Genomic DNA, 119,897 nt, shown 5'->3' with positions numbered 1-119,897 from the left:
GTACATTCACGCTCCTCCGCAGAAAACTCCTTTCTATAATGAATAGCCCACTGCAAACGACCTCATTTTGAATGAACATAAAGGAATTAATTCACTGTCTGCCTCCTGATGTGTACAAGAAGGTTCAACCTCAACTCTGCCAAGTGCTTTCACAGACATCATCTCATTTAATCCACAGTAATCCTGTGAAGTGAGTATCAGTATCCCATTTTGCACTTGGGCGAAAATATGGTTAGGTAATTTGCCCCAAAGCGATGGTAGAATTTGAACCTAGGTTGGTCTGACTCCAAATACTATCCGCAACCCACTAAACCCACTTGTTTCCGAATTGAGAGCTGTCCAAGTTTAGGAAAGCATGTGCGTGTAAAGTGGGCAAGGAAATCGAGGCAGGTTAGGGGTTATAGTTGGCTTACTGAGGAAGGGTGCCGTAATGAGCACAGCCCTGGAGTCTGTATCTTGCACGTGAGCTTGTCCCAGTGAGAAGACTCTTCTGCCCAAAGAAAATACCTAGTGGGAGCCCCATCAGTCCTGCAGGTGATGTTGGAGAGGTAAATTGAGCCCCACCAAGTGGGCAAGAAAACTAATTTACACACCAAAGTTTAAAGCTTCGCTGCAGTCACATAAATGCAAATGCTTGGAAACTCAAAGTGCAGACAAGATCAAAAGAATAGAGACGCTTTCCTTGACAATACGCTTTTAAAACATACACAAGGGCACTTGGGTGGCTCACTGCGTTAAACGTCTGACTGCAGCTCGGGTCCTGATCTCACGATTCATGAGTTCAAGTACCGCATAGGGCTCTGCTCCCGGCTTTAGAGCCTGGGGCCTGCTTCAGATTCCGTGTCTCCCTCTCTCTGCCCCTACCCTGCTTGCAGTCTCTCTCTCTCTCTCTCTCTCTCTCTCTCTCTCTCTCTCTCTCTCTCTCTCTCTCAAAAATAAATAAACAAAACACAAAACATACACAAAACCATACATACCAACTCGCAAAACACCCAAGAGCTGTTGCTTTAAGAAGTCCGACTCTTCAGCCTCACGTGACCCCCTGCGCCCAGATTCTTTTACAGCCCCTTAACAGAGGCCAATCGCGAGGCGGGAAGCCTGAGGGTGGGCGGGAACTTCGCAGGACGCTCGCCGATTGGTTGTGCTCCTGGAGGGCGGGGCCTGGGCTCAGAGAGAGGGAATTAGGGTGAGCAGGGTGAGTGGGAGCTGCCTTCGCCGCCACCGCCGTCTGGGTAGCCGCCTTTGCCGCGCCAGAGCCTTCAGGTGAGCAGGCCCTCGCAGGCCCAAGGACTCTCCGTCCCGCTGTGGGCCCCGCACTGACCAGCCTTAGCGCCGGCTCCGCTGGGGGCCCGCCCCCTTCGCTGACCACGTGACCCAAGTTCGGTAACCCCTGACCTCCTCCACCCTACCCCAGGACTTCTGGATCTGGGATGAAGGGAGGCTGGGTGGGAGGATGCGCTCCCCCGACGCCCGTGGCGGTCAGTTCCCACGCCACTTTACCAGTGTGGCTAGTGGCTGGGGATGCAGAGGAGAGGAGGTTGAGGAGGGGGAGACCTTGGTCAGAGCCAGGACTTTGTGGGTCTTAATATAGGCACATAATAAGGAAAGCCCTTTGCCCGTGGGCAGGACTTCATGCTCCCATTTTACAGGCAGGGAAACAGAAACTTCAGAATTATCCACTGGCGGGCCTCCAACTCCAGTCTTCGGGCTGGAAATCCAGGCCTTGTCCCTCACACAGCCTACCGCTCTGATGACTAGGAACAGGAGTTGAGTCCCTGCTGCCTACTTAGTGCTCGCTGGGTGTTCTTGGACAAGTCATTTAACATTTAACCTCTCTGAGCCTTGATTTCCTTGGCTGTGAAATAGACACGATACTTACCTAACATCTATCTCATTGTTACTGAGAATAAGATGAGGTATAAGCCATATAAAGCACCTGTGTGCCTCAGGCATAGCATGTGCTTGGGAAAAATAGCTATTCTTTATTCGGTTTTGCAGCAAGTGTTTATTGAAGGAGTATTATGTGCTGACCCTGTGCCGGACTCTGGGGATGCAAAGGTGAGCAAACTGGCATGATCCTAGCTGGGCATGGAGCTTACAATATAGTGGGGAGGTGTTATCCACACAGTTACACAATTGTATAGTTACCAACTGTGATAATCGCTTTGAAGGCCAAGTACTGGGACATTGTGGAGGTCTGAGAAGACTTCCCTGAGCAAGTGACATTTGAACTGAGATCTGAAGGAGCCACTAGGAGCTCACTAGACAAAGAGATTGGAGGTGGAGGGGAAGGAGTGTACGAATGTCCTGGGATCAGGTGTTTTGGGGGAAATGGAAAGCGGCCATGGCGGGAATGCAGAACACAAGAGGGAAAGAAGTGTTGCAGAAGTAGATGGGTACGCAGGGCTTGGAACCATGGTACAGGTTTGTTCTTTATTCCAAAGGCAATGTGGAGCCACTGGGAGAAATGCAGGAGGCCGGGTTAGGGACCTGGAGGTTTTTGGATTTAGGGACCTGGAGGTCACTGGTGACCCAGAAGCACCTGGAACTGGGCCTTGCTGCCTGTGGTGCTGATGCCTCACTTTGGCCCTAGTGGGCCTGCCCTCTCATTGTGGTGTCCGTCACTGGAATCGTTCATCAGTTGCTGTTTTTGTTGGGTTCTTATTCTGCCATATCCTGTGAACGGAAGAGCAGGTTCCTGCTGTTAGACCTCTAAGCCAGACTGGGGAAGATCAGACACATGGGCAAAAGCCCAGCTACTAAAAGCCTGACAATCCCTAAAGGCATTCGGCGAGGAAGACCTTAAAAGACAGACTGGATTTGCCTTAGCAAAGAGGAGGGGGGGGGGCTTGGAGTAGAGAGGGAGACAACCAGCCTGAGCACTGGTGGTGGAGCACAAGGCAGGCTGGAAGACTCTAGGCTGGTCTTACTGGGAGGAGGGATCAGCTTGAATAGCTGGGGGGATTTGGGACCAAATACAGAATGTCAAGCTGGGAGCCGCCTGGGTGGCTCAGTCAGGTGAGCGTCACGGACTTCAGCTCAGGTCACGATCTCACGGTCGGTGAGTTTGAGCCCCGTATGGGGCCCCTTGCTGGCAGTGTGGAGCCTGCTTGGGATTCTCTCTCTTTCCCTCTGCATTTCTCTCTCTCTCTCTCTCTCTCTCTCTCTCTCTCTCTCTCAATAAATAAAGAAAGAAAAATGTCAAGCTGGGGAGTTTAGACTTTCTTTTAGAACCAGTGTGGAAGTACTAAAGATTTCTGAGCAAGGGAGTGTCAGGATACAAGTAGTGTTTTCATCAAGACTTAGTAGATAGTGGTGGTAGCAAGAATCAGAAGGAAGAAAACATGACTTTTTTTTTTTTCTTTTTTAACATTTATTTATTTTTGAGGGGGGCGGGCAGAGAGACGGGGACAGAGGATCCGAAGCAGGCTCTGTGCTGACAGCAGACAGCCCGAGATGCGGGGCTCAAACTCACAAACTGTGAGATCACGACCGGACCAGAAGTCAGACACTTAAACGATTGAGCCATCCAGGCGCCCCTGAAGTTTTTATTTGTAACTAACCATGGTAACATCTTCCATCATCCCTTTGGGTGGTGTTCTGGTCCTTGGCTTTTTTCATACACCGCCTCGTTTTGGCCTCATAGCAACCCTGTGAGGTAGGGAGGGCGGTGGTGATTGCCTGTATCTTACAAGTCCGGACACCAGCGCACAAGCGGATGACCAGGGCTCTCAGTCACATTCACTCAGGAGGTGGTAGATCATGGCTGGGACCCAGTTCTGTGAACCCCCTGAGGCCAGGCACTTTCTCAGGCATCCCTGTTGTCTGACCCAGCTCGTCTGTTTCTTGTTCTTAGCCTCAGTTTCCTCGCCTGGACACTCCGAGCCTCCGCGGCTCCTTGTTCAGGGATTCTGGAACAAGAGCAGCGAGACTGGTTCAGAAGGCCTTGAAGTCGGGCTCCTGGGCCCTGAGGGAGACTGGGTGGCTTCTCAAACCTTCTCTCCTGGCTCCCAGCTCCGTCGGGGCCATGTCCGAGCGAGAAGAGCGGCGGTTTGTGGAGATCCCTCGGGAGTCGGTCCGGCTGATGGCGGAGAGCACGGGCCTGGAGCTGAGCGATGAGGTGGCAGCTCTTCTCGCGGAGGATGTGTGTTACCGTCTCAGAGAGGCCACCCAGGTACGCCCCCCTCGCTCCCCGCACCCCTCCCAGCTCCCCTTATTCTCTCCTTGGTGGCTGCCTCCCACAGGGATTTATTACACAGCTGTATTTGCGGCACCTGCTCTGAGCTCTGAGGGACAGAGGCGGTCCTTGCCCTCTCCGGAGCTCCCCTTTCAGCCAGTGGGCTTCTGGCAAACAAAGTGCTGGCTGGGCAGCGTCCCCCCATTGCCCCTCTTCTCAACAGCCCCGCCAGGCAGGCCAGGCAAGTTCACACTCACATTCTGCGTGTGAGAAACTGGGTCACAGAGAGGGAACGTCACGTGCGGGGTGCTGTCCGCACCAGAGCGGAGCCAGATTCTGGGCTTCCTGGTGTCCTCTTTGCCTCCTCCCCAGGCTGTCTCTCTTCCCCTGGGGACTCCATACCCCCTTCTCCCTGTCCCCTGACTTTGTTCCTCCCCTCCCAGAATAGCTCTCAATTCATGAAACATACCAAACGGCGGAAGCTGACTGTCGAGGACTTCAACAGGGCCCTCCGCTGGAGCAGCGTGGAGGTGAGTTGAGCGCGGGCTGCACAGGGCTCAGGTGGCACGACCCACCCCGTGCCCAGCACAGACCTAAAGACCAAATGTGCACACAGGGGCAGCTCACAGAAACCACAGGATCGGTGCCCGGGGGCCAGGAGGTTAGGGAAGCCTTGGAAGAACTGGGACTTGAGCCGGGCTTTAAAGGGAGGCTTGGGTTAGGCTAAGCCAAGAGGAGAAGAGGAGACATTCTGGGTAAGGGAGGAGCCTGGGCATCAATGTGGGTATTAGACTGTCCTGCACAGTTGTTGTGGGGCAGGGGCTTGAGGGAAGAAGATCATGTTTAGAAGAGAATAGTGTTGGGGTGCCTGGCTGGCTCAGGAGAGCATGTGACTTTTCTTTTTTGGTGGGGGGAGAGCGCAGGCCGGGGAGGGGCAGTGAGAGGGGGACAGAGGATCCAAAGCGGGCTCTGTGCTGACAGCAGCGAGCCCGATGTGGGGCTCAAACTCACCAGCCGTGAGATCATGACCTGAAACGAAGTAGGATGCTTAACTGACTGAGCCGCTCAGGTGCCCCAGCATGCGACTCTTAATCTTAGGGTTGTGAGTTCGTTTGAGCCTCATGTCGGGCCTGGAGCTTACTTTACAAAAAGAGGGGGAGGGCGCCTGGGGTGTTTAGTTGGTTGAGCGTCTGGCTCTTAATTTCGGCTCAGGTCATGATTTCAGGGTCCTGGGAGCAAGTTATTCTGAGTGAGGAGTCTGCTTGGGATATTCTCTCTCTCTCTCTCTTTCCCTTTCCCTCTTTCTCTCTCCCTACCCCGCCGCCCCTCTCTTCCGCCCACATGCTCACACACGCACTCTCTCTAAAATAAAAAAAAAAGTTTATTTAATTTTTTAAAAATGCTTTTTGTTTATTTTTTAGAGAGTGCAAACAGGGGAGGGGCGGGAAGTTGGGGGGCAGAGAATCTGAAGCAGGCTCTGAGCTTTTAGCACAGAGCCCGATGTAGGGCTTGAACTCACGAACCCCAAGATTGTGACCGAAGCCAAAGTCGGACGCTCAACCAACTGAGCCACCCAGGTGCCCCTACGTTAAAAAAAAAAAAGATTATTAAAAAAATATAGTGTTTTCAAAGTTCGGTGAATGTTTGGAGGGCTGGCGGCAGGGGGTTGGGTCTCAGAGCCCGTATGGTTCTGGAAGGACAGACCAGGCTCTACTCCCTGACCCAGTGAGTACCGGATGCTCCAGCCAAATTCCCGGCAATAGGCCTGAAGCCTCAGGCATCTCCCCTTTTCTCAGACTCTTGGATTTCCCTCAAACGTAGGCCCCCTGCCCTGGTCAGTAGATTGCCTCTTCCCTCCCTGGATTCAGCCTGCCCTCCGATCCTCTCTTTGCTCAGGCTGTGTGTGGCTATGGATCCCAGGAGGCGCTGCCCCTGCGCCCTGCCAGGGAGGGCGAGCTCTACTTCCCTGAGGACCGAGAGGTGAACCTGGTAGAGCTGGCCCTGGCCACCAACATCCCCAAAGGCTGTGCCGAGACAGCTGTGAGAGGTGACTGCCGAGCTCCTCCATGGGGTGGGGACAGGAACTGGGCTGTCAGAGGAGGGGTGGGGGGGGGCAGAACTCCTGCATGCGGTGGTGCTACGAGGGGCAGAACCCCCTTAGCTGACCGATCTGTGCTCTGGTTCTAGTTCATGTGTCCTACCTAGATGGCAAAGGGAACCTGGCGCCTCAAGGATCAGGTAAGGGGTAGTATGGGGAACGGGTTTTCTGGACTTTCCTTCCTTAGGAGCTAAGGGGGAGGGGGGTGTTCCTGTACCTCTCTGCTTCTTTTTTTTTGTTTGTTTTTAAGTTTATTTTGAGAGAGAGCGCAAGCGTGAACAGGGGAGGAGCAGAGAGAGGCGGGGGAGAGAACCTAAAGCAGGCTCCTCGTAGCCAGCGCAGAGTCCAATGCGGGGCTCGAACTCATGAACCGTGAGATCATGACCCGAGCCAAAATTGAGTTGGATGCTTGGAAAAAAAAACAACAAAAAAACCCGAGTTGGACGCCTAACTGAGCCACCCAGGCACCCCTGTACCTCTGATTCTTCATCTCACAAGTATTTACTGATGCCCCGTTCTGAGTGGGCACTAGTCCCTGCCCAGAGGGTTCAGATTTGGAGCTATGAGCCCAGACCTGGGACCAGTCATGATGCCGGGTGTTGGATGCTAGCACAGAAGTCTGGGCAACTGGGTTCCCTGAGGGCAAGTGTCCAGGAGGGACTGAGGACTGAGCAGGAACCTGCGTGGCAGAGGACAGGTGGGAGGCACAGTACAGAGCACAGAGGTGTGGAGAGCCTGCGAGCTCAGGGCTGAGCAGGGCTGCTCCGAGGAGTTGGTGGCTGTGTGCTCTGGGAGTCCCGTGTGAACAGGCTTCTGGTGGGGAGGGGAGGGAGGGGAGGCGGCAGGTGAGGTTGGGCTGGGCTGACCCTGACCACCTCCTGCCCATCTTCCCACAGTGCCCAGCGCCGTGTCTTCGCTGACCGATGACCTTCTCAAGTACTACCAGCAAGTGACTCGAGCCGTGCTGGGGGACGATCCGCAGCTGATGAAGGTGAGCAAGTGGACCCGAATTGGGGCACAAAGTCCAGTTTTCAAATCCCCATGGAATTCGTTCTTTTTTTTTTTTTTTTTTTAAGTTTATTTATTTACTTAGAGCCAGTGTGAGTTGGCGGGGGCGGTGTAGAGAAAGAGGCATAGAGAAGGAATCCCAAGCAGGCTCCACATGCTCAGCGCAGAGCCCGACACGGGGCTCGATCCCAGAAAGCAGGAGATCATGACTGAACCCGGAGCAAGAATCAGACGCCTAGCTGACTGAGCCACCCAGGCGCCCCCCCACAGAGCTCTTTCAGGCCCCTGCTTCCTGTCCACTGCAGACACCTGATGTGGGTGGGAGCGGGGGTGCAGGGCTCTGAGGCCGCCCTCCTCCAGGACCGCCTTGCTCTGCCCACTCCAGCGGGAACTCCTGCTCTCCAGAGAATGGGCAGCTCAGCAGAGCCATTTGGGGGGACTCGGGTGGTCAGTACCCGCACACCTTGATTTCAGAGCCTGCTCTCTGGGGTGCCTGTTGACTTGGGGCCGAGTGAGGCAGCCACGTTGCGGCTCTCATTTGTGAGGACTTGAGAGGGAGAGAAGGGAAGCGGAAGGAGCCGGGGTCAGGGTGCCCGGCCAGACCTGTTCGGAGAGACCCTGCCGCTTTAGCCTCTGGGACTCCGCAGGCTGCCTGTGGTCAGTCCTCCTGTGTCCAGAGTCGGGCGAGAGTCGGGCGAGCGTTAGTTTGCTGGTCTGCTCCACCATGTGGCCTCTCGGGGTTTCTATCCTTCTTCCCATGTCTGGCTGTTGCTCCCATTCCTTAGGAGCTTGGCTCCGGTTCCCCAGGCACCGTGCCGATGGGATGGATGGGGGGCCTGGGGGCTGAGCTCCTTTCCCACTAGTCTGCTGTCTGGTCTCGTAGTGCCTGAGCATAGGAGCTTTATCCAGAGGGGTCTGGAGGTCACAGGTAGTGGAGATTCAGGGTTAAGAGGACTTTTCTCATTTACTTAACTCTTTTTTCTGCTTATAAAAGTTATATCAGCATGTTTATTATAGAAGTATTGTAATATAGAGGGGCACCTGGGTAGCTCAGTCAGTTAAGCATCTGACTTCGGCTCAGGTCATGATCTTGTGGTTTGTGAGTTCGAGCCCCGTGTCAGGTTCTGTGCAGACAGCTGGGAGCCTCGAGCCTGCTTCGGATTCTGTGTTTCCCTCTCTCTTTCTGCCCCTCCCCCGTTCATTGTCTGTCTCTTGTCTCTCCGAAAAATAAATACACGTCAAAAAAAATTTTTTTAGGGGCGCCTGGGTGGCTCAGTCGGTTAAACATCCACCTTCGGCTCAGGTCATGATCTCATGGTTCGTGAGTTCAAGCCCCACATCAGGCTCTGTGCCGACAGCTCGGAGCCTAGAGCCTGCTTCGGAGCCTAGAGCCTGCTTCGGATTCTGTGTCTCCCTCTTTGCTCCTCCCCCGTTCTCACTCTGTCTCCATCAAATAAAAAAACATTAAAAAAAAATTTAAAAAGATTTAAAAAAGAAAGTGAAAGTTTCCTATGGAAACATGTTTTCTCCCCCCCAAGTTTTAACTGTAATTTCTCTAGTATAACCAAGGTGATATTATAGTAAACATCTGGTTTTAGAACAAGTGCTTTTCTCAGTTAAAATCACGTTGACCATTTAGGTTGTGGGCAGTTTTTATTATTACAGACTGTGCTGTGAGTGGGTATGTGTGTAAGTGGGTAACTTTTATGGTGGGTTAAATTTATAGCAGTACACTTGAATAATCAAAGAATATGAACATTTACATTTTTTAAAAATTTATTTATTTTGAGAGAGAACATTTAAATTGTAATACACAAGAAGTAAACTGTCCTCTCAAAAATGTCAGTATAGGGGCACCTGGGTGGCTCAGTCAGTTGAGTGCCACACTTTGGCTCAGGTCGTGATCTTGCAGTTCTGTGGGTTCGAGCCCTGCATCGGGCCCTGTGCTAACAGCTCAGAGCCTGGAGCCTGCTTTGGATTCTGTCTCTCCCTCTTTCTGTGTTTCTCCCCTGCTCGCGCTCTATGTCTCTCTCTCTCTCAAAAATAAATAAAGATTAAAAAAAAAAAATTTTTTTTTTTTTTAAATGTCAGTTTCTACTTGGGGCTGGAGGACCCAGTGCAGTCTGGCCTCTTCCTTTTCAGATCGCTCTCCAGGACCTGCAGACGAACTCCAAGATCGCAGCACTCCTCCCCTACTTTGTTTACGTGGTCAGTGGGGTGAGTGACGCGGCTGGGGCAGGGTGGGGACGGTTTGTGGGGAGATAACCCGGCACCGGGTAGGGCTCATGGCAGGCGCCGTCGCGGCAGTGGGCTCCTACCCGCACCCTCGTGTCCCCCTAAGCGACCCTCTTCTACAAACAGGTGAAATCTGTAAGCCACGATCTGGAGCAGCTGCACCGGCTCCTGCAAGTGGCTCGGAGCCTGGTTCGGAACCCACACCTCTGCCTGGGGCCCTATGTCCGCTCCCTGGTAGGGAGTGTCCTCTACTGCGTGCTGGAGCCACTGGCTGCCTCCATCAATCCTCTGAACGACCATTGGACTCTTCGGGATGGGGCTGCCCTCCTGCTCAGCCACATCTTCTGGTAGCCGCTGGGCCTAGCTGAACGAAGGGTGGGGCTGTCACAGTGCCGAGGGGTTGCGTTCGGGAGCGGGTGAGATGTCTGGCTTCGAGGCCATGCGTTGAGCGGGTAGGGAGCCTCTTCCATTAGAGCTTCCCAGTCGGTGTGCGTCGGCACGCTGGGATTCTAGAGATGGACACCCGATATCCCCAGGGTTGGGCCCTCCGGCCCTTCAGGTGGCCTTCGCTCCCCCTTAGCCTTCCTTGTCCACTTACCCCAGTGCGCCCCGGCCGGAGTCCAGTTTAGGCTGCCCTGTGCCTCATTCTTCTCTCTGACTGAATGCCGCTCCCGTAGGACACACGGGGACCTTGTGAGTGGCCTTTATCAGCAGATCCTGCTCTCCCTGCAGAAGGTGTTGGCAGACCCCGTGCGGCCTCTCTGCTCTCACTACGGGGCTGTGGTGGGGCTGCATGCCCTCGGCTGGAAGGTGAGGACCCCGGCCTTTCCCACACACAGAGCCAGAAGAGCTCCCATTTGTAATCAGAAAAATAGTATTTGTGTGTCTTTTATCATGAAAATGGTATATGCTTGGGCCGCCTGCATGGCTCAATTGCTTAGGCATCTGACTCGATTTTGGCTCAGGTCATGGTCTCAATGGTTCGTGGGCTTGAGCCCCACATCGGGCTCCGCGCTGACAGCATGGAGCCTGTTCGGGATTCTTTCTGTCTCCCTCTCTCTCTGCCCCTCCCCTGCTTGCTCTCTCTCTCAAAATAAAAATAAATTAAAAAACTAAAAAAAAAGGTATATGCTTGCTGTTGCCATGTACTGAGCTCTTGCCTTAGGCCCCGCTATTTGATAGCTTGCCTTTCTGTGTGTAAATGTCTTATTCTTTCAAAAGTTCTACATGGCAGGTATTAGTATATCCCCACTTCATAAATTCCTGGCCATTCTCTGTTAATCATGTTCAGGAACCACCCCTCAATTCCTCTTGTATTGAGGGTTTGTGTTTTTTTAATGTTTGTTTATTTTGAGAGAGACAGAAGGAGCCTGAGTGGGGGAGGGGAAGAGAGAGAGGGAGAGAGAGAATCCCAAGCAGGCTCAGCACGGAGCCTGATGCGGGTCTCCAGCTCACAGACTGGGAGATCATGACCTGGGCCAAAACCAAGAGTTGGGTGCATAACAGACTGAACTGCACAGGCATTCCCTTGTTTGTTTTGATAAGATCTCAGACTGTCTTTGTAAATGTTGGCACTGTGTCTTTTTTTGTGGTTAGATATTTTATTTAACTACTACAGTTATAGAATTATTTAAGCTCTTACACTTGAGTCAGCCGTAAGTTGTGTTCTTCTCGGAACTTGTTGATTTTTTTAACGTTTTCAAATCCTCAGGCTGTGGATGCCTAACCAAAGAACTCTTAACGCATCAAAGCCTGTAACAGATGTCACATCCTCTGTGAAGTCTTTTTTTTTTTTTTTTTTTTTTTTAAATAGAATGTGCAAGAGTGAGAGGAGTGGGTGGAGGGAGAGGGAGGGAATGTTAAGCAGGCTTGTGACCTGAGCCAAAATCAAGAGTCCGTCGCTTAACTGAGCCACCGAGGCCGTCCATCCTCTGTGAAGTCTTAATTGCTTTCCTCAAAAGTAATCACAGGATTAAAATCCTATAATCAGAGTCCAGGCCTCTGATCGGTTGTTTGTTTTTGTGCAGGTGGTCTGAACTGAGTCCCAGTGTACATTTAAGCAATAGTACTTGCCTATTGACTGTATACGGTTAACAGTTGGCAAATTAAGTTTGTCTGTTAGCAATGGGCATTACCTATATCCTCTAGCCCTTGTCATACATGTCAGTGATAACAGGGTCACTTTACGTGGTCTTTGTACCTGACCTTCGTTCTCAGTGCTCAGCCAAGGCTTGGGCATACAGTGGGTTCCAAATAAATGTTGGCTGAATATGCCAAGCTGAGAATTTCCTGTCAGAGGTAACAGTACGTCTTCCGTGGGCAAGGGTACCTGAGAGGCAATAAGCAACAAGGTGCTTACTGCATTCCCTTTTCCCTTCCAGGCAGTAGAACGAGTACTGTACCCACACCTGTCCACTTACTGGACAAACCTGCAGGCTGTGCTAGATGATTACTCCGTATCTAATGCCCAAGTTAAAGCAGATGGACACAAGGTCTACGGAGCCATTCTGGTGAGTGCCTGCCCCTTCCAGTCTCCCTTCCCTGGCGTGAGCTCAGCAGCTCACCTGCCTTAACTGTGGAAAACTCGATGGGCCCAGGTTCCTCCTAGTTCTTGCCTATCCTAGTCCCTCTGCTCTTACAGGTGGCCGTGGAGAGACTGCTGAAGATGAAGGCCCAGGCGGCAGAGCCCAGCAAGGGGGGCCCAAGCGGCAGGGGGTGCCGGCGCTCGGACGACCTGCCGTGGGACAGCCTTCTCCTGCAGGAGTCTCCCTCCGGGGGCAGCGCGGAGCCAGGCTTTGGGTCTGTCGTCCCGCCGCCGCCAGGAGGCGCGGGGCCGGAGGATCCTTCCCCATCGGTGACCCTGGCGGACATCTACCGGGAGCTGTACGCCTTCTTCGGTGACAGCTTGGCCACCCGCTTCGGCACGGGCCAGCCCGCGCCCACCACTCCGCGGCCGCCCGGGGACAAGAAGGAGCCGGCGGCCGCTCCGGATTCGGTGCGGAAGATGCCGCAGCTGACGGCCAACGCCATGGTCAGCCCGCAGGGCGACGAGAGTCCCCGGAGCGGCGGCCCCGCGTCGGCCTCCGCGCCCGCCGCCTCTGAGAGCAGGCCGCTGCCGCGCGTGCATCGGGCGCGGGGGGCGCCCCGGCAGCAGGGCCCCGGCGCCGGCACCCGCGACGTCTTCCAGAAGAGCCGTTTCGCCCCGCGCGGCGCCCCCCACTTCCGCTTCATTATTGCCGGGCGGCAGGCCGGGAGGCGATGCCGCGGGCGCCTCTTCCAGACCGCCTTCCCCGCGCCGTACGGGCCCAGCCCGGCCTCCCGCTACGTGCAGAAGCTGCCCATGATCGGCCGCACCGGCCGCCCGGCCCGCCGCTGGGCACTGTCGGACTACTCGCTGTACCTGCCGCTCTGAAGCGGCGCTGGCCCCCCGGCCCCGCCCGCCGGCCTCTGTAAATAAAGCCCCTGTCGGAAGTGACGTCTGCGCGCTCGTGGGTCGCGCCGGATGAGGCGGGGCTTGGGTGGTTGGCTCCCGCGGCGGCGCTTCCTAGTGGCGAGGGCGCCATGGCGCTGCCCTGGTTGCAGCGCTTCGAGCTCTTGCTATTCACAGCTGCCTTCCTGTGCGGGGCCGTGGCGGCCGCGACGCTGACCCGGACCCAGGTGCGGGGCGGGGCCGGCCGTGGGGTCGCGTAGGCGGGGGCGGGCTGGCCGGGGCCGGCCTGGTGCCGCCGCGCTGCGCCTCGGAGCCGGGGCGTCGGGGGAGGCCCGGCGGGCGCCCGTCTGCGGCGGAGATGCACCGGCGCCGATCGCGCTCTCCGGCCCCGCCCGCCCACGTTGCTCTAAAAAGTCATTCCCTCGCCTAGGGACGGGTTTTCCATAGTGTCTTCCAGCACCACACGTAGCCCGGTCTGGTGGCTGCGGCTGCATCACCTTACCCTGGTTCTGAAACAGAAATCGGCCCGGGCCCTGCCTACACGTTTAAATGAGGCACTTGTGCCGAGCTACGCCAGGAAATAAAGCATAGTGTAGCGGAGATGACCGAGCTTCCACACGATTGCAGCACGGTGTATGAATGACAAAATACGGAAGTAGAAAATGCCCAAAGCAGGAGGGTTTTTTCCCCCCCAGCCTGCAATCTTGTTAATAAACAGGCTCATTTAACTCTGTAAGGCATGATTATAACTTTTTCGTGTTTTTTTTTTTTTTTTTTTTTTTTTTTGTTTTTTTTACAGATTAGGAAATATCGGAGATAGTTGAAGGTTACACAAGTTCTGGTTTTACTCTAGGCTTTCTGCAGAGGGGAGACCAGAACTTGTGAGGCATCTCTGAAGCTGTCTTTTATAACCACCGCCTATTTCCTGATCCTTCTGTCCACTGCAGGTTTGACTTCCCCAGCAGGCCCTCTCCATCCGTCTACTGGCCCAGAAACAGGAACTGACAGTGCATTAATAACTTCCTAGGGTGGCCCTCTCCTAGGTTATCCCTCACACCTGCCCAGAGCCTGCACCGAGGCTCTAACCTGAAATCTAGGTAGGACTCAGCAGCTTCTCTCCACAGGGTTCCTTCAGTAGCCACTGTCCCTTGTACGGCGTGGCCGCCCTCAATGGCTCCTCCCTGGCTTTATCCCAACCCTCGGCCCCATCCCTCTGCTACTTTGTGGCCGGGGTCTCTGGCCTCCTGGCCCTCTACTGCCTTCTGCTCCTGCTCTTCTGGGTCTACAGCAGCTGCATCGAGGACTCCCACAGGTGACTGCCCTACCCTGAGGGTCAGGGGCTGAGCCCGGGGAAGGCCCATTCCAACCACAAGGCTTGTTCTCTCCCTCCTCAGAGGCCCTACAGGGCTCCGCATTGCACTGGCCATCTCTGCTATAGCCACCTTCCTGGTCTTAGTGTCTGCCTGTATCCTTCGATTTGGCACCCGTTCTCTCTGCAAATCCATCGTCTCCCTGAACATTACAATTAGGTAATGGGAGAGGGAGGGAACCCTGGCTGGGGCTGACTGCCTTCCCTTTTTGTCCCTCTCCGTTCTCCTCTCAGAGGGCATCCGGGCACAGGTATGTTTGGGGTATATCCTCCCTTTCTCACCACCATCTTTTGACCTCACAGCTGCTCTGAAGCCCAGAAAATTCCATGGACACCCCCTGGAACCACTCTGAAGTTTTACTCCAACCTATACGATGCTGAAGTGAGGTTCTGGGACGTGAAAGACTAGGTGGAAACTCAGGGGTCCACAGACTCCTATAAGCATCTGTAGTTGTCAGGGTGCCCACCAGTGAGAGGCTGAGAGGGGCTGATGGGCTGGTTGACCTGACAGCGGGCAAACAGCTGTATGTGGGTGGAACTGGATTCAAGATGGCCACGTTCCTCACGCTCTTGTTCCTGTTTCCCACAGACCTCTTCTTGGGTGAATCTGGTATTGTGGTGTGTGGTCTTGATGCTTCAGGTGGTGCAGCGGAAGTCTGAAGCCACACCTTATCGGCCTCTGGAGCGGGGGGACCCCGAATGGAGCTCTGAGACAGAGGTTCTTGTTGGGCCACGCCTTTCCCCTTCCTGAAGAGTAACCAGAAAATCCTTCCTGCAGCCAAAGACTCCATGCCCACGTGCCTACAGTCCTCTTGCCCCCACGTGGCCCTGTTCATACTGGGAGCCTGTTTTTCCCTCCACGAGGGAAACGTGACAATGGGCTCCCTCCACCTCTCTCCCTGCAGCTGTTTTTGTACCGAAATATTAGATTACTTTTTTCCTTCATCTTGGTACTGAGTTCTTGGTGTTGAAAGCACTGTAGGCAGGTGGATCGGAGGACAGGAGCGAAAGCCAAACAGACAGGGAACCAAAAGTCAGAGGTGCTGTCGGCTGCCTTTGGGATGACTGCTCTTTTATTTGCTGTTAATGAACCCTGGGCCCCCTTGGGTGACCCCCATCCCCGAGGTCCGGTTTTTATTCCCCTCTGGGAGGGGTGAGCCATCCGCGGTGGTCTCTTCACAAGCTGCGGTAGGCACCCACAGTGTTGTCAAAGAGTTTCGTGTTGGGGAAGTGTCCAGCTTTGTCCAAGAGGAAGTAGAAGCGCCGGCCTTTGATCTTCAGAGGCAACATGGCAGGGACTTCACCACGGTGGGCCATGCAGGATACGTGGTTCAAAGGAACGGTGAAATGGGCACCCAAGCCAAAGGGAGCGTGAGTGGTGAGGGTCACCTGCTTTCCTCCAGCCAATAGCCTCACTGAACGCACAGAACGGAGGGAGAAGAGGAGACCGGCACCAAGTACCAGGGTACCTGCAGGAAGAGCAAAGCTTGGGGTGGGGCATTTTCGCGGGAGAGCTAAGCAGGAACCTCTCCGGTCCCCCCAAATTAAAACAATTGCGACGATGGTAACATTTTTTGAGCTCCTCTTCTGCCCCGGGGTCTTGTGTTCCGTCATTCCTTCCCAACAACATTAATGTCCACCCCCATTTTAAAGACAAGGAGACCGGTCCAGGGCCGTGTAACTGCTCAAGCTCGCAGATTGAGAGGCTGACCTCCCCCTAGGCCTGCCCGAGAGCTTGGCTCAAGGCCCTCCCACCTCCAGTACTGCCCGCCTCGGAGGGTCGGAAGTCCCTCACTGTCCTTGTCGGAGCAGGGAAGGTTGTGCCCAGCCACCCCACGTCCCCCAGGTGGGAAGCCAGCCCACGCCTTACCGATGGCGCCGCAGCCGAGCGCCAGGCCGTAGCGCCAGAGCGTGGAGCGCAGGTCCGAGCGGCCGCGGTCCGGGAACTCCGCGTCTGGAGACAGCGCCCGGGCCGGGGGTCGGGCCAAAGCTGCCACGGCCAGGGAGGCCCAGAAGACGCCCTGGCCCGCGCAGAACAGCCCGAGGACCGCGAAGAAGCGGCCCCGTTCGTGCTCGAAGAGCAGCACGTCCCGCGGCGGGGCCGCGGCGTGCAAGGACCGGTGCACGGGCAGCGGCCGCAGCGCAAGGAGCAGCCGCACCGGCCACCGCCGCCCGGGCGCCGCCATAACTACGGCGGCGCCGCTTCTGGGGCGGGATTTCCGGCAGGCGGGCCCCGCCCCCAGCGCTCGGCTGCCCGCAGCCTGGGTCCAGCCCCGGGAGGGAGGGGAGGACGGGGGTGGGGGGGGGCTGCCCGCCAGGCTTCGCCCCCGCACCACCTCCTGGCAGGGGCGGGGCAGAAACAATCTAGCACGCGTGACACAAAATACAATATCACTCTTTATCTTAAAAAGTAAGGAGGGTTCTGGGGTTAAGTACACAAAGCACCTAGGTCCTTCGATAGTTTAGTGTCAGTTCTACAAAGTAAGCTTTGGCTTCCTGGCACCAGTGAGGCTCAATCTTCCGGAAGTCTTCCAGAAGTCTCCCAGAAGGCAGGTGAGGAGAGGGATCCGGCAGCCCATTCTCTTCGGTCACGGTCACAGTCACAGGGTGGCCTCGGTCGGTCGGGGCCAGAGAGGAGAAAACGACAGCCATGACAAGGAGACGTCAATATCCAAGGGCTATTTTACAGGGGGCTTCTTCTGAGGCATGACTACGGATCACTTCATGAACGCCACTTCTGGGATCTCGCCCTTGGCCTTAGCAAAAAAAGAAAAGGTCAGCAGAGCCAGCCCCTTTCCCCCACCCCCAGCTTGCCTGACCCTCTTGAAGGCCCAGAGATCTCTGGCCTTTTTGCTAATGAATTCCCAAAACTTACCTTCAGATGAGTAAAGGCCTGGGCAGATCTGGTGTAGTCCCAGTTGTTGTCCTGCAGGCACCTGCAGTGGGGGAAGAACAGGCACCTTCATTAGAACCAAAAGGCACTCACCCTGATGGCTAGATGCCACTTCAAAGTCCATTATATAGTAACACTTGCCAGTGTGTGCCAACAATTATATACATTCTTGCACTATGTATACAAATGAAAAACTTGTAACAATCCAAATGTCTATCAATGGCCTACTGGATACAAAGGATTACTAAGTAGCTGTCAAAAGGAGGAAGGTGATTTTTACAGTGATGGGGATGTGCCTGGGTGGCTCAGTCGGTTAAACTTCTGACTTCAGCTCAGGCCATGATTGCAGGGTGAGTTTGAGCCTCATGTTGGGCTCTGTGCTGACAGCTGGGAGCCTGGAGCCTGCTTCAGACTCTGTGTCTCCCCCTCTCTCTGCCCCTCCCCCGCTCATGCTCGATCCCTTTCTCTCTCAAAAATAAACAAGCATTTAAAATACACACACACACACACACACACACACACACACACACACACACACACACAGTGATAGGGAAAGATGTTCACAAGATAAACAAAAAGGTAAGTTGTAAAACAGTATATACAAAGAGACTTCATTTGGGCTTTAAATTTTGTGATGCTGATTTATGCAGAGGCCGCATTTTTTTATGGACCGTATTTATAAATTCTGGTTTTTAAAATCTTAGAAGCACTCATTATTCACTACCACCCCTACCTCCATTTCCCCCTACTGCTACACATGCCCAGCACTCACTTCTGGGACCACTCAAGGTTCATGCCAGACTGGGTAGAGAATGCCTGTAGCATCTCCTGCTGCTCTGGGGAGAGGGTGGGCACTGGGCTGGAGGAAGGTGTGGGTGCAGGCATGGCGAAGGCTCTCTGGATCTCATCAGGGCTGGCATTGCGCACAAACAGCTCGTCATTTACGATGCACAGCCTGTGGGACAAAAAGCACTTTAGACAGCTGGACAAACAGACCACCTCATCTTCCCAACTTTATTCCTGTTCTCATACTTGACCCTCTTACACTCGACAGGTTCTTTCAGCATTCACAAAGTACCCCTCCCCCACTTTTGGTCATTACATTTTATCATTTACGACCCTTCCCACACAACCCGTGTAAGCGGTTCTCTACCGAACACACTAGAATTACACATTCTCCCCCAACTCTGGACAGTTCTCATCCCCATTTATCTTCACGACAGGCCACGGAAGTAAATATACTAGCTTCCAGATGAGGAAACTTGCCCTTAGCTAGAAGTGGTGGGGCCAGGATGAAAAACCCAGCCTGGCTCCAGAGCCAAGCTCACCACCATTGTGAGAGCTTCCTCCTGATTCCCCCCAGCCTTTCTGAAATTCTGAAAACATCCTGAGGACCGGCTCCCCCATCCCCGCCCCTACCAATTCCCACATGCTGGCCATGGATTGGGACTGGGACCCCATGTGGTAAGCCAAACACTTACCCTGAATTGCTGGCAGGAACAGCGACAAATGTCCTGGTGAAGGCTCGCAAAGAATCCCGAGATTTTCCATCCACTGTAATGTTAACAACAGCAATGACCCCTTAGGATCAGCCACGCTTTGTGTTTACCGAAAGCTTCTCCCATCACGGTCTTACTTGATACGACTAACCTGAAGTAGACCAGACGGATGACTGCGTGTGTACAGGGGAGCAGAGGTGAAGAGGAATGTCGGGCCAGCGAGGACAATAACCACCCGTTAGCCCACCCACAGAACATCTGTGTGCAAGGTCCTACGGCAAGCCCTTCATTTACTCCCCACAGCACCGCTAGGGGATGGCTAGTGCCCCTTTTTACAAATGAAGAATCTGAAGCTCAGAGTTAATGTAAATTGGCCACGGGCACACGGGACCAAGGTTGGAATGGAGCCTTGGATCTGCCTGACACCAAAGCCTGTGTTCTCCTAATCCTCAGGTTTGTCCCATATCCCAGACAGGAAAGACAGGTGGAGAGGGTAGGCCTCATGAAGATGGCTTGGGGCAGAAGAGGAGGAGGTCAGGGGAGGAGAGGGAAGAGTGCGGAGAAAAAAAATCTAGCTGCAGGAGGGGCCCACTCTGCAAACTCCAGACTCCACCAAGATTCTCACCTTCCTTGAAGACCCCATTGACGGAAAAACACAGCAATGTGCTCTGAAAGAGAAGCAGCGTCAGTCACCAGGTGGGCTCCCCGCCGGAGCCTAAGTCCCCCGTGCCTCGTGACCGCCCCTTCCTTCCCTAAGTTCAGGCTCCGGCCAGGGAAGAAACAGGTGCTTACTGTCTGGGCGCTTATGTCTACCACAAAGGAGTTGACGTCGTGCTGAGTTTTGGGCAACTCATTGAGGAAGGCAACAACGTTGAGACGCGTGTGCTTCAGCAGGCGGAACCGCAGGGCTGTGGGGAGAACCCAAGGTTAGGGGCTGCCACACACTCCTGAGCCCTGTGACCGATTCCTTCCCACCTCCGTCCCAGGCTTTCTGCTCACATCACACACTTACTGGGGTCTTTGAGCTTCTTCACATTCCTGCTGTCCTTGAAGTACTCGGCCAGGTTGCTTCTAGGGGGATAAGTGGAAAAGGAGGCGGTGGTCAGCGTGGGATGGATGCTGGCAGGTGCTAGCCTGCATCTGCCGAGAAATGCTGGTCCCGGGCAGTGACACTCACCGGGAAGGGTTCTGGGGGGTAAAAGGGATGCTGAGGGAGCAGCAGGCCCCGTCATGGTAGGCGTCCAGGAGCCGCTGCCGGTCTCCAGAATCATACACCGTGTAGTACCTGCGGGAACCACAAAAGGGCCAGTCTGAATTCCCTGCTCTGGATCCACAGAACGACCCAACAGCTGCCCCGAGTGAGCGGCACTGGGGCTGGCCCACCTCTCCCCAGCCTCAGGGGTCCTCCGGCAATACTCACTGCTGCAAGAAATGCAGGACCAGGTTCTTCAGGGTCTCTGTTCCAAAATAGCTTCCCTGGAAGCAAACAGGTATCAGAATCCCGTAACCAATACTCTCCTCCCCACACGAGTTCTAACTCTGCCCCACTTCTTACCTTGCAGGGCGGTAACGTCGTGGGGGCTTCAACGTCAAAGGCAATCGGAGGGGGTAACTCATGGCCATCCTGCAGAAAGGAAGTGGAAGTTGACAGCATAAACAGAGATGAAAAAGGCTGGATGAGTAATTAGATGGGAGAACTAAGAGTGAGGGGGTCAGAGGCCAAAGAGACATGGAAAAGATCCCAGGAGCTGTGATAGGTGCAACTTTTGTCTACAGGCATTTCTCTGGGAAGAAAGATTATATAAGCTTTGCCAGATTCTCCAAGGGCTCCATGTCTCCAAATTCACGGTCATACAAACATACGTGAGGCGGGACCTTTTGGGTGGGAGAGGCTATGCTCGTGACAAAAGAGTTAAAAAAGCTGCGGACTTACCAGGCGTAATAATTTGGGAAATCGTTCGCGAATGGCGCTGTCAAGAACAGGACAGAAGTGAGTGATGCTTCAGAGCCACCGTGCCTCCTGAGCTGCTCTAGGAGCACATACACCAACGCCCAAGGGACAGCCCCTCCCGTCCTCACTCCCGCCAGCCTCTGAGCTCCTGGGAGAGAGGCCCCACTCCCCACCTCACCCGGGGCACCCAGAGACAACTGCCTTGAAGGCTGACCCTATTCTCTCTGCCTGATCCGAGCGCCATGAGAACAGCGCTCCCAGCCCGGGCTTTAAGCCAGGACGTCCTTCCCCACCCTGCCCCCCTTACCTTCCACCTACTCACCTGTGCAGCCCCGGGAGGAGGGAATGGGGTGGGAGCCCAGGGGCTCCGCTGCCTCAACGGGTATCCATCAGTTCTGCCCAGTCTGGCCGTGGCCAAGACCAGAAACACCACAGGGATGGCACAGGATGTTGGGGCAGGGAGATGAGCAAGGCAGGGTTTAGGAAGAGGTGAGGCAAAGGAAGAGGAGAGGAAAGGAGAAGAAAGGAGAGAAGAGAGGAGAAGAGAGGAGAAGAGAGGAGAAGAGAAGAGAAGAGAAAAAAAGAGAAGAAAAGAAAAGAAAAGAAAAGAGAAAAGAAAAAAAAGAAAAGAAAAGGGAAAAAAAAGAAGAGAGAAGGTAGGACGGGGCAGGGGAGAGATGGGGGAGACAGAGGGGGAGCAGAGAGAGAGAAAAGAAAGAGGAAGCAAAGAAAAGGCGAAAGAACTATCAGGCAAGGAGGCATTTAGAAGAACGAGGAAGGAAAAGGGGAAGAAGACACCCAACACAGCCTTTTCCTTCAGCTGCCCCTTTCCCTGTGGTCCAAGGTAGAAACAGAAAACAAATTCTTGCTGCAGCGAGAGGGCAGTTGCTGTCGTCCAGGTCTCTGCTGGCTACCTGGGTCCCGATCTGAGCTGGGCGTGGGAAGCGAAGCAGCCATGGGGGCGGGAGACCTCCCTCAGAAGGTTGAGGGTTCAGGCCCCTGCAAAGTTGGGGGGGTGAGGGTCTGTGCCCCACCTCTGTTGGCCCCCAAGTTCTCTCCTGATGGCCCCTCTGCGACTGTGCCTGTCTTAGGTTGTTCCTTCCCTGAGGAATCTTACCCGTCTCTGGCTAACCAGCCATCCTCCGGGGCCAAGCAGGGTGACGTGAGGTGTGTGAGTGAGGGCGGGGCAGCGCCCCCCGAGAGGGTCAGTTCTCTGTCTCCTTGGTAGCCATTGCCCCCGTGGCCTCCACGCCCAGCACCTGCCTTGGGATGCCCTCGCCTGCTGGCGGGGCCCCGGCTCTGATCACACGGCTTGGGGAACCCAGGTTTCTTCTCCAGGGAGGGCCCAGCTCACAGCTCCGGGCAGGAGAGACAGACTGCATGGCACCAGCTCCAAGGAGTCCTCCACCTCAGCACGAGTGGGAAAGCCCAGGCAACAGCCTTGGGCACGTGGACCATGAGAGGAGAGTCCCTCTTGGCACGGCAAGAGGGGCCGTCGTGAGACAAAGAAGGGAAGGCCCATCAACAGGAAGTCCCGGGGAGGGAGGGCTTTCTCAGCCCAGGAATACCCGGCTCTTAGCACAAGGCAGCTCCACGTACGGGGCATACGCAAGACACCCCCTGGTCGTGGTAGAAAAAGGGAGGTGCCCTTCCTGGAACAGTAGGGTAGGGAGATTCTAGAAAAGGCAGTGTTCAGGAAGGAAGAGGCAAGACCACAGGACAGCGAACAGGCAGTCAGGTGAGAAGGAAGGAGAGGAGACCTTGGGGCCAAGCTGGGACACACGGACAGACGAAGGGAGGAGCACGTGATCCTCCCAAAGGACAGGCGGCTCCAGCTCAGGGCTGCACAGCTCCTGCAGACGGGCGCTGGTCAGGGTGCATTAGCTCAGCCTCCCAGGGGGTGAAGGTCCCCGGGAGGGGAGACAGAGGCCACAACTGACCTGATGTAGGTGGACTGGTCTCGGAAGGTGTCGCACAGCGGGTTTCCGTCGAGCCACAGCTCTTCCAGCTTCAGCCCTTTTACCTTGTCCAACTCCCTCTCGGACTTCAACTGCAGAGACGGGGACAGAGAGCGGGCAAGAGACCCCGGTAAGGAGAGGCAGCGAGAGTCCCAGCTCGGAAACTCCCTCCCGGGGGCCCCCCTCTGCTCACCCCGCCCACAACTGGGCTCTCCTGCCTCACCTCGTTTCCGGAGAGGTTGAGGATCTTCAGGTTGGGTGCTTTCTGCACCAGGCTGGACATGTCATCCAGCCTGTACAGCCTGTTGTTGCTCAAGTTCAAGGACAACAGCTGCGGGCAGAGGAAAGTTTAGAGGAAGCGCCGCCAGCAGAGGGTTCAGAGACGCATCTGCCTCCCGACCCCATCCTACCCACCCCACCCCGCCTCCTCCCCTCTCAAAACGGGAAGAGGCCTCACCTCGGGGATGTTCTCCTCGATGATCCGCAGGGTGGCCGCCATGCAGCTCCTGCGATTCAGGACAACATCAATGTTCTGGGCCACCAAGTCTGCAGGAAACAGAAAGGAAGGAAAGGCGAGTCTGAGAGGACTTTCCCAGGTCAGAGTTACTACCAAACCATTCTCAAACCGTCCCCGTCTGACAGATCCCCCCGCTCGGTCCCCACCTCTCTGAGCGGGACAGCTATCAGCCATACCTGGGTCTGAACGGAGGCCCTTCAGGTCGAGCGCTTGTTGGGAGCCATCATATCGTTTGCTCATGATCAGCTACAGGGGAAGGAAAATGGGCCGGTGGTCACTGGGGCTCTGTGGGGAGAGGGGGGTGGCAGGAGTGCATGTGGGAAGTGGGAGGGCTGGAGGGAAACAGGACGCGAGCCTGCCTCACCTTTAGCTGCTCTACTTGTTCCGGCTTCAGCTCGTTCTGTACAGAATGGGGTGGGACAGAAGAATTGATGATGATAGAGATCTGCAGGGAAGACACAGAGGGCAGGTTGAATTCCGGGGAGGCCTAAGCAGCAGGCCCAAGACCCACCCCCGGCCACGCCAGGGCCTTTACACACACCCTTCGGTTCTCCTGATCCAAAATCTTATAGTTGACGGCCTTCAACGCAGAGGCGGTACTGGCATCCTCAACAAAAAACTGGGCCCGTGTGTTTTCATAGTGAAACTGCACAAAGAGGAAACAAGAGCATGAGACTCGGGAGCCCAGGGCCCCTGGTCCAGCTGGCCCCTCGCCTTCCTTGGTGCCCAGCCAGCCACGCAGGCCTTATCTCACCTCAATGGGGGTGAAAGGGACACTGCACTTGCTCTGAATCACACTCAGGAGCCATGACTTGTCATATTTTCTGCCATAAGGAATCTAGACGAGAGAAAGAGAAGGGAACAATGTGGAACGAAGGCTGACCAGCAGCCCCAGTCTACTCCTTTCATACCTTCCGCCGACCCTTACAAGGTTTTCTAAAGAAAGGGCCAGTTAAAAGTTTTTTGTTTTCGGGGCGCCTGGGTGGCGCAGTCGGTTAAGCGTCCGACTTCAGCCAGGTCACGATCTCGCGGTCCAAGAGTTCGAGCCCCGCGTCGGGCTCTGGGCTGATGGCTCAGAGCCTGGAGCCTGTTTCCGATTCTGTGTCTCCCTCTCTCTCTGCCCCTCCCCCGTTCATGCTCTGTCTCTCTCTGTCCCAAAAATAAATAAACGTTGAAAAAAAAAATTAAAAAAAAAAAAAAAGTTTTGTTTTCTTTCTTTCTTTCTTTCTTTTTTTAACTCAAGCCAGACATGGATTCCTTGCCCTCCTTTCTGTCCATGTAAACTTAGCATTTCTTGGGGTGCCTGGGTGGCCCAGTCAGTTAAGTGTCTGACTCTTGATTTCGGTTAAGGTCATGATTTCACTTAAGGGAACTTAAGGGACCCGAAGCCCCACACTTGGCTTGAGCCAAATGGGGACATTCAGAGGAATTACTCCATCTCCCAACCAGTTTTCATGTTTCCCTTCAGATGGTGTCCCCATCCCTGCCCCCCAGCATCCTGCTTGTCCTACTCCTTTTCTTAACCTGCTCTTGGGTGTTCTAGAAGAAAGGAGAGACACCTGATTGTGGAGAAAACAGATTTTGTCATGTGAAAAGCAGAAACCTTCATTCTGAGCCCAGCTCCCTGTCTCCCTTGCACATCCACTTCCCCAGACACTCACTGTAATCTTAAACCAGTTCTTCGAGGTCCCGTCCTGGCTGGTGCCAGCCCCTCCTCTCTCTGGAAGAGCTCTGTCTCTCCGCACGGTAACATGAATGCGGTCTCGATCGTGCCAACTGTCACCTCGACGGTTGGGTCGGGCAGCATAGGGGTTGCTATGGGGAAGCAGAGAACAAAATGCCCACAAACACTAGGCATGTCTTCTCCAAGGCCTGCCCACACACACTGTTGTCAGGATTACAGCTAAGACAGCTCAACCAGTAAGCTGGCCCTGGCATCCCTCACTTTTCCAGGTGGAAAGAGAAATGACGTGGCCAGTAAGAGAGCTTTATCAAACAAATGGGCCGCTAAATTCAAACCAGATCAACTGGTTACTTACTATCGTACTCGGGGAACCTCCTGGGCATCGCTCATCGCTACATCTCTGTCATCTTCCTCCAGGCGGGAAGACCGAATGCCAGAACCTCCTCTTCCAGACCTACGGTTCCCCTCACCATATTTCCACCGGAAGGGACCCCGGCCCTTCTTTCTTCTTTGAGGGAAACTAACACGGTCATCGTGCTCTGGGGTTAAAAGCAGAACATCAGTTAGAAAGTACACTGCTAGTCCAGCTACCTTGTTGGGGCAGTCACAGTATCCAGCACCCTGCTATCGGATGAGATACACAGTAACTACAGGGGCCACTTCCCTGCAAACTTCTGTCTGTTGAGAGAGAACCCTCCCTGTGGCATGGCGGCATGAGGGAAATGTTACTGGAAGACAGCGTAGGGCTTTAGGAAAAGGAATCAGAAACTGGAACTAACAGAGAAGAGAAGCACAATGTGGAAGTGTGAGCGGACCCAAAGCAGAACTAGACACAACTCGGACCCCCGGGGAAATTCACCTGAAACTTGCTTGCTTAGCCTCCCAAATCTATTTAACCCCTCTCAAACTCTGGGTGGTGACCTCTCTCACATCTTCTAAAATCAACCAATTACAGTGATTACATTAGCTTTCAGTAAACAATACTTTTGCAATACAGAGGACAAATGGCATACGGTTACAAAGGTGGTCAACTGAAAGGCATTTTAAAAACTCTTGCTCTCAAACTGCCACTCTGAAGTTTTGGGAGTGAAGTCTTCATTTCCTTGGCCAGAAATGCCTTTTTAAAAAAATCTTTTTTTTTTTTTTTTTTTTTTTTTTTAGTGTTTATTTATTTTTGAGAGAGAGACCAAGGCAGAGGCAGAGCAGTACTCATGGGGGAGGGGCAGAGAGAGACAGAGACACAGAATCCGAAACAGGCTCCAGGCTCTGAGCTGTCAGCACAGAGCCCAACGCAGGGCTCAAACTCACAAACTGTGAGACCATGACCTGAGCCAAAGTCGGAGGCTTAAATGACTGAGCCACCCCAGGTGCCCCCAGAAATGCCTTTTAACTCAGGAGACAACTCCTAAGACTCAGGTTCTAATGACAGCTAGGGAGCTTAACCAAGGGTCCTTGACTGCTCTCAGGTAACATGACCTTCTGAATCCTGGTGTGTAGGGAATGGCTTATTTAAAAAAAAAAAAAAAAAAAAGGTCTGTGATTCCTAAAAAGATCTGCCTCTTGCTTAGTAAGTACTCTGCAAACAATGAACCCTAAGAAATGACCCTGGTTGGGGGGGGGGGGGGGGGGGGACGAATAGAAGGCACAGCTAACATTCACTGAGAACTTTCTCCAGTGTCAGGCACTATGCTCCAGGCACCTGATATGAATGATCTCATTTTAGCACATACACGGACACACTAAGAAAATAAACACTGTTACTACCTCCTTACGGGGACAGAAAGTAAGGCCCGGGAGTGGACTTCACTCAAGCTTAGTGAAGACAACTCAGGATTCAAACCTCGGTCTTCTTGCGCTCCTACCCACTATTCTGGACTAAAATCCAGTGTAATGTTCGGACTAGCACAGGGAGCTGGTGTGGAGGTCTGAAACATTAAGCCAAAGCCAAGGCCGCAGGGGAGGCGGGGCAAGACAGACTGGACGAGGTGGAAAGCAGCACACGGGCAGCCGATGAACTGGGCGGGCACTGACTCACATTAAAGGAAGAGTCTGGCCGCCAAACTGAACTGACAAGCATCAACCACCTACAAAGTTCAAAGGAATCTCGCCACCCCGCCGCCAAGCCACCCGCTCCAAGCCGAAGCTCCACGCAACGCCAGGATTCCCGAGCCAACGCCTCGGGCGCTCAGCCTCGATGGAGGCCGGACCCCCGGGTGGCCTCGCCCCCGGCCCGCGCCGCACCCCCCCCCCCCCCCCCCCCCCCCCCCCCCCCGCCGCGGACACCCAGCCCCTCGCGGCCTCCCGCCCCGGGGCTGCGGCCTAGGCCGGCACCGCCCACCGGGCCCCAGATCGCCTCGCTTCCCGCCCAGAGAGCCAGCACTGACCGTTGTAGGACTTCCCCTCGTCCGCCATGGCACAGCGCGAAACAGGGCAGGTTCAGGCGCGGGCCACGACCCCGCCAAGCGTCCGAGCACCCAAGCACCCCAGCCTAATCGCTCCTACGCCCGGCGCCACCGCATTTATCCTGCGAACTACGTCGCGCGCCGCCGACGTCCCCCGGTGGTGGGCGGTGCCGCCGAGGGAGCGCGGCCCGCTGCGCGTGCGCACTCGGCTGGCAGCTGGGTCTGGGCGGAGCTCGCCTCTGCCTACCCCACCAGAGACCCGGGCGCCGACAGCTCGCGCAAGGTTGGGGCGGGCCCAGTCGGCCCGCGGTCTGCTTTCTTCTTTCTTCGGGCATCAGCTAGGCCGGCACCTCTGGGGCCAGCGCCGGAGCAGATAGCAGGCTGGTGCAGCCCAGGACTCCGAGAGGAACACAAAGGGGGTCGCACGAAGGGCCCTCCGAGGAATGGGAGGCCCGGGCCTCGGAGTGGGAGTGATTGTTCATAGACCTCAGTACTTAAGTCTCGGCCCAACCCTTTGCCAGCTGCGGATATATACCACGCTTTCCTCATCTATAAAATGGATTATCAGGCAATAGAAAACTAGCACGTAAACCCCAAGAGGGCAGGGTCCTCGACAAATTCATGGGTGGCTTGGTTTTTTTTTTTTTTTCTCTAACCCCTGGCTCAGTACCCTGCCTGGCACGCACCAGAACTCAAAAAACATTTGTGAAATAAATGAATTTCCGATCTCCACATCCTCCCAAGAGTTGCCGAGTCAAAGGAGCATTGCACTTCCGACTTTGGCAAGCAATTGTCTTCACAACCTCCTCACCCACCACAGAGGTGCTGGGCCAGACCTACATTCTGTGTTAACTGGGCAGTGAGGATGCAAGCGAGACACCCGGCGAACAGAGGCCAAGGGGACCTAGTAAAATGCCTTGGCTAGAAAAGCCATAGGTTCTCCTAGGCGACCCTTCCCCACCCTCCCACCCCGACCCTCGCCAAAGTTCTAGGGCCAGCTTGGTGTATGGTTATTGTTTTCCTGTAGCTTGAGCTGCTTTTGGGGTGTGTGAGATGGGGGGGGGGGGGGGAGGGACTCCAGTAACCTCAGAAACTTGGTTGTGGGTCCTGGCCAAGAAGCATATGAACTTCCCCAGAGGGTGGATATTCCAGGCAGGCCTCCATCCTCCTGTGACTGGCTTGGATGAGGGGCTTGGAGGGGACCAAGAGCCTCAGTTGGAGCGGGGAACAGATTCTTCGCCTTTCACTCCTTGCAGCAGGCAGAGCTCCTGTGTCATCCAGCTTAAGGAAAAACGGGGCCAGCTGGTCAGAGGATGCAGCTAAAACAGGTACAAATACTGCTAGAGATGGTCCTGGAAGTTGCTACCAAACAAGGACCCCCTCTGGGGTCCCGATTCCCCCTCCGAAGGGAAGTTTCCATGCTAATGAAATGCTGCACTTGAGTCCTCCTCCACCTGGAAGCAGTTGTGTACATGGGACCCAAAGCCTGGCCCTTCAAGCCGTTGGCCCGGCCTTTCGGTCCCTGTACTGGGCGGTGTGCTCGCTGCATAGGCCCTTCGACGCTCCCACCCAGAAATGACGACAGGGCCAGTGAGGCTGACAGTCTTGCTGTAATTGGGAGAAAATGGGCTGCAGCACATTTGGCAGAGAGAGTCACCAGCAGCCAGAGTTGGGGTTGTGCGGGCAGCCGAGGGGCTCAGGGCCCCCTGCCTCACGTGGTGAAGAAAGGAAGAAGAAAGGTCAAATTCTAACCCAGATGGGAAAGTTGGTCCCAGGGGGGCAGTTTCGCTTCCTCTCCTCACTCGCAGGAAGGTGGGGAAACGGCATCATCTCCCCTTGCTGCCGAAGTTTCCTTTGGAAGAGGCTGGGGAGTTTCTAAAAATCTCCTACCTAGTGGAGACAACCTCCTCCACAGGCCCCCAGTTGGCCTCTGCTCTCTTCCAGCCACTTCACAGCAGAGTACAAATCCAGAACCGTGTGTTTCGTGGGCCTGAGGGTGGTGAGGGGAGGACAGGGTGGCCAGAGGCAAAGGGTCAGGGGTCAGGGGCAGTGGCCATTCTCAGCAGTTCTAGGGAAACAGGGCCTTTCTCCCCAGCACCCTGCACAGGCTCAGCGGCAGCACTGGCCACCTGCCCTGCCAAAAGGGTTCCAAACCCCCACGAAGTGCCTCCGAGTAGAGAGGGTTCAGGCAAGGAAGACCACAAAGATGATGAAGAAGACAATGAGGATGAGGAAGATTTTGACCATGAGCCACCGGTTAGAGGTGACCGACTGGAAGTACTTGAGGATCTCTGAATGGGCGGCGTCAACATCCAGCTGGGCTCCCAGCACGTTCTCGTCGATCCTGGGGACAGAGCCAAAAGAGGAAAGAGAAGGACACTGGATTAAAAAGAAGGCTATTATAGTATAGTTACGGACATGGGAAGACAGTCACAACGTGTGGGAGTGGGAAGTACGTACATACACTGTGATCCCATTTTTGTGTGTACGCACTTGTGTCCAGAGAAAGCTCTGGAAGGGCAACGTAGACAAGTCTTGGCTCTGGTTTGAAAATTAGCTCTGCAACTTATTAGCTTATGATCTTGAGCCAGTCATTCAGCCTCCCGACTCATTTTCCTCAACTGCAAAGGAGGGAAAATGAGGATACACCAACCCGGCCTCTCCGGTTGTTGTCGGCCTTAAGTGAGTTAACAGGAGGTGCCCAACCCTTAGTAAGAGCCGCCAAAATGCTGGCTATTTGAATTTTTTGCTCATCAGGATTTATTGGTTTTCGTCTAAAAAACAGTATTGAATTTGTAACAAGGCGGGGGGGGGGGGGGGGGGGGGGACGGCCATAGATCATTAGAGTTAGGAAATCCCAGCTCTGAGTTAAGACAGGAAGAAAAACTGCATGATATGGACAGGAAGTCAGGGGAGAAGAAAAGCCCTGCAATTAGTCGAACATGTCTCTCCAGCATATAGAGAAGTCCTCAGATGAAGGGCCACCTCTTGAGACACTGCTGAGGAAAATAAAACATTTCCCTGCCAAACTGCATATGCAATCCTGAAAACCCAATACAAACCCAGGTCTTTGCAAAGGGAGTCCCTGGGAGCAGAGACCTCTGTGAGCTCTGGGGACAGAAAAGGTGGAGCCCTGTAATCCAGTTGGAACATGAGAGGCTGGGCCAGCGGCTGTAGGCCCAAGGTCCTCAGAAGGTGCTCGTGAGAACTGTGAACTAATCTCTGTCCAAATACAAGAGCCCAGGGGTGCCGGCTGGCTTATTCAAAAGAGCATGTGACTCTTGATCTTGGGGTTGTTGAGTTCAAGCCCCGTGTTAAGTGTAGAGATTACACACATGAATACATTTAAAAAGAATTCAGATACAGGAGCCTGGACTGTACATGATTCCCTATTTATATCAGAGTGGCTAACTAAATTAGTATCAGGTTTCCTACCTTTGGGCTGGAATTTCATTTCTCAGTGTGGATTCCACTGTCATACCCCAGAAAGCTCATCTTGACCATTAGGAATGGCTTTACTTAACAAAAATGGATAGTCAGTGCAGTCTGGCATACGAAAGATTTTAAACTTTTTAATTTTATTTATTTATTTTGAGAGAGACAGAGAGAGAGGGAGAGAGAATCCCAAGCAGGCTCCACTGTCAGTGCAGAGCCCGCCTCAGGGCCCGAAACCACAAACCATGAGATCACGACCCAAGCCGAAATCAAGCGTAGGACACCCAACCGACTGAGCCACCCAGGCGCCCTTGGCCTAAGAAAGATTTTAAATGGGAATCCATGAATGAAAACTAATGGGAGAGGGTACTGGTGGTGAAAAATTAGGTATTGGCAGGATACTCGGAGAAAGTAGGGGGGAGTAAAGATGGAAATGACGGGGGTGGAAAATAATGGCTTGGGAAGAAGGCTGAAGAAAATAGAAAGGAACAAGTCTGCAAGGTGGGGAGGACAAAGGGGTGGATGGATGGAGAAGCAGGAAAACCCAGAGCACGAGAAGGTGTGTGTACGTTGGGGATGACAATAAAAAGGAGGTTGAATGGAAGAAAACACTAAACCTAGGGACTGGAAAGATTATTTGACCACAATTCAGAGATCTGAGACTTTAGTTTTCAGAGTGTAAGTTTCCCCAAAGCTTCCTAAGGACCAAGAGAGGAGTTGGGTCATGTTCAGAGGATACAGAAACTGCCTTTAAGGAGCTCCACAAGGCCAGGTTTAGGAAATCTGACTGTAATAACAAAATAATGATGGGGCACCCGGGTGGCTCAGCTGGATGTGTGTAACTCTGGCTCAGGTCATGATCCCATGGTTCGTGGGTTCGAGCCCCATGTCAGGCTCTGTGTTGACAGCTCAGAGTCTGGAGCCTGCTTCGGATTCTGTGTCTCCCTCTTTCTAACCCCTCTCCCGCTCACACTCTGTCTCTAAAATAAATATTAAAAAATAATAACAATGATGATGGCGGCGCCTGTGTGACTCAGTAGGTTAAGTGTCCGACTTCGGCTTAGGTCATGATCTCATGGTTCGTGAGTTCGAGCCTCACATCGGGCTCTGCACTGATGGTGCAGAGCCTGCCTGGGATAATCTTCCTCCCTTTCTCTCCGCCCCCTCCCTCCCCGCCTCAAAATAAATAAACATAAAATAATAATGGTAATGGATTATCTTACATTGAATAAAAATAATCCATTATTCCTAGTAATGTTTAAAGAGAAAAACCTCCTTTTTAAAAAAAATTTTTTAACGTTTATTTTTGAGAGAGAGAGAGAGAGAGAGTGCACACGAGCAGAGGAGGCGCAGAGAGAGAGGGACACACAGAATCTGAACCAGGCTCCAGGCTCTGAGCTGTCAGGACAGAACCTGATGTGGGGCTCGAACCCACGAACCACAAGATCATGACCTGAGCTGAAGTCAGACACTTAACTGAGTCACCCAGACGCCCAAGAAACCTTTAAAAAAAAAAAATGGGGGGGGGGGGGGCACCTGTGCGGCTCAGTTAAGCGTCCGACTTTGGCTCAGATCACAATCTCACGGTTCATGAGTTTCAGCCCTACATCGGGCTCTGTGCTGACAGCTCAGAGCCTGGAGCCTGCTTCAGATGCTGTGTCTCCCTCTCTCTCTACCCCTCCCCCGCTCTCACTCTGTCTCTCTCTCCCTGTCTCTCAAAAACAAATAAACATTAAAATGATTTTTTTTTAATTTTTTTAAATGTTTATTTGTTTTTGAGAGAGAGAGACAGAATGTGAGCAAGGGAGGAGCAGAGAGAGAGGGAGACACAGCATCTGAAGCAGGTTCCAGGCTCTGAGCTGTCAGCATAACAGGGCTCAAACTCAGGAACCGTGAGATCATGACCCCAGCTGAAGTTAGGATGCTCAACTGACTGAACCACCCAGGCGCCCTGAGAAAGCTCCTTCTTTACAGAAGGATTCCAGCTGTAAAAATGTAGCAGAGAGGAAAGAATAAGAGAATTGCCATGTTGCCATATACAATGTTACAAATGAATCAGGCAAGGACCATCATGGGCGGAAGGAGCTGCAAAGTTCACAGAGACTCAAATCATCACCCCATGGAAAACTTGGTGGGATGGTCACCACAGTCAACAAGTGACCAAACCTGGCATCGCCAAGAAAAGGATGACCTCACCACGTGGCTACTGATAACAATCACCTACACAGCTGGCCAAAAATCTAGAACCTACATCCATTCGTGAGGAAACACTGGATAAATACACGTGTGGGACTTTCTGTAAGAGGCACTGGCCTCTTGAAAGGAAAGTCCGTGCCACGAGAAGCAAAGCTTCAGAAGGCAGACTAAAGAGGCAAAACAATCAAATGCCACCTGCCAATACTGCCTGGGTCTTAAATTGAAGGGGGAAAAATGCTTTTAGCATTTTAGCAACTCTTTTCTAGCAGTTAAAAAAAAATTTTTTTTTAATGTTTATTTATTTTTGAGACAGAGAGAGACAGACCATGAATGGGGGAGGGTCAGAGAGAGAGGGAGACACAGAATCCGAAGCAGGCTCCAGGCTCTGAGCTGTCAGCCCAGAGCCCGACGCGGGACTCAAACCCACAGACCGTGAGATCATGACCTGAGCCGAAGTCGTAGACTCAACCGACTGAGCCACCCAGGCGCCCCCTTTTCTAGCAGTTTTTAAGAACAGCTGGGGAAATTTCAGTATGCACTAAATATTGGACAGTGCTAGAGAACTGTTCGTTTTCTTAGCTATGATAATGGCATTGTGGCCGGTCAGGAGAATACCAGACCTTGGCAGATGTGTGCCAAAGTATTCAGGGATAAAAACATCATGATCTTTGCACTTACTTTCAAATGATTCAGAATAAAAAAAAAAAAAAAAAAAAAAGAAGGAAAGCAAATACGATAAAATACTAAGCGAATCTGGGTAAAAGGAACATATAGGTGTTCATTGTACTATTCTCCCCACTTTTCTAGTTAGAAATTTCATAATTTATAAAATGGTGTGAAAAAGAAAACAAACAGAGTAACAGATCAGCAGTTTTCATACCCGTAGAAAAAATAAGAAACACCTTTGGGGTGCCTGGGTGGTTCGGTCGGTTGGGCATCCGGCTTTGGCTCGGGTCATGATCTCACAGTTTGTGAGTTCAAGCCCTGCGTCGGGCTCTGTGCTGACACCTCAGAGCCCGGAGCCTGCTTCAGATTCTGTGTCTCCCCCTCTCTCTGCCCCTCCCCTGCTCAGGCTCTGTGTCTCTCTGTCTCTCAATAATAAATAAATGTTAAACAAATTTTTTTTTTCTTTTTAAAGAAACACCTTTTAGGCATTCCCTAAATGAAAACTCTCATGTCTCACGTCCAGAAAGTCTAGGATGGGACCCAGGAATCCACATACTGAAGAACTTAGGACTAAATTACTTTTTTTTTTTTTAAGTTTATTTCATTTATTTATTTTGAGAGAAAGAAAGAGAGACCAAGGGAGGGGCACAGAGGGAGAGAGAGAATCCCAAGCAGATTCCACACTGTCAGCGCAGAGCCTTATGTGAGGCTCAAGCTCACAAACTATGAGATCATGACCCAAGCTGAAATCAAGAGTCAGATGCCCAACCAACTGAGCCACCCATGTGCCCCTACATCAGTGGTTTCTAAAGAGGGTGCTCAAATCCAGATCTACCGGCATGCAGGAAGCAAAGAGAAGAATGTTTAGGTCTATTTTATTATTATTATTTATTTTAACGTTTATTTATTTTTGAGACAGAGAGAGACAAAGCATGAACGGGGGAGGGTCAGAGAGAGGGAGACAGAATCTGAAACAGGCTCCAGGCTCTGAGCTGTCAGCACAGAGCCCGACGCGGGGCTCGAACTCACGGACCGCGAGATCATGACCTGAGCCGAAGTCGGCCGCTTAACCGACTGAGCCACCCAGGCGCCCCAAGTTTAGGTCTATTTTAAAACTTTCATCCTTTGAGGGGGCCCCTGGGTGGCTCAGTTGGTTAAGCGTCCAGCTTCAGCTCTGGTCATGATCTCACGGTTTGTGGGTTCAACCCCCGCATCGGACTCTGTGCTGACAGCTCAGAGCCTGGAATCTGCTTCAGATTTTGTGTCTCCCTCTCTCTCTCTGCCCCTCCCCCGCCTGCACTGTCTCTCTCAAAAATAAATAAACATTAAAAACAAAATTTAAGAGGCCCCTGGGTGGCTTAGTTGGTTGAGGCCTCCCTCATCAGGGAGGCCACAGACTCCCCCAAGTCTCTTCTGAGTATCAGACCACACATCACATGCCACTCGGATGTCCCATCTGGCACTCGGCATGTCCAGAACAAAGCTCGTCCCTTTGCCCAGCGCCAATCTACTTCATCCTGTATTCTCGCCCTGAGCACAAACTCCTTGCTGTGGCGCACCGGTCCTTTGCGGCCCTGCCCCCTCCGGTTTCCTCCCTCACCACCCCCCATGCCCTGTGCGGTAGCACTGCATTCTTGGAATCCACCCAAGCTCTTTTTCATTTCTGAGCTGGTCCTCCCCGCCCCCCCTACCCCAGAGAATGGCCTTTTCTTTCCCCTTCTTCGGCTGGCATTCCTCCTCAAGACTTAGCTCGGTATTTTTTACTTCTAGAAAGAGGTACCTAGTCTGAGTTCCCTTATCTCCTTCACTTCCTGCCCTTCCCATGCTGAACTGTAACTGTCAGCGTATGAAGCTCCGAGTGGACATGAGCTCCACGAGGACCAGGACGGTCTTTCACCGTCCTATCCCCAGATCCAGCAGGACTAGCTCGCAGCCGAGACAACAGGTGTTTGCTAAACCAACGACCAAATGAATACTAACACGCTGAAAGATACTTACGACGCTGTTGCAAGGAAGACTAGAAGGTCAAGGTGCACGCGTGCTATCGTGTTAACTATTTAAAACACGTACGCGATGGACACAGAACCCCAATGTCTTTTATAATTCTGTCTCACTGGATCTACAGTAATATTCTAACATTCAAAATACATCACAGCCTGAGGAGCTGTGCAGTGTCTGTGGAGCAAGCCAGTAAGGAGTTCCCGAGGTACCAGCTGAACCAAGTAAGTGTCAGTCTTTTGAAGTCTCTTGATTCTAAGACCAAGACAGCTGTACTCACAGCACCTTATAAATGGCCGGTACCATAGTTGTTGAATAAACAAACATCCTATTAACCAGTGGTTCTCAAACTTGGATGCTCATCAGAACCCTCTGAGCTTACAGGTCACGATCTCACAGTCTGTGGGTTTGAACCCCGCGTCGGGCTCTGTCCTGACAGCTCGGAGCCTGGGGCCTGCTTCGGATTCTGTGTCTCCCGAGTCTCTCTTTGCCCCTCCCCTGCTCTCTCTCAAAAATAAAACATTAAAGAAAACATTTAAAATAAATAAATAAATAAAAGAACCCTCTGAGCTTACAGGTCATGATCTCACAGTCTGTGGGTTCGAACCCTGCGTCGGGCTCTGTCCTGACAGCTCGGAGCCTGGGGCCTGCTTCAGATTCTGTGTCTCCCTCTCTCTCTGCCCCTCCCTTGCTCTCTCTCAAAAATAAAACATTAAAGAAAACATTTAAAATAAATAAATAAAAGAACCCTGTGAGCTTACATAAAAATGGGAGATTCCTGGCGGGCCACTCCACTCACAGGCACGGAATCTGAATTTCCAAGTGTGAAGCCAGGGACCTATCTTCTTCACCTCTGCCTAATTAAATACGTGAGGCTGCTTAATGGATGCGTACAGGGAAACCTGCTTTATACAAATCCAGGTGTTCACCGGTTTCACTCGACCTATACCCCAGCGTGAAAGCACTCTGCTTCGCGCCCTGGGGAATAAAGATCAACCAAGACTGCGTGCTGCTAAAAGGCCTAAGAGCAAGTGGGCAGGCACGCCGAGCCGTGTGGATTCCTCTACCTCCCACATCTCCCTCTGCCCCTCTCTCTGCCACTGGTCCCCCTTGTACTGAGCTGAAGAGGCTGAAATTGTGTGAGGAACTGGGCGCGGTCTGAGTAAGTAACAGCCAAACAGTTCTGAAACTTTGTGAAAGATACAAATGTACACATTCAAGAGGCTCAGCCAACCCCAAGAAAGAGAAATGCAAAGAAAGTGACATCTGGACACATGCTGGTCAACTGCTGAAAAACAAAACAAAACAAACAAAAAACCCCCAAACAACAGAAAAGTAGCCAGAGAGAAAGACATCACATAAACAGTTCATGTTACCACTGCCTTCTCATTAAGAACAAAAAAGACCAAGAGAGTAGAGAGATACATCTGAAGTGTTTAAAGAGAAAAACCATAAATCCAGAATTCTATAACCAGGGGAAACATCCTTCTCTATAGAATGAGGGTAGGGTCGCCTAGCTGGCTCAGCCAGTGGAGCCTGTGGCTCTTGAACTTGGGGTTGTGCGTTCACACTGGGCATAGAGCCTACTTTTAAAAACACAAAACAGGGGCACCTGGGTGGCCCAGTCGGTTGAGCGTCCGACTTTGGCTCAGGTCATGATCTCGCAGGTCCATGAGTTTGAGCCCCGCGTTGGGACTCTGCTGACAGCTCAGAGCCTGGGACCTGCTTCAGATTCTGTGTCTCCCTCTCTCCCTGCCCCTCCCCTGCTTGTGCTCTGTCTCTCTCAAAAATAAATAAACCTTAAAAAAAAAAAAACGGGGTGCCTGGGTGGCTCAGTTGGTTACGTGTCCGACTTCGACTCAGGTCATGATCTTGCGGTTTGTGAGTTCAAGCCCCACGTCAGGCTCTGTGCTGACAGCCTGGAGCCTGCTTCTGATTCTGTGTCTCCCTCTCTCTCTGCCCCTCCCCTGTTCGCAGTCTGTCTCTCTCTGTCTCTCAATAATAAATAAGCATTAAAAAATTAAAATAAATAAAAATAACAACAACAACAACAACAACAAAAAACAACTACAAAACAGGGGTGCCAGGGTGGCTCAATCGGTTAAGTGTCCTGACTTTTCAGCTCAGGTCATGATCTCATGGTCTGTGGGATCGAGCCCAGCGACAGCTCTTTGCTGACAGTGCAGAGTCTGCTTGGGATTCTCTGTCTCCCTCTCTTGGCCCCTCCCTGGCTCGTGTGTGCACACGTGCTGCTATAATACTCTCTCTTTCAAAATAAATAAACATTAAAAAAAAACAAAAACAGAAGAGGGGTACCTGGGTCACTCAGTTGATTAAGCATCCAACTTCAGCTCAGGTCATGATCTCACGGTTTGAGTTCAAGCGCAGCATCGGGCTCTGTACTATTCAGAGCCTGCTTGGGATTCTCTCTGCCCCACCTCTCTCCACACACTGTCTGTCTGTCTGTCTGTCTCTCTCAAAATAAATAAATTCAAAGAAGAGAGAGAGAGAGAGAGAGAGAGAGAGAGAGAGAGAGACGCCTGGTTGGCTCAGTATGTTAAGCATCTGACTCTTGGTTTCAGCTCAGGTCATGATCTCACAGTTCGTAAGTTCCAGCCCTGCATTGGGCTCTGCGCTGGCGGTGTGGAACCTGCATGGGATTCTCAGTCTTTCCCTCTCTCTCTCTGCCTCTCCCCTGCGTGCACGCTCTCTCTCTCAAAATAAATAAACTTAAAAAACAGAGGGAAAGAAGGGTGCCTGGGTGGCTCAGTTGGTTGAGCGCCGACTTCAGCTCAGGTCATGATCTTACAGTTCGGGAGTTCGAGTCCCATGTCGGGCTCTGCGCTGACAGACAGGAGCCTGGAGCCTGCTTCAGATCCTGTGTCTCCCTCTCTTTCTGCCCCTCCCCCACTCATGCTCTCTCTCTCTCTCTCTCTCTCTCTCTCTCAAAAACAAAAAACATTAAAAAAAAAGGGGGGGGGGAGAGAATAAAAGTGAAATAAAAAAATTTTCAGAGAAAAGGAAAGTAAAACAACATGTCAGCAGATCTGCACTACAAAAAATGCTACAGAAAGTTCTTCAGGTTAAAGGGAAGTGATACCAGACAGAAACTGGATATCCAGGAACGAATGGAGAGCGCTGGAAATGGTCAACAGAGAAGTAAATCGAAAGACAATTTTTTCCTTTTAATTTCTGTGATACAAAAACCATAATACTGGATTAGGGGATTTTGAACGTATGTCAGTGCAACAGATACGACAACTAGAGTGTAAAGTCTGGATGAGAGGGTTGCGAAGTTCTTCCATTTCACATGAAGGAGGCTGTAAAAGCTGACGATGTACTCCCTAGAGGAGCCACTTAAGAAAACAGGAAAAAGAAAAAGCAAATAGTAACATGCTAGAAATCCAACCTTATCAAAAATTACACTAATTTTATGGAATCACAAAAGACCCTGAATAGCCAGAGCAATCTTGAGAAAGAACAAAGCCGGAGATATCACACTCCCTGATTTCAAACTATACTACAAAACATTAGTAATCAGGGGTGCCTGGGTGGCTCAGTCGGTTAAGTGTCCAACTCTTGATATCGGCTCAAGTCATGATCTCATGGTTCATGGGTTCAGGCCCCATGTCAGGCTCCGTGCTGATGGTGCAGAGCCTGCTTGGGATTCTCTCCCTCCCTCTCTCTCTCTAGCCCTCCCCTACTTGTGCGCACGCTCTCTCTCAAAATAAACAGTAAAAAAGAAAAAGAAAAAAAAAAACCGTAGTAACTAATACTGGCACCAATGCAGACACAAAGATCAACGGAACATGAGAGAGAGCCCAGGAATACATCCACCCATGTAACATCAATTGATCTACAACAAAGGAGATAAGACTATACAATGGGTAACTGTCAGACAATCACTTCAATAAATGGTGTTGGGAAAACTGGACAGCTCCATGCGAAAGAATGAAACTGGACCACTTTCTTACACCATACACAAAAAGAAACTCAAAATGGATTAAAGACTTGAATGTAAGACCTGAAACCATAAAAATCCTAGAAGAAACCATAGGTGGTAGACTCCTTGACGTCACTTAGCGCGATGTGTTTTGGACCCGACATCGCAGGCAAGGGCAACAAAAGCATAAATAACAAATGGGTGTACAACCAAACTAAAGAGCTTTTGCACAACAAAGAAAATGATCGGCAAAGTTCGTTTCTACTGCGAGGGAGAAAAGTTTGCAAGTCATATATCTGATAAGGGGCCAATATCTAAAATAGAGAACGACCTTATACAACTCAACAGCAAGAACTCCATAAACAATCCAATTAAAACATGGGCAGAGTCCAAGTAGATGTTTTTCCAGCGAAGACATCCAGATGACCAACAAGCACATGAAAAGATGCTCAACATCACTCATCAGCATGCAAACCAAAACCACAATGAGATACATGACTTCCTACCTGTCAGAATGGTTAAAAAAAACAAAAGAAAGAAAGAACAAGTGTCGGCGAGGATGTGGAGAAAAGAAACTCTTGTGCACAGTTGGTAGAAATGTAAACTGATACAGAGATCACGGGAAACAGCATGAAGATTCCTCAGAAAATTAAAAATAGGGGCGCTTGGGTGGCTCCACCAGTTAAGCGTCCGACTCAACTTCAGCCCAGGTCATGATCTCACGGTTTGTGGGTTTGAACCCCGTATTGGGATCTGTACCAGTAGTGCAGAGCCAGATTGGGATTCTCTCTCTCCCTCTGCCCACTACCGTCTCAAAATAAATAAATAAACTAAAAAAAAAAAAAAGAAAAATAGAACTACCATACAATCCAGTAATTCTACTGGGCGTTTATCCAAAAAAAAACCAACAAAAAAAGCCCTCCAAAAACCACTAACTCAAAACGATACATGCACCCCTATGTTCACTGAAGCATTATTTACAACAGCCAAGATATGGAAGAGCCCTAAGAGTCCATCGATAGGTAACTACTCAGTCACTTTCTGAACACATCATCCTGTTATAATTCTCCCTGTAGACCTTATCACTACCCGGAAATTTGTCAATTCTTTTGAACAGCTGTCTTCACCTGCCCAACTGACTTCCGTTACCTATACTATGGAGACTCCACTGTCTCATTCATCGCTACATGCCCAACACCTAGAATGTCGCCGAACATGAAACAGGTGCTCAGTAAACACTTGTTGAATGGATGGACGCAGATGAACTTGGCCCTGTGGGTGGGCCAGATTTACTCTACTCTTCCAAAGGGCATCAAGCTGTCCCAGGGGAGCTTTAGGATGCCACCCTATGGAGAGGAGAAGGTCCTTCTGTCTAGGATGAAAGAGAGACTCTCACCTCTGAATGGTCTCTTCCTGCTCCTTAACCATGTGTGCCAACTGCTGAAAGATGGAGCCCAGCTCGACAATCGTGGACTCAATGTTCTGCATGGTGTCTGCCCGGCTCTGGATGTAGGAATCCTTCAGAGGAGAGAGAGCACACGTGAGCACTGGGAGCTTCCTCAGGGTAGAGCCTGCCTCTTTAGGACTGTCCCCGCTTGCCATTCCACGCAAGGCACATTTCAGCCCTTGCTGGTGGCCCACAGGGGAGGACAAAGGAGCATCTCCTCCCCAGTTCAGAGCCCAGGTACCTGCTCATCAATGAGCTGCAGCTGCTGGCTGGTCCGAGAGTCCATCATGTCAATGGCCACATCCCCGGAGGCACGGGACTCCGCCCCCAAGACCACAGCACTGCCCCCTACGGAGAGGAAAAAAAAAGCACTTCTTAGGTTCAAAGCCCACATGCTCTGGATGTGAATCCCAGCTCTGGCACTTAATAGCCTTGTGACCCTGGACAAATCATTTAACCTCTCTGAGCCCGGCTTCCTCAACTGTAAAATGGGGGATAGTAACAACTGCTTTCCCAGAGGGGGGTGGTGACAAGTGAGAGAGGGGCGCCTGGGTAGCTCAGTTGATTGAGCATCCAACTTTGGCGCAGGTCATGATCTCACAGTTTGTGAGTTTGAGCCCTGCATCGGGCTCGCTGCTGTCAGCACAAAGCCTACTTCAGATCCTTTGTCTCCTGCTCTCTCTGCCCCTCCCTGGCTTGTGCTCATCTCTCTCTCTCCCTCCCTCTCGCTCTCGCAAAAATAAACATTAAAAACACAATTAAGTGAGAGAACGCGAATGAAGTAAGCGCACGAAAAGATTAGAAACCATCATTGTACTGCATGTGACTGACGTCAGCCCCAAACACGAGAATGTGGTAGACTGAGTGTGGATCACGAATGCCAGCAATGAGGTTTGACCTCTGAAAATCCTAGCACGTCCCTTGCTTGTCTGTTCTCCTACCCTACTGCTGCCATCACGGGATTAGAGGATGCCATCAGAGCCAGAGGAACTGGGTCTTTCCCCTCAAGGCTCCCCTCATCACCTATGACTTACCCAGGTGGTTGGGGGCAAGGGGCAGGGCTGACACAGGCGCCCGGGAGAACTGCTCCCGCCGGTTCCTCTGCTGCTTCAGGTTCTGGGGTTGGGGAAGAAATGCAAAGGTCCTGAGGCCTCTGGGAAGCAGGCATGTTAGAGGGGCCCTCTTGTTGGTCCTTGACCCTGTTACCTTCACCCCTCCACTTGTTCCTGCTCCATTTCTCCCTTGGGCCCTTACCCCCAAACTCCTACCCCTCCTGCAGATTTTCCTTACCTCTGTCCTCACTTCTAAAACTGATTTGAAGTCATTGGACATCGAGGCCAGTTTCGACTAGAAGAAAAGGAGAGAGAGGATCAGCCAAGGAAGACAACACCTTTCTCCCTTCTGCCTCCCCCTCTACCAACCCCAGGTCCCACCTGCAGGGAGACCACGATGGTGTTGGAATGCGTTTGCAGGTGCCGGCCGCTCTGGCTGCCCTTGGCCCTCACAAAATCCTGAAGCTGGGCAATTTGTTTGTTGAGGCTATTGATGTCCTAGGGAGAGCCAACAGAAAAACTGTTAACAAAGGGTTCTTCAGCCAACGTCTCTCCCGCATGGACGGCTCTGGCATGGAGGGCAGGGCGGAAGTTACAAACGGGAGGGAGGGTGCTTCAGCGTCAGACCAGAAGGGCCTGCTAGGATGTTCCAAGCTCTGGACTTTGCTCTGGCTCAGTCCCTGCAGAGGAGAGCCAGAAGAGGCGAAATATGGTCTCATCCATTTGTATACAAATTTTTTTTAACGTTTATTTATTTTTGACAGAGAGAGAGAGACAGACAGAACATGAGTGGGGGAGGGGCAGAGAGAGAGGGAGACACAAAATTCTACGCAGGTTGCAGGCTTTGAGCTGTCAGCACAGAGACCGATGCAGGGCTTAAACTCACGGACAGCGAGATCAGGACCTGAGCCAAAGTCGGATGCTCAACCGACTGAGCCACCCAGGCACCCCTGGTCTCACCCATTTGTAAATAAATGACTTGCTTACCCTCTTCGCCCTACGGCCCAACTCTACCCTGTGAGGCCAGGCACATGGCCACAGAACTGCTTCAAAGGCCAAAATCTCAAGCCCAGAGCACGCTGACTGACAAAGCACCTGTGCAGTAGGCAGGAGAAGGGAAGTCAAAGTCTCCACGATGGCCCAGAAACATCAACAAAATGCCTTTTATATACAGAATTCCGTTAAAAAATTATTATTGCGGGCAGCCTGGGTGCCTCAGTTGGTTAAGCAGCGACCCCTGATCTTGGCTCAGGTCGTGATCTCACAGTTCATGGGATGGAGCCCCACGTCAGGTTCTGTGCTGACAATGCAGAGCCTGCTTGGGATTCTCTCTCTCTCTCTCTCTCTCTCTCTCTCTCCACCGCTTTCCCACTCATACACACACTCTCAACATAAATAAACATTAAAAAAATATTTTTATTGCAAGAGTGAAAGCTGTGACTTATCCGAGGTCACACATAAGGAGGTACCATAGCACAGCCAGGCTTTCTACACCAGACCAAGGCATCCTCTGCCCCCCGATCTGGCTTGGCAAGTTACCAAGGGCCACATGAGACAAGAGAGATGAAGGAGGTGGCCACAGAGTGGCGGAGAAAGCTTGCCCAGGGGGTTGGGGGTGGGGAGCCCAGGGAGAAGAGGTCAGGAATAGTGAGTTCAAGGAATAGGCTGGAAGACAAACTGGATTAGGCAACTTCTAGAATTTCTCCAATAGGCCCCAGGTAGTATTCCAGGTGCAACCATTCTTTTCTTTTTTATTTTTTTATAAGTCTGTTTACTTATTCTGAGAGAGAGTGAGAGAGAGAGAATACCAAGCCGTCTCTGCACCAACACAGAGCCTGACGCGGGGCCCGAACTCACGAACCTCACAATCGTGACGTGAGCCGTAAATCAAGGGTGAGATGCTTAACCAACTAAGCCACTCAGGTGTCCCCCCGCCCTACAGCAACCATTCCTGAGACCAATGGATGATTTTCACTGCTGGCTGGCTGTCCCTTCAGAGCTGATGCACCCTCCCTAGAGTCCCATGGCCAAAACTGCATTCCAGGTTTTCTCCCCATAAAATCTCCTCCCCCAGAGTTCTAGTTTAGAAAACGGCACCACTTCCCACCGAAGTGCCCAAGCTGGAAGCTTCTAAGTCACACATTCGTACCTCCTAAACTCATCTATGTGCCACAACGCAGCCACACTCGGCTGATCGCTGACCAGGCACTCGGCACCTTATATTCGTTTACTGTGTGCCACACGGCACGCTACGTAGCTTATAACTTGCTCTTTGTGGTGAAACTTAACGTGGATGACAACTCCTAATCCCCCCACCTCCAACGAAAACCTGTTCCCCCTTCTCCCTCCTTTTCTGTTTTGGTAAATGGCACCGCCAGTCGCCAGCTGCCCAGACCAAACGCTGGAGAGCCGTCCTCCTCTCTTTTCCCTTGATCCACATGGAGCCTACACGGAGCCCACAGAGAACCCAGCCGATTCCAACAGATGCTCCGGATCGAGCCGCTGAGCTACTTCTCTTCTAACCCTATTCTAGACCAAACCACCACCGTTGCTCTCTCAACTATAGCCAAGAGCCTCCTAAATGACCTTCCCCTTAAAGCCCACCCACAACAATCTGCTCTCTACACAGCAACCACGGTGAGCTTTTGAACCAGAAATGGAGCACGTCCTCCCTCTGCTGAAAATCTTCCAAGAGCTTCCATTCAAGTTAGAACACAAGCCAAATTCTTTGCGCAGCTTACACCTGACTCTGTGTGGTCCATTTCCCCAACCTCATCCCCTCCCAGTCTCCTTCTCACTTGCCCTGCTGCAGTCACACTGGCCTCTTTCATGTTGATCAGATGCATTAAGGTGACCCACCCTTCAGGGCCTTTCCCTTTGCTATTCCCATTTTCTGGAAAGTGCTCCCACCAGATCTTTGGATAACTGGCTTTTCCTTTACCATTCAGGTCTCAGAGTCACTTCTCACAGACTATCCTTTCCTTTCCTTTTCTTTTTAATTTTATTTTAGAGAGAGAAAGAGAGTGTGAGCAGGGGAAAGAAGCAGAGGGAGAGGAAGAAAGAGAGGATCTTTTTAAAAAAAAAAAAAATTTTTTTTTTTAACGTTTAGAGACAGAGAGAGACAGAGCATGAACGGGAAAGGGTCAGAGAGAGAAGGAGACACAGAATCTGAAACAGGCTCCAGGCTCTGAGCTGTCAGCACAGAGCCCGATGCGGGGCTCGAACTCACGGACTGTGAGATCATGACCTGAGCCGAAGTCGGACGCCTAACCGACTGAGCCACCCAGGCGCCCCAAGAGAGGATCTTTAAAAAAAAAATTTTTTTAAATTTATTTTGAGAGAGTGGAGGAGAGGCAGAGATGGGGCCAGAGGATCCAAAGCAGGCTCTGTGCTGACAGCAGAGAGCCTGACCCAGGGCTTGAACCCAAGAACTGTGAGATCCTGACCCGAGCCAAAATCAGATGCTCAACTGACTGAGCCACCCAGGCGCCCCAAGAAAGAGAGGATCTTAAGCAGCCTCCACGCTCAGCACAGAGCCTGACATGGGGCTCGATCCCGTGATCCTGGGATCACGACCTGAGCTGAAATCAAGAGTCAGACGCTCATCCAACTGAGCCACCCAGGCGCCCCTCACAGATGATCTTATATCACCCCATCTAAAGTAGGCCCCTACCCTGAGGAACTCACTCCCCTTATGTCTTTAATAGGATTCACTACTCTGAGGTCGTCTGACAAATTCTACTTGTCGAGTTTCAGATAGGAAATCCTCAAGGGGAGGTACCCCATCTGTCTTGTTCACTGGGGAGTCCCCCAGAACCAGGCAGCTAAAACTCACTCAATCACGTGAGTGACTCCAAAAACAAACAACTGAATCCTCACATCCACCCTACGAGGTGGGTGCTGTTATCAGCCCCCTCTTATTTCTGAGGGCATTGAAGCTCAGAGTAGTCAGGCAGCTTACCCAAGGGTACACCATAACCAATGGACTGTCTGAGAACAGGCTGTGGTTCTTCAAAGCTTATGCAATAGCGCTCCAATAGTTCATGGTATCCTCTCTCTCCTACCCTGCATGGCACCTCTTGAACACGTCTGCCCTGGCCTTTGCCACCATCATCTTTTCACTGGACAGCGGCAGCAGCCTCCTCCCTGGCCTCTCTGCCCATCCATGCTCCAGGCTGGTATTTATTTCCCCCCGGCGGTCATTCAGTCAACAAAAACGGAGCACCTTTTCTACACCAGACGCTATTACAGGCAACTGGGATACATCTATGAGCAAGACGAAAAAATAGCAAGAAAAAACTCTCCGCTCTTGTGGCACTTATATTTTTCTCTTTTTTTCTTTTTTTTTTCTTTTTTTTTTTGGGGGGGGGGGGCTGGGATGAAGTAGATGAGAGGGAACGGAAACAATAAATGTAAGTGAGGGGCGCCTGGGTGGCTTGGTCGGTTAAGCGTCCGACTTTGGGATTTCGGCTCGGGTCACGATCTCACGGCCCGTGAGTTCGAGCCCCACGTCGGGCTCTGTGCTGACCGCTCAGAGCCTGCAGCCTGTTTCAGATTCTGTGTCTCCCTCTGCCTCTGCCCCTCCCCTGTTCACGCTCTGTCTCTCTCTGTCTCAAAAATAAATAAACGTTGAAAAAAAAAATTAAAAAAAAATAAAATAAAATAAATGTAAGTGAGTTAATGATACAGAATATTAGAAAGTATCAAGTGCTATAAAAAGCACAGCTTGGGGCACTGGAGCACTAAACAACACGCTCAGGGTAGGCCTCCCTGGGCAAACAACATCTGAGCAAAGACGTGAACTTTCTTTTATAAGCCACGCCTCTGAACCCTGTTTCCTTTGTCTGGAATGTTCTTCCACTGCCTCTACACAAGCCTTGACACCAGTTCAGGTTTCACCCACCTCTGTAACGTTTTTTCCCAGCGTCCTCAGACCGTCTCATTCATCTTTTTGAAGCTCTGTTTTGTGCCACTTGCCTTCCACTCATTCTAAGCACGAACGTACGGGACTAGATACCCCTTACAGACAATAAGCCCTCAGGGTGGAATTCTTGCCTCAGGTGTGTGAGGCAAGGGCCCAGCAGGGCTTTGTACACAGCACATGACCAAAGAGTGTCCACTGACTCAATGGATGAGCAAGGTCTTTGGGGGCTGGCTCCAGAAACTTGCTCTGGGCCTCCAAGACAAGGGGAAATTGATGAAAGCGATCTGACTGGAATGCTAGCTCCCAACAGCTGGCAGCTCACCTGTTTGATGATGTAAGTTAGCTCTTCGATTTCCACTGCTTTATCATCGAAGAGGGACTTGCGCTTTGCCACTGTAGAGACAAATGAGGCCAGGACGGGTGAGGTCAAAGACAAGGCTCAGGGAGTCCGGTTCCTTAGAGCTCTTTGGTTCACTGCCCCATCTCTGAAAGACCCCAAGAACTCACAGATCGTCAGCTTCTCCAGCTTGGCAAATGTGTTGCTGAGGTCTTTCCCGATGCGCCTGGAAGCAAGCATTAGTGAGGGCACTAGGAGAAAGAGCAGGACAGGACCTATTCCTATTCCCACATTAGCTCCCTCACAGCCAAGGCCACCAAAGGCAAGCCAACTCCTTCCCAGACACCGCACCACCCCACCACGTAACTTCTCTCAACTCACTTGGCCATGAGGGTAAATTCACTACGCTGCCGGACAGCACGCAGAGCCGGCTTGTTTGTCTGGATTCCATTCTGAAAAGCAACATCAAGAGGTGAAGCTTTAGTTCCCCCTCCCCATTTCCAGCTTTCGCTATTCCTCAGGTGCCCACTAAATTCTCTCTAGCTCTTGTTCCGGACAGTCTAATCTTGTCAGTAGTTGTCACGTAGAGCTCAGATTTGAGCACAGGTGGACCCAGGTTCAAATCTCGACTCCACCACTTACTAGCTGGAGGGGTTGGGGCACGTGACATGCACCATTCTGAATATCTGTTTCCTCTTGTATAAAATGCAGTCGCTGGAATCAAGCAGCATCAGGGCTATAAAGTACTTTAGTCGTATACCTGGTACGTTATAAGCACTAAATAAACGACAGGCACGATTAACATTCTGTTTCTCCAGTCAGGAAATCAAAGAGGATAACTGGAAAGCTCTTGGGGATCATACAGAAGAGCAGTAAAAACCTTTCAAATTACAGTCACTCAGGGCCCACTTTGATTCAGAAAGTCTGGACTGAAACCAGGGAATCTAATTTTTTAAAAAGCACTGCGAAGGAATTTTGACAAAAATTACTTATCAGAAAAACTTCTTTCATTTTACAGATATAAAAACTGAGGTCCCACTAGACTTTCTGGCCCAACATTCTGTGGTCACAGAGCAAACGTATGGTAAGGACTATTCCAGAACCAGTATTCAAAGTGCCTGTCTCTGAGCTAAAGGCTCTTTCTAGAACGTGTTCCTTACCCAAACCAAAAATACTGCAGCCACCTCTCACCCTGAGATATTCCTTGCAAAGTAACAACCCTACCCTCTGGGGGATTTCTCACACACAAAAAAAGTCTAGGTCCTTGCCTCTAGAGAGCTGGCCCACCCCATTCCCTGTTGCTTAGTAGATCCTCCAGCCCCCTCCAAGCTCGATCAGCTCTCCGTCGCGTCACCCCCAAGATTCAGTCCCTCAACAGTGCTGGAGCACAGTGTCTCCCAGATTTCAGTAAGGCTCGCTCCTGCCTTTCCCACTCCTGGTCCTTACCTGACGGCTCTGCAGGGACTTGCAGGCAGACAGGAACTCCTGGGTCCGATCCCGGCAAGACATGGTGTTGGGAGGGGGAGGGACCAGGGCCGCTGGGGGGGGCAGAGGGGCGATGTCGCTGCTGCTACTGCCAGCAGTTGCAGGGGACAGGACCTGTGTCTTTGAGAGACCCAGGTAGACACCCTGATCCGTGTTCTTAGACCCGTAGCGTTTCCGCGGGATCATTGAGACGCATAACCTCGGACTGTTGTGGAGGGGAGAGTGTCATTCCCTAGGCAGCCTCCTTCCCCATAAATCCTTCCCCCACCCTCCCCCCGCCCCAGCCAGCAAATCCTCGGGTCCCTTCTGCACCTGGCACGGACTTTCGCGCCCAAAGCTACCCGCAGATCCTGGGGCCGGCCCACGGCGGGCAGGGGCCCGCTCTCCGACCCAATCGGTTCCCCCTCCTCAGACTCTTCTTCCAACTTGGCTCCGGCGGCCAGAGCGCGGGCCGGGGGCCTTGAAACAGAGACAGGGCCAGAGGCAGGTCCCGTGGCCCCGAGGCTCCAGCCCGGCCTGTGCAACTGCCCCAGGCCCTAACCGGGCCCTCTCGTATCCGCGGATCCCTTCGGCTCCTCAGGGAGAAACGGTGACGGACCTCCTGAGGAGGACACACTTCGGTGGGCGGAAGGGGGAAAAAATCTCTAGGTGTTTATTTGAAACAGGAAGTCCCACCCCCGCCCAAATCCCGCCTTCTGGGGGACTGCGACCACCGATTAGCTAATGCCGACGTCTTTCTCAACAGGGGCTTTCCTGATTGGACGACGAAGTATTCCCTCAGCCCGAGCCGGGCCGGCAGGACTTGCCCGCTCGCCCCAGGTTCCCTTCCCCCCATCCCGTCGCCGCCCCCGGAAAGCCGCTGCCCAGAGCGGACACGGTGGCCAGACCCCTTCTAGAGCGAGTCCTACCTCCTCTCTGCCGCCTGCCGCCGCCACCACTGCCACAGTCTCCCGGGTGGTCACCGCCTCCTCCCCAAGCGCTAAAGCCGCCGAAACCCGACCAAAGCCTAGAAGCCGCCACGTCACCCACACGTAACTCCACCCCCGGTGACGAGAAGGCGGTGCCACACCTTTTGGAGCACAGCAACCAGAGAGACACGCCCCCCCCCACCAAAACGCAAGAGCAACTCCGTCCTCCCATTGGCTAGGCCGCCTGTGACCCCGCCCCTGAGGAACGAGAGCTGGGGCCCAGGGGGCTGGGCCAGCCTCAGGGGAGGGGCCTTAAAGAGCCCCGGCGGTGTCCAGTGTGCCCAGAGCGGGCAGCGGAGACAAGCAAGATAGGAAAGGTACACGTTAGAAACTTTATTCTCCGGAGGCTGGGGCAGATTGAGAGCAGGTTGGGGTCACCCCTTCTCCGGCTCCTCCAGGATCCCCTCCCGGTTGCTCTGCTGTAACGCATGCTTTTGACTCTGGACTGAGTGCCTCTTGTTTGAACGAGAGCCCCGACGGCTGCACAGGGATAGCCGCCGCCACAGTACGGTGATCAGAAGGCTTTCGTTCGACTTGAGAGTCTTTTGGTCCGGCGAGTCCATATCGACCTCTTCGGTGCCTGCGGGGATGACGAGCCCACTGAGCTCTGCTCTACCCTCCCCGGTCCAACCTCCCGGGCGATCCCTTTCGGCGCAGCCCCTTCTCCTGCTTCCTGGGTCCCGCTGGTGTGTCTTGGCTCTCACCTTCGACTTCCTCCGAATCAGCCTCCTTAGCCTGATCATCGGAGGTCTGAAAGTCCTTGTCTTGGCAGCAGCCCATGGTCCCGAGCGGCCCCGAACTCCGTGCCGCCCACGCCAGCCCACCAGGCTCCGCGCCTGGCTTTTGTGACATCAGCTATCCTGCTGCACCAGCGCTGGGAGCAGCCAGTCCTCTTTCCATTCTCCCATCACAAAAGGCTCAGGGTCATGGTGGGTGTTAAACTGTTTATTTACAAAGTGAGCACAGGCTCTTCAGGTGCTGGTGGATCCAGGCCGCTGCTTTTTTCTCCGTCTGGTTTGGAGAACCCCTTGGGTCTGCTCCAAATCAGGGAGCTTCCGCTTGGCGGCTGCCTCCAAGGAGGCCCAAAGTTCATCTGTCTCTGTGTCTTCTAGGGCCGCCTTTTTGGGCTCTTGAGGCTCTTGGGGCTGATCCTGGTGAGTGGGAGAAAACTTAGGAATCTGGGGCACAGTAACAGAGGCCCCGGGAAGGAGGATCTAGTTGGGAAAGCACTTTCAATTCCTGCTCCCGGACACTATTCCCATCCATGCTCCTATGTGGCCCTTTGCAGTAGCCCTGCCAGGATTATAACTATTAACCCCCCTCAGAGAACTTAAGCAACTTGGCTGACAGGCAGACAGTTCTGGCTGTGTTCCAGCTGTTTCTTTTTTCTCTCCATGGGGAAGTGCTCACATCTGTGCCCTTGCTCCCACATTCCAAGACCCAGCTGCTTACCTCCCAGTCATCCCTGCCTGACAGGAGGAGGCAGTTCAGTTGAGACTTGAGATAAACCTACAAAACCAAGAGGGGCCATAAGGAGCTAGGGACACTGGAACAGAAACGTGGCTTGGGGCACACAAGGCAGCCAGCTCTCACCTTATGCTCTAGACCCCGTGGATTCCGGATCCTGTGCACCCTCAAGACTCTGTCCAAGCCACAGGAGGCTAGTAGGGGCTTTGAAGGGTGGCACTGTAATCCTCGGACACTGCCTGCCAGCCCCTTCAGACAGCCCAGTAGGCGTCCTGGAGGAGAGGGGGAGGCATCAGCACTAGCCGGCCAGCCAACAACCATTGTTTACCGTTTCAAGTCGCTTTATGTTTCAATATTTATACCTCAACATAAGGTGGGGACAGGAGTTGTCATTAATATCTCCATTTTACAGGTGGAGGAGCTAATGTCACAGAGAACTGAAGTAATTTGTCCAAGACCCTACAGCTTCTGGTGAACCAGGATTTGAACCCAGGCAATTGGCACCTGAATGAGGGCTCCACCATGCCACTGTACCCCCTCAGAGGGAATCTTGCCCTTCCTCCCACCTCTTCCCCTCCTGCAGGGCTCCCTAGTCCACTCACCTTGCCGAAGGTCAATTTCTGCCAGCTGCCCATGAGTGTTGCCCACGATCACTGAACTAAGGAGGAGACCAGAGGTGGGTGGGGTCAGCAGGAGCCTCCTAGAGTCCTCTCCGAGCCCCACTCTGTGTCCTCTCAACACTTACTTGCCCCCGGGAGTGAGGGTCATGGCCGTAAGTGGATACTCTCCATAGGTGGCCTCTAGGACTGGCCGACGCTGGGGAGAGGCTGGATCGTAGACACGGACCTGGAGAACACCGAAGCATCACGAGAGCACCCTCACGCCACATACCCGTCCCTGGATTGTCCGTATCTTCACGCCCTCCTTCATACACTGCTTTCTTATGACCCACTCTTAGAGAAACTTTCTCATCTGAAACGTACCCCCCTCTTGCTCTGAGTGTCAGGGAAGAGTGGGCAGAGGAGATCTGCTTAGGGAGAGAGGTCCCCCAGGTTAGGGGGGGTGACAGCATTTCCAGGGTCCACATGTGTGGGCATTCCACCCCTCCATACTCCCATCTTGGCATGAAAAGGCAAGCCAGTCCAATTTTCAGAGACTACTGAATTTCAGGCAGAGAAATTTAGCCTGAGCAACAGAGGGGAGAGTAAGCCCTCACAGTGTGTTTTGAACAGCGACATATCCCCAAGATCAGATTTCAGTATGCAGGAGCAAAGGAAATGGGACAAACACAGGGACCCAGTCCTGCCGGGATCTTAGGACTTCAAATGAGGCCAGCTGTAAAGATCTCCAGTCGGGCCCGCCTGCCCTCCCTCCTACAAAGCTGAGCTGAGGAGGCGCCTGGAAGGCTCAGTCGGTTGAGCGTCAGACTTTGGCTCAGGTCATGATCTCGTGGTCCTTGAGTTCGAGCCCTGCGTCGGGCTCTGTGCTGACAGCTCGGAGCCTGGAGCCTGCTTCAGATTCTGTGTCTCCCCCTCTCTCTCTGCCCCTCCCCTGCTCATGCTCTGTCTGTCTCTGTCTCAAAAATAAATGAAAACATTAAAAAAAAAAAAAAAAAAAAAAAAAAGCCAAGGAGCCGAGGATGCAGAGGAGTGGGTCAGGCCTGGGTCCCAAAGCAAATCAGAGGCTGCATCAAGACCAGAACCCAGTTCCCCTGACACCCAACCCAGTGTCCTCTCATGACACCTGGACCGTGGGATTCTACTGTGAAAGAAGCAGAATTCTCCCTTCTTCTCTCCTCCTTTCCACATTGGAAGCAAAGGAAGGGTCACAGTTCAGAAAACTCATCCTACAATGTACCAGAAGGTCTCTGGCTCAGCCATGGGGCTGGGATGGTCGGGGGCCGGGGAGTGGTGGGGGGATGCTCCCTCTGGGAGCTCAGAGACAGAGGATGAAGGTCGGCCTGTGCCACCAGGCAGGTTGTTTCGTTGTTTCTCTAGGAGGCTGCTTAAGCCCCGGAGGAGGTAGAGGTGGGGCAGTACCTCACCTGATGGTACCCTGTGCAGGTGACAAGCTTCTGAGATTCAGGAAGGAACTGTATATCTTGATCCCAGATGGGAACCCGCAGGTCGAGCCAGTCGTTCCGTACCTGGTGGGGTGGATAGATGGGGGACAGGTTGCAGGAGGGCTCATAGGCCCTGTCCTTCAGCTCTTTATCATCATCCAACTCAGTGGCCTCAGCCTCCTTGAACCTCAGCCCCAGCCCCTCCCACCACTGTCACTCACATTCTTGGCCCTGAACACAGGCTCCTCCGACCCCTGTAGGTCCCACACCTTCAAAGCATTCTCTTTCCCACCCGTGGCAACCACGTGCGGGCGTGCTGGGTCTTGGCGCATCCTGCACACCCCAGGACCCACACTCAGCTCCAGGAGCTGAAAGAGACAGGAGATGAGAGTCAGTTCCGGAGTCCTTAATCCTATTCCCCCATGGGAATGCAAGCTGGTGCAGCAGCCACTCTGGAAAACAGTACGAAGGTTCCTCAAAAAACTAAAAATAGAACTACCCTATGACCCAGCAATTGCACGACTAGGTGTTTATCCAAGGGATACAGGTGGGCTGTTTTGAAGGGGCACATGCACCCCCATGTTTATAGCAGCACTATCAACAATAGCCAATGTATGGAAAGAGCCCAAATGTCCATCGATGGATGAACGGGTAAAGAAGATGTGGTATAGATACACAGATAGATAGATAGATACAATGGAGTATTACTCGGCAATCAAAAAGAATGAAATCTTGCCGTTGGCAATGACATGGATGGAACTGGAGGGTATTACGCTAAGTGAAATTAGTCAAAGAAAAATATCATATGACTTGACTCCTATGATGACTTTAAGAGACAAAACAGATGAACATCAGGGAAGGGAAACAAAAATAATATAAAAACAGGGAGGGGAACAAAACAGAAGAGACTCATAAATATGGAGAACAAACTGAGGGTTACTGGAGGGGTTGTGGGAGGCGGGGATGGGCTAAGTGGGTCAGGGGCACTAAGGAATCTACTCCTGAAATCATTGTTGCACTATATGCTAACTAATTTGGATGTAAATTAAACAACAACAACAACAAAACAAAACAAACAAACAAACAAACAAACAAACAAACAAAAAACCCTCTTCCCCCAAAGCCCTCCCTCGGTTCCTACCCGGGCCCTCATCTTCCCCATCACTGGCAGGGCAGGGGAGCCTTACTGGGTCAGAGGATGCTTCCTTGTCATTGTTACGCCAGACCCGGACAACCCCAGAATCCACACATGTGATGAGGGTGCTGTGGGCAGAGGGAGGTTAGAGTAAACAACAACAACAAAAAGTAAGTAAGTATGAATTTCAAGTGTTCTCTGGGCCCTAGTCAACCCACCCCCAGATTCACATTAACTAGACTCCCTCCTCCCATGTTTGTTATTTAATATCCTCAACGGGGGATGGTTTCTCAGTTTTGTAAGTGAGGAAACTCAAGCTCTGAGAAGTGTAAAAAGATTTGCCCACACAGCTCTAAATGTCAGAACCAGAGCTGGAAAGTCAAGCGTGTGATGCTCCAAAGCAGAGTGCCTTTGCTATTATCTGGGGGCAGCCGGCCCTGCCGGTTTTTCTGAACCTTGGGTGGGTCACCAGGGGCCAGGATCAGTAGCTCTGAAAGAGCTGAAGTGGGACTGGTCTCACGTTCGGGTCTGGCCAAAGTCAAACACTAGCTTCTTCTCTCAAGTTCCCTGTTTGGCATTCCAGACACTAAATGTCAATCTCTCCCTAAAACACACACCCCCTCCCCAAGCAAGCCTCCCCCAGGATCTGTGTAAAGCCCGAGCCTATGTTCTTTTTCACATCTGCCCACCCTCCCCGCCTCGGTTCAGGCTGTAGCGGTGCTTGCCTGGGCTTCGGCAAGAGGTTCTCAACCACTCTTTCCAACCCATTCTCCACACCCCTCCTCGCTCAAAACCACCTGCAAAGTCATAAGTGCAAATCTCTCAGTCTGACGCTGAAAGGCCTTCACATTTAATCACTACCTACCTTGCCCATCTTGTACTAAAACGCGCCCTCGGTTTCCACCCCCAAATGCTGTTTACCTTGCCTGAAATTACCATGGAGCCTGACACCAATCCTTGGCCTCAGCCCAGGCAGCAGTCTCTTTCTGAAACGCGCTTACTCCTTTCTCCTCTTGTCAAAATTCTACCCATCCTTCATGGCTCAGTTCAAGTGACTCACCTACACAGGCACTTCGACTAGTCAGTTTTCAGAACACCATCAAACCCACACAGCCTGTTCACAGCCTTCTCCCTCCTTGGAAGAAAGCTACCCCCAGTTACTTAACCACTAACACTTTCCTATCCTTTCCTTTGAGAACTTCACCGTATCATTGGTGGTTGTTAGTCTCCATTTTCAAACATACTCTAAACTATTCAGTGACCTGCTCAGGGTCATCCAAAAAGCTATGGAGCCAGGAAAAATACCCTTGATGCAAACTCATGAAGGCAGGTACTGCACGTGTCTGGTTTGCCTGCAGCCTTTGCATATCGTCCAATGCCTATTAATAAGCAGGTATTCAATAGCACCTGGCCTGTCACTCAGCCCAGGCTGGGGTCCCTAAGGGTTGATTGCCCAATATTCGGCAGTCCCGCGAGAGCCTCCACGCTGTCCCTACGACCTGAGCGTTCAGCGAGGGGCTCGGTCTTACCCGTCGACCTGGGCGAGGCCTCGGAACGTGCCCTCCCCGCCGGGGCAGTGCTTGTGGCCCTGGAATCTGCCCTCCTCGGTGCTGAAGTACCTCACTGTTTTGTCGGCGCAACCCATCAGGATCTGCGGGCAGAAGAGGGCAGGATGGCGACCAGAGCGAGGCTGCCGCACCGTAGATCCCCCCCAGCTCGGGACCGACCAGCGGCCGCTCACCTGAGTCTCGCCGCCCGCGCCCCAGCACAGGGCGCTCACCGCCTCCTCGCGCCGCGGCTGTCCTGCCGCCGTGAAGTTCGCCGCCTGTTTGCGCTGAAGGTTCACCCCTGCGGGAGGCGGGCGTCAGTCGATCCGGGGTCGCGAGCGAGGGACACCCCCCCCCCCTTCCCGATGCTGGGCCCGGCCACCCACCTTTCAGGATCCCGGTCTCGGTGCCCACCCACACATGGTTCCAGCGTGCCCCAGTAGCCGCCATAACGGAACCCAGCACCCACGGCTCGCACTTCCGGCGCAGCGTTGCGTCACCAGGGCGCCGCGTTTGATCCGGATGAACGCCGTCTCTTGCAGTTTAAAAAGCCGGAAGAAGGGCGCTTGGCTGGCTGGGTGGAAGGAGTTCGTGACTTTTGATCTCCGTATCGTAAGTTCTAAAGCCCCACGATGGGTGTAGCGATCACTTAAATAAATACAAACTTAAAAGAATAAAAAAGAGAAGAGTAAAGATCCCCTGGTCCCCTGCCTTCTGCAGCTGGTTTTGCTTTACGAACTCTGGGGGTGCTGGTGGAGATCTGGAGAGTAACTTGACAGTTGTGTACTTGGAGTGGAAGGCGCCTCCCTGCTCCAAAGCATCGTGTAATATGTTTTCTGTACAAGACAAGAAAGACGAGCACACTTTAGAAAAAAAAAAAAATCACTGAGGCGCATGGCGTAAAAGCCACAAACCGACGAAGGATGGGGAAAATGAAACCGATGATCTTAAAATAGAAACCTAGAAAGTGGAGGTAGCTGCGTCTTTTTTATTTCCTCGCATTGAGGTTTGGTGATGGTAAAAAACATCAGCTCCAACTGAGAATAAAACTGCAAAATTAACAGTATTTCTCCCAGGTACAAGCTGCTGCTGCATAAATGTAACCACCCTTCCTGTGAATGACTACAATTTTATTACTGAGATTAGAGTACCAGAAATTTGCTCGTTTAAAATTTTATCAGTAAGAAATAAAGCATCGCACTCTTGCCTGCACAAGGCCTCACAGAGAAGCAGCCTCGATTTCCAGCTCAGCTGCAGAGCTGTGAATGAGGGTTCTGAGCACAACATTCCACACTTATGCAAACGTTATTACCAAGGTAACAAGCACGATGTCTACTTCACAGGGTACACTGGATATTGACCCCTTTGTCTCCCCCTCCACAGTCCTAGTTTGTATTGAGCCTATTACAACATTTAATCAAATCTAAACTCCACCTTAACCTTAAAAGTCTTTCTTTAAATTACTCCTTTATTTTGCGAGACGTCCCATTTGTTGGTGGGCGGTTTCCTCTCATTGTAAACTCGGGGATACATCTGCGGTTTAGGCTAGGCTGGGCCGGCCCCCCCGGGTGTTCCCCTTTATAATCCAGGATAAAACAAACCTGCAAATCGTTTTTGAACCCTTTAAGGAAAGCATTTTCTAAAAGTGCAAGAGAAAAAAAGTTGCTACTCCAGCTCCCAGACCGAGAAAGTTATTTTACCAAATAGAAACTGCCTTGGGGAGAAGCACACCGATACACATACCAGGAAAACAATTGCTGCACGCAGAGTAAGAAACAACGGGGATCATTCTCAAGTTACTTGCTTGTATCAGAACACTCCCCGCCGAGCAATATATTATTCTTATTAACGTTAGTACACTTCCATCTGACAAAGAGCACCGCCGTCGGAAAAGACACAGAACCCGAAAGAAACTCCAATTTTTGAGTTATCAGCGCGGAGCCCATGGGAAGGGCAGAGAAAGAGGTGGGGGACCCGCGGCGCGAGCTCACAAATTAGTTAAGTCACAGCTAATGGGTTAAAGCCACACACCAACGGAACTGTTTAACAGCCCCATTGGTCTGTTTAAGAAAAGCCACCACTCTCTTGAAAACCAGAGCTAAAGGTGTTTTAAAAAGCAAATATCTTTTTTTAGAAACCATTATTGTTCCCCCAAAAGGGGGTGCACCGTTCCTGGAAGTACTGCAATACCAGGTCGATGCGTGGAGTGGACGGAGCAAGCTCCTATTCCATCTCCTAATTCCAAAAATCCATTTAATATATTGTCCTCGGATAGAGGACGTATCAGATATTAAACTGATAAGAACAGATACTACACTTGATCTTAGCCAAAAGGCCGAGAAGCGATACCGTTGCGGCCGGCTCCTGGCAACCCTTACCCTTACTATAGCTTTTACGATTGTGGCGATTTCTATGACATAATGATTAGATTACCTTGAAATATGTAATATTTCTTAAGCTCAACGTCTCATTATCTTTCCTTTATAATAATACTAGATTTTTTTTTAAAAAAGATCTTAAATAGTGGTCTTTGCTGCATTGCCTGCCTGTACTCGCTCCGCATGTTTTACATAACCCCGCCCTGCCAATGATTTTCTTTCTTGGGATTGGTCCACATACAAGTCTGGATTTCAATATGGGCGTGGTCTCTGCCTCCCAGACTCGGGCCAGTCTCCCCGCCTGCAGGCCGCGCGGCGCTCTCGGTGTGTGGGTGGAAGGCGTTTCGGTAGGTGGTGGCGCCCTTCCCCGGGACGTTTGTTTATCTATCCCAAGTACAGGCTTCGGAGTCCGAAGAACTGGATTGGGATCCCTGCTCGCCAGTTCCTGACTTGATGACATAAGGCCGGTTGCTTGGAATCTTTTTCTGTTAACTGGGGACTAATAACGCGCTTATACGGCGGTAGTGAGAACCCAGTTGAGGTTGGGCTTTAGGGCTGCATTCCCCTCTCATTCTAGGGCTCCCCTCCCTTCCGCGCCTCCTCCTTGACTGTACCATCCACCCCCAAACCACTTACATCTTGCCGTTTACGACGCATCGTCCACCGTGCGCCCTTCACACAAGGGAAGAGATGCCCGGAGAAAGGCGTTTTGGAGGGTCCCGATTCCTAAACCCAGGTGGGAGAGACAGGCTGAGGCCAGTGTAGATAAAATGTAAACGAAGCAGTTCTTTTGTAGGCTCAGGGCGAAGTCCGGCTGTATGAAAAGGATTGATGATCAGGCCGGAGCTGAGAAAGGACTTGAGGTCCCGTTTCCTTGGAAAGTATATTAATATAAATGTGGAGCGTTTTTGTTTTTGTTTTTTTTTTAATGTGGAACGTTCTGTTGGAAATCTCCTTCACTGAAGCTCTACGCCCGGGCTGGAAATAGAGGCCGTTGTCTCTGTGTCAAGGTGACTAGGTGGGACCTTCTGTTCTCACTGACAGGCTTTCAACTAGCAAAATTTCTATAATCTATGATTTTAGAGAGCAAGGCTCTCAGCATTGTGTCCCTGATGCTAATAATAAACAGGGAGTTTGTAAAGGTTCCCATATGTAAATCCAGAGCCTCCAGGGAGGGCTGAATTAAGGAGGTGTGGCCGGTAGAATACTGCCTCCAATAAAGATACTCCCGTGCTAATTCTCAGAACCTCTCAATGTGTTACCTTACATGGCAAAAGGTACTTTGCAGATGTGGTTAAATTAAGAGTTGGGGGAAGGAGAGTTTATCTGGGATTATCTAGTGGGTGCCTGTAATCACAAAGGTCCTCATCAGGGTCAGAGGGGGGCAGGAGCCAGCGTCAGAGTGATGGAGCACGTATAAGGTGGATGAGCCATTGCTAGCTTTGAAGATGGAAGGAGGTCATCAGATGGATGTGGGCAGCCTCTAGCAGCTGGAAAAGGCAAGGAAACAGATTCTCTGTCTTAGAACCTCCAGAACGGAATGCAGTCCTGCGGACCCAGCTTGATTTTAGCCCACTGAGACCTGTTTTGGATATCTGACCTCCAGGACTGTAAGATAGTAAGTTGTTATGTTTTAAGCCACTGAGTTTGTGGTAATTGGTTTCAACAGCAATAAAAACCAATACGGGGCAAAAGCAACGTTCAGTTTCTTTCCATCTGAACCTTCTCCAAATTCTACTGGACCCAACCTCGGGCGAGGCCACAGGCCCCTAGCTGAGCGGGCTTCACCTTCTGCCCCAGGCTATGTACAGCCAAGCATCCCAGAACACAGATCTGGTGGCCCGTGCTTCCTCAGGTCGGTCTGCAGTCAGCAGCAGCCCTGTTCCTCCTCTGAAGCCAAGGCAAGTGGGGAGTGGCTCCTTTACCCTCAGTCCGCTGTTACCCTGCCCCTTTCTATACAAGTATGGGAGACTGACAGTGCAGGCACCATAAGAACTTGGAAATTAACCTTTGCTCCTGGGAGGCCATGTGTCCATTTGATTATGCTTATGGAGCACATACTCTACAATGATAAAATCAGACAGGACCTTTGGCTTCGTGAGTTCGTGGTCTACTGGGGAAAACTGGGAGAAGGCTCCTGTGATTCTCCAGGCAAGAGCTGGAGGGGATTTGGGCAGGGTGGCTGTGATGGCAGAGGTGGAGGGAAGTGGAAGGGATCACAGAGAATCACTGGCTTTGATGACAGGCAAAGTGAGGCCAAGGGAAGAGTATTCTTTCCGTGTGCATACATTTTAAATTTGATGTCTTGGGGGCACCTGTGTGGCTCAGTTGGTTAAGCTTCTGACTTCTGCTCAGGTCATGATCTCGCTGTTTGTGGGTTCGAGCCCCGCATTGGGCTCTGTGCTGACAGCTCAGAGCCTGAGCCTGTTTCAGATTCTGCGTCTCCCTTTCTCTCTGCCCCTCCCTTGCTTGCGTTTTGTCTCTCAAAAATAAACATTGAAATAATAAAATAAATTTGATGTTTTGTTTTCACAAAACTGACACACTATACATTGTCACATGTTCAAAGGCTTATAACATCCCCCCCCCATAAAATGTTTTAATGGTACTTTTCTTGTTGTTTATAAATTGATTAAACAATTTTAGACTTTCTATTTGTGTGTGTGTGTGTGTGTGTGTGTGTGTGTGTGTTCTTAAGAAATGGTATAAACTTGGGGCGCCTGGGTGGCTCAGTCGGTTGAGCGTCTGACTTCAGCTCAGGTCACGATCTCGCGGTCCGTGAGTTCGAGCCCCGTGTCAGGCTCTGGGCTGATGGCTCAGAGCCTGGAGCCTGCTTCTGATTCTGTGACTCCCTCTCTCTCTGCCCCTCCCCCATTCATGCTCTGTCTCTCTCTGTCTCAAAAATAAATAAATGTTAAAAAAAAATATTAAAAAAAAGAAATGGTATAAACTTAAAAATCAGCACAATATAGAGCATGTCAAAGAACAGCCTAGTCAGTTTGAAGATTTTGATTTTAATGTAACTGCATCTCCCAACCCTTCTGAGAATCTGTTGAAGCTTTCCTCAAATGAGTTGCCTTACACACGTCTTGCATACCTTTTCCTGGGGGGATTCTTTAGGGCCCCCTAAGCCCATTCATTAACAACCACAGTCCTAAAGAGACAGGAGAACCTGACGGCGTCCAAACACCTAATGAGGTCATATCAAGTTAGAGGTACAGGGGCGCCTGGGTAGCTCAGTGGGTTGAGGGTCGACTCTGGATTTCAGCTGAGGTCCTGATCTCACAGGTTCCTGAGTTCCAGCTGTGCATCAGGCTCTATGCCGACAGTGCAGAGCCTGCTTGGGATTGTCTCTCTCTCTGCCCCTCTCCCCAAATAAAGAAATAAGCATTTAAAAAAAAAAGGGGGCATAGATGGGGATGGTCCTGGAAGCCCTGCTTCGGCTTGTGGCAGGGCTGTCCGAGAGCACGGTCTCCTAGACTCAAGGCTGGCTCCACTGGGCCCACTTTCCCGTGGCGACTCGGGGGTGGATTTGGACTGCTCCTGCAGCTCCTGGAAAAGAAGCACCAGTTCTCTTCTTGGCCACCAATTCCACCACCCCCTTTGCTAATTTGTGTGAACCGCCCCCCCCCACCACCCCCCCCCCCCCCTGTCCCCCAGCTCTCTAGAAATTCGAATTCACACTTTCTACTGAAAGCCTCTCATCTGGTGCCTGGGCTTTCGGTGCTATGGTGACAACGGATTCCCTGTCTCCAGCCTGACTGGTCAGTGATGCCAGGCACCATTCCAAGTGCTTTGTATGGAGTAACAGCCTTAAGAGAGAAGTGGTGACTGTCATGTTCAGTCTTTTACAGATGGAGAAACTGAACCACTTCAGGTCACACAGCTAGTAAGTGGTGGAGACTCCAACCTCAGGCAACTCCTATACCATACCACGTCTGCTTGACTCCTTGGGTGTCAGGGAGGCATCTGAGACTCACGCTATCCAAAATCATTCCCTACTGTCCCCACTGGAATGTCCTTTATGCTCCCTTCACTCACCCCCACATCCACTCTGTCCGCTAGTCCTGTTGCATCTACTCCAGAATACATCCTGAGTGACTCCGTTTCATCCCATCAGCTGTTCCTTCCTTAGCCTCCAGAACTCCCCATCTTAGCTCAAATGTCACCTCCTCAGAGACGCTTGCCCTGACCACCTTCTTACCAAATCACGGATTCTTGTTCCCTGCTGGCATCTCTCACAGATCTCAGGGTGTCTTCAACTTAGCACTATTGACATTTTGGGCTGTATGATTCATTGGAGTGGTGGAGAGGGAGCTGGCCTGTGCATCGTAGGGTCTCCCCACTGGATGCCAGTATACCACCCCCAAAGTTGTAACAACCAAAAGCGTTTCCAGGGATTTTTTTTCTGGGGGATGAAGTCACTGCTGCTTGAAAACCACTGTTATTTCAAACTATCTTAGGCACTCACTGTCCTATTTTCCCTTTCCCTCCCTCTTGTAAGAATGTAACTAAACAGCAATCAACAACCAAGGCCATGGCTCTTGTGATCAGTACACTGCTAGGTTTGGGACACAGCAGCTGCTCAGTGCTGTGACCATTCATGGAGGTGGGGAGACAGGGTGTTGTGTCAGGGGGGAGCAGACCTGGGCAGGACAGGGACTCCAGGGACTGTGTCCAGTTAGGTATATCAGGGAAGGAGGTCAAGGGGCAAGTGGATGTACCTGAAGCTCAGGGGAAAGGTGGTCTGAAGTATCAGGAACTCGAGGAGCCAGGCCTCAATCATTCCAACCCTCTCCCCCATTCCTCCATATTGTCTGTTATCTCATCTTTTAGCCAGAGTAGCCATTGACTTGGATCTTAATTTGAATTCATTTGCCAAATGGTGAGAATAGTATTCCTGGACGGCTTCATTGTCAACCAGACTCTTCCAGTGAATACCTTCTGGCCCCTGTACCAGCCTAGATCCAACTTTGGTTCCATCGTCTCCTTGCTGAATCCCTCAACTGGGTTAGAGAAGAAGCAGCCTCCAGACTCCTAGGGATAGCACCCGGCCTGATGTTTAAGTACCTAGGACTTTGAATAGTAACCCTCTCCTCCCCTGGTATTCTGTGACAGGGACAAGTCGCTTCTTTGCTGGTTCCCCTTTATCCAAGGATACTTCTGGCAAACACCCCACAGTAAGTACTGGGGTGAGAGGTCGTGTGCATAGTGGCTGGTCTGTAGTAAAAGCTAAACACTTGCTTGCTGTTTTGTTTCAAGTCCACCTGACCTTAGTGGCTTTGACACAAGTGATCTGATGTTTCCTGGTCAGCACTGCAGATTCTGCTTGTGGTAGCTGTTTCTCCCGTGTTCCTCCCAGCCTTTTTTTCCCCCCCAATTTTAAAAGTTGGTCCTTGTATCTTTTCTTATGCAACCTATTTGCATCCCAGTTATACATAAGTAGAACTATCCGCTCCCCAACAGCGCCAATTAAAAAGCAAAGACTTGAAAACATTAGGTATGTGTGAGGTGACAATCCATCTGAATGAGATTGTAAATTTTCAAGTACTCATTCATGTACCTTAACCCCACTTACTAAATTTATGCTCAGAAACAATGGCACATGTAGATGGAAAGATGGATGTTTGATGTCAATTGAGGTGTTCACTGAGCATTCTTACCAGATGTCCTAAGTGAACAGAAGTTCTGGTTTCCCATGGAAAGAACAAATGGAAGGCCGACACAAGCAGGATTATTCTCATCAAGTTATATTTACACCAACAGGATAAACACAATAATTGGCCAAAGTAAGCCTTTTAGCATTGACTTAAGAAAATTTTTTTTAGGGGCACCTCATTGGCTCAGTCTGTTATATGTCGAACCATTGATTCCAGCTCAGGTTATCTCAGTTTCAGAGTTCAAGTCCTGCGTTGGGCTCTGCACTGGACAGCATGAGGTCTACTTGGGATTCTGTCTCCCTGTCTGAAAAATGAACATTCACAATTAAAAAAAAAAAAACTTTAGAAGTTGGCTCTGCCCAAACATGGGGTTGAAACTCAGGATCCTGAGATCACGAGTTGCATGCTCTGAGCCAGCCAGGTACCTCCTAGCAGGAACTTTTTAGTGGGACCCTGAGTTACCTATAAGAACCAGGACAATTCCAGATAAAAGGAAGAATGTAGAGACCCAGAAACTCATTAGAGGAACAGAAATTCAGGGGCTACTGGCCTGATCCTACAGAAAGCAGACTCCACTGAAACGTTGGGAATTTTATACGCAGAAAAAGGGCAGTGAAATACCAAACTCTGACAGCCAATATTTTGAGTCTGAGTGGTCCTCAATGGGGATTATGCCTCATGGCTCTCTGTGCCTTATGAACCAAGCCTGTCAAAGTTAAGGCAGAGCTAAGGATCACCCAAAGCCAGGAAACTTTTCATGCAGTGGGGCATGTATTGGGGGAGGGAAGATCTTAGAAGGCTCCTTGAACAATGCTTCCCTGAGCTAGACAGCATCAGGCAAAGTGCCACATTAAATTGGATACTGCCAACTTCCCCAGGATTATTTCCTTCTATCCAGCTACATGCACAAGTCACAATGAAGGTTAAACCTGTATTTAGAAAGGGTTAAACAATTATGTTAATTGCAATAACTAGGTTGTACAAAAACAGGACTTGAAAATTCCCTTTTGATAAAGAACTGAATTCCTATACAGAATAAAGTGCATTTTCTTGGTAGACAAGAAGAATGTATGCACTACATGGAGTTTACAAGGGACGACCCTTTAAACTAGTTCACCCTGGAGAGCATCAATAGCTCAGTTGGTTGAACATGATTCTTGATTTAGGCTCTGGTCATGTGGGTAAGCCCCACGTGGGCTCCACACTCAGTATGGAGCCTGCTTAAGATTTTCTTTCCCTCTGCCCCACTTCCCCCACTTGCTTTCTAAAAAAAAAAACCCTAACATAATACCTACTTTCAGGTATACTTTTGTTTTTCTGTTAGCCTGCTTCAGATTCTGTGTCTCCATCTTTCTCTGCCCCTCCCCCACTCACATGTGGTCTCTCTCAAAAATAAACATTAAATAAACACCAATATTTGGACAAATACCTACCCATTACCTATGCCTTGTTCCTTCTTCAGACCTGGAAAAAAACAAAACAAAACAAAACTACGTCAAAGTGACTTGTCCTTCCCTTTCCCATCTTTAGAAATCTCTTGTAATCCCTCAGACTGTTCCTTCTGGAACAAGCTTCCTCTTTTCCCCCAGCCAGTCCCAGTGGGTTCACCTTTACAGGCTCTGGGACTAGAACAGGAAGTAAGACATGTGACTGTTTCTTCACTGGGAAGTTTTAATTTGGACCATCTAGTATCTAGGTTTACCCACCTGACTTCAGACTGGAGCTGAGCAGAGAAATGGCTGAGGGTACCTGTAAAAGAATGATTGGGAATTATAGGCCTCTCAGTCATCCCCCTGGGTCCCCATTGCTGTAAAGGTTATGTAGTATTCTGCATGCACATTTTACATAGAAACCATCAGCCAACTTACCACTTCTTACTCTAAGATAAGCTCACAGCTCAGAGAATACCTTTCAGTCACAGTGTTCAGACTGGGGCGGTATTGCATTCATCACTGGTGAGTGGGAGCTTGTCACAGATGGTTCAGGGTGTCCACAGACAAGACTGAATTAAGTCAGTAATGTCTTCTTCGAATAGCTACCCGAAGTGTCGCCCCCTCCCCATTAAAAACACCTAGTAAATTTTACATAATGGCTATAAATGACAGCATTACAAAGGCATTTACCTCAAATCATTCTTGGGCTCCAGAGAAGGTGCTAAACCTGAAACAAACCAGACTGGAGTCAGTAATGCTCACCTTCACCAATAAATCGTTCCCCTTTAAAACCATCATTTCTAGGAAAATCAGATTTCCAATCTCAACAGCAAGTTATCAGCCGAACGAGATTCCATGTAAGTCATCACGTGTTTAGGTCCCAAAGGGAGCTTTTTTGGTACCCAATATGCTTCAGGTATCACGTATGGAAACTACTCACCTCTGAGCAAATGAGCAGGTTATGGGTAACCACACCTAGAGAAAGACAAAGCTGTGGGTAATGAAAAGTCCTTCCACGTGGCACCCCCCATTCCTACTTTTTCCAGTTTCTCAGGTGTTCACATGTTTTCATTGTGGAGTCATAGTGAGCTAGTTTTATTCATCATGGAAACTTGCCCATCTGGTGGCATGAACCACAGACATTAACCAACTAACCTGTTAACTCTGGAGGCCTTTTGGTAGTATACACGAAGAAGCTGCTCCTGAAGAAGATCATGTAATTAGCCAAGCAAGTATCTAAAACAGCCAAAGCTATTCTAGCTATATAATTAATGGGTTTAAGTGAAGAAAACCCAAGCAAATACTATTGACAGGGATACGCTGTACCTCAGACAGTTCCTTATGGAACAAATTCTCATCCTCTCACCCAGTTAGCCCCAGTGGGTTCACCATTACTGGCTCTGGGGCTAGAACAGGGGTAAGACAGGATGCTTGCTCTCTTCATTGGCATTATACTCTGGGGCAAGCTGTAATCAGCAAGGTTACAAGTACTCACCATCCTTAACTCTTTCCATGAATTCGACCCTGAGCACATCAGTGGGCATCTAGAGAAATAGATCAAGAAACATCACTACAAGGAAAAAGAACCAGAAAGCTATACGGGCTGATCAAGTCTTTGGTCACAACGACGAGACAAATAAAAACCACACCATGAAAAAAAAAAAAAAAAATCACCCTTTGATGGGTTCACATATATGCTAACAAAACAACAGTATTGGGAGAAGCTACTCACCATAAGGTAAATCAACATATTACCACCATCAGGACGACCTGCAAAAGGAGACCAGATGGTTATCAAAAAATACTAGGCTAGAACAAAGTTTCTTCATTAATAGAAACTGCCATCAGAACTCTAACATGCTATTAATTGTTGTACCTCACAGAGGATCAGCATATCTATTCAAATCATCTGACAGTGACATATGGGTGAGGGAGAGCACACCATCTCAAGAATTAACTGTACTGTTGGGTTGCTCTCTCCCTCCACAGGAAAGTCATTCTAAGAGGAATAAGCTGCAAGAAGCAAAAAGGCAAAACTGCTCATTTTGCTCTCCTGGTTGTAGGCCAAACAGGAGAGGACACTCCAATCCCCTCATTTGGTCAAAAAATTACCTGTCTTCACCCTTGGAGGCAGCTGGATTCCTCAGGCTTGGGGAGGAGATGCTGGAAACAGAAAAGGAAGGTATTATATGTACCTAAAAATAGCCATTCATAGGTCCTTGAATACTCTTGGTCCACTTCTCAGCAGGAAGATGACATCACTTTTAAGATCAGCCATATGCTTGTCTTTTTTATGTTCATCACAGAGTGGTCAGCATAATGTGAACAAGAACAAACCCCATCTAGACACAGTGCCCACCCTTAACTGCGGTAAATCACTGCATACCCACCTGGAGCATCACTGGAATGTTTACTTTGCAGGGATGGGTCTTGTCCCATCCTCCAACCCGTAAGGTCTTTTGAGTTGAGCCACATCTGGAAGGAAAAAAAAAAGGGGGGGGCACCTCTCACTTAGTTTCATACTTTGCAGTCGGTCTTCTTACCTCCGCGCGAAACACCCGAACATTCGCTGCGGGCTGGTGCTACTCAGAACTCTTAGGCTTTCTCCACTACTCCATCAGAAAGAGAGAGTTCAATCCTTAGTATCATCCCCGTAGCACTTCCCACAAGGCCCCCGTACACTCGACAACGGAGGAAGAGGGGGTAAAAGAGGGCCACACACTTACCCTAGCAGGTCGGCTCTTTTCCATTCTAGCGTTCAGACGTGCGCCTAATCCCTGCGGACAACAGAACATTAAATCAACACCGGCTTTTTCACAATCGTTTTGTCCGCCGGAGCTACGACTGTGTCGCATTTCGGCTGTGCAAGGCCCGTCTCTTCAGAGTTTCTTATCCTCACGGAGCTCAGTACAGGTCTGTGAAAAGGTTCTCATCACAGAGAGGGCCGCCGGCACGGCCCGCCATCGCCATCTTGTCCTTCACAAAGCTCCGCGGCTGCTTCGTGGACTCAAGGCCGTGGCCGAGCTCTTACCCCTCCCCCACCAACCAATAAATGCAATTAGTGCTCAGGCAAGCCACGCTCACTTTTTATTTTTCCCTCGCTTCACCTTTTAAAAAAGATAAAGTAAACAACCCACACACTTACCCGACACCGTGAAAAAAATGAGGCAGACGGGCGGCAGCGAGATACTTAAATACCACCTCGCAGAGGCCCACGGGATTTATGGGCGGGACTATGGCGGGCGCACGCGCATATGGAGACAGCGCGCGAGCCTGGGGAATTGTGGGTAGGGAATTCCAGGGAAGGCGGGAGTGCAGTGCGCACACTCAGCATCTGGGGCGCGAAAAAAGACGCGCATGCGTCTCAGGGAGTCGCGCTGGCGCTCATTGCAGCGGGGGTCGTACCGCCGGCTCTCTGTAGGACGAGAACGCAGAGGTCCTGGCTTTGCAACGATCTCGGGAGACGCTCCGTCCCGGTCACGACCGCCTGCTCCCACACCACTCCCTGAGCCCCCCCTTACCCACACACACCCTAAACTGGTGTGCAGACTCCACCTCCCCGTGAGGTTCCTCCTGAACCTCATCTTGAAGTCTCGACCGGCGTCATCCCGGTTACACGCCTGCCTCCCGGCGCGCCTCTGCAGGCCAGGTGCGCAGGGTCCCTGCGTAGAGGGCGGCTGTGGGGTACCGGGAGCGGAAGGCCCTTTGTACGGAGCCATTTTGGGAATGTGAATCAGGTCCTCAGTGCTCCTGCTCCGCTTGGATCTTCTGACAGGGTCTGATTTTTCCCGAGCGACGGTTTTTCCCGTCCGATGTCGCTAGGAGCTTGGCTTGTAGCAGGGCGTATACGTATACAGGTTATATATAAAGTAGGCTCCACTGTCCAGCGTGGGGTTCAAAGTCACGGACCCTGGGATCAAGAGCTGCGTGCTCTACCTGCTGAGCCACCCAGGTGCCCCTGAATCCCAGGTCTTTCCACAGACCAAATGAATCAGAATTTTCATGTTGACAAACTCCCTGGCTGATTTGTATATGCCGTGTCCACTGTGCTTTCTCAAGACTATTTTCAGTCACTTTCTTGACCTCTCAGCAACACTACCCAGTTGATCCATTCCCTATGTCCTGAAACACTGTGTTCCCACAGTTCTTGAGACCCTGTCCTCTCCCACTGTTGACATTTCTCATAATGTCTTGTAAGGGTTAGATTGTAGTATAGGGCTAACGCTTAGCTTGAAAAATAACAGCTTTGTGTTGATACTGAAGGTTAAGAGATAACAGCCTTGCTTTACTCTTGTAAACTACCCCTCATACTCTTGTAAATTAGGCTTCACCAATTAAGGAAACAAAAGTCCAAAGAAAAGAGCATCAGAGGCAGGGTCAAGGGGATCCACTGGTTGCCACTTAGAGGCAGAAAGTCTAAAATAAACACCTCCTTAGGCAACTGTTTCTAACTCATCTGGCAACTGTTTCTGACTCATCTGGAAACTTTCTTTGTTCTGTTCCCAGGTGATGATAAAACGATGTGATCGGTTATAAAAACTCTGTACCCCGGCTGTTCGGGGCGCACTCTTATCAAGAGTGTTGGTCCCGATCGGTCAGCCTTGCCTCTCATTGTAATAAAGTTGGTTGTGACTGTCACTGGTGCCCGTAGCATTCTGTTTCAGGAGTCGTGTGGATCCAACAGTCTTAGTGATCTCTTGAAGTAGATAGTGTAGCCATTCCTTAAACAGTAATGTACCCCCAGTTGGGTGCCACACCCAGCTATTTTTCTCACTCTGCCTGGGCCACCTTATTCACTCCCATGTTTTTAATGACCAGCATTATGCCTATGACTCCAGCCCAGGCTCTTTTTCCTGAGCTTCACAGCGGTAACTCCAGTTGTCTTCTGGATGAACGTTATCACTTGGTTGGTCCCCAGACTCCTCAACTTTTCCAAAATGGACTTCACCTCACTATTCATTCCACCCAATTGTCCATGCCCCCCACTTCTGCTACCCTAATTCAAGCCATTCACCCTGAGGTTTTTACAAAAAATTTAACCTGCTCCCTGGGTCTGGTTTCCTCCCTTCCAATCAATCCATTCTCCCCCTTGCAGCCAGAGTGATTTTTCCAAATAAAAAATTATGATCAAGTCTCACTTCTCAGCTCATAAAACTTCAGTGCCTTTCCATCGTCTTTAGGACCCACCAGTATAGCCGTTAAGACCCCTGCTTTCCTTGCCAGCTTTTTTTTTTTTTTACCACCACTCCCTCCCCAAGCCTGATTCACCTTGCCTCCCACTATAACTCTTTTTAATTCAAGATCATGCCCGTGTAAATCATCATTGTATCCCTGTTGCCTGGCAGAATGCAAGACACTAAGCAGGACTCAGTATATACCAGTTTATCTCCATAAATTTCGAATGACCTTTTTCCAGCCCCAATTCATTGCCCTACATATCACAGGTGCTCCTTGCTTACAGAGCTCCGGGAGGGTTTGCTCAGGGAGCAACTCTGCCCTCACCTGGCTACAAGAGGCACTGCCTCGCTTAACGGAGGTGGATATACAAATAACTACCACTTTGCCAGGAATTACTAACTTCCATGGAGAAACAGTCCCAATTTGATGACAGAATTACTGGATTGTGGAGAAGCGTGACCCTGGGGAGGATTAGCCTGGTCTCAGGGGAGACGAGAATGTTGAAGGTTATAAGGACAGGCTCATATACTGTATTTGTGGACCTGAGGGAGGAAGGTTTGGGATAATAGGGAGTTGATACGGGTAGGAATTGATGTTTTGGCTAAGCTCAAGTGTGGTATCTGTTCTTATCAGTTTAACATCTGATACCTCCTGTATCTGAGGACAGTGTATTCCATTGATTTGGGGAGCGGGGGCTAGAATAAGAGCTTGCTTTGGGTACTCCATTCATCGTTTCCCTGGTCCCCAGGTGTTTAACGGGGTTGATATGCTTGGGGTTGGAGCGCATTACCACCACAACAGGTCTTTGGGCTGGGGGAAAAAAGCTATCACAGTGGGAAAGACAAAGTAGGAATCTCTGAAACTGCACCGTCCCCATTCCAGCGATGACCTTTTCTCCCATTCTGTCCTTAACCCATTGCACTCCAGCTCCTGTACCCGCCCCTCCACGGAGGCCACTACTGACCTCATTCACTTAATCCCAGAAGATACTTCCATCTTTCTTGACCTCTCTGTGGCATTTGGCACTGGTGACCTCCCCCTCTTCCTGAAGTGCTCCCTACCTTTGCTTTCTGGGACCCTGCACCCTCCTGGGTTTCCTCTTCCTTCTTGACCTTTTTCACTATCTATTCCTACACGTTCCTCAGGGTTCTGTTCCGGGTCCACTTGTTTTCTCACTCGCTAGACTCTGCCTAGATAAACCAGCTTACCCATCACCTTGGGCCTCATTTACCATATATATGCTGCCATCTCCCCCACTTCATCCCAACACAAGATCTCCTGGACTGCACACCCTGGTATCTAACTGTCTATCAGACATCTTCACTGGGACGGCCCATAAACAGCTCAGCTCAACTTGTCCGCAATGAAATTTATCATCTTTTCCTACAAATCTGTTCCTTCCCCGACGTGCCCTCTTTGACTCGATTGTCTAAGCCAGAACATGGTCCTTATCCCCTGCTGCTGATATGCTGTAAATCTTCTCCAGCCAAACACTTCCGGGAATGTATTTGTATTGGAGCAAGTTGGTTATTTGTTGCAGCGAGGAAGAACACATCCCGTGGGGAATCACGGGGTGTCTCAGTAAGAGGGTGTTAGAAAGAATTTACTGCAGGATTTGGGCTTGTGCTAAGTGATTTGTGGGAGATTTTAAGCAAGTGAGGCTTTATTCTGGATTTGATGTTTTCAGGAAGTGACATCATTTATTATTGGGTATCTTAATAAGTCTTACCTAGAAGGACGGAAGGATAGAATGAGACTGACTTATGATTGGTAAATAAACCATCACTCATATTAGCGAGGACAGGGAGCAGTTTGGACTTTTGCTATCTGGACGATGTTCATCCTTTTTTTCTGTGCTCAGACGTATGGGATGGACTTGTTTTGCCTTGACCCACCATGATCACAGAGTGGCCTTGTCTTATGTTGATATTCTGAAATTAGGTTCAACAGGAGACCACCAAGGTCTAGGTGTGAATCCCAGGCCAGCTTCTGGATGTCAGTAGATGCTTTTCTCCTTCTCAGTACCCTAGTGTAAGCCATTTACCTCTGGATTTCTGCTACAGATTCCCAAACTGGTTCCCTGGCTTTGACTTAACTCTCTCTCTCTCTCTCTCTCTCTCTCTCTCTCTCTCTCTCTCTTTTTAAGTTTATTTATTCATTCTGAGAGAAAGTGTGTGTGGGAGGGGCAGAGAGAGAGAGAGAATCCCAAACAGGATCTGCACTGCCAGTGCAGAGCCCGATGTGGGGCTCAAACCCATGAACCGCGACATCATGACCAGAGCAGAAATCAATAGTTGGTTGCCTAACTGACTGAGCCACCCAGGCATCTCATGACTTCAACCCCTTATAACCCATTCTCCACATTATAGCCAGAGTGATCTTTCTAATTTTTAAAAAATGTTTTATTTTTGAGAGAGAGAGGGGGGGGGGAGGGGCAAAGAGACAGGTAGACACAGAATCCGAAGCAGGCTCCACGCTCTGAGCTGTCAGCACAGATCCCAATGCGGGGGCTGAAACTTACGAACTGTGTGAGATCATGAGCTGAATGGAGCTGGATGCTTAACTGGCTGAGCCACCCAGGCGCCACCAGAGCGATCTTTCTAAACGGAGAGTCCGATCTCAGCTCAAAATCCTCAGTGTTTCTCCTTTGCTCTTAGGTTAAAATCTGTACCCACTGACAGAGCCAACAAGGCCCGTTTTCCTTTTTCAGTTTTAATATCACTACTCATTCCCTCCCTTGCTCTACTTGACCCCTTCCCTATATAAACTCCCTGAGGTCAGAAATCGTGTCTGTATAACTTATTTTATCCCTATCGTGTAGAACAAGGCACGACACTGTAATGCATCGATTGCCTGCCCTGTGCTATGAAGGAAGCTCCTGAAGAGGCTGTTAGGAAAAATGCAGTTGAACTGTCCACAGCTTCCTGGCAACAGGAAGCTCTCTCAGAGGATGGAGGCTGCGTCTGCCCCCTCCTGGCAGCAAGAGGCACTGCCTCCATTCGTGGAGGAAAAGGGATCCGCAAATGAACAGGGCTCTCCTGGGATCTGGGAGTAGGGCATTCACCTCTGGGAAAAATTCAGTTTGAGGACAGAATTTCCTTATTTCCTGTACTGTGGAGAAGTATGCCAGGAGAAGCTCTCTCATAGAGGGGTGAGACTGGTTTTTGGAAGAGTTGAGGATGTGGAATTTTATAAGGGACAGCTGGGAAGCGAGTTCCGCTGGGAATCTTAATTGTAGGTTGTTTCTTTGTTTCTTGGCCCAAGATCAAGAACAGTATGTGTTCTTTAAAAAAATGGTTTTTTAAAAATGTTTATCTTTATTTTTGAGACAGAGAGAAACAGAGCTTGAGCTGGGGAGGGGCAGAGAGAGAGGGAGACAGAATCCGAAGCAGGCTCCAGGCTCTGAGCTGTCAGCACAGAGCCCAATGTGGGGCTCAAACTTGTCAACTTCAAGATCATGACCTGAGCTGAAGTTGCATGCTCAACCGACTGAGCCACCCAGGCGCCCCATGAATAGTATGTGTTCTTATCATTTAGTATCTTGTAAACCTGTACCTGAGGATACTTTATCAAGTTTATGATGATGATGATGATGATGATGATGATGATGATGTGGGTTTTGGGAACAGAGAGATTGAATAGGGGCTCTCTCCATCTATTCTACAAACCAACCCGATATTGCAGTACCCCCATGAATGGTATGGTTCTCCCTTTTGGACTCAATGTCAGTTAAAATGCAGACTGTTGCATTCCACTATGTCTTTTGGTTTTTGGGAAAGAATTTTAAGATAAATCTGCTCTTTCCCCTCTTTCTTTAATGCTATATATTTTTTTAATTTTTTTTCAACGTTTTTTACTTATTTTTGGGACAGAGAGAGACAGAGCATGAACGGGGGAGGGGCAGAGAGAGAGGGAGACACAGAATCGGAAACAGGCTCCAGGCTCTGAGCCATCAGCCCAGAGCCTAACGCGGGGCTCGAACTCACGGACCGCGAGATCGTGACCTGGCTGAAGTCAGACGCTTAACCGACTGCGCCACCCAGGCGCCCCTAATGCTATATTTTTGACACATATTTTACTTGTCTTTTATGTCCTGGTTCTTTAATATTTATTTATAGTGCTCTATTTAGAGATTTTCTACAGATGATCTTGTCCCTTAGTGATAGAACATGTTTCAGGTTACCAAATATATATTGGTGTAACCAACGTGGCAGTGAAATCTTTCATATGTTGCTTTGTGCACATGTATGAGAGTTTCTCTGCGGTATGCATCTAGGAGTGACATTTCCAGAGAACAGCAAGAGTATTTTCAGTTTTATAGACTGTTGCACATTTCCCACATGTCCTGAATTGCAATTCTCTGGTATTCCTGAATAAACTCTTTTTTTTTTTTTTTTCTGGTAAGATAACTGACAGTTTTATTTTTAAGGTTAACAGTTGCTAGTATAAATGGCAACTTAAATTTTTTTTTCTCATTGTTTGCTACTGGTATACAGAACAGAATTGTTCTGCGTCTAGTTTTTTTAATTGAACTCTTAATCTAATAATTTTTAGATTCAATTGGATTTTTTTTAAGAATTTATTTTGGGGGCACCTGGGTGGCTCAGTGGGTTGAGCATCCAACTTCAGCTCAGGTCATGATCTCAACAGTTTGTGGGTTCAAGCCCCACATCGGGCTCTGTGCTGACAGCTCAGAGCCTGGAACCTGCTTCAGATTCTGTGTCTCCCTCTCTTTCTGTCACTCCCCCGCTCGTTCTCTCTCTCTCTCTCAAAAATAAATAAATAAATAAATAAATAAATAAATAAATAAAAAAATTACCAAAAAAAGATTTTTTTATTTTTAAACTAATCCCTACACCCAAAATGGGGCTCAAACTTACCACCTCAAGATCAAGAGTCACACACTCTTCCAACTGAGCCACCAACCGCCCCTCAATTTGGACTTTTTTGTACAGAATTTTCTATAAGTAGAGCAAAACATTTAGGTTTCATTCCCTACCCCCCCAATTGAATGTTAGTTACCTATAAAAGTATTTTGTAAATTACTGATAGTAATTTAAATTTGAGACCTGAAACCATAAAAATCCTAGAAAATAACACAGCCAGAAAGGTCTCTGACATCAGCCATAGCAACATTTTTCTGGATACGTCTCCTGAGACGGGGGAATAAAAGCAAAAATAACCTATTTGGGACTTCATCAAAATAAAAAGATTCTGCACAGCAAAGGAAACAGTCAACAAAACTAAAAGGCAACCAACCAAATGGGAGAAGATCTTTGCAAATGACATATCCAAAAAGGGTTAGTATCCAAAATATATAAAGAACTTATACAGGGGCACAAGGCTGGCTCAGTTGGAAGGGCATGCGACTCTTGATCTTGGGGTCGTGAGTTTGAGCCTCACGTTGGGTATAGAGATCGCTTAAATAAATAAAACTTAAAGAGAACTTATACAAATCAACACCCCCAAAACCAAATAAACCAATTAAAAAATGGGCAGAAGAAATGAAAAGACATTTCTCCGAAGAAGACATCCAGATGGCCAAAAGACACATGAAAAGATGCTTAACATCTCATCATCAGGGAAATGAAAGTCAAAACTACAGTGAGATATCACCTCATACTCATCAGAATGGCTAAAATTAATGACACAGAAAACAACAAGTGTTGGCAAGAACTTGGAAAAAAAAGAACACTCATGCACTGTTGGTGGGAATGCAAACTGGTATAGCCACTAAGGAAAACAGTAAAGAGTTTCCTCAAAAAATTAAAAATAGAACTACCCTATGATCCATTAATAGCACTACTGGGTATTTATCCCCCAGAATACAAAAACACTAATTTAAAGAGATACATGCACCCGTATGTTTATAGCAGCATCATTTATAATAGCCAAGTTATGGAAGCAGCTCAAGTATCCATTGATAGATGAAAGGATTAAGAAGATGTAGTATATATACACAATAGGATATTATTCAGCCATAAAAGAGAATGAAATCTTGCCATTTGCAACAACGTGGATGGAACTAGAGCGTATTATGCTAAGTGAAATAAGTCAAAGAAAGACATATGATATCATTTCACTCATATGTGGAATTTAAGAAGCAAAACAAATAAGCAAAGGGGAAAAAAGAGAGACAGACAGACAGACCAAGAAACAGACTCTTAACTATAGAGAAGAAACTGATGGTTATCAGAGGGGAGGTGGGTGGGGGGATGGGTGAAATAGGTGATGGCGATTAACAAGGGGACTTGTGATAAATGAAAGAGCAGACTAGGCCGGCCAACTAGTGACTATGTCCCTGACATGGCCGCAGGAAGAGGTTCCCGCTCAAACCTCAGACCACGCCTCCTCCCCTTGAGTAACTTATGTTTTCTAAGAAAGCAGGCTACCGATTGATGCATTCTTCTGAAGTCTAAGGTGGGAGGAAGGGGAGTGTGAGAGGCGTGGAAAGTGTGAGCAGAAGAGGGAGGGCTTCTCTCAGGTAGGGGCCAGAGGCAGGAGCCCTCAACCCTGTCCAGGCTTAGAATGACCTGGGAGCATTTTACCCCTCCCAAACCAATTAATCAGTCTCTGGGGATGGTGTTTAGAGCTAGGTATTTATATAGCACAGCAAGGCTGACAGCCAATGGTTAATAGGTGACCAGTGAAAAATGTTCTGTATACACTGAGGCCAAACATGTTAGAGATCCTCAGACACAGTGGTTCTTAAACTTCAGGTGCATCAGAATCTCCTGGAAGACTTGTTCAAACACAGATCGCTGAGCCCCACCCCTAGAGTTTCTGATTTAGTAGGTCTGTGACCACCAGGCCCAACATTTGCATTTTTAACAAGTTCCAGGTGAGGCTGATAATTGCTGATCTGGGACCACACCTTGGCAGCCATTGGTCTATTTCCCCAGCCAATCAGCTGAGGCCACGACCCTTCCCCAGCCAATCGGCTAAGGCCATGATCCCTATAAAACCTTTGTGCTTTTGAAACCCACTCTCTCCAGTATCTCACCGCTGCCTCTGCCTCCGTGCAGGTAGGGGATTGAGCTCGAGCTAGCTCGAATAAAGGCTCTTTGCTTTTGCATCAGACTCGACTCCCTGGTGGTCTTTGGGGATCACGAATTCTGGGCATAACCATAAGCACTTGGTGACATATGGAATTGTTGAATCACTATATTGGACACCCGAGACTAATATAACACCATATGGTGACTATGCTGGAATTAAATTATTGATAGTACTATTTAAAAAAATTTTTTTTAATGTTTATTTATTTTTGAGAGAGACAGAGACAGAATGCAAGTGGGTTGGGGCAGAGAGAGAGGGAGACACAGAATCTGAAGGAGGATCCAGGCTCTGAGCAGTCAGCATGGAGCCTGACGCGGGGCTTGAACTCACGAGCTGTGAGATCATGACCTGAGCCGAAGTCAGATGCCCAACTGACTGAGCCACCCAGGCACCCCTTGATAGTACTATTTTAAAGAAACTGGGTAATCAGTTCTAATGCTGCTGTCTAATTTGAGGGTGAAAGGGAATCTGTTCTAAACTTGCTAGAGGATCCATTTCTTTAAACTTTTGAGTTTTAGTTTTCTCTGTAGTAAACACCTTATTTAATTTATTTATTTAATATAATTTATTTTTTGAAAGCAATTTTAAGTTTACAGAATAGTGGACAGGAAGAATGGAGTTCCCGTATCTTCCATTACCCTCTCTCCACCTCCCACCCTTTCCCCTATTAAAATCTTGCTTTAGTGAGGTACACCTGTTATAGTTGATGAGCCCATACTGATACATTATTATTAACTAAAGACCATGGTTTACATTAAGGTTCATTCTTTGTGTTGTACATTCTGTGGGGTTTGACACATGTCTAATGACATGTATCCACCATTACAGTATTGTACAGAATAGTCTTCTGGTCCTAAAAATCCCCTGCCCTCCACTTATTCAGCCTGCCCTCCCACCCCCCCACTCCCAGAACTCCTTGCAACCACTGATCTTTCTACTGTCTCCATAGTGTTGCCTTTTCCAGAATGTCATATAGTTGGAATCATACAGTATGTAGATTTTTCATATTTGCTTCTTATGCATTTAAGATTAGCAATATGCATCTAAGATTCCTTCCTGTATTTTTGTGGCTTGATAGCTCAATAATGTTCCATTATCTGGATTTACCAGTTTCTTCATTCACCTAGTGAAGGACATCTTGGTCGCTTCTGAGTTTTAGCAATGATGAATAAAGCTGCTATAAACATCCGTGTTCAGGTTTTTGTGTGGACACAATTTGTTGTACAGCTCATAGAACTCAGGGAAACGCTTTACTTACTATTCCCAGTTTATTAAAAAGGACGTTATAAAGGATACAAATGAATAGCCAGATGAAGAGGTACATGGGGTGATGTCTGGAAGGTTCCAAGCATAGGATCTTCAGACCCTGTGGGCTTGGGGTGGGTTACCTTCCTGGTACATGTTCATCAACCTGGAAGTTCTCCAAGCCCCATTGATTGGTTTCTACAGACGTTCCATTACGCAGGCATGATCATTGGCCCTTGGTGATTAACTCAGTCTCCAGCCCCTCCCCCCTGCTTGGAAGTTGGGGGATAGGACTGGAAGTTACAACCCTCTAGTCATGCCTTGATTTTTCTGGTGGCCAGTCTCTACCCCAAAGATACCACCAAGAGTGGTCTCTTTGGAAGAGGCTTTCTTATCACCCAGGAATTCCAAGAGATTTAGGAGCTCAGCGTCAGGAACTAGGGACAAAGGTTCATGCCCTTTCTTGTGCCCTCGTGTTCTCTCTCTCTCTCTCTGTCTCTGCTTTTATCATATCACAGTTACCCATTTATAAAAAAGGCGAGGTTGGCTTTTACCATAAATAAAAAATCAATTAAAGGTGGATTAAAGACTTAAATGTCAAAAACAAAACCTTACCTTCTTGCATAGAAAATGTCGATGAATATCTTTCAGGCCTTAAAGAAAGAATTTTTAGGGGTGCCTGGGTGATTCAGATAAACGTGGACTTCAGCTCAGGTTATGATCTTAGGGTTTGTGAGTTTGAGCCCCACCTCGGACTCTGCACTGATAGCTCAGAGCCTGGAGCCTGGCTCAGACTCTGTCTTCCTCTCTCTCTGCCCTTGCCCCACTTGTGTTTCTCTCTCTCTCTCTCTCTCTCTCTCTCTCTCTCTCTCTCTCACAAATAAACAAAAAGAAAGATTCTCAAAATAACACACCAAATAATATTTTCCAAAACAAATAATACATTAAAATTTTTTATAAAGTTTATTTATTTTGAGAGAGACAGAGAGAGTGTGGGTGGGGGAGGGGCAGAGAAAGAGGGAGAATCCCAAGCAGGCTCCACACTGTCAGCACAGACCCCAGACAGGGCTCGAACTCGTGAAACTGTGAGATCGTGGCCTGAGCTGAAATCAAGAGTTGGATGCCCGACCGACTGAGCCACTCAGGTCCCCCAATAATACATTTTAAAATAAGACATCAAAAGTAAAAAATGTGGGCCGTAAGAGAGAACACTCATTTTATTTATTTATTTATTTATTTATTTATTTATTTATTTATTTATCTATTTATTTATTTATTTATTTAAGTAGGCTCCATGCCCAATGTGGGGCTTGAACTCACGGCCCTGGGATCAAGGGTCGGATGCTCCACCAACTGAGTCAGCCAGGCACCCCTATTTTTTCAATCCCAGCCATCCCACCAAAACTGATAACATTTTATTATTATTTTTTTAATTTTAGAGAGAGAAAGAGAGAGAGCACATGAGGTGTGGGGGAAGAAGGGCAGAGAGGCAGGGAGAGAGAATCTTAAGTAGGCTCCACACTCAGATCAGAATCCAAAGTGGAGCTCGATCCCACGACTCTGTGATCATGACCTGAGCCGCAATCAAGACTCAGACACCCAACTGACTGAGCCACTAAGGTGCCCCAAGACTGATAACATTTTTGATGGATAACTTTTGTTCGTCAAAGGACACCTGAAGGGTGCCTGGGTAGCTCAGTCAGTTAAGCATCCCTTGATTTGGGCTCAGGTCATGATCTCACCATTGGTGAGATTGAGCCCTGTATTGGGCTCTGTGCTGACAGCACAGAGCCTGCTTGGGATTCTTTCTCCCTCTCTCTGCCCCTCCCCTGCCCTTCCCCCTCAAAATAAAAAATAAATAAACTTGAAGAAGAAGAAGAAGAAGAAGAAGAAGAAGAAGAAGAAGAAGACGACGACGACATCTGAGTGCCCAGATCTTGGTTTCTAATACCATTCTCCCAATAAAAGGAACCAGGGTTCTTTGGAGATATGGCTGATTCTAGGGCTGGGGCCCTAACATACATACAAGATGAGCCTGGACCATTTTGTAGTGCCAGGAAGTAAAGAACGTGCTCAAAAAAACTGTATGTGGGGGGAGGCAGGGGGACAGCAGAAAGAGAAATGTATTAAAAGAGCCAACCTAAAAGAGCTCACAGCGGCCAAAGCTGTAACAATTTGAGAAAACAAACCTCCCAGTAATATAGTATTGAATTCTAACCCAAAGGATAAAATACACATGCACAAGTCCATACTGACAAAAAACAAATAACCAGATAAATGAGGGAGAAGAGATAAATCTCCTGTACAGAAAATCTCCAGTAATTCATGTCAATACTCCCTCCCATCCAGGAGGCAGAGCTTAATGCCAGACCTCGTGAGTGTGGCTGAACTTAGAGATTTTCTTCCAAAGGATGTGATGATAGAAAGTTTTGAAGGTCACAGGGGCTGGAAAAATAGCAATACCCACCAGTATCGTGTGACCACAATGGTAGAAAGAGCTGATGTTGGGGGACTTCAGTCACCATTTTAAGGATAATTTAATCCCTTATTACTATGTAGCCTCTTGGATGAGATCAGTATTCTGTCTCTGATCAGCTAAATATCTGATGTCATCTATCCAAGGATACTATGTTACAAATGCTTCTGTTTCTTCCATAGGTTGATCTGCTATATCTCTGATGTTACTCTCTTTTTTTCTACTTTTTAAAAGTTTATTTATTTATTTAGAGAGGAAGAGAGAGAGCACGAGAGGGGGAGGGGGAGAGAGAGAGAGAGAGAGAGAGAGAGAGAGAGAGAGAGAGAATCTCAAGCAGGCTCTGCTCTGCCAGGACAGAGTTCGATGGGAGGCTCATCCCGTCATCCCAGGAACCATGAGATCATGACCTGAGCCAAAATCAAGAGTCAGATGCTCAACCAACTGAGCCACCCAGGCGCCCCATGTTTCTCTCTTTTACTATCTGGTTGCAATGAGAGAGAAAGGCTTGCTGCTGCATTATTGTTCATTGTCTAATTTACTTAGAATCAGGTACTTTTGAGATGGCACATTTATTTCTCTTCTAAGCGATGGCTTTGGCTGTATTTCCTCTCCTCTTTCTGGCTTTTATCCCCCCTCACATTCCCCATCCTCCACTGAGACAACCCTGACGGTTCTCTTCTTTAGAAGCCAGCGTCCCTCCTGCAGGATTCGTAATAACAATATTATTCCAACGTCACTTCTTCAAATGACAGTTGCCAAGTGAGCCCCTTTGGCTGAGGGTCGGCCTCCTTCTCGGCTTTCATCTCCATAGCGCTTTGACCTCCAAATGCTCAGTTCTTTAACTTTCAGCCATCATCCATTTTTCAAATGTCTGAACTCCCCAAGGTCGATGGACACGTCAGAAGCAAAATACGTGTTAATCAGCTGCTTATGTTATCGGTAAGGCTTTTGGTCAACAGTAGGCTATTAGTAGTTAAGTATTTGGGGAGTCAGAAGTTACACGCAGAGTTTTGACCGTGCCACAAATCCCTGTGCTGTTGAAGTCTCAACTGTAATCCTTATTTGTTGGGAAACATGTGACATGGACTTTTGCAACAGGGGTTTAGAAAGGAATTTTCTCTGTACACTTAGTGCTCTGCGTTTCAGGGCCCAACCCTCATCTGTCTGCCTGAGCATAAAGTATTAAAGATGTGTAGCCTCACGTGGTCTCTGGATTGTTGAGCTGCTTTTTCTCTCTGCGTTGTCTCAGTCTTTTTTTTTTTTTTTTAAGTTTATTTATTTTGAGAGAGAAAGAGAGTACGAGTGGGGAGGGGAAGAGAGACAGGGAGAGAGAGGCAGAATCCCAAGCAGGCTCCACACTGTCAGCATGGAGCCCAATGTGGGGCGTGAACGCCCGAACCGTGAGATCATCACCTGAGCTGAAATCGAGTGGTGGACGCTCAACCCACTGAGCCATCCTGTCCCAGCCTTGTTTTGAAAGCTTAATTCTTCGTGACAAATCATATACTTTTCCAGACACCTGGCTGGCTCGGTCAGAAGAGCATGTGACTTTTGATCTCAGGGGCATGAGTTTGAACCCCACATTGGGTATAGACATTACTTAAATAAAACTTAAAAAAAATTTGTTAATGATCTACTTTGCATTCCTACAGTAAATATTAAGTCTTATATGTTTTTTGTATCAAAAGGCATTGAAGGATCTGAGGATCTCTAGCCACGTTCTGCCTCTTTCTGTACAGTCTTTCCATGTTTTCTGGTCGTCTCCTTCCCCCAGATTTATTACTTTCTTTTGGTTGAACAGTAACAAGTCTTGGTTTCCTTTTTTTAAAGAATTTGGTATTTGGGGCACCTAGGTGGCTCAGTCGGTTAAGCAACCAACGCCTGATTTCACTTCAGGTCATGATCTCATGGTTCATGAGTTTGAGCCCCATGTCAGGTTCTGTGCTCACAGCATGGAACCTGCTTGGAATTCTCATTCTCCTCCTCTCTCTCTGCCCCCCCCCCCCAAATAAATAAACATTAAAAAAAAATAAAGACTTTTGTTTTTAAGTAATCACTACACCCAACCTGGGGCTTGAACTCACAACCCCGAGATCAAGAGTGGTATGCTCCACCGACTGACCCAGCCAGGTGTCCTTGTTTTCCTTATTTATGATATAATGTGGTGTTGTTTACATTTCTTTTCACTTTTATCCCTTTATCTTCATACGCTACTTTTGTTGTTTCTAAGAAGGGAAGTATTTGGGTTCGACTGGTATAGTTCATCCACTCACTTTCCAAACACTCATGAAGTGCCTACTATATGTTATCTCTGAACAGGCAGGTCCGTCAGCAAATTGCACAAGGTCTCTGCCACTCGTCTTGAACTGCAAACAGACGCTCAGAAAAGGAAATGCAATAAACAAACAGGATATGTGTTGTGGCAGAGGTAGATGGAAAATAGTTCTTTGGGAGAAGTTGAGAAAAACCGTCATCTGAGCTAGGTCTTGAATGAACGGGAACTAATGAGGCCGAGTGGCAGAACAGGACGGGAAAAACACGGAATGGCATGTCCAGAGATGCAGAGGCCTGACAAAGCTGGCTGTACTGTAAGACTGGCAGGTGTTTGAAGGCTGATGTCACTGGGGGGGGGGGGGGGGGGGAGGGGGAGGGGCAATCCCTGTGGAAGGCGTGGGGATCATAAATTTTGGAGGGTAAGTTGTTAGCTTCTTTACTGCACGCAGAAGGAATCGGCTTCATCTGTCCGGAACCACAGGGCTGTGAGTGAGATATTAGGTTTCTAGGGGTGTAATGTTGGACAATCTCAAGGAGAGCTTCTGAACCCAGTTCTCAACCTTGAACTTGAACCCTGTTAAAGTCTGTTCAGAGCCTCTGGTTGGCACTTATCTGCCATGCCCAGGGTACCTTGGACTTCTCATCTTTGCGCAGTAGTCTGAACTCCACCCTCTATCCACTCGCCTGCCTCCCTCTAGGAATTGGTTCTGGCTCTCTTAGGGTGGGGGTAGGGTATGGGCTTTGGCATGCAGAAAGGGAATGGCAGAAGATGAGCCTTTTCACACCCTTGACTCTCCTTGGGCCCCCCTTCCTGTCTGCTGTTTCTTTAGATTTGGCTTCTGCTTTCTTCCAAACACACAGCTACCTTGGCTTCCAGCCCAGGTGGGAGAGGGAGAAAGAACTTGTTTCCTTCAGCTCCTCTCTGAAAATAATCCAGCTGGCACTGGTCAGGAACAAGCAGTTCCTGAACGTCTGCACCCCATGGTGTTGATGTCCAGCAGTCCCTGCTATGAACCTTGTCTCTGCCCCACTTAGTCTCCATCCCAGAATCTCTATGGAGGGAAGCTGGGTGGTCTTCAAGGGCTCTGTGATGAAATTTTGGGGTGACGGTGGGGTGGTCTGGAGCCGATGACCAAGAAAGAATTCTTGAGGACGTCTTTGGCGGAATAATTTTACTACAGCACGGGGACATGACCCGTGGGCAGGAAGAGCTGCCCTGGGGTCACAATGGGTAACTCATTATATACCCTCAGCTTGGGAGGTGGTCAGGGATAGAGTACGTCTCTAAGGAATTTTGGAAGCGAGGTTTCCACGACCTTGAGGGGCTAGTTGTTGCCAGGGAAATTACTGTTTCACTTATTACCATTAAATAAAATCTCAGTCTTGAGATCCTTCAAATGTATATGGGGGGGGGGGGCGGGGTATAAGCTTGGAGCATGATTGCCAGCATATATCCTGGGGCAGTTGAGATAAAGGAAGTAGACTTACAGGATCCTCGTGGCTGGGATAATGTTAAACCAAGGTTTTCTTTGGCCCCAGCAAAGCGTCATCCTTGAGGCAGCTGAGCTCCTAGAGGGAGATCACTCTGTCGGTCTCGGGTCTCGAGGACTTGTCATGGGCTATAGGCAGTAAGGGAATTAAATTTTTCATTTGCTTTAGTTTCATTACCATGGCAAGCACTTAAACGCCTTTCCTTTGTTCTCTGGTAGCCAGGAGTGTCCGAGGAATAGCACATGTATCCCACTTGAAGGGGGGAGGGGGGTGCGGGGTGCTAGTTTATGCTTTGCCCTCAGCTTGTCTCATCATCTGCGGCTGCCTCCAAGGTTTAGCATAGTGAAGTGATAAGGAGGTAAGGGGATCCTGGCACCCTGGGGAGATTGGGCTAATCTGTGGGAGGCCCTGCAACAGTGGGGAAGAGTCTGGTCTGTTGTAGGAAAATGGTGGGTGCCTCCAATCGAGGCCCAACCTTGGAATGTTTCCTACAGCCCATCAGGCTTTTGGCTCTTCTGGATGTCGGATTCCTAGCTGCCCGACATCCTGGCGCCAGAAACTGGCGGTGGGGGGTTGGGGTAGGGGAAGACGGGCGGTGGGGGGTGGGGTCAGCTTCAACTCTCCTGTCTGAACAGATTCATCTTAAAACATCAGGGAGAAGACTGCATTACAGTTAACTCAATAAAATTAATACAGCAAAGTATTGTAGTGGGCACTGAATAGTTGCTGCATGATGAATTATTCGAAATGAACTCAAGATGAGTCTTGAAGGACGAGTGGGAGTAAGCCCTGCGGGGAAGCAGAGATCCGGCGCCAAGTTCCAAAGGCTTGAGGAGACAAGGCTAGGTGGGGGAAAGGGGAGAAGCTGAGTTTGGCTGGCTCTGAGAGCGCCAGCGGCCGTGCGAAGTTGGGCCCACCACGCGGTGGTTGGAGCCCAGGGCCAGGGGCGAACGGAGCACGGCGTTGGGGCCCAGCCTTCGACGGCGGCGAAGAGGGGCCCTAGGGACACCCGCGGTGCTGGAAGTCCCCTCCCTGTCCACTCCTCGGGGCGGAGACAAATCAGACTCCGCCCACCTGGAGGTGGCTCTGCGCTCAACCTTCTTAGCGTTCGACTAGGAGGAACTTTAGGGGTAAACAGGTTCGAGAAGGGGGAATTGAGGCGCGCAGCGGTGGGAAGCGTGCTCCGGAGCCTAGTCCCCCCGCCGCCGCCCACCCGTGTTGTCTCAGAAAGAGCAATCGGGGCCGTTCCTCTTTAAGGGGCGGGCAGGGGCGGGGCTCCCCGTCTCTTTCCGGTAGGCTGCGCCCTTCCCACCGCAGACGCGAACGCTGTAGCCCGAGCTGCGCGTGATCGCGAATTCTTCGGAGGCCGTGTTGGGGCGGGGAGGTCGCGGCCGGAGTCCAGCCACCGCTTGATCGCAGACTGCATCGTATCGCCGGTTCCGCAGGCATCATGAGCCAGGACACTGAGGTGGACATGAAGGAGGTGGAGCTGAACGAAATGGAGCCCGAGAAGCAGCCGATGAATGCGGCGTCCGGGGCAGCCATGGCCGTAGTCGTGGCGAGCGGCGCGGAAAAGAACGGCCTGGTTAAGATCAAGGTGGCCGACGACGAGGCAGAGGCAGCGGCCGCGGCCAAGTTCACTGGCCTGTCTAAGGAGGAGCTGCTGAAGGTGGCGGGCAGCCCCGGCTGGGTGCGCACCCGCTGGGCGCTGCTGGTGCTCTTCTGGCTCGGCTGGCTCGGCATGCTGGCGGGTGCGGTGGTCATCATTGTGCGGGCGCCGCGCTGCCGCGAGCTGCCCGCGCAGAGCTGGTGGCACAAAGGCGCCCTCTACCGCATCGGCGACCTGCTGGCCTTCCAGGGCCACGAGGAGGGCGACCTAGCGGGTGAGCTGTGGGCGCGACCCTGGGTTATCGGGCCACCGGCTCCGATGCTGTCCCCAGATTGACGCCGACGGTTGTCCACCCCATTCTGTACTCGGTCCCGCACCCTCAAGCCGGAGATGTAGCTTCTCCATTCCTTCTTTGAAGGAAACTGCCCCTACGCCCTCTTCCACGAGGATGGCTGACTCAGCGTTCTCACTTACCCTGCGAAGCCTGTAGCTGACGGTTTCTGAAGTAATGCACCGGGCACCTTGCGTCAGCTCCTCTGAGTCTCGTGATTCAGGCTCGCTTCCCCCCAACACTTAGTTCCTGTCGGAGGGGTGAAGAGGGGCCATCAAGGCCCAACACTTAGTTCCCCAACACTTCCTGCGGGAGGGGAGAAGAGAAGAGGGGCGATCAAGGACCTCTCAGAGGGTCTTCACTTAAAAATTTTTTTTTAATGTTTATTTATTTTTGACAGAGAGACAGAGCATGAGCGGGGGAGGGGCAGAGAGAGAGGGAGACACAACCTGAAGCAGGCTCCAGGCTCTGAGCTGTCAGCACAGAGCCCAACAGGGGGGCTCGAACTCACAGACTCTGAGATCATGACCTGAGCCGAAATCTGACGCTCAACCGACTGAGCCACCCAGGTGCCCCTCAGAGGGCCTTCACTTTAAATCTGCTTCCCCATTTCAGGCCTGAAGAGGCACCTCGATTACCTGAGCACCCTGAAGGTGAAAGGCTTTGTGCTGGGCCCAATTCACAAGAACCAGAAAGATGACCTCGCTGGGACCAACTTGGAACAGATCAACCCTGTTCTCGGCTCCAAGGAAGATTTTGACAATCTCTTGCAATCGGCCAAGAAAAAGAGTGGGTGTCCTGGAGTTGCCAAGGAAGCAGCTGGGAAGGGCTTGGCCTTCTGGCCACAGAAAAGACAGGACAGGGTTTTTGTTTGGTTTACTCCTGTCTGGCTGATATTCTAAGGCAGGTACAAGCTCCCTGCAGTTTGTTAGGCTTCAGCCTAAAATTACTTTGCCAGGTGGTGCAGAGACTTTCTACTTGGATGTGTGTGCATTCACTTACCTTCTGGGCTTCAGTGTCCTTAATTTGCAAAATGTAGGCTTTTGCTGATTCAGTGTTCTTTAAACTTGTAAAGGAATGGATCCTTTTGAGAACAATATCCAAATAGAATCTTGTCTTATTTTAAGAGGATTCACTTTGGGGGTGGGGAGCCCAGGGCCCCCTAGGTTAGCCTTCTCGACTACGCTACATGCCTTCTGCCTGATAAGATTTTCAGCCCCTCTACTCACATCTTTGTTTCAATGGAATAGGTTTTGCCAGGGTTCAAATCTAAGCTTTTTGTGCCAAATGATACGTAGGGAGTAGTCCACCAACTTGTATTTGTTGATTGCTTCCTTTCCTGACATCCCAACGTCTTTCTCCTGACTCCCTTTTTTCCTCCATTGTTCCAGGCATCCGGGTCATTCTGGACCTCACTCCCAACTATGAGGGCCAGAACTCATGGTTCCTCCCCACTCAGATTGACACTGTGGCCGCCAAGATGAAGGTAAGTAAGTGTGTTGGCGCCGATGGCAGGTGGGAGTTGGCTGCTGGGGCTGTGTTGATCCTTCTAGCAAGCCCTTGTAAACTAGCCTGGCTCCAGCTGAGGGGCCCCTTGCTCCTTGGAGCCGAGCTGGCACACCCCTCCCACAGGCACAGGGTAGGCCAACAATGCACCCTGGTTTTGCTTGTTCCTTTTCTGGTCACTCATTTTCCTTGTTTCCTCGACTCTGATGGTAACAGTGCCAGGAAAGGAATTTCTCAGATGGCGATCTGGGTTTGACTTTTCTTCCTTTGGGGGAGAGGAAGCTGTTTCTCTGTGGGAATCCTGCCATGTCTGGTTTCCCAGTTCTTGTTTGATGTATTTTGGAGGGGAGCCCAGTCTGAAGTTGTAAGCATTGTGGTCTTATGCGTCTGGGACCATGCCAAGTATTTTGGGTATGTGTTCTAAGTTTCTCTGTAACCACACAAGGTCTCTTTCATCTCTAATCTGTCAGTGAAGAAGCTAGGGTTCCGAGGGGCTTGAGGTGCTTAGGATTTGAAGTCTCAAGTAGTCTCATTTCTGTAACCTGCTTTCCCTGAATACAGGTATAGGCTCAAAGACTATACCCAGCAGGCTGCAAGTGGGACTTTGTTATCCAAGCTCCTAATGCCTGGGTTCTAGGACACTGGCCAGTTCAGCAGGGGTATCGAACAAAAGAAAATCTCTTAAAAGTTATTGATGAGGGGATGTTTTCAGATGGTATGGCTTGAGGACTCGTAGCCTCGGGTGAAAATGGAGATAAGAGGTGAGACAGAAAGGGGAAAAGGGGTCTTGGGGGTGGGGTTCCATGTCTTGTGCCCACCAATGCCAGGACTTCAGGCCTGGGCCTGTTTTGCAGAACTGGCTTCTCTTCTCAAATCTTCATCTGAACTGCCCTGGGGCTGTGCTTTGAACTTCACTCTTTCATCTTTGGCCTTGCTCTGACCTGCTCTCTTACACACACCCTCCCCTGGCCTCAGGACACCGGGAGAGGAGTAAGTATACTTCTGATCTTGGCTAGAGAGAGAGAGACAGAGAGAGAGAGAGTGCGCCGAGCCCGCAAGCGAGCACGTGAGCAGGGGAAGGGAGAGAGAGAGAGGGAGACAGAGGACCAGAAGTGAGGTTCTGTGGTGACAGCAGCGAGTCTGATGTGGGGCTCGAACCCTCGCACTGTGAGATCATGACCTGAGCCAAAGTCCGATGCTCAACGGACTGAGCCACCCAGGCACTCCTAAGTGAAGTTATGTTCATCAACACACTTTTTCTCTTAGGCCTTTTCTATATCAAAGGAGAAGCTGTGTGATTTGTAATGGGGAGGAATACAGAAGTGAAATGCTATAACTTTAAGAATCAGTGATGGGGAGAGGCGCCTGGCTGGCTCAGTTAAACATCTGACTCTTGGTTTGGACTCTGGTCACGACCTCACCGTTTGTGAGTTCGAGCCCCACATCAGGCTCCGCACTGACAGTGTGAAGCCTGCTTGGGATTCTCTCCCTCTCTCTGCCCCTTCCCTGCTCATAGGTGTTCTCTCTCTCTCTCTCTCTCTCTCTCAAAATAAATAAATAAACTTAAAAAAAAAAAAAAAGAGTCAGTGATGGTATAGAATGGGAGGGAGCTGAAGGCTGATGGTTAAGTGAGGCCAGTCAAGGCAGGTGACTCTTCCAAGGTCATAGGGAAGTGCGTGGTAGGTGAGGTTTAGCGTGGGCTGGATTTTCTAAGCCTTTGCATCAGAGTGTTGAAGCCCTTCCTCTGTTGTTTTGCCCCCTCCCTATAGGATGCTCTGAGTTTTTGGCTGCAGGCTGGTGTGGATGGGTTCCAGGTTCGGGACGTGGAGAATCTGACGGTGAGTGTCTTTCCATGTGAGAGGCAGAGCCTGGGTGAGAGCAGAGGGACTCGTCAGGGCTTGTTGGCGTTCTCTGTTCCTTGACTTTGTTTCTTTTCTTCTAGGATGCGTCTTTGTTGTTGGCTGAGTGGCAGAACATCACCAAGAGCTTCAGCGAAGACAGGTAGGTGCCAGACCTCCCCCGCCAACTCAGCTTCCTGGCGGGAACCCCCCAGTAGAGTGCCAGACCCAAGGAATGGGCGATTTCCTAGCCCAGAGAACTTTCTTCACTTTCATTCTTTGCTTGTTCTTTACCACCCTTGTCCCCTGCCTTGCCCTCTGCAGGCTCTTGATCGCAGGGACTGAGTCCTCTGACCTTCAGCAGATTCTGAGCCTCCTTGGATCCACTAAGGACCTGTTGTTGACTAGCTCATACCTGTCAGACTCCATTTCCACCGGGAAGCATATAGAGTTCTTGGTCACCCAGTATTTGAATGCCACTGACAGTCGCTGGTGCAGCTGGAGCGTGAGTACCACAGTCGGGGGACGAGGCGGGGGAGGAGGCCTTTTTGAGGAAAGGTGTGGGCAGACGGAGGCAGAGACGGGCTTTGGGGCTCACCAGTGCATCCATCCCTGTAGTTGTCTCAGGCGGGGCTCCTGACTTCCTTCGTGCCGGCTCATCTTCTCCGCCTCTACCACCTGCTGCTCTTCACCCTGCCAGGGACCCCGGTTTTCAGCTACGGAGACGAGATCGGCTTGGAGGCCGCTGCCCTGCCTGGCCAGGTATGGCTTGCTGCCTCCCTGGCGCAGTGGGGGAGGTTGTGTTCCCCCATCACGATGCTTCTGTGGATGGCAGCCGGTAGACGTGAGCCTTGGGGGGAACTGCGTTTGACTCCTGGTCAGCCACGGTAGCCGCGTGGCCCCGGCAACTTATTTCACGGCCCTAGTCTTGATCACGTCTTCTGGGGCCTTGCATTTCTTGGAGGGAAGTTGGGATTCAATGAGAGCACGTTTGAAGATGCGATGCCTGGTACCTGGTAGGTGTTCCATATGGGAGCCATCCGTTCGTTCGTTCGTTCATTCTCACTCATGTGTTCAGTGGGCAGCAGGTAGGTATTCGGCTGGGCTTGTGCCCTCCAGCAACGCCTAGTTTAGTGGGGGACCCAGAGGAGTAAGGGAAACGCATGGCAGCCAGTGCTGAGATGGGGTAAGAGCATGGTGTTCACTTAGCTCTAGCCGCAGGGTTAGAGGTTGACACCCAAGCTGATATTTACAGAACTGGTCGTGCAGTTATTCCACGGTTTTCTGGAGTAATTCCTATATGCCATGCACAGAGGACACAGCAATGCACAGAGGAGCTGGAGGTGGGGAAGTTAGATAATAAGCAAAGAGAACAAAGATGCCCAATGCTGGGGCGCCTGGATGGCTTAGTCTAGGTTAAGCACCCGACTTCGGCTCAGGTCATGATCTCACGGATTGTGAGTTGGAGCCCCGCGTCCGGCCCTGGGCTGACAGCTCAGAGCCTGCAGCCTGCTTTGGATTCCGTGGCTCCCTGTCTCTCTGCACCTCCCTCACTTGTGCTGTGCCTCTATCTCTCTCAAAAATCAGTAAATGTTAAAAAAAAAAAAAAATTAAAGGTGCTCAGTGCTGCTAAGTGCTGTGCAAAAGAGAGCAGGGTCAGGGGCCTAGAGAACAGGGGATGGGGGATGTTTGCCATCGTGTGACCACAGAAGATCTAGTGAGACACCTGAGCGGGGAGTGGAGGGCGGTGAGGGAGCTAACCCTATGGCTGGGAGAAAAGCCCTCCACGCTGTCGCGATAGTGCGGGCAGGGACCTGACTCGGGGGCCGGCCTTGCTTATCCAGTAGAAGGCCAGCGTCGGGGGAGGCTCTACACAGATGGGGCTGGGAAGAGAAGGCGAAGGGAGAGCAGGCCCAGGCCTTTCCCAAATCCTGTTTTCCTGGCTTTTCAGCCTGTGAAGGCTCCAATCATGCCCTGGGATGAATCCAGCTTCCCCGACACCTCAGAACCTGGAAGTAACAACATGACTGTAAAGGTAAGGGTTTGGGGTGGGCCAGACCTGCTTGGCCGAGGGTGGGCAGGTGGCTTGTAGGAGGTTGCACCCAGGGGTGTCCTTTATCCTTCCTTGCTGTGACCACCACTTGCAGGGCCAGAATGAAGACCCTGGCTCCCTCCTCTCTCTCTTCCGGCGACTGAGTGATCAGCGAGGCAAGGAGCGCTCCCTGCTGCACGGGGATTTCCATGTACTCTCCTCCGGGCCTGACCTCTTCGCCTACGTCCGCCAGTGGGACCAGAACGAGCGCTTCTTGGTAGTGCTCAACTTCGGGGATGTCGGCCAACCAGCCAGGTTGCCGGCCACTGCCAGCCTGCCAACCAAGGTCAATCTGCTGCTCAGCACCCACCTGGGCCGTGAGGAGGGGGCCTCTCTTGAGCTGGGGCACCTAAACGTGGAGCCCCATGAGGGGCTGTTGCTTCATTTCCCCTATGTGGCCTAACAGGACCCAGTACCCCTCCCCTCCCCAGGCCCTTTGGGTCCTGGTTTCTTTTCTTTTCTTTTTTTTTTTTTACGGTCACAGATTACAGTTGAGCGTGGAGCCCCATGAGGGGCTGTTGCTTCATTTCCCCTATGTGGCCTAACAGGACCCAGTACCCCTCCCCTCCCCAGGCCCTTTGGGTCCTGGTTTCTTTTCTTTTCTTTTTTTTTTTTTACGGTCACAGATTACAGTTGAGAGGTGTTTTCTGGCTTCAAATAAAAGTCACTCCTGCCTGGTGAGGTCTTGTCTTCCCTTACTCGGTCACAGCAGGAATCTACCCCCTCCTCCGTGCACGCATGCGTGCACACACACAAAGACAGTGATCAGGGCTAGAGAGTTCCATGCACCTGCTCCAGCCCAGAGAGGGAGGGGCCTTCCAGGCTCATAACAACAAGGAGGTATGAGGGCCAGGGCTAGCGTCTGGGCCAGGGTCCTCCCCTGGAGGTCTTTGGTCTTACTGACTCTTTCCTTATCCCCCTCAGCTGTGGTCTCCAGCCAAGTGTGGTCAGGTTTCCTGTTTTTTGCAGACTTGGCCTCTCAGGGAGAAGGAGTGGGAGCCGGGTGGCCTGTTTCCTAAGAGATGCTTCTAAAGGGTACTAGAGGGCATTCATTCAACAAGAATCTGTTGTGCACTCAGCATGTGACAGGAATCGTCTTAGGTCCTGGGGTCACAGGAGAGGACGAAGTACAAGATCCCTCTCTTCTAGTCTTCTAGGGCTTCTAGTCTAGTGAGGGAATGGAGAAGAAATAAGGTGAATACAATTTCGAGTGCCGTGGATATAGTGATGGTGTTCCAAGAGGACAAAGTGAGGCAGGAAGAGAGGCAGGGGCTTGGGGTGGAAGGGAACTGGAGGAGGGGGGAGGGGAGACCTCACCAAGGGGGTACCATGTGAACGAAAGGCCTGAAGTGAAGGAGGGGGTTCACTTGCCAGATAACTGGGGGAAGGGGGCTCTTCGGTGCCCTAGGGTGGGGGCATGCCTTACTTGAGGGGGAGAGGGTGGGGGGGGGTGAGGCCTGGTTGGCAGGGGTTGGGTAGATCATGAAGATCGGAGTAAGGTGGTCACAAAGCGGGGTGTAAAGAATTTGGGAAACGGCACAGTTTGAGGGCACGGTCCCCACAAGACTGCCCTCACTTCAGACACCAGCTGCAAGTTCAGGTCTCTAAAACCATCCCGAGCAGGTAATGCTAGCATGACTTACACAACTCAGGAAAGCACTAACATTACAGTGCGTGTGTGTTTTAAGTTTACTTCGAGAGAGAGGGTGCGTGTGTGAGCTGGGGAGGGGTAGAGAGAGGTGGGAGAGACAGAATCCCAAGCAGGCTCCACTCTATCAGCACAGAGCCCAACGTGAGTCTCGAACTCATGAACTGTGAGATCGCGACCTGAACTGAAATCAAGGGTCGGTGGGCGCTTAACCAGCTGAGCCACCCAGATGCCCCAAGATCACAGTGTTCTAACAGCAGAAGGATACACGTTCAACTAAAGGGCAGGTTGCACAGGGTGGAATCCGGCGGGGGACTGGCGGGGGGGAAGGGGAGGCTCCAAGTGTGAAGCTTCCAATGGATTGTTCTCTCGCAGTGGGGTCCTGGACCTGAGACCCCCTGGTTTGTAACACATGGTGTGGCCAAGCAGGGACGCTCGTCCTAGGCTTGGTGTCCAGAGTTCCTGGGTGTGCCCATAAGCGGGTGCCCATGTGCCCGACCTTTACTCTCCAAATTCCCCCAGAGGGCATGTGTCCCAAAGCACTCCTTGCAAATCACATTGTTTGACAGATGTCTGAAGTCCTCAGACAGGACATTCCAGAGGCCTGGAGATCACCTCCCAGGAGCTGAGGGCAAAGGCCAGACTTGGAAGGTAAGACTAACTCTGAGTGATGGGAGGGAGCTGGAAGGCTGTGAGCAGCATGGGTGGGCTGATGGGTTTTCGCTGACTCGCTGTCCCCCTAGCAGGGAGGCTAGTTAGGGTGGCTGTTAATGGCTGTAGCTTAACAGACTTAGCAGGATAACAGCAGTGGAGGTGTTTGGGTCCTGGACCCACTGGATTTTGTGTTGAATCTTTCTGTTGCAGTCATGATTCTCAGACTGGCCTCACAGACCTGGGGGTGAAGTCTGGCCCCCATGGCTTTCTTATGGAAAGAACACTGGTTCCTGCAGGATGGGGCTTGGGTCGGGCCTGAGCCTCTATGGGGGTCTTGGTGGAGGGGACAGGTCAAGAGACTAGATGGTCCAGTTAAGGCCCAGTCCTTGTCGGTTCATTTGATTTCTCTTGCCCTGCACCTGTGCCAAGGGCTGTGCGGGCATGTGCTCAGGTGCTAGGGCACAGTTCCTGAGAAGACACACCCGGCAGGTTCCGACCCTTGTCTGATCCGGGCTCTCCTCTTCCTGAGGCTCCCCACCCCCGGCCCTTTCCCAGGGGGCCAGCTCCAACCCTCCCCGTTTCCCTCTTGCTCTGCCTCCCGCCTCCCCTCTGACCCAGTGGGTATCATGGTGTCACTACAGATGGAACCTCAACCTCATTTTGTGCTTTGTGATTTCCTGTAGACTTTCACATTTTTCAAATTTTTCCTGTGCGGGGCGCGAACCCATGAACCGTGAGATCATGACCTGAGCCAATGTCAGACATTTCACCAACTAAGCCACCCAGGTGCCCCAACTTTCCCTTTTTAAAAAGCCCTTTCCTTACAATGGAGTATTACTTGGCAATCAAAAAGAATGAAATCTTGCCATTTACAACTACGTGGATGGAACGGGAGGGTATTATGCCAAGTGGAATTAGTCAGAGAAAGACAAATATCCTATGACTTCACTCACATGAGGGCTTTAAGACACAGAACAGATAAACATAAGGGAAGGGAAGCAAAAATAATACAAAAACAGGGAGGGGGACAAAACATAAGAGACTCTTAAATATGGAGAACAAACTGAGGGTCGCTGGAGGGGTTGTGGGAGGGGGGGATGAGCTAAATGGGTCAGGGGCATTAAGGAATCTACTCCTGAAATCATTGTTGCGCTATATGCTAACTAATTTGGATGTAAATTTAAAAAATAAAATTAAAAAAATAAAAATAAAAAACCCTTTCCCCATTCATACAGGGGTACTCATAAGCCTAGGGTGGCACTCGATAGAGAACAGTCAGGATGATTATAAGGTTTTCGTCTGGAGCAGCTGGGAGACTGGATTTGCCTTTACTGAGGTGGGCAAGGCTGCAAGTTTAATTTTATAGATATCATAAAATTTACCATGTTAAATGAACATGGACCTGTTTTTAGGTGCAGTTCAGTGGCATTAAGTATATTTACATTGTGGGGCGCTTGGGTGGCTCAATCAGTTCAGCGTCCAACTCTTGATTTCGGCTCAGGTCATGATTTCACAGTTCGAAAGTTTGAGCCCCGCATCGGGCTCTGTGCTGATAGCACAGAACCTGCTTGGGATTCTCTCTCTCTCTCTGCCCCTCCCCCACTCGTGATCTCTCTCTCTCTCTCTCTCTCTCTCTCTCTCAAAAAGAAAAAAAAAGAAACTTAAAAAAAATCTATATTCACATTGTCTGACCATCCCCACCATCTACCCTCAGAACTTTTTTGTCTTCCCAAACTACTGAGACTGTACCCATCAAATACTAGCTCCCTCCCTCCATATTTTTTATTTATTTATGAGAGAATGCAAGCAGGGGAGGGGCAGAGAGAGGGGAGACAGAATCTGAAGCAGGCTCCGTGCTGACAGCAGAGAGTCTGATGCGGGGCTTGAACTCACTAACCGTGAGATCATGACCTGAGCCAAAGTCGGACGCTCAACCGACTGAGCCGCCCAAGCACCCCTCTCCATATTTGTTTTTAAAATAGCAAATGAGGGGCGCCTGGGTGGCTCAGTCGGTTAAGCGTCCGACTTCGGCTCAGGTCACGATCTCGCGGTCCGTGAGTTTGAGCCCCGCGTCGGGCTCTGGGCTGACAGCTCAGAGCCTGGAGCCTGTTTCAGATTCTGTGTCTCCTTCTCTCTCTGACCCTCCCCCGTTTATGCTCTGTCTCTCCCTGTCTCAAAAATAAATAAACGTTAAAAAAAAATTAAAAATAAAAATAAAATAGCAAATGAATAAACCAAAAGTCATGCAGACACTGAAACCCCCAGAGATTCTGGGTGAGGTCCTTCTTGGTAAGACTCGGACCTCTGTGCTGCGGGAGAGCTGACGAGGTCAACGCGTGGGTCCTCTGAATCTGCAAGCTGTACCATTGAGGACCTCAGCTTCCACTTCCCGCATTAAAGAAGGAAGGAAACAGAGGCAGATGCGGTCACAGAAGCTGTCTCGTTAGCCCCTCAACTATGAAGGAGGGTCTCGCACCCCTATTATCATAGTTGAGGCAAGTGGCCAGAATGCCTCTCCCGAGTTGGCAGCTGGGCTCACCCGAGGTAGAGGGAGCCAGAGTGAGTGAGATGCGCCTCTGCTGTTTCCTTCCTTCATTGAATACAGTTTTGGATTTCTGCTCTGCTCCTGGTACCATCCTCAACTTCCTGGAGTCAGGGTGAACAGGACCCTGCCCTCACGTGGCTCCCAGCCTCCACAAAGGACCACGTGCTTGGGATTTTAAGCACTGGGGGCTGGCTCTTAAGGGTTAAGGGCACTTTTAAATGAGATCATCCGGGGGCTTCTGGGTGGCTCAGTCAGTTACGTGTCCGACTTCAGCTCAGGTCATGATCTCACGGTTCGTGAGTTCGAGCCCCGCGTCGGGCTCTGTGCTGACAGCTCGGAGCCTGGAGCCTGCTTCGGATTCTGTGTCTTCTCCTGTCTCTGCCCTTCCCATGCTCATGCTCTGTCTCTCAATAATAAATAAACATTAAAAAAATAAATAAATAAACCAGATCATCGGTTTAACAAGATTTCCCTTTTTGTTTTCTTTGAAGTCACTGTGACGTACACGTGAGGACGTTGTGGATCTGGTTTACAGAGGAGGCCGAAGGCTCTGAAGTAAAGGGCCCCTCTAGGGCCAAAGTGAACTAGGCTCCGTGGAGGACACAGGAGGAGTTTAACCCAGGGGAGGTCAGGAAAAGCTTCTTCAGGTCCTCATTTGAACTGAGACAGAGGCATTTGTGTGACACACTTGAGGGACAGGGCCACCCGGGCAGAGGGGACATTATGTATAGCCACTCAGTTGAGACAGCGCGGTGAGCGTGAGGACGAGACAGCATGGTGTCGTACATTTGGAAATGGTGAGAGCCAATCAGAGGCTGAAGCTTGAAGGGCTTTAACAGCCATGCTCAAGTTGTCTATACTCTGTAGGAAGAAGATTGGTCCCACTCATCCTCTGGGAAAATCTCTCACATTCCACTGAATCGGCATCTCCAAGGGGGTGAGCCTGGGAGTTGGTTTTTTTTTTTTAATGTTTATTTATTTTTGACAGAGAGAGAAAGAGGGACAGAGAGGGACAGAGAGGGAGTATGAGCGGGGGACGGGCAGAGAGAGAGGGAGACACAGAATCCGAAGCAGGCTCCAGGCTCTGAGCTGTCAGCACAGGGCCCGACGCGGGGCTTGAACCCACAGACCGCGAGATCATGACACGAGCCGAGGTCGGACGCTCAACCGACTGAGCCACCCAGGCATCCCTGGGAGTTGGTTTTTAACCAGCTTTCTGAAATGATTCCCACAGCAGTTTGGGAATCACCAGATCAATGTTTTCCAAACGTGCTGAGTTATGCCTGAGGACAAAGATTGGTGGGGGGGGGGGGGAGGGGGGATGTCCCGGGTTTTTTCCTGGGTGTCCTGTTTCAGCAGGTCCGGGAGAGGACACCAGATCTTTGTAAGAAGCTCAGAGAAGAATGAGAAAAGAAGACTGCTCTCACTGGATAGAGAAGTGCTCGGTAGGGAGCGACATGGTCAGGTCTGAGTTCCAGAAAGCTCCCTCTGGCTCTGCTGTTGTAGAAGGAGTTGAGGGTGGCCAGGACCCCTCTAGGAGGCTGTCGGAACAGCCCAGGAAGATGTGGAAATTAATGAGGCAGAGGCTGTGTGGTTGGAGAGGAGGGGATGGCTTGGAGAGATGTTTCAAGAGAAGAAGTTCCAGGATTTCACAAACGCCTGGGAGGGACAGACTCGGAGGGAGAAGGAAGCTGTGTGGTGACTCCTGAGTTTCTAGCCTAGGTGGCTGGGGAGCAGGCTGGGGCCCTCAAGCTGGATGGGGGAGGCAGGGAGAGAGGCAGCTGTGGACGGGGAAGCTGGAAGGGGGTCAGTTCCATGTAGATGTGCTGGGTGTAGGTGCCCTTGGACTGCACCGAGGGCAGGTGGAGGTTTCCAGCAGGGGACGGTCTGCAGCCTAGCAGAGGAATGGAGGTAGGGCTGCATCTTGTGAGTGTGAACGACGCCCCGATGAGCTTGTGGGGTGAGAAGGGCAGAAGGAAGAGCTTGGATACCCAAGGACTGGCACCATTTACGGGACAGACATGGAGGAGGGACCCGCAGAAGGGAGCAGATCCCTGGGGGTGGGGACAGGGAGGCAAGAAGAAGAGACCTGGTTTGTGTCCCTTAGAGCAGGGCTGTCCCAGCTGGCCTCGAGTTTGGTGGCATCTCTGGCGGTCTTCTCCGGAGCACTTCCAGGGGACGATGGAGGAATGAAATTTTTTACTTCTAAGGGTGGGAGGGATTTCTACAGGTTTCTAGATGGTATCAGTCGGAGTTCTTGGTTTTCTGAAGCAGCGAAAAGAATTTATTGAAAGGCCGTCAAGAACTACCAGGAGGGGGCAGGACCAGACTTGGAAAATGGGCAGGAAGCCCAAGTGCCAAGCAGCAGGAAGTACAATTGTCTTTTAACTGGAACAGCCTGGGAGGCCGCCACCAAGGGGACACCCTGCCAATGTGCGTGTGGTCGGACACGGAGCTGTGGGCTGTGGGCACGTTAGCAGGACACCCTGCTCTGGCATTGGTGCCACGACGTGGGCTGGGGGCTCGAACCTGGGAGTCGTGTGTACGGCTGGCTTGCAGAGCCACAGAATGACAGGAGGGGGCCCGCGGGGTAAGTGTAGAGAGGGAAGAGAAGAGGATGCCAGCCCTTCCCCGGTCAGAGGGGCGGGCAACAGGGACTGAGAGCGAGGGGCAGTGAGGTAGGTGGGAGGGTGCGCCACGGAGACCAAGGTGACGGGCAAATGCTGGATCCAGTGCTGCCAGTGGTAGTACTGGGGCAGGGGGGGGGGGCATGGGGGGAGGGGATGGAGGCTTGGCTGCCCGGTTTATCAGCATGGAGGTCTTTGGTGACCTTGGCAAGGCTGGGGCAAGGGCCAACCGGAAGGGGCTTAGGAGGGTCAGGAGAGACAGGTTGGAGTCAGTGCCCAGAGAGAGCAGAGCAGCTCAGGAAGGGAGAACCGAGGCAGTAGCTGGAGGAAGAAGGGGCCTGAAATCTTTGGTGTCTAAGATGGGAACAGTGACAGCACATTTGCTTAAGTCGAGAGGGGAGAGAGGACGCACGCTGGGTGGGTGCCTCTGCCGGAGGGAGAGGGGACGGGGTCTAGGGTAAGGACAGGGGGGAAATGGGCTGGAGTGCAGCAGCATCATGCCGGCGACGCACAGACGAGGACAGAATTGCTGGGTAGATGTGGTGGGAGCTTGTGAAATTCTGCCCACAGATGGCTTTTTATTTTCTCAGTAAAACAGGAAATGAGGTCATCGGCTGAGAGTGAGACCCGCGGGGCCTGGGGGGGGGGGGGGTGGAGGTTTGAGAAGAGGGGAGAAAATATGAATAAACACCCAGGCTCCTCCCATTCAGTGTCTGGGGCCCAATGGCAACCACAGCACCTACATGTTAGACATGCAGGGTCTCAGGCCCTACCCCGGACCTTTGGAATCAGAATCTGAATCTGCATTTATTCATTCATTTATCTACTTACTTACTTACTTACGCTTATTTATTTTGGAGAGAGTGAGAGAGAGAGAGAGAGAGAGCACCAGCAGGGGAGGGACACAGAATGAGGGGAACCTGAAGCAGGCTCCAGGTTCTGAGCTGACAGCAGAGAGCCCAAGGTGGGGCTCGAACCCGTGAACCATGAGATCATGACCTGAACCGAAGTCAGACACTTAACTGACTGAGCCACCCAGATGCCCCTGAACTTGCATTTAAAATTTTTTTTATTGGGGTGCCTGGTTGGCTCAGTCGGTTAAGCATCCGACTTCAGCTCAGGTCACCATCTCGCGGTCCGTGAGTTCGAGCCCCGCGTCGGGCTCTGGGCTGATGGCTCGGAGCCTGGAGCCTGCTTCCGATTCTGTGTCTCCCTCTCTCTGCCCCTCCCCCGTTCATGCTCTGTCTCTGTCTCAAAAATAAATAAACGTCAAAAAAAAATTAAAAAAAATTTTTTTTAAATTTATTTTGATGGTGCACCTGCACGACTCAGTTAAGCATCTGACTCTTGATTTCGACTCAGGTCATGATCTCCCGGTTGGTGAGCTCGAGCCCCATGCCGGGCTCTGCGCTGACAGCGTGGGACCTGCTTGGGATTCTCTCTCTTCCTCCCTCCCTCTCCAAATAAATAAATAAATAAATAAATAAATTTTTATTTTTTAATATTTATGTATTTTTGAGAGAGAGAGAGAGAGAGAGAGAGAGAGAGGGTGAGAGAATCCCAAGCAGGCTCCATGCTCTCAGTGGAGAGCCCGATGCAGGGCTCGAACTCACAAACCTGTGAGATCGTGACCTGAGCTGAAATCAAGAGTCCCATGCTTAACTGACAGCCACCCAGGTGCCCCTGAATTTGCATTTTAGATTCCAGGTGACTCATGCACACTCAAGTTGGACAAGGCCGGCTGTAGGCGAATGGTAAAGTCACTGCTTGAAGGAAACGTAGATGGACGGCCAGGCCGTGTGAACAACCGGCTCCAGACCTGCCTTTGTTTCTTTTGGTGCTAACTAATGGAATTTCAGCACTTGGCCTTAAAAATGCCGGATCCCCCCTAACTGGTGGTGCCAAAGACAAAAACAAATAAAAAAGTCCTCCCCAAACCACCAAAAACCCCTCCAAAAAAACAATACGCCCCCCCACTTCCATATAAGGAGAACACGTTTCCTTTTTTTTTTCTGAAGCCACAGAAACGAAAGCAGAATCTTTCCCCGAATCATGAAACCATCCTTGTAAATGTTATTTCTAACAAGGGAATCTTGTCAGACAATCAAATTTAAGAGGCGCTTGCTTTGTCCTGTGACAGCAACCTTTAACTTTTAAAACCTTGCGATTCTGATCGCTTGTCTTCCTTAAGAATGTGTTGCCCTGGCAATATTTAAATTCACATCCCTGTTTTCTAGAAGGTATAAATACCTGTGAGTTTTTTTTTTTTTTGTTAAGCCAGAGGGGGAGCAGCCACACATCCCTCTCCTCCCACGTGCAGGGGGTGAAATAATCCCCCCTTCGACTGAGACTGCAAGTTTTTCTTAAACAAAGAGTTGGAGAGTCTTGTCTTATTCAAATGAACGCGCGGGAGGGAAGGACACCTGTTGTGAGTGTGGAGGGGAGGGGGCATGAGGAGAGGTGAGAGCTGAGGGCACCTTTGGGAGTAAGGCCAGGCAGTTGACTGAGGACAAGCAGAAGGATACGTGGATGGCATAATGATGCCCATTAGCTGAGGTCAGGAGTCCTGCGTTTTTTCTGGTGCCAGTCTGTGAGGTAGCGGGATTTCCCCCCCCAGCTGTGCTCGAATGTCCCCATGTGTGGGATCAGGGAAGCTGGATGGTGGGGTTGATCTGAGTGGTGCATTTGCAGTGGAAGCCAGGGGCCAGGGGTCTGCGGATACTTGTGTGGATGAAAGCCGGCATGGTTCAGGCTTCTCAGGGGAGGAAGGTTGATGGTGGGGGGAAGGTTCTCAGTGGGGGAGTAAGGACAAGGGAGTATAAACAGCAGTTGAGGACTCTGGGATAGAAGTGAGGTCCCTGGGGCCGAGGAGATCATGATGCTGGCACTGCTAAGTTGAATGAGTTGCTCAGCCAGGGTGAAGAGGCGAGCATGGGCACAGAGATCATTTGGGGATGGACTCTTTGCTCTACCCCTGTCTAAACCTCAGTTTAGACTCAGTTTCCTCACAACACTATGACACCAAACGTGTTTATTTATTTTTTTCTCATGCCAACCAATTCTCCTTCAATTCAATTCAATTCAATTCAATTCATTCAATTCAATGCTGGCACCTGTCTACTGGAGTCCGCATCAGATCCCACAGGTTAAGGGCTCATTCCCACAAGACTGCCCTCATTTGAGATGCCAGTTGCAAGGCTCGGGTTGTCACTGGCACTTCTGACCAAGGGATTATCAATTCAAAGAGTCCCTCTAACATCCTCCTCCAGTTCTATAATTCTCTAGGACGACTCACAAGACTCAGGACAGTGTTTTTTTTTTTTACTATTAACAGTTTACTATTATAAAGGATACAACTCAGGGACAACTAACTAGAAGAGATGAATGGAGCAAGGTTTGGGGGAGGGAAGGTATACATGGACCGCCCATGCGCTCTCCAGGTGCACTGGCCTCCCGGCACCTTGATGTGCTCATGACCTGGAAGCTCTCTGTTCTCTGTCATTTAAGGGATTTTATGAAGGTGCCATTATGCAGGCATGACTGATCAAGGTCATGATCTCACAGCTGGTGAGTTTGAGCCCTGTGTCGGGCTCTGTGCTGCCAGCTCGGAGCCTGGAGCCTGCTTTGGCTTCTGTGTCTCCCTCTCTCTCTCTACCCCTCCCCCACTCACATTCTGTCTCTGTCTCTCTCAAAAATAAATAAACATTAAAAAAAAAATCACAGATAGAGACAATGGCATCCATCTTGAGGGATTTTCAAGATCCAAAGAGAGTGTTGTCTGACTGTCAGAGCAGGGAGAATACTGATAGGAATCTGAAAGGAGTCCGTGAAACTGATGGGCTTCCTGTCTAGTTCCCAGTTGTCTAAGGCAGCAAAAATATAATGTAATAATGATCGCTTATTGTCCACTGTATCGCAATGTGCCCAGGACTTTACTGATCCTAAGGGGCCGTGGTCTTATGTTCTAAGTCCCTGGATTTGACTGGGCAGAGGCAGAGGAGCATGGGAAAGGGACAGTGAAGACCATGGGGTGGGGGGAGTGGGTGGGGGGAGTGGGGGAGGGAGGATGGAGAAGGAAAGCAATGTTTGCTGAGTGCTTCATATATGACAGGCCCAGCACGATCATCTCCTTTTCATCAGTGAGGAAACTGACCTTGGAATAATGAAATGATTTGTTCCAAGTCACAAACTCTGGCTCCTAAAGTCTTGGCCTTACTCCCAAACTTCTCTTGTGGTTTCCCAAGTGATAGGGATGTTAAGAGCATCTTTATTCTTAGCCTTTGGTCTTTGATCCCAGTTCCTGACACAGAGCTCCTAAATCCTTCAGCATTTCCTGGGTGATTTCTAATGCGATGACTCTTGATAGACTGCCAGATAGCTTCAGGGTGGGGGCTTAGAAGCTCAGAACTTTCCGTGCCTGTCTCATCCTCCAGGGAGGAGAGGAGCTAGAGATTGAGTTAATAATCGATCGCAATTACATGGTGAAGCCTCCATGAAAGTCCCTACAGTATGGGGTCTGAGAGGGCTTCCCAGTTGGTAAACACATTCATGTGCTGGCTGGGTGGTACATCCCAACTCCACGGGAACAGAAGCTTCTGTGCTCGAGCCCCTTCAGGACCTTGCTGCTCATCTGTTCATTCTCCTTTATTATATCCTCTATTATATAACCAGTATGCGTATTTGTCTGACTTCTGTGAACAATTTTTGTGTGTGTGTGAACAAATTATTGAACAAAAAACCCCAAGAATATTGAACCTGAGGAGGGGATCGTGGGAATTTCCAATTTGTAGCCACATCGGACATAAGTATGGGTAACCTCAGGACCCACTACTTGAGATTGGCTCCTGCCGGGGTGGGGGGATCTCGTGGCACTGAGCCCTTAACCAGTGGGATCTGATGTTAACTATAGGTAGTATCAGAATCAATTGTTGGGGGGTGCCTGGGTGGCTCAGTCGGTTGAACGTCTGACACTTGGTTTCGGCTCAGGTCATGATCTCACAGTTCATGAGATTGAGCTCCGTGCTAGGCTCTGTGCCTGAGAGCGTGGAGCCTGATTGAGGTTCTCTCTCCCTCTCTCTCCCTCCTCTGCACGCGCTCTCTTTCTCTCAAAATAAATAAATAAACTTAAAAAAAAAAAAAAAGAATAGATGGTCGGACACCTGGCTAGTGTTGGAGAATTGGCTGGTGTAGGAAGGAAAACCCCCACCCATTTGATGTCAGAAATTTTGTGAGTAGAGTGTAAAGGAAACAGAACTTTTCCCTTTTGGTGGGGCAAGAAAATTTCAAGCAGAGAAACTTGGAGGGAGTGAAAAGCAGGAATGAGTGGGCTTGGGGTCTGTGTGAGGACCAGGAGAATTTCAGGGGCTGTCTAGGGTCTAGGGGGTGAGGGGTCACAAAAGAGGCTTAAGAAGGAAGTAGGGCTGAATGGAAGGCTATTGGAGGCTGAGGAGCTTGCATTTTTATCTCACGCTATTGGCTAGCTGTTAGCAAGGGATTGGCCCAGCATCAGTTCTATGTTTTGGCAAAATCACTTTGGCTGCAACATGGAGAATGAATGGGAATCGGATCGATTAAGTCAGGGGTTGGCAAACTACAGCTGGTTGGCCTGTTTCTGTGCCCATTGTAAGTTAAGAATGGGTTTTGCATTTTTAAATGGTAAAAAAAAAAAAGATACAAAAATCAAAAGAGGAATAATATTTTGTGACACATGAACATTATGTGCAATTCAAATCTCAGTGGAATTTAAATAAAGTTTTATTGGAACACAGCCATGCTCATTTGCTTATGTATTGTTTATGGCTGCTTTTGCCTAACAACAGAAGAATTGAATAGTTGGGACAGAGACTATAATACATAAGTATCTACATAATATCCTTAATTTTGCCTCTTGGTCCACAGAGCCTAAAACATTTACTATCTGGCGCTTTATAGAGAAAGTTTGTTAACCCCTGAATTAAAGGACTCTCACACGAGGATGCTGACAGTGGGGATGGAGAGCACTGGCTGAATTTGGGAACTGTTTGAGAGCTGGACTGACCAACTGGGTACAAGGAATGAAAAGGAGGAGTCCAAGATGACTCCCAGATTTCTGGATTGAGTGCTGCATGGGTGGTGATGGCCAGGAACTCTAGGAGAGGGGGGGAATGGAGGAAGTAGAGGGGCCAGAAGGGAGAGTGACAGTAATTTTCAGGCCTCTTTTGTGTGATAGTCTGATTCCTGGAGTTGGGCAGTTTGTGTGTGTTACAAGGGTGCTAAGAACAAGGACATCATCTCCAAGTTTTTAGCATTTGAGGCTGGTGTGGGGCACTTGGCATTCAAAAGGGTTTTGTGCTGTAAAGGTGTGCAGGCATGGCTGTCTGAATGTCCGGTTGGGTCAGCATCTGTTCTGTAAGGTCAGAGCCAGCCTCCAAGAAAGGAAACTGAGGCTTCCTAAAGGCACTGCGAGAACGTGGGGCTGCTCTGGTCGCAGAGTCTCCTGCTTGCCTGGTGAAGCTGGTGTAGAGGAGAGAGGTCGGGCCTGCCTCCACAGGTTTAGCGTGGTCTCCAAGCGAACTGATCCCTCCGGGGCCCTGGGTTCCTGCCGAGGTGTGGGGGCAGTTACCGAGGTGGCCAAGACCATCATTGGCCCCCCGTGGTCCTGTTCTCTGGGAAGCAGCCAGGCAGGTTCTAAGCGCCGTGATTCTCGGCAGGGCTATTCCCTCGGTTGCCCGCAGATGGCGCTAAAGTAACACGATGGGAAGGCGGGGTGGCCGGGAGGGGGCAGTGGCGGGAGGGGTGGGGAGGCGGGGGAGAGTCCTGCCCATTCCCCGGGCCTGCTCCAACCTGGTAGGGGAGGAGGTGACATTCACAGAACCACCTCATTCTTTCTCTACTTCCCGTTCACGTATGACAGCCTTGTTTCTGGGGCCAAGAAGGACTCCCTCCGCGGCGTGTGTGTGTGTGTGTGTGTGCGCGCGCGCGCGCGTGCAATGTTTGGGGTGGACTGATGCCATGTCCAGCCACTGAGCCTCCCGTCAGGCTCAAGTCATTTCCTCCACCTCCTGGCAGCTGGGTCTGAAGGAATCTTGCTTCAGAGGCTTGCAGGGCCCAGGCCCCATTTCTGGGATGATGCCTTCCAGGACTGCACACCCTCCTCCGACCCAGGCTTGCCCCGTGATACTCCTTTCTTCAAGCCCGGTTTCTTCCCCCTGGCTGGGGGGTGGGGTGGGGGAAGGGACTCTGGACTCTGTGAAACCCCTGCTGCAGGTGGAGGGAAAGGTGTGGGTCTGGAAGCACTTGGTTTCCGGCCTTTACCTGAGAACAGCCTCATCCTGGGGTAACACTGCTCACAGAGCCGTGGAGATGCTTTCTTTTTAGTCTGTCTCGGCCTCTTCACTCTTCAGCGAGGAACTCATTCCCCTTTCAGAGATGAGGACACTGAAAATAAGAGGGTTGCCTGGGGTTGTGTGGTGAGGGGGGGCATGGGCAGGTAGGACCTGTGCCTGGGATAAAGGATGGAGTATGAACTGCTAACCCCATTCCTAATGCGAATACCAGCTCTGTCCTCCCACTCTTGGCTCCCAGTAGGAGCTCAGGCCAATCGGATTCCAGGATTTTCCCAACACCACTCAGGCTTCTTGGGTCTCTCCACCACCAGGACTTTCGTTCCAGTGCCTTCAGCACAGGGCAGGGCATTTAACCCTAAAGGGGGTTCAGGGCCATTAGGGAGCAGTGGCGAGGGAGGGGTGCTCCCAGAGTCTAGAGCTGATGCCCAGAAACCTATGCTGGAGGGAGAGGGGTCTAGGGTCAGTGTCCTGGGGCCACTCGCCACGGTGCTGTGCTCCTGTCAGCTCCTGGCCAGCCTGTCCCATCCACCTCTTCTGTGCATTGCCCCTGCCCATTGTGTTGGCAGCTTCTTTTCCAAATTCTTCGGGGGGCACCTGGGTGGCTCAGTGGGTTAAACATCCGACTTCGGCTCAGGTCATGATCTTGTGACTCATGAGTTCGAACTCCGCTTCGGACTCTGTGCTGACAGCTCAGAGCCTGGAGCCTGCCTCGGATTCTGTGTCTCCCTCTCTCTCTGCCCCTCCCCCACTCGCATTCTTTCTCTTTCTTTCTGTCTCTCTCTCTCTCTCAAAAATAAATAAACATTAAAAATAATTAAAAAAAAAAAGGGTTTCGGGAAGTCCCGACAACTGTGTGTGGGGTGAACTTTCATTCCCTCTCTGCAAGCGTTTAGCCCCCACCCAGGACCTCATTCCTCTGGCTAGCATTCCTCCAACTTCAGCCTGCATCAGAACATCCGGAGGGCTCAATGAAGCACATGGCTAGAGTTTCTGATTCAGTAAATCTGGGGTGACCCTGAGAACCTCTAGTTCTAACAAGGTCCTGAGTGATACTAATGTTACTGGTCAGGACTACTGTGCCTTCAGGGATTAACTCAGGGGGTCCGGGTTGTCCAAACCCTGGCCATTCCAAAGGAAGGTTTGGCCCTTAGCTGGCTGCTGGGAGATCACCCCTAAGCCCTTGGAATATTCTGCCTGATAAGCGTGTCTTTGCATACCTACGGGCTTTGGGCCTTGTGGTATCAGATTAACCTCTGGAGGGGCTGGGGACTAAGTAACTGGAGTCAGCCATGCTTACACGAGCAGTTTCCAGTAGAAATATTGGACACCAAGGCTCAGGTAGGCTTTCTGGCAAGCAACACTTCATGCATGTTGTCACATGTGGGCGAATTAAGTGCTGTCCCCATGACTCCACTGGGAGAGGACAACTGGAAGCTTGTCTCTTTTGGATTCAGCCCTATGTACGATTAGCTTTTGCTGATTTTAATTTGTATCATTAAAAAAAAAAAGATTTTAAGTAATCTCTATAGCCATTGTGGGGCTCGAACTCCCAACCCCAAGATCAAGAGCCAAATGCTTCTCCAACTGAGCCAGCGAGGCGCCCCTAATTTATATCCTTTTTACTATAATAAATTATAACCATGAGTGTAACAGCTTTGCTGAGTTCTGGGTATCTTTCTAGTGAATCCTCGAACCGAAGGGTGGTCTTGAGGACCCCCAGTGGTAACCAGACTTTGAGAACCACTACTCTATGCTGTGGGACTAACCTCTCTGCGCTTCCTTTGTTTTAGGCTTGAGGGCTCCCCTAATCAATGAAATGCCTTAGAACCTGGCCTGAGGGTCACCTTTATGGAGTGCTTTGGCCTGGCGCCCCATCTCCATAGTCCAGGGGTCAGGAGGCTGTGAATTGCCTGGAAGCCTGAGTGTTGCTTGGTAGGGTAACCCTGAATAGTCCTCCTGGGTCACTGGGCCTTGGTCTCCCCATCTATAAATGGGGCTCTGGAGCAGTTCCGCTCTCCCTGGGTGTAACAGGGCCCCCGGAGCAGCCACATATGGCAAAGCTGATAAAAAATATGCTGGGCTATGGGCAAGGGCAGTTTATTTCACCTGGCCTCCCTACTTCCGGTATCCAGGCCTGCCCATTACAGCCCTACTCACCTGAGCCGGGGACCCCGGGGTGCTGGGGCCCACCCACAGGTTTCAGTAGATCCAGCCACTCAGTGCTGCCCCCTCCTGGGGCCACCCTCAGGACAGTGGCCCACACTCCATGATCCTTGGGCCCTCCCTGTCCCATTCTGCCCTGGTCTAAGACCAGGCCCTGGATCCACACAGGGAAGTAGGCCCCATTGCGCCCACTAGTCACGTGGCTTTATTCACAGACTCAGCACTTGCTGAGGATGGAAGGAAAGAACATTTGGGGTCAGGCTGGGCCTGGAGATAAGGGCGGCTGGGAGGCCATGCATGGTTGGACTGGGAGCTCACAGGAGAGGACCCGTGGGCCGGGCCAGGCCTGTGCGGGGCAGGCCGGAGGCAGGCAGCATGCGGGAGGCCTGGCTAGAGCTGCACGGAGCAGATCCATCCAGGTGGTGGCTGTGAGCCAGGGAGGGAGGGACTGAGGGCATAGGTGTGGGGCTGGACAGCAGGGACCCCTGCCCCTCACTCCCAGGGAAACTACATAGTGGGACAATCAGGACTCCCGATGCCTGGTCCTGCGGCTGCCTTGGGACTTGGTGTGTGACTAGCCCATCTGGTCTCTTCTGGTGTCATTGTCCTGCTGATGCTTAGACATTTGCCTTGGGGTGACCCACATAGGGACACTCTGGGGACATTTTCAGGGAGGCTGGACAATCCCGGAGAGTGTGCCTAGGGCCCCGGCAGAGTGGGCTGTGCCTGGGGAGGGGAGGGGGATCCCTGCTCCCTGAGAGGCAAGCTTGCCATCGCCCCAGGGGGTGCCGTCTCCCACAATCTGGGCCAGCCCCCCGGGGCCAGAGATGACTGAAATGTAAACCTTCTTTCTCCTGACCCGCCCCACTGGCTCCCTAACAGACTTCCTGCCTGAAGGCAAACAAGGGATCCAAAGCCTGGAGCCTCCTCCCCCAGCCTTCTTCCTGGTGAAGAGCCTATTCCCACCCAGCAGGGAACAGAAAAACCAGTTCCCCGGGTTCATTCCCTGGCTGGAAAGAGCTAAGTTTGGAAAGTTGGCAGGGTCTCTCTGGGCTGTTCAGGAAGGTGACCTAGGGGCCTGCGAAGCCCGGCGAGGGCTGAGCAGGGCCCTGGGTCTGAGGTCGCAGCCCCTGCCCGCTTTCCACCCGGCTCTCCCGGGGACTGGGGTGGCGGGGTGCAGGTGAGGGGCCATCAGCATTGGCGGGAGGGGGTGCGGTGCACGGAACCGGGGCGCTTGGGGATCTTGCGCCAGCGACGCTTGTCCCAGCGGCAGAGCAGCAGCAGGCGGAAGGTGTCCCGGAAGGCTTTGTTGCAGAGTGCGTAGCACATGGGGTTGATGGTGCTGTTGACATAGCACAGCCAGTAGCCCAGCTCCCACAGCGTCTCGGGAACGCAGTTCTTGCAGAAGGTGGATACCAGCACCATGATGTTGTATGGTGTCCAGGTGAGGATGAAGGCCAGCAGAATGGCACTCAGGGTCCGAGCCGCCTTCTTCTCCTTGACCAACGAGAAGGTCTTCCTCTTGGCCAGCTGCTCCTTCCCGCGGGGCTTCTGGCCCTTGCCTGCTCGCTCACGCCCCTTCCGGGTGGGCCTCTTGACCGTATTGGGGGAGCTCCGGGGGGGCTGCTTGGCGGGGGCCTGCGCCTCGGGGTCCACCATGGGCATCTTGATCACCACCTCGGAGCCAGGCTCCTCACCCTCCGAGGACGTGAGGGACTCCATGGAGCCTTCGTCCTCTTCCTCTTCTTCCTTCCAGCTGTAGGCCTGCAGCAGCCTGGGGGCCCGGCAACAGCGACAGCAGCGCCCCGGGGGGGTCTCTGGCGAGCCCTCAGTCCCCCGCTGGGACCGCTCTGAGCTGCTGCTGCTGCCGCCCCCCTTACCGGGCGTCTCGGAGCCCTGCAGGGCCGCCAGCTCCCGGGCCCGGTTCTCCGTCTCCCGGTAGATGCGCCAGTAGAGCGTGCACATGACCGTGACGGGGAGGTAGAAGGCGGCCATGGCTGTGCCAAAGGTGATGATGGGCTGGGAGAGGAACTGGATGTAGCACTGCCCGGCCAGCACCGTCCGCTCCCCTACCAGGTACTGCCAGAAGAGGATGGCTGGGGCCCAGAGGATGAAGGAAACCAGCCAGGCCAGGCCGATCATCAGGGCCGCCCGGCGGGGCGTGCGCTTGGCTCGATAGCTCAGGGGCCGGGTCACGGAGAAGTAGCGGTCGAAACTGATGAGCAGCAGGTTCATGACGGAGGCATTGCTAGCCACGTAGTCCAGGGCCAGCCAGAGGTCGCAGGCCAGTGTGCCCAGAGCCCAGTGGCCCATGAGCAGGTACGTGGTATAGAGGTTCATGGAGAAGGTACCGATGATGAGGTCGGCACAGGCCAGGCTGAGCAGGAAGTAGTTGTTGACTGTCTTGAGCTCAGTGTTGACCTTGAAGGAGATGAGGACCAGCAGGTTGCCCGTCACTGTGGCCAGTGACAGGAGGCCTGTGGTGATCCCAATGAAGGCCACTTGCCAGGGACCCTTTCCCGGTGCCAGAACCGTGATGTTGGGGCTGACGGCGGGTGGGGCCGAGGTATTCATGGTGGCCGGGTGGGGCTGGGCGGGCAGCCCCTTTCTCTAGTCACACTACAGGGCTTCCTCAGGGGGAGGTCATCACCTGAAAAGAGAGGACATGGCCTTCGGTTGGGCTGCCGGTCGTCTCTGACAGCTCGGGGTGCAAGGTGCCGGGAACCCAGCCTCTGCCTCCTCAGATCTTTAGGCGAGGCAGCCTCCCCTTTTCCCACCAGTGGCCCCACACAGTCATTTATAACGCACCTTCCCAGCCATGACTGGATGTGCCAGCGGCACTGGGGGGAGGGGGCTTGGAATCCAGAGATCAGAGTCCCCCTTCAGACCCCGAGCCTCAATTTTCTCATCGGGAAATTGCTACTAATTCTTGCCTTGCTTAACTCATGTGGCAGGAGTTGGGAGACTCGCTTTGTATGCACTACTGCCAAATTTTCAAAGCACTTCACTCAATTTTATTAAAGCTCTCATTTACCAGGGAGTTACTACCAGCCAGACACAGCACTAAGTGCTTCATTGAATTACCTAATTTAACTGTCGTACATCTCTGGGATGCAGGTCTCTTATGATCCCCATTTCACTGAGGCAACCTTGGCTCTGAGCAGCTACAAAACCTGGCCCCCAGTGACAGAGGAGGTGAGTCTGATTGGGACCTGCTTCTCTTTCTTACTCTGAGCATGTGGAGCGTCAGTGGGATTCTTCCATCGAATAAGATGGGAAGGCGAGGGAGGAAGATAACGGGAAAGAGGTGTATGTTAGTGCGTCTGCAGGTTTTCCTGTGCGTGCGTGTGTGTCTGTGTGTGTGCGTGTGACAGAGAGAGAGAGAGAGAGAGAGAGAGAGAAGGAAGGCAGCGGTTGAGGCTGGATCAGATCCTCCATGAGGGCAGCCGGGTAAGTTGTGCTGGGCCCGACTGCTCGCCTGGTGGTAAAAAGCCTGGAGTGAAAGCAGGCAGCGGGGACGAGGGCCGCAGCTCCCAGGTAGGCAGGGGTCTGGCCCCAGCTGAGGTGTGGGAGGCCCCTTCTATTTCCCTGCTCTGTTCCTGAGTCCAAACTGAGTGGGGAACGGCAAGGGCAAAGGGAAGATCCCCCACATTTTTCTTGAGCCTGGAGTCCAGCCCAGGCACCAAAGGTGGGTAAAGGGAAAACCCTTTCTCAGCAACCTACTGGCTGGGAAGGAGGCCCCCGCAGCTCAGCTGTGGCCTTGCTGCTGTATGTTTTGGCTGGTTCCTTCCTGTTCTGGGGCTCAGGTGTCCATCTGACCATCGAAGAGCTGGGGTCTCCTCCCACCTGCAGCTGTGGCCTCAGGGACCGTATCATTGGAAAAACCCCAGGGTACCTGGGTGGGTCAGTTGGTTAAGCGTCTGACTTCGGCTCAGGTCACCATCTCTTGGTTTGTGGGTTCGCGCCCTGCATCGGCCTCTCTGCTGTCAGCGCGGAGCCTGCTTCGGATCCCATCTCCCTCACTTTCTCCACCCCTCTCCTGCGCATGCGCTCCATCCCTCTCTCAAAAATAAACAAACATTAAAAAAAAAAAAAACAAAAAAACAAAGAAAAGAAAAATTCCAAGGGAGAGATGTTGGGCAAGGGCCCACCAAGCCCTGGTGCTCCTCAGGACCTGGTCTGTGACAGAGAGACTAGTGTGCTGTGCCTGTGAGGAGGTTGATGCATGATAGGTGGCCTTGGGTGGGGGGGGTGGCTGTGACAGTGAGGTCATCTCCACTGGTCACGGTAAACCGGTGTGTGAGAGGGACTCTCAGGATGGCAGTCTGGAATGTGACAGAATGAGCGAGAAGGACTGGCTGTCAGTGCGTGCTTGTGTGTCGGGGGCAGTGTCCCCATCAGGGGGACATGGAACATCACAGTGGGAGGGCTTGGACTCTGGAGCTCGATGGCCTGCCTTTGAACCCAGGTAACACCATTTACTGGGTCTGTGATCCCTGCGAGTGGTATCATTGCTAGAGGCCTCGGTTTTTTCAGCTGAAAACCGGGAATGACATCAGCCAATGGGAATGACTAGCCACCAAAGCGAGGAATTAAGTGAGGCTTAAATGGGTCCCCAGATGCAGAATGCATGGAATAGGTCTAGCTCACGGTAGGTGCTAGATGCCTGTGGACTCTTAGCATGTGCACCCATGAGGACTCCCCCCCACGAGCATCTGCTTCTTTGATTAAACATCTCTTGGGGCGCCTGGCTGGCTCAGTCAGTAGAACATGTGGCTCTTGATCTCGGGGTCATGAGTTTGAGCCCCACGTTGGGCATAGAGATTACTTAAATAAATAAACAAATTCTAGGGGCGCCTTAATGGCTCCATCAGTCAGCATCCAACTCTTGGTTTTGGCTCAAGTCATGATCTCACAGTTCGTGGGATCGAGCCCTGAGTTAGGTTATGCGCTGACAGCACAGAGCCTGCTAAGATTCTCTCTCTCTCTCTCTCTCTCTCTCTCTTTCTCTGGCTGCCCTTCCCTGCCTTTCCGTCTCTCTCAAAATAAATAAATAAACTGAAAAAAATTTAAAAAAATTCTAATACTACGACAACAGCAACTGATAATGATAGTGACCACTGCTGTTTAGTGCTCCCTGAGGGGCAGTCCCTGCTCAAAGTGCTCATGTGCATTATTGCATTTAATCTTAACAGGGAACCTATGGCCTGGGGATTGCTCTTCTCTCCATTTCACAGATGAAGAAATTGAGGCTGAGAAAAGCAAGAGAACTGGTACAAGGTCACACAGGCAGGAACCAAGATTTGAGCCTAAGCAGCTTGTTCCAATGAAACATTATTTATAAAAACTGATGACTGGGGGCACCTGGGTGGTGTGTCAGTTGAGTGTCTGACTTCAGCTCAGGCCACGATCTCGTGGTTCTTGAGTTCAAGCCCTGTGTCGGGATCTCTGCTGACAGCTCAGAGCCTGGAGCCTGCTTCGGATTCTGTGTCTCCTTCTCTCTCGGTCCCACCCCCACTTGTATTCTGTCTCTCTTTCTCTCAAAAATAAAGAAAACATTAAAAAAATAAAAACTGATGGCTGGTCTGGAGGTCACAGTTTGCCAATTAAAATTTTTTTTTTAAATTTTTTTTTTTTCAACGTTCATTTATTTTTGGGACAGAGAGAGACAGAGCATGAACGGGGGAGGGGCAGAGAGAGAGGAAGACACAGAATCGGAAACAGGCTCCAGGCTCCGAGCCATCAGCCCAGAGCCTGACTCGGGGCTCGAACTCCCGGACCGCGAGATCGTGACCTGGCTGAAGTCGGACGCTTAACCGACTGCGCCACCCAGGCGCCCCCCAATTTTTTTTTTTTTTAATGTTTATTTTTGAGAGAGACAGAGAATGCGAGTGGGTTAGGGGCAGAGAGAGGGAGACACAGAATTTGAATCGGGCTCCAGGCTCCGAGCTGTCAGCACAGAGGCCGACGCGGGGCTCGAACTCACGAGCTGTGAGATCATGACCTGAGCTGAAGTCGGACGCTCAACCGACTGAGCCACCCAGGGGCCCCGCTAATTAAAATTTTATTCTTTAAATTTTATGTATGTATGTATTTATTTATTTATTTATCTCTACATCCAACATGGGGCTCAAACTCACAATCCTGAGATCAAGAGTCGTATGCTCTACTGACTGAGGTGGCAAGGAGCCCTGCCAATTTGAATTTTATTTTATTTTATTTTGCTTTATTTTATTTTATTTTATTTTTTTAAGAAAGCTTTACGCCCAAGGTGAAGCTTGAACTCATGACCCTGGGATCAAGAGTTGGACACTGTACCGACTGAGACAGCCAAGTGTCCCTTGAATTAAAAAAAAAATTTTTTTAATGTTTATTTTTGAGAAAGGGAGAGAGACAGAGACAGAGCGCGAGTGAGGAGGGGCAGAGAAAAAAGGGAGACACAGAATCTGAAGCAGGCTCCAGGCTCTGAGCTGTTAGCACAGAGCCTGACATAGGGCTTGAACCAACAAACTGTGAGATCATGACCTGAGTGGAAGTTGGACGCTTAGACGACTGAGCCCCCCAGGTGCTCCTGAATTTTAAAAGTACTATGCTAAAATATTATTTGTCTTGCTTACTGAGTCCTGCTGCACCTTTTTCCTGTACCCAAAGTCAGGTGCTGGGCTGGAGGCCGGGATAGGACTGTGCACGCAGGGGCTTTCCCTGGTAAGGCGCTGGTGAATGTCACCTGGCAGGTTGCCCTGCGCAACTCCTGTCCCTCTGATCTGAACTCAGTGCTATTTAGTTCCCATTGCACAAATGGAGCAACTGAGGCCCAGAGAAAAGGGGAAAGAAGGCATTGTGTAGCCCAAAGTCTCCTGGCTCCTAGCCTGAGCGCTGCCTCCCTTCCCCGACCCCTCAAACTCCGGTGGTTTGGGGCAGCTATGTAGCCCCCACTGGTGCCCTGGGCCACTACCTGAAAAGGCTGAGTCAGACAAGAGGAGCTTGCTGGCCTCAGAGGCTGTACCTCAGAGCTGCAGGGGCCTCCCGTCTGCCTGGGCACGGTGCAGCCTTCAACACTGTGACAAGCCCTCCACTGTGTTGGATTTGGTCCTACACCACAAGCAGGTCTAGCCCTGGGGGGAGCTGAGACAATTTTGCCTTGGTTGCAAAATTTGAGGTGCCCCCAGACTCATTGATCAAGAAAACAATATTTTAACACAATATTTAAAGGCCTGGGGCGCCTGGGTGGCTCAGTCGGTTAAGCATCTGACTTCGGTTCAGGTCATGATCTCATAGTTTGTGGGTGCTAGCCCCGCGTTGCGCTCTGTGCTGACAGCTCAGAGCCTGGAGCCTGTTTCAGATTCTGTGTCTTCTTCTTTCTCTGCCCCTCCCCTACTTATGCTCTGTCTCTCAAAAATAAATAAATGTAAAAAGAAAATTTAAAAAAAAGAAAAGGAAATTGGTGGAAAAACCCATCATGAACAAAATTTGATTTTATTTTTATTTTGTTTAAATTTTATTTTTATTTTTTATTATTTTTTAATGTTTATTTAAAAATTTTTTTTAAAGTTTATTTTTGAGAGAGGGAGAGAGACACACAGAGTGCGAGTGGGGGAGGGGCAGAGAGAGAGGGAGACACAGAATCCAAAGGAGGCTCCAGGCCCGGAGCTGTCAGCACAGAGCCCAACGCGGGGCACGAACTCATGAACTGCGAGATCATGACCTGAACTGAAGTCAGATGCTTAACCAGCTAAGCCACCCAGGCATCCCACTGTTTATTTATATTTGAGAGAGAGAGAGACAGTGAGCTGGGGAGGGGCAGAGAGAGACAGAGACAGAGAGAGAGAGAGAGAGAGAGAGAGAGGCTCTGAGCTGTGTGCACAGAGCCCAATGTGGGGCTCAAACTTGCAAACAGGGAGATCATATCCTTAACCACCTGAACCACCTAGGTGCCCCTGAGCCAAATTTTAAACAAAGGCAGGATCTAACCCTGCACTTAACACAAAACAATCCTATCACCCATGACTCACCCTAATCCTGGCCTTGGTTCCAATGAAACTTTATTTACAAAAACAGATGGCCAGCCTCTGGGCTGTAGTTTGTTGCTTTTTTTTTTTTTTTTTTTGCCATTTGAATTTTTAAAATGTTACATTACAATATTATTTACCTTGATTAGTGAATTATTTTGTGTGTCCTCCCTCAAAACTGTCTCTCTCTAGCCATCTGATCTCTAGCAATCATTTAACCTTTCTTTCCCTGGCCACCCTGCATTTGCCAGCTGATGGGGCTGACAGCATCCAAAGTGCCTCTCTTATTACTCCTGACTCCTCATTCTGAACCACAGCCCAGCCACCTCTTGCTGTGCCCTTTGGCCTTCCAGATCCAGGCATAGCCCCTCTCTCAGCCCCAGATTACTCATTTGTTTTTTCTCTTTCTTTCTTTTTAAATTTATTATTTATTTAAAAAATTTATGTTTACTTACTTATTTTGAGAGAGAGCGCACAAGCGGAGGAGGGGCAGAGAAAGATGGAGACACAAGCAGCAGGTGCACCATCAGCGCTTAGCCCAGTGTGGGGCTTGAACTCACGGAGTGCAAGATCATGACCCGAGCCGAGATCAAGAGTTGGGTGCTTAACCGACTGAGTTACCCAGGCGCCCCTAGTTTTTATTGTTTAAAGTAAGCTCTACGCCCAACGTAGGGCTTGAATTCACAAGCCTGAAATCAAGAATCACATGCTCCACCAGCCAGGGGTCCCTCACAGTGCTCATTTGCACAGTAGAGGAGCTGAACCCGCCTGGCATGTGGGGAGATTTTACAGGGTCCTGAAATCGACATCTCAAGACTCTGATCAGAAAGGACCCATGTCCTTGAGTGGAGGCTGTAGAGGCTGAAGGCTCACTTAGGTTCTCCCAGTTGGGGCTGGAATCACATTTACTTGTGGCTGAAACATGGCAACCTCTGACCCTCACAAGCTCTTGTTAAAGCTAGCTATAGCTTTGATGAGTTTTAAAAACGCTTTCACGATGGGGGAACTATGAGAAATGATCCTTAGAAGTGAGGAGGCTGGCTAGCAGTCCCGCTCCTTCATGGCTGGAAGTCCCTCCCACCTGCTTTTTTTAACGTTTACTTATTTTTGAGACAGAGAGAGACAGAGCATGAACAGGGGAGGAGCAGAGAGACAGGGAGACACAGAATCTGAAACAGTCCAGGCTCTGAGCTGTCAGCACAGAGCCCGACGCGGGGCTCGAACTCACGGACCGTGAGATCATGACCTGAGCCGAAGTTGGACGCTTAACCGACCAAGCCACCCAGGCGCCCCCACCTGCTCATTTTAATAGCCACATTGATGGGGCACCTGGCTGGCTCAGCTGCAGGAGCCTGTGACTCCTGATCTTTGGGTCATGAGTTCAGGCCCCATATTGGGTGTAGAGAGCGCTTAAATAAATTTAAAAAACTTAAGAAAAAATAGCCACACTGATAGACCACCATAATTAATCACCTCTTGCATGCCAGGCACTTGATGTATGATATCATTTCCTTTAATCCATAGGGCACCCTGATGAGGGTTCTTATCCCTATTTCACAGATGAAGACACTGAGGTTCAGGGGACTAAGTGACTTGCTGATGGTCGCACAGGAAGCAGTGGCGCTGGGATTCTGCCCCTTGACCTGTGGGCTCCAGGGCCTGAATTCTTTCCACTTAGTAGACTCCTCTACGCCCCACTTACCAACTGGAGGGCCTAAGGCCTCCCATCTGGGACAACTGGGGGAAGGAGAAGGGTAGCAGTTCTGGGGAACTAGACCCCGATTCTTGCCACTCCCTGGATCTTCTGAGCCCCTGGGCCCAAGCGCAGAGCCGTCAATAACTCCGCCTTTCCTCCACAATCAGAAGCAAGGGTCTGCCCCCAAACCTCTCTTGGACAGTGATTTGCTCAAGAGAACATTCCTGGAGGCCTCCTCCAATCCCTGCTGTGTGATCTTGGGGAAGTCACTTCCCACCCTGGTCATCTGTAGGATGACTGTTTGTGTGCGAGGGTGTGTGCATTGCTGAGTGAGAATAGGAAATGGTGGGGGTGAGTCTGTAGCTTTGTGGAGATGGGTTGGGACTCATCCTCTGAGGGTGTCATGTCTGGGGCACTGGAAGGGGGCAAGGAAGCAGGGAGGTGCTTTTTTCTCAGGACCGTGGCCTCCTGATAAAGGTTGTTGGGAGCTTTTAATAATATTATTAATATTATCATAGCAACTGATATTTGCTGACTGCTTACCATATACCAGACATGGCTCTAAAGATTATATTCAGGATTTAATTGACCTGTTACGACTCCTTGTGAAGCAGGTTTTATTATCCTCAATTTGCAGAAGGGGCAACCAAGGCTCTGAGACTGTAAGGACCTTACAGCTCATCAACGATGCAACCAGGATATAGACCCAGGCAGTCTGCTTCCAAGACTAACCTCTTGGACCCCTGCCTACTCTAAACTGCCCTTGTGGGAATCGTG

The 119,897-nt window shown here is 50.8% G+C and overlaps 9 protein-coding genes, 2 long non-coding RNA genes, 9 other non-coding genes and 1 pseudogene across 32 annotated transcripts in view; 4 read left to right on the top strand and 17 right to left on the bottom strand.

The window, feature by feature from the left end:
• The first annotated feature begins 1,160 nt into the window (after positions 1-1,160).
• TAF6L (TATA-box binding protein associated factor 6 like) lies at positions 1,161-12,989 on the top strand. Of its 5 annotated transcripts, none has more exons than XM_047876662.1 (12): positions 1,161-1,263; positions 1,999-2,058; positions 3,857-4,174; positions 4,621-4,707; positions 6,074-6,224; positions 6,365-6,415; positions 7,172-7,266; positions 9,426-9,500; positions 9,645-9,865; positions 10,196-10,328; positions 11,900-12,028; positions 12,160-12,989. In XM_047876662.1, the coding sequence occupies exons 3-12, from the start codon at positions 4,028-4,030 to the stop codon at positions 12,928-12,930; spliced, it is 1,860 nt and encodes a 619-aa protein (XP_047732618.1). In that variant the 5' UTR covers positions 1,161-1,263; positions 1,999-2,058; positions 3,857-4,027; the 3' UTR covers positions 12,931-12,989. The 5 variants fall into 5 exon arrangements, with proteins under 5 accessions (XP_047732618.1, XP_047732616.1, XP_047732619.1 ...); XM_047876660.1 differs by having other exon boundaries at positions 1,167-1,263; positions 4,015-4,174; XM_047876657.1 differs by lacking the exon at positions 1,161-1,263 and adding an exon at positions 1,417-1,478.
• Positions 12,990-13,018: 29 nt separating this feature from the next.
• TMEM179B (transmembrane protein 179B) lies at positions 13,019-15,262 on the top strand. Of its 2 annotated transcripts, none has more exons than XM_047876673.1 (5): positions 13,019-13,175; positions 14,073-14,260; positions 14,343-14,477; positions 14,621-14,699; positions 14,907-15,262. In XM_047876673.1, exons 1-5 carry the CDS (start codon positions 13,080-13,082, stop codon positions 15,066-15,068), a joined length of 660 nt encoding a protein of 219 aa, XP_047732629.1. In that variant the 5' UTR covers positions 13,019-13,079; the 3' UTR covers positions 15,069-15,262. The 2 variants fall into 2 exon arrangements, with proteins under 2 accessions (XP_047732629.1, XP_047732630.1); XM_047876674.1 differs by having other exon boundaries at positions 14,621-14,726; positions 14,907-15,046.
• TMEM223 (transmembrane protein 223) lies at positions 14,659-16,538 on the bottom strand. Its single transcript, XM_047876675.1, has 2 exons — positions 16,188-16,538; positions 14,659-15,786 (listed from the first exon to the last, which is right to left on the bottom strand). Exons 1-2 carry the CDS (start codon positions 16,501-16,503, stop codon positions 15,494-15,496), a joined length of 609 nt encoding a protein of 202 aa, XP_047732631.1. The 5' UTR covers positions 16,504-16,538; the 3' UTR covers positions 14,659-15,493.
• A 163-nt stretch (positions 16,539-16,701) lies between these two features.
• NXF1 (nuclear RNA export factor 1) lies at positions 16,702-27,395 on the bottom strand. Its single transcript, XM_047876664.1, has 21 exons — positions 27,204-27,395; positions 25,175-25,358; positions 24,797-24,950; positions 23,890-23,973; positions 23,677-23,781; positions 23,500-23,580; positions 23,312-23,381; positions 23,076-23,164; positions 22,842-22,949; positions 22,601-22,710; positions 20,643-20,679; positions 20,265-20,333; positions 20,130-20,185; positions 19,887-19,994; positions 19,722-19,780; positions 19,502-19,617; positions 19,335-19,377; positions 18,692-18,764; positions 17,983-18,165; positions 17,193-17,253; positions 16,702-17,073 (listed from the first exon to the last, which is right to left on the bottom strand). Exons 1-21 carry the CDS (start codon positions 27,229-27,231, stop codon positions 17,035-17,037), a joined length of 1,857 nt encoding a protein of 618 aa, XP_047732620.1. The 5' UTR covers positions 27,232-27,395; the 3' UTR covers positions 16,702-17,034.
• A 1,417-nt stretch (positions 27,396-28,812) lies between these two features.
• Positions 28,813-49,751, bottom strand: STX5 (syntaxin 5). 3 transcript variants are annotated; one of them, XM_047876670.1, is made up of 11 exons: positions 49,613-49,751; positions 48,666-48,909; positions 47,601-47,671; positions 47,390-47,445; positions 47,205-47,275; positions 42,340-42,456; positions 42,197-42,253; positions 41,941-42,022; positions 41,148-41,254; positions 40,856-40,977; positions 28,813-29,565 (listed from the first exon to the last, which is right to left on the bottom strand). In XM_047876670.1, the coding sequence occupies exons 2-11, from the start codon at positions 48,888-48,890 to the stop codon at positions 29,406-29,408; spliced, it is 1,068 nt and encodes a 355-aa protein (XP_047732626.1). In that variant the 5' UTR covers positions 48,891-48,909; positions 49,613-49,751; the 3' UTR covers positions 28,813-29,405. The 3 variants fall into 3 exon arrangements, with proteins under 3 accessions (XP_047732626.1, XP_047732628.1, XP_047732627.1); XM_047876672.1 differs by having other exon boundaries at positions 48,666-48,824; positions 49,613-49,739; XM_047876671.1 differs by lacking the exon at positions 49,613-49,751 and adding an exon at positions 49,017-49,503.
• A 258-nt stretch (positions 49,752-50,009) lies between these two features.
• TEX54 (testis expressed 54) lies at positions 50,010-50,524 on the bottom strand. Its single transcript, XM_047876677.1, has 2 exons — positions 50,377-50,524; positions 50,010-50,252 (listed from the first exon to the last, which is right to left on the bottom strand). Exons 1-2 carry the CDS (start codon positions 50,522-50,524, stop codon positions 50,047-50,049), a joined length of 354 nt encoding a protein of 117 aa, XP_047732633.1. The 3' UTR covers positions 50,010-50,046.
• A 78-nt stretch (positions 50,525-50,602) lies between these two features.
• Positions 50,603-56,621, bottom strand: WDR74 (WD repeat domain 74). The gene is made up of 11 exons (XM_047876668.1): positions 56,270-56,621; positions 56,078-56,184; positions 55,866-55,987; positions 54,389-54,464; positions 53,423-53,569; positions 53,184-53,285; positions 51,885-51,985; positions 51,742-51,797; positions 51,266-51,411; positions 51,125-51,181; positions 50,603-50,823 (listed from the first exon to the last, which is right to left on the bottom strand). The coding sequence occupies exons 1-11, from the start codon at positions 56,331-56,333 to the stop codon at positions 50,644-50,646; spliced, it is 1,158 nt and encodes a 385-aa protein (XP_047732624.1). The 5' UTR covers positions 56,334-56,621; the 3' UTR covers positions 50,603-50,643.
• Positions 56,622-58,023: 1,402 nt separating this feature from the next.
• On the bottom strand, positions 58,024-75,990 carry LOC125176745 (uncharacterized). 2 transcript variants are annotated; one of them, XR_007156370.1, is made up of 3 exons: positions 75,980-75,990; positions 75,681-75,685; positions 58,024-58,205 (listed from the first exon to the last, which is right to left on the bottom strand). It is a non-coding gene; the product is annotated as an uncharacterized LOC125176745 (long non-coding RNA). The 2 variants fall into 2 exon arrangements; XR_007156369.1 differs by lacking the exon at positions 75,681-75,685 and adding an exon at positions 61,731-61,736.
• Positions 58,040-58,230, bottom strand: LOC125147319 (U2 spliceosomal RNA). The gene has a single exon (XR_007145147.1). It is a non-coding gene; the product is annotated as a U2 spliceosomal RNA (small nuclear RNA).
• On the bottom strand, positions 63,996-68,503 carry LOC125176744 (uncharacterized). The gene is made up of 11 exons (XR_007156368.1): positions 68,081-68,503; positions 67,745-67,829; positions 67,467-67,517; positions 67,087-67,124; positions 66,850-66,898; positions 66,510-66,556; positions 66,295-66,329; positions 66,045-66,081; positions 65,628-65,670; positions 65,355-65,385; positions 63,996-64,225 (listed from the first exon to the last, which is right to left on the bottom strand). It is a non-coding gene; the product is annotated as an uncharacterized LOC125176744 (long non-coding RNA).
• On the bottom strand, positions 65,464-65,588 carry LOC125147276 (small nucleolar RNA SNORD22). Its single transcript, XR_007145106.1, has one exon. It is a non-coding gene; the product is annotated as a small nucleolar RNA SNORD22 (small nucleolar RNA).
• Positions 65,813-65,881, bottom strand: LOC125147275 (small nucleolar RNA SNORD31). Its single transcript, XR_007145105.1, has one exon. It is a non-coding gene; the product is annotated as a small nucleolar RNA SNORD31 (small nucleolar RNA).
• On the bottom strand, positions 66,159-66,227 carry LOC125147274 (small nucleolar RNA SNORD30). Its single transcript, XR_007145104.1, has one exon. It is a non-coding gene; the product is annotated as a small nucleolar RNA SNORD30 (small nucleolar RNA).
• Positions 66,400-66,465, bottom strand: LOC125147269 (small nucleolar RNA SNORD29). Its single transcript, XR_007145100.1, has one exon. It is a non-coding gene; the product is annotated as a small nucleolar RNA SNORD29 (small nucleolar RNA).
• On the bottom strand, positions 66,677-66,803 carry LOC125147277 (small nucleolar RNA SNORD22). The gene has a single exon (XR_007145108.1). It is a non-coding gene; the product is annotated as a small nucleolar RNA SNORD22 (small nucleolar RNA).
• On the bottom strand, positions 67,194-67,268 carry LOC125147270 (small nucleolar RNA SNORD28). Its single transcript, XR_007145101.1, has one exon. It is a non-coding gene; the product is annotated as a small nucleolar RNA SNORD28 (small nucleolar RNA).
• LOC125147272 (small nucleolar RNA SNORD27) lies at positions 67,591-67,663 on the bottom strand. Its single transcript, XR_007145102.1, has one exon. It is a non-coding gene; the product is annotated as a small nucleolar RNA SNORD27 (small nucleolar RNA).
• LOC125147273 (small nucleolar RNA SNORD26) lies at positions 67,936-68,011 on the bottom strand. Its single transcript, XR_007145103.1, has one exon. It is a non-coding gene; the product is annotated as a small nucleolar RNA SNORD26 (small nucleolar RNA).
• Positions 71,121-71,298, top strand: LOC125147323 (uncharacterized; annotated as a pseudogene).
• A 10,185-nt stretch (positions 75,991-86,175) lies between the features above and the next one.
• On the top strand, positions 86,176-93,132 carry SLC3A2 (solute carrier family 3 member 2). 3 transcript variants are annotated; one of them, XM_047878546.1, is made up of 10 exons: positions 86,176-86,960; positions 87,633-87,806; positions 88,409-88,503; positions 90,293-90,361; positions 90,466-90,524; positions 90,686-90,866; positions 90,980-91,123; positions 92,313-92,396; positions 92,509-92,823; positions 92,966-93,132. In XM_047878546.1, exons 1-10 carry the CDS (start codon positions 86,528-86,530, stop codon positions 92,996-92,998), a joined length of 1,587 nt encoding a protein of 528 aa, XP_047734502.1. In that variant the 5' UTR covers positions 86,176-86,527; the 3' UTR covers positions 92,999-93,132. The 3 variants fall into 3 exon arrangements, with proteins under 3 accessions (XP_047734502.1, XP_047734501.1, XP_047734500.1); XM_047878545.1 differs by having other exon boundaries at positions 86,178-86,960; positions 92,509-92,859; positions 93,002-93,132; XM_047878544.1 differs by having other exon boundaries at positions 86,182-86,960; positions 92,509-93,132.
• Positions 93,133-109,607: 16,475 nt separating this feature from the next.
• CHRM1 (cholinergic receptor muscarinic 1) overlaps positions 109,608-119,897 on the bottom strand; it is a 13,797-nt gene continuing 3,507 nt past the window's right edge. For 2 of the 3 annotated variants that reach the window (XM_047876689.1, XM_047876690.1), the window contains exon 3: positions 109,608-112,065. In XM_047876689.1, coding sequence (XP_047732645.1) covers positions 110,607-111,989 — 1,383 coding nt within the window. In that variant the 5' untranslated portion in view covers positions 111,990-112,065 and the 3' untranslated portion in view covers positions 109,608-110,606. Of the gene's footprint in view, positions 112,066-113,310; positions 113,356-119,897 lie in introns of those variants that run through there. The other variant, XM_047876691.1, reaches the window with a different exon arrangement.

The sequence above is a fragment of the Prionailurus viverrinus genome, chromosome D1 (assembly GCF_022837055.1).
Source record: "Prionailurus viverrinus isolate Anna chromosome D1, UM_Priviv_1.0, whole genome shotgun sequence".
Classification (NCBI taxonomy): Eukaryota; Metazoa; Chordata; class Mammalia; order Carnivora; family Felidae; genus Prionailurus; species Prionailurus viverrinus.
This window is presented reverse-complemented; position numbering and strand designations above follow the sequence as displayed.

Bases quoted from the DNA above. Each gene is read 5' to 3' on its own strand.
- TAF6L (XM_047876657.1), top strand. From the start codon at position 1,431: ATGAAGGGAGGCTGGGTGGGAGGATGCGCTCCCCCGACGCCCGTGGCG. The intron at 9,866-10,195 runs GTAGCCGCTGGG...CCGCTCCCGTAG, and splicing joins CTGCTCAGCCACATCTTCTG to GACACACGGGGACCTTGTGA. The intron at 10,329-11,899 runs GTGAGGACCCCG...TTTCCCTTCCAG, and splicing joins TGCATGCCCTCGGCTGGAAG to GCAGTAGAACGAGTACTGTA.
- TMEM179B (XM_047876673.1), top strand. From the start codon at position 13,080: ATGGCGCTGCCCTGGTTGCAGCGCTTCGAGCTCTTGCTATTCACAGCT. The intron at 13,176-14,072 runs GTGCGGGGCGGG...TTCTCTCCACAG, and splicing joins CGACGCTGACCCGGACCCAG to GGTTCCTTCAGTAGCCACTG. The intron at 14,700-14,906 runs GTGAGGTTCTGG...TGTTTCCCACAG, and splicing joins CCAACCTATACGATGCTGAA to ACCTCTTCTTGGGTGAATCT.
- TMEM223 (XM_047876675.1), bottom strand. From the start codon at position 16,503: ATGGCGGCGCCCGGGCGGCGGTGGCCGGTGCGGCTGCTCCTTGCGCTG. The intron at 15,787-16,187 runs GTAAGGCGTGGG...CTCTTCCTGCAG, and splicing joins GCTCGGCTGCGGCGCCATCG to GTACCCTGGTACTTGGTGCC.
- NXF1 (XM_047876664.1), bottom strand. From the start codon at position 27,231: ATGGCGGACGAGGGGAAGTCCTACAACG. The intron at 23,382-23,499 runs GTGAGGCAGGCT...CTTCCCCTGTAG, and splicing joins AACAAGTAGAGCAGCTAAAG to CTGATCATGAGCAAACGATA. The intron at 23,165-23,311 runs GTATGGCTGATA...TGTTTCCTGCAG, and splicing joins GGGCCTCCGTTCAGACCCAG to ACTTGGTGGCCCAGAACATT.
- STX5 (XM_047876670.1), bottom strand. From the start codon at position 48,890: ATGATCCCGCGGAAACGCTACGGGTCTAAGAACACGGATCAGGGTGTC. The intron at 47,446-47,600 runs GTGAGTTGAGAG...GCTTGCTTCCAG, and splicing joins GAATTTACCCTCATGGCCAA to GCGCATCGGGAAAGACCTCA. The intron at 42,023-42,196 runs GTAAGGAAAATC...CCCCAACCCCAG, and splicing joins TTTTAGAAGTGAGGACAGAG to AACCTGAAGCAGCAGAGGAA.
- TEX54 (XM_047876677.1), bottom strand. From the start codon at position 50,524: ATGTCACAAAAGCCAGGCGCGGAGCCTGGTGGGCTGGCGTGGGCGGCA. The intron at 50,253-50,376 runs GTGAGAGCCAAG...TCATCCCCGCAG, and splicing joins TGATTCGGAGGAAGTCGAAG to GCACCGAAGAGGTCGATATG.
- WDR74 (XM_047876668.1), bottom strand. From the start codon at position 56,333: ATGGCGGCTACTGGGGCACGCTGGAACCATGTGTGGGTGGGCACCGAG. The intron at 51,182-51,265 runs GTGAGAGCTGGC...TTGGTTTTGTAG, and splicing joins CACGGGGTCTAGAGCATAAG to GTTTATCTCAAGTCTCAACT. The intron at 50,824-51,124 runs GTAAGCAGCTGG...CCCACTCACCAG, and splicing joins CAGGCAGGGATGACTGGGAG to GATCAGCCCCAAGAGCCTCA.
- SLC3A2 (XM_047878546.1), top strand. From the start codon at position 86,528: ATGAGCCAGGACACTGAGGTGGACATGAAGGAGGTGGAGCTGAACGAA. The intron at 88,504-90,292 runs GTAAGTAAGTGT...CCCTCCCTATAG, and splicing joins CTGTGGCCGCCAAGATGAAG to GATGCTCTGAGTTTTTGGCT. The intron at 90,362-90,465 runs GTGAGTGTCTTT...CTTTTCTTCTAG, and splicing joins GGGACGTGGAGAATCTGACG to GATGCGTCTTTGTTGTTGGC.